This window comes from Eleutherodactylus coqui, chromosome 1 (assembly GCF_035609145.1).
Source record: "Eleutherodactylus coqui strain aEleCoq1 chromosome 1, aEleCoq1.hap1, whole genome shotgun sequence".
In the NCBI taxonomy this organism is placed as follows: Eukaryota; Metazoa; Chordata; class Amphibia; order Anura; family Eleutherodactylidae; genus Eleutherodactylus; species Eleutherodactylus coqui.
Window position 1 is genome coordinate 112361011 of NC_089837.1, and position 119857 is coordinate 112480867.

Below are 119857 nucleotides of genomic sequence, written 5' to 3' on the forward strand. Positions count from 1 at the left end.
CAGCTCCCTCGCGAACCAGCTGCAAGCCCTGGTGCCGGTGGTCCAGGATTTATCCGCTCGGATGGCAGCCCAGGAGCAGCGGGGGTTGTCGCAGGGCCCGGACGCCTCGACCAGTCCAGACCCCAAGTGCCCTCTTCCCGAGGTGTTTTTTGGGGAGAGGAACAAATTTTTTGTTTTCCAACAAGCTTGCCGCTTGTTTTTTCTGTTGCGCCCCCGTTCCTCCGGATCGGAGGCCCAGAGGGTCGGGCTTATAATGTCCCTGCTGCGGGGCTCTGCCCAGACCTGGGCTTTTTCCATTCCCGAGGGTTCCCCCTGCCTGCAGTCTGTGGACTCCTTTTTTCAGGAACTCGGGGGTATCTTCGATGAACCGGACCGAGCGGGGTTGGCGGTTTCTCGGTTGTTGGCGTTACATCAGGGGTCGCTCTGTGTGAAGGATTATTGCTCCAACTTCAGACGCTATGCGGGTGAGACGACATGGAACGATAGCGCTCTGAAAGACATTTTCCTGCAGGGCCTCTCGGACGCGGTAAAAGACCCATCCCGTTCCCGGGTCCTTAAAGGAGGCTATGGAGCTAGCGGTGAAGGCAGATAGGCGGCTCAGATCTAGGAAGCAAGATAGACAGGCCCGTAGATTCAGGGAGGTCGGTTGTCCTGTTCCCTCTTCTTCCTTACCAGTCTCGGTTCCTGAGCCTATGGAGGTGGACCCGCTGGACCCCAAAGAGCGACGCCGGATTCGATTGTTGCATCATCTCTGCCTCTACTGCGGGAAAGCTGGAAATCGGGTGATAACCTGCCCCCTGAGGCTTCAGCGCTCGCAGGCGGAACCGGCGGAAAACTCCGAGTCCTAGGCGATTGTAGGGAGGACCGTCTAGGACTTCAGGTACTTCCTAAGCTTCTGGTACCTTGTCAGATTAGCTTCCGGAATTTTTCCCGACCAGGGGAGGCGTTTATTGATTCCGGAGCGGCCGCTAACCTGATAAGCCTGTGTTTCGTCAGACCCCTGATGGCTGAGTGCCGTAACACATTGATAAAGTGATGAGATATCTTCGCAATATGCCAGCTGGTGGGAATGACCCTTTATGCTGCTCATGAGTACTGTCATTATTGAGTTCTCATGTTGACATTATTCTGCAGTTTTCTTGACTGAAAAACTTAAATTGCAATCATGTGTGATTATTTGCTTATAAATGAGTCTAAACAGTTAATCAATATATTCAGAAACATTCAATAAATGAGAAAAATCTTATTGTGGCATGTTGTGCTTACATTTGCTAAATACAAAATCACTGAAAGGCCTGTCTCACACGACCGGATTTGAATTGCGGATTCCGCAATGTAAAAGGCAGGCGTTGAAAGGCATGCATTTTCAAATTTTTGTTCACAGTCACGGGTACATATTGCAAATTCCACGAGCGGAAGAAAAAATCCCAGCATGTACTATTTCACCACAGATTCCATGCGGATGGCCTCCATTGATGTCGCTAGAGATAAGCAACCCGCAATTAACATTGCGTATGGGCTGTGGGTACCTGCTCAGTCGCTAAGCAACAGCGTGGGAAATACAACCAGAAAACCCCCCTGTACTGTGCATGACTGTCTATGCCTCTGCGTTCATATGCAATACAATCACCTCCAGCCGGCCAGATCCTCTTCTTCCTATTTTGGAGCGTCCATTAGCCGCAATTTACTTCCTGCAGGGCAGTGAACGCTACAAGTGAGGTAGTGTTCACTGCCTAGGAGTGAATGCTAAATCCTTGGCTGCTAGTGTTTCATGTAGTATATGAAACACTAGCGTCGAGACATCGCGCATGCGCACTAAAGCAGGCAGCGAAGGATTCGGCATTCCCTGCTAGGATGTGAACGCTACCTCGCTAGTGATGTAGCATATACTGACCTGTAGGAAGCAGAATTCCAGCAATGTATGCTTCATCACAGGAAAAGAGGATCCGTCCGGCTGAAGGTGACGTGACCCGGGGGAAGATCAGTGAGGTGAAGATGTGGTAAGAAGACTGTCTGGGAAGGAATAGGTAAGTATAGAATTTTTTTCTTTTTTTAAATGACGGAACCCCTTTAAATAGTTGCCCTTTCATAACAAAAATGAGAACTACTGTATAGGGTGACAAAAAGTTAATATTTTAATCCCTATATAAACCTTTTAAAAAGTTCCTTGAGTCTTTTAAGTTCTACTTATACAAAGCAGAGGTAGCCACTGGACGCTCAGTGAAGGATGAAAGGCAATGCCACTGTTACAGAGTGTCACGGACCAGCTCATACTGTTAAAGGAAACCACAATGATGACACTGGATGGAGGAAAACTCCAAGGAATCTCTTCCAGGTCAATTTGATAAATATCAAGGGAAACTGCATACACCGCTCCTATAAACCATCTCACATAAATGCGACCCAGCTTTCCTCAAATCCTGAGAGGTCAGCAAATCCTTCTTTAACAGGAAAGAATTGGGCACAGCCAACTCTGTCACCCCGGGCTTGGTTATTAAACTAAATATACCCTTCAGCGGTTAAGACTCATTCAATAATTCTATACTTCTCAGCCATTAAGGCTTTCACACGGCCAGGAAAATCGCATGGGATTTGTGCGATGCAAGACGCACAAATCTTGCATGAATATGAACGCCATTCTTTTGCTGGGATGCAGGAAAGAAATCGTGGCATGTCCTATACTTTGGGCATTCTCTTGGAACTCCTCGCCCATTGAAAACAATGGGAAACGCTGTTCCTCTGGCGCACTTTCAGCAACAGTACTGGAGTTGACACAAAAATCCCTTGTATCCGCGGGGATATCGCACAAGCGCAATATCGGGTGAAGTTTCATGGCCTGATATCTTGCTCACCCGTGTGAAATTAGTCTAAGCGATATTAATAACACTCACAGCCACTCAAACAGCTCCGTTATACAGAACCAGGATAATTCAGCAACATGACACTCAAAATTACTCAGCCGTCAAGGGCTGTTGATAAAGCTCAGGCTCTACTAAAATACACTGCTTAAGGCTGCCTTCACACTGGCGAGAAAATCACGCAAATTTATCGCGATGTGAGAGTGAGTGAGAGCGCATGATTATGAAACTAATGATTTTCAGTGGTTACATTCTCATTTGCGATGTCTTCAATTCTGCTATGCTGCGTGGAATAAAAAAAAAGCAGAATGTCCTTCCTTTTTTGCGATATTGCCCATTATTTCAATGGGGCCAGTGGCAGCAGCGACAGCCCCATTGAAAACAATGGGAAAACATCGCGATCCCCTGCCGTGGCTGTGCCAGCTGCGCCCGGGGATTCCTTCAGCCCCACGGGAACCCCTTCAGCCGTGGCAGGGGGGGGGGATTCCCCACAGTGACGCAAGGCTGTTTTCACATGAAAGCACCTCGCATCCAGGTGTTTTACATGGATTACGAGGGCGATATTAAGCTGTGAATCAAGGCCCGATATCGCTCTCGCCAGAGTGAAGCCGGCCTTACATTGCTCATAATACTGCTAAACTACTACTCTGCTCAGGGAGCTCAATTGGCTCTGCTACATATTTCTCATAATACTGCTCAACGCATTTCTCTAATACAGACCATCAGGAGTGATGTTTCCTACTGCCCCCCACGTCAGATAACACACTGGCGGAAAGCCATATTAAAATATTAAATTTCAGTTGTGTGTGAATATTTGCTTGTAAATGAATGTAAACAGTTAATTGATATATTCAGAAACATTCAATTAAATGTGAAAATCCTATTGTGGCATGTTGTGCTGACATTTACTAAATACAGTCATTTGTAATTTTATTGAAACAGGTCTATAGATTGTGTATGTGCTGCAAAGATCATATATAACATTATTACATTTCTAAAAACTAGTGCAGACAAGACGTAAAGACATTGTGAATAGCAACAAGTCACATCACTCCTTCATGTTCCAACCTGAGAGACGGAATCTAGTTGCTGTGAACAATACCTCCATTTTTGTCGGCATTAGTTTTTTATTGTCTTAATTACAACAGTCAAAAAGACGGATCCAGTGATATATCTCAGGACTGGTGCCCTATATTGAAATAACAGTAGTGTACTTGATTAAGAAGGCAGGGATGCACTACATGATGGTATGGTGCATGGGCCCCTGGGAGCTCTGGAACATCGACTTCAATTTTGTGTTGTCTATATAAGAGAAAGTAAGGCTGCCTTTACACGGCCAACAAAATCGTGCGAGATTTGTGCATTTGCGAGACGCACAAATATGAACCCCATTCTTTTGAATGGAGTCATAAACATGAGCGATGTTTTCCTGTACAGCACTGCGATGCGGGAAACAAATTGCAGCATGTTCTATCTTTCTGCGTGCTCTTGTATCGCAGCATCTCAGCCAATGCAGTGTGCACGCAATACGAGGCCTCCCATTGAAAACAATCGGAGAGACTCTGTTACCCTCCACCACAGCTGACAGCAGATCCCTTTATCCCCAAAGTGATGCAAGTCTGTTTTGATCTGGGTCAGAAACGCTATCTTTTCTCCTTAGGGAGAGCACCTAGATGGTGAGTGAGGAGACTCAAAAGGCCATTCATGCTCCTCTGGGTAATATGCAAATAAGTGAGATAGAATAATACCTCCACATTGCCACCTATTGGAAGGCAGCATTCCTTCAAGCCGAAGTTAGACTCTTTATACAAGCCTTGTAACAATGACTGGGAATTAAAAGGTGGCACTGTGGAGGCATTGTTCCATCTCCCTTATTTGCATATTACCCAGAGGAGCATAAATGGCCTTTTGAGTCTCTTCACTCACCGTCTAGGTGCTCTCACTAAGGAGAAAAGATTGCGTTTGTGACCCCCCCCCCCCCCCCCCCCCGTCCCAGGCCTCTCACTAGCAAAGCCAGACTCCTACTGTACATTTATGAAGGGCAAATACCTTGAAACAGCTGTCTGTTCATGGAGTCTGGCTTTGCTTTTAATTCCCAGTCATTGTTACAAGGCTTGTATAAAGAGTCTAACTTTGGCTTGAAGGAATGCTGCCTTCCAATAGGTGGCATTACAGAGGTATTATTATTAGAGATGAGCGAGCACCAAAATACTCGGGTGCTCGTTGCTCGAGATGAACTTTTCGCGATGCTCGAGAGTTCGTTTCAAGTAACGAACCCCATTGAAGTCAATGGGCGACTCAAGCATTTTGTATATGACACATGCTCCGCTAAGGTTTTCATTAGCTAAGCACCACACTACCTCCAACCAAGCACAATCACTGCCTGCGGGACACACCGCTGCCTCTTCTCCTGGGTTACATGCTGCCCAACCCCCCCCCCCCCCCCGCACGACCCTGCGTCCGCAGCGCACACAAAAGTGTCCCTGCGCAGCCTTCAGCTGCCCTCATGCCACACGCTCACTTCATAGCCACACCACCCTCATGTCTATTTATAAGTGCGTCTGCGATGAGGAGGAACCGGAGGCACACACTGCAGAGGGTTGGCAGAGCCAGGTAGCGACCCTCTTTAAAAGGGGGGGCGATAGCCCACAATGCAGTTGAGAATCAATGAGAAATTGACATTCGATCTTCATTCCAATAAAGTGCCAACCTCCGTCAGGAGCTGCAAACGTGCGCATGAGTTACATAGCTATAGGGAATCCATGTGCCCACACAGTATTCATTCTGTCTAGGTGTCAGATAGCTCAATCGACACCGCAAGGGGAAAGCCATCTGAACTCTGCCCCCTACCCAAGTCAGTCAGTGTCTTTGTGCCAGACAGGTCAAACACCGCGATGGGAAGTCTGTATGCACCAACAGCATAGGTGGGTCCAACGCAACCCAAGACATGAACAATAAAGAAATCAGAGTGGCCAAACAGGGCAGACTTACACTGCGCTGACGACATAGGCCTCGGGCCACAACTTCAGCAATCGTAGGCATGAAGCAGACTTCAATGCTAGTACACCTGTGAAGGTCTCATTAAATCACTTACGTTTTCTTTTACCGCTCCAAAGACTGGATTAGCCAGGAAAAAGTTCCACAGGCCCAACCTGGCGCCGTTGCAGTTTCCCCGGGACATAGGCCTCAGCCAACAGCTTCAGCAATCGTAGGCACGAAGCGGACTTTGATGCTAGTACACCTGTGAAGGTCTCAGTAAATCCAATACGTTTTCTTTCACCGCTCCAAAGACTGGATTAGCCAGGAAAAAGTTCCACAGGCCCAACCTGGCGCCGTTGCAATTCCCCCGGGACATAGGCCTCGGCCAACAGCTTCAGCAATCGTAGGCAGGAAGCGGACTTCGATGCTAGTACACCTGTGAAGGTCTCAGTAAATCCATTATGTTTTCTTTCACGGCTCCAAAGACTGCATTAGCCAGGAAAAAGTTCCACAGGCCCAACCTGGCGCCGTTGCAGTTCCCCAGGGACATAGGCCTCGGCCAACAGCTTCAGCAATCGTAGGCAGGAAGCGGACTTCGATGCTAGTACACCTGTGAAGGTCTCATTAATGCAGTTATGCTCCTCTCCTGTAGCTCAAACGAGTTTCTCAGATAACTGTGGTAACACGAGAGAAAATACATGATGCGCAATGCTGACCCCCTGACCCCAAGCAGGAGGAGGAGGTGGCCTCACAAGGCCAAGAAACTATGACCAGGACCCGCTGTAGCCTGTGCTGAAAGGATGTGAGCGGGCCCTTGGCCAGGCTCGGTCCCAGCACACACCTTGTGTGGCCCAAGGTGCTGCAAGTGACATAGAAATGGGGAATCTATGTGTCCACACACTACTTATTCTGTTTGGGTGTCGGATACCTCATCGACAACGCAAGGGGTAAACCATCTGCACTCTGCACCCTACCCGAGTCTGTCAGTATTTTGAAGACAAACAGGTAAAACATCTCTATGGGAAGTCTGTGTGCACCCACAGCATGGGTGGGCCCAAGGAACTTAAAGACAGTACACATAAAGAAATCAGAGTGCCCAAACATGGCAGACTTTCAATGCGCCCAGGACATAGGCCTCTGCACAAACCCTCAGTAATCGCGGGCATAGAGCGGACTCCGATGCTAGCGTAGGTGTGAACGTCTCATTAGCGCTGTATCGCTCCTCTTGTTTGTCCCAATGCAGTTCCCCCGGATAGCTGTGGTAACGTTCGATAAAGTACAGGTTGGCTTCGGCCCACACTCCATGCCCTAGTCAGTATGGGTTTTTTTAAAGTGCCAGGCAGGTACAACTCCGCTATGGGAAGTCTGTGTGCACCCACAGCATGGGTGGGTCCCAGGAACCCAGAGAAGGTACATAAAGAAATCCCATTGCAGTGTCCCGGATATCTGTGGTAATGTGAGAGAAAATACATGTTGGCTTCAGCCCACACTCCATGCCCTAGTCAGTCAGTGTTTTTTGGGGGGCCAGATAGGTAGAACACCGCAATGGGAAAACTTAGAGCACCCATAGTATGCACAGACCCCTGTAATATTTCTGTAGCAAAGGTATAAGCTGACCCCAGTAACAGTTATGTTGCAGAAGTCTAGGGAGACTCCAGTAACATTTCAGTAGTAACAGTATAGACAGACCCCAGTAACATTTCTGTAGTAACAGTATAGGCAGACCCCAATAACATTTGTGTAGCAGCAGTATAGGCAGACCCCTGTAACATTTGTGTAGCAGCAGTATAGGCAGACCCCTGTAACATTTCTGCAGCTGAAGTATAGGAAGCCCCCGGTAACATTTCTGCAGCTGAAGTATAGGCAGACCCCTGTAATATTTCTGCAGCTGAAGTATAGGCAGACCCCTGTAACATTAATGCAGTTATGCTCCTCTCCTTTGGCCCAAACAAGTTTCCCAGATAAGTGTGGTAACACGAGAGAAAATACATGATGCGCATTGCTGATCACCTGACCCCAAGCAGGAGGAGGAGGTGGCCTTACAAGGCCAAGAAACCATGACCAGGACTCGCTGTAGCCTGTGTTGAAAAGATGTGAGCGGGCCCTTGGCCAGGCTCGGTCCCAGCAAATACCTTTTGAGACCCAAGGTGCTGCGACTGACATAGCAATGAGCAGTCCATGTGCCCACACAGTATTCATTCTGTCTAGGTGTCGGATAGCTCTAACGACACCGCAAGGGGAAAGACATCTGCACTATGCACCCTACCCAAGTCAGTCAGTCACTTTGTGCAGGACAGGGAAATCACCGCTATGGGAAGTCTGTGTGCACCCACAGCATAGGCGAGTTGAAGGAACCCAAAGACAGCATTAAATATGAAGGAATTAAACTGCCCAAACATGGCAGACTTAAAGTGCGCCGAGGCCATAGGCCTCTGCCCACACCGTTAGCAATCGCGGGCATAGAGCGGACTCCGATGCTAGTACAGCAGTGAACGTCTCATTAATGCAGTTATGCTCCTCTCCTTTGGCCCAAACGAGTTTCTCAGATAACTGTGGTAACACTAGAGAAAATTCATGATGCGCAATGCTGACCCCCTGACCCCAAGCAGGAGGAGGAGGTGGCCTCACAAGGCCAAGAAACCATGACCAGGACCCGCTGTAGCCTGTGCTGAAAGGATGTGAGTGGGCCCTTGGCCAGGCTCGGTCCCGGCAAACACCTTGTGTGGCCCAAGGTGCTGCAAGTGACATAGAAATGGGGAATCTTTGTGTCCACACACTACTTATTCTGTTTGGGTGTCGGATACCTCATCGACAACGCAAGGGGTAAACCATCTGCACTCTGCACCCTACCCGAATCTGTCAGTATTTTGAAGACAAACAGGTAAAACATCTCTATGGGAAGTCTGTGTGCACCCACAGCATGGGTGGGCCCAAGGAACTTAAAGACAGTACACATAAAGAAATCAGAGTTCCCAAACATGGCAGACTTTCAATGCGCCCAGGACATAGGCCTCTGCACACACCCTCAGTAATCGCGGGCATAGAGCGGACTCCGATGCTAGCGTAGCTGTGAACGTCTCATTAGCGCTGTATCGCTCCTCTTGTTTGTCCCAATGCAGTGCCCCGGATAGCTGTGGTAACGTTCGATAAAGTACAGGTTGGCTTCGGCCCACACTCCATGCCCTAGTCAGTATGGTTTTTTTTAAAGTGCCAGGCAGGTACAACTCCGCTATGGGAAGTCTGTGTGCACCCACAGCATGGGTGGGTCCCAGGAACCCAGAGAAGGTACATAAAGAAATCCCATTGCAGTGTCCCGGATATCTGTGGTAACGTGAGAGAAAATACATGTTGGCTTCGGCCCACACTCCATGCCCTAGTCAGTCAGTGTTTTTTTGGGGGCCAGATAGGTAGAACACTGCAATGGGAAAACTTAGTGCACCCATAGTATGCACAGACCCCTGTAATATTCCTGTAGCAAAGGTATAAGCTGACCCCAGTAACAGTTATGTTGCAGAAGTCTAGGGAGACTCCAGTAACATTTCTGTAGTAACAGTATAGACAGACCCCAGTAACATTTCTGTAGTAACAGTATAGGCAGACCCCAGTAACATTTGTGTAGCAGCAGTATAGGCAGACCCCTGTAACATTTGTGTAGCAGCAGTATAGGCAGACCCCTGTAACATTTGTGTAGCAGCAGTATAGGCAGACCCCTGTAACATTTCTGCAGCTGAAGTATAGGAAGCCCCCGGTAACATTTCTGCAGCTGAAGTAAAGGCAGACCCCTGTAATATTTCTGCAGCTGAAGTATAGGCAGACCCCTGTAACATTAATGCAGTTATGCTCCTCTCCTTTGGCCCAAACAAGTTTCTCAGATAAGTGTGGTAACACGAGAGAAAATACATGATGCGCATTGCTGATCACCTGACCCCAAGCAGGAGGAGGAGGTGGCCTTACAAGGCCAAGAAACCATGACCAGGACTCGCTGTAGCCTGTGTTGAAAAGATGTGAGCGGGCCCTTGGCCAGGCTCGGTCCCAGCAAATACCTTTTGAGACCCAAGGTGCTGCGACTGACATAGCAATGAGCAGTCCATGTGCCCACACAGTATTCATTCTGTCTAGGTGTCGGATAGCTCTAACGACACCGCAAGGGGAAAGACATCTGCACTATGCACCCTACCCAAGTCAGTCAGTCACTTTGTGCAGGACAGGGAAATCACCGCTATGGGAAGTCTGTGTGCACCCATAGCATAGGCGAGTTGAAGGAACCCAAAGACAGCATTAAATATGAAGGAATTAAACTGCCCAAACATGGCAGACTTAAAGTGCGCCGAGGCCATAGGCCTCTGCCCACACCGTTAGCAATCGCGGGCATAGAGCGGACTCCAATGCTAGTACAGCAGTGAACGTCTCATTAATGCAGTTATGCTCCTCTCCTTTGGCCCAAACAAGTTTCTCAGATAACTGTGGTAACACTAGAGAAAATTCATGATGCGCATTGCTGATCCCCTGACCCCAAGCAGGATGAGGAGGGGGCCTTACAAGACCAAGAAACCATGACCAGGGCCCACTGTAGCCTGTGTGGGAAGGATGTGAGCGGGCCCTTGGCCAGGCTTGGTCCCAGCAAACACCTTGTAAGACCCAAGGTGCCGCGACTGACATAGCAATGGGAAGTTCATGTGCCCACACAGTATTCATTCTGTCTAGGTGTCGGATAGCTCTGTCGACACCGCAAGGGGAAAGCCATCTGCACTATGCACCCTACCCAAGTCAGTCAGTGACTTTGTGCCGGACAGGTAAATCACCGCTATGGGAAGTCTGTATGCACCCACAGCGTAGGCGAGCTGAAGGAACCCAAAGACAGTAATAAACATGAAGAAATGATAGTGCCCAAACATGCCAGACTTTTTCTGTGCTGAGTACATAGGCCTCTGCACACACTCTCAGCAATTGTGGGCATAGAGCAGACTCTGATGCTAGTACAACTGTGAAGGTCTCATCAATGCAGTAACGCTCCTCTTCTTTGGCCCAAACCAGTGTCTCAGATAACTGTGGTAACACGGGAGAAAATACATGATGCCCAGTGCTGATCCCCTTACCTCAAGCAGGAGGAGGAGGTGGCATTACAAGCCCAAGACACCATGACCAGGACCCGCAATAGTCTGTGTGGGAAGCACGTTAGCGGGCCCAGGTTCAGGCTCGGTTCCAAGCCTCCACCTTTGTGACCCAAGGTGCCCTGAGTTACATAGCAACGGGAAATCCATGTGTTGCAACATAGATAGCTCAACACTGGAAGGGGCAGTCTTTGAGTTCCTTGGCCTAGCCTATGCTGTAAGTGCACAAAGATGGTATTACACAGGAAGAAATCAGAGTGCCCAACCATGGGAGAGTTTCGCCCCGCCAAGCAACTTGGCCTCGGCCAGCAATTCTGGCCTAGTCAGTCACTGTATTATTTGTGCCACATATAATTTGTGCCAAGTCTTCCCAACACCACGATGGGAAGACTTAGTCCACCCATAGTATAGACAGACCGCTGTAACATTCCTGTAGCAAAGGTATAAACAGACCCCAGGAACATTTCTGTAGCAGCAGTATAGGCAGACCCCTGTAACATTTTTTGTAGCTGCATTATAGGCAGACCCCAGTACCATTTCTGTAGTGGAAGTATAGGCAGACCCCAGTGACATTTCTCTAGCAGCTGTATCAGCAGACCCCTGTAACATTTATGTAGCAGAAGCATATGCAGACCCCAGTACCATTTTTGTAGCAGCAGTATAGGCTGTGAGGAAGGAGGAGCAGCAGCCAGAGGATTCAGAGTTTCAGCAGTGGACTGCGTAGAAGACTGGGTGCCCGATGCATTGCTGGATACATTTTCTGCCATCCACGACAGGACCTGCTCAGACTGCTATATTTGCAATAAAGGTCTACCATGTGGACCCATAAATTGTGATATGAAGCTGGGGACCCCAGAAACTTGCCTCTCTCCTAATCCCGCAGCAGCCAGCTGGGATACACCTGGACCAGGAACTCGGCCTGTGCCCACACCCTCACTTGGAACTCCGCATCCTCGCCCGCGTCCACATCCTTGACCCCTACCCCTCAGCATGGTGGATTACAAGTAGAGCAGACACAGACCGCTGTAAATAATTATGGAATTATATGCATACACTTTCACGCAGAGAGTGGAATCGTAACGCTAACTCCAGGCAGAAAAAAATGGAAGGAAGGCCGCAAACAGGCCTAGCAATTCAATAGTGATGCACCAAAACTCCCACCAGGCACCCAGTAAAATGCAGACGGTCAGAGGTAGCCCAACAAAGGAGCTTTTTGGTTTTTTTTTAAAAAAGAAGACAGGCTATATACTGTGTATATCACTTTCCCTCTATAAGTACCTGTGTTGGCTGTACGCTGAGCGTCAAATTCACTGCAGACACAGGCCGGTGTAAATAATCTTGGAATTATGTGCGTAGGCTTTGTCGCTGAGAGCAGTATAGTAAGGCAAACTCCAGGCAGAAAAAAATAGTCAGGAAGGCCGCAAACAGGCCTAAGTGCAATAGTGATGGACTACAACTCCCATCAGACACCCAGTGATATTTAAATAGTCAAAGGTAGCCCAACTGAGGAGGTTTTTGTTTTTTTTGGTAAAAGAATACAGGCTATATACTGTGTATATCACCTTCCCTCTATCAGTCGCTGTGGGCGTATGCTGTGCGTCTCTAATTCACTGCAGACACAGGCCGGTGTAAATAATCTTGGAATTATGTGCGTAGACTTTGTCGCTGAGAGCAGTATAGTAAGGCAAACTCCAGGCAGAAAAAAATAGTCAGGAAGGCCGCAAACAGACCTAAGTGCAATAGTGATGGACTACAACTCCCACCAGACACCCAGTAAAATTTAAACGGTCAGCGTTAGCCCTAAGAAGGAGCTTTTTGTTTTTTTTTGGTCAAAGAATACAGGCTATATAGTGTGTATATCACTTTCCCTCTATCAGTCGCTGTGGCCGTATGCTGTGCATCTCTAATTCACTGCAGACACAGGCCGGTGTAAATAATCTTGAAATTATGTGCGTAGACTTTGTCGCTGAGAGCAGTATAGTAAGGCAAACTCCAGGCAGAAAAAAATAGTCAGGAAGGCCGCAAACAGGCCTAACTGCAATAGTGAAGGACTACAACTCCCATCAGACAACCTGTAAAATGCACGCGATCACAGGTGAAAACACCTTGCATCCTCAGGGAATTCACATGGTGAGAAGCACAATATGGGGTGGGATTCATAGCCCCATATCGTGCTCACCAATTTGGTTAACCTAAAACCCAATTGCAAAGTTGAAGAGTAGCATGTGAGAAGCAGAAGTCCTGTGGTATCGCTACTATGGCTGAATTAAGGAAAGCATAGTTGAGGTTGCCTCCTCCTGATTCGATAGGGGCATATTATCCAGAATTTCATCCAACATTATCTGCAGGAGATTTGGGTACCGATCCACATTGAGAGTCCCTGAAAAGAACACAGGTCCAACAAGGTGATTGTTTCAAAATCCAACTCACTTCAGACAGGTCGGTGATACTGGGATTATTTCGATTGTCAGATTGGAGTCAGGAAGGAATTTTTTCCCTTAAATGGGGAAGATTGGCTTCTTCCGTACCTCATTGGCGTTTTTTGCCTTCCTCTGGATCAACATTGGGGCGTAATAGGCTGAACTGGATGGACATGTGTCTTTTTTCGGCCTTACATACCATGTTACTATGTTAAAGGTTCACACTGAAATTTGCATTGTTTTTTTAATAGGTCATGAACTTACTTGCAATTACTGAATCAATGCTTTGACTTCACTAACACCGAATCAATGCACACAGAGAGCTATAACATCAGCATAGAGAAGACCAGAGAAGTACTGAGCAGTGTGCATGTGATTCCAGTAGCTGTAACACAGCAAATCATTCACTATTAGCTCCAGCAGCCACATCTGTGTGAGACTCTCTGCTTCTCTATAGACTTCTATAGTTGTCATGAGTTAGGATCCTTTTACATGAGGCAATTGTCGGGTGCTTAACCGTCCGACAGACATCCCAGCTGTTATCGCTCTAAGCTTTCACACAAGAGCAATGATTGCTCAGTTTATGGAGGAAGAGTGGGCTGGATATTGCTTCCGGCCACCCACCTCTATTCACAGTAAACAGGCAGTCGATCATGGATGAATGATTGCCAGTTTACACAGGCTAATTGTCATTTAATTTTTACACCTGCACAAACTGAATGACGGAGGATAAGAGAATGAATTATCATTCACCATTAAAACGCTGGCAACATTTACACTGATTGATCATCATTGAGATTCACGTAATCCAGTGAGAATCTGAATGCTATTAGTTCTGTGAAAAAAGTCACCTTACCCCCTCCTCGGCTTCCTGTTCTCTATTTTGTTATCCCTGTTGCTAGAGAGGCATTTCTTGACATTTCTTGACTTTGTTGTCTCAAAGTTTGGTGACCCTTTAAAACTGTGAGTATTGGGGATTAATTTGACTGCCTCGGGTACCACAAACCAAAGAACTGATTAAGCATATGAAAAGTCTAGGACACCGGTTATGGGAGGTATGAATTATGGAGGATATTAGTCTTGGATTGTTAACATGGAGCACAGGAACATTTTTGTTTGTGTAAAACATAATAAAGGGGTATGATTTTCAACTTACAGGCCAACTGATTTACAACTTTGTTGATTAGCCTTTCTGTGTACAACTTTAGGTGTGTGCTGTTTTGGAGAATGCTGTGCCCAGTACAGTGGAGTTACACCCTAGAGTCGTATGCCAGTCTTGTCGTCATTTATTTTTAACTGTACTGTACTTTACCCTTTAATGAGGCTCATTGATCTCAGTACACTTGTGAAAGTTATCTGATATTCCTATCTTACTCACTGGTCTAGTTTATAATCATTCTGTTTTTAGCATTATTAAATCTAGCCCTTTGTGCTTGTGGTGGGCTTGTGCTTACACAAAGTAGTCAACTAAAACAGTCGGGATCTGAAAAACATCCAAATCCGGCCATTACAGCTGGAGAGTGGCTGTCAATCACATCTGTGTGTGTGTGATTGTGCGGGCACAGCTCCAACCAGCAGACCACTGTTAGGGCATAATGGTATATTCATTTGCAGGAAGTGTTTAAGTGGGTTTGCTGTTTAGGAGAAAGCTGGCTGATATATGTTGGTGTAACTATAATGGTAGAAGATACTATTAGTGGATATTAGTTTACAAAAACAGAGAGGGAAGTAACTGAGACTGCAAAAGGAAGAATAAGAATGACTTCACATAGCAACATAACATAGTATGTATATTAGGTCTGCAGTTCAGACTTGTCCTTCACCTGCTGTTTCTGACAGGTGTGGGCATCGTCCTGTTTTCTTTGTAACTTGAACTGCTTCATACTTCTCTTCAGCACTTCAATGGTTATCTACTCCAGTGCTTCCAGCTCAGCTGTAGGATATGGTAATTACCTCACTATTTGGCTGAGCTGGGAGTCCTCCCTCATTGCCTCAGTATTGTTGTATGTTTGCTTCTGACAACCAGTGTAGGTCTCATCTCTGTTTGTCTCATCTGTGCTTTTCTTTTGCCTTATCGGAGTTTGCGTGTTTATGGCTCTCTTGTCTTTGTATGTTTTCTGCCTTGTATCCTGCTTCTTGTTTCTTAAGGCACATTTAGACAACGATAATCGCTCAAAAGATGTTGCTCATCGACTTTTGAGTGATCATCGTTGTGTCATTTACAGCGCAAGATGATCGCTCAAGATGAGTGATCACCTTGCACTGCCAGCGGAGGATGTAGAAGAAAAGTGGGGTGTCCCCATTTGTCTTCTGCATACAGCTGTTCCCCCGCTCTGAGCGCCTGACTGTCATACAGCCGGGCACTCGGAGCAGAGGATGCAGAAGACAAGCGGGGTGTCCCCGCTTGTCTTCTGCATACAGCTGTTCCCACTCCGAGTGCCCGGCTGTCATACAGCCGAGTGCTCAGAGCGGAGGATGCAGAAGACAAGTGGGGTGTCCCCGCTTGTCTTCTGCATCCAGCTGTTTTCTGCACGGAGCGCCCGGCTATTATACAGCTGAGCGCTCCGTGCAGAGGATGCAGAAGACAAGCGGGTGTCCCTGCTTGTCCTCTGCATCCAGATGTTTTCTGCACGGAGCGCCCGGCTGTTATACAGCCGAGCTCTCCGTGCTGGGTAAGGAGAACAGAGCTGGACCGCTCTGTTCTTCATACCCAGCCTGTTATCAGGGAGCGGGATACAGCTGAAACAATAATATCAGCTGTATCTTGCTGTGAATCACTGATAAGGCTCATCATCATCTTTCAGCCCGCTGAAAGACGACGATGATCGACAGGCTAGCGAAAACTGCACGATGTAAGTGCAGTTACACACAACGATTATCGCTCAAAAGACAGCTTTTCAGCGATAATCATTGTGTCTAAATGGGCCTTTAGTCTTGTCCGTGTACTCTTGTCCTTTGCCTTCCCGTACCTGCACCACTCCTAGTCCTGTTCTGTGTTATTGGTGCATACCGTGATGTGTTCAGTGTTCCTTCAGGGTTAGTCAGATCCTAGAGGAAGACTGTGGGTCTGTTCTTATCAGGATGCCTACCCTGCTTCTAGACAGGGTTGCCCTTTATCTCCCTGACTAGCATAGGGTAAGGTTTTCCATCTCTGTTACAGATCACCAGTCTGCCTTTCATCACCTGGTACTAAAGTGTCTGTTCGCCAAGGGTCAGCCGTCAACCTCGCCTGGATTGGTCCTACAAGCAGGTAGGTTGAACCAGTGGATCTACACTAGCAGTCCCCAATGTTGATCCAGAGGAAGGCAAAAATCCCCAATGAGGCAGAAGCCAATTTTCCCCATTTAAGAGAAAAAAAGTCCTTCCTGACTCCAGTTTGGCAATCAAAATAATCTCCAGATCAACAACCCATTCGAAGTTATTAATGATTATAATATTGTATCACTCAAGAAAGGCATCAAGGGAATTGCATTGGAACCTGTGATCGTAGGCTCCATTACAGATCTGAAACAAAATATCGGAAGAGTGCTGCATGCAGTGTTTTTACTTCTGGTAACAGCTGAGTGGAAACCGAACAGACACCATTATAATCAATGGGGACCGTTCGGTGCTGTTCAGTTCCGACATAAGATGGGCCTGTTCAGCCAAGAGATTTCCCTTTCCTGTTCCTCTAATGCAGATGGAAAACGGAATCCCCGCCGCAGATGTGAGGGCAGTCTAACTTGACAGAAGATGGCAACTCAATGACAACTATTCAGTATACTGTGTACTATTAAAACTTTAAACGTGTTCTGCTCATACAAACGTAAAGTATAATGCACGTCAATTATAAGCTAACAAAGTTTATAACATGTACTTTCGAGACACTTTCGTAGGTCACGTAGAATGGGGTTTAGTATTAAGGTAGAATCCAATCATGGATAGGATTATAAGGTAACGAACTTGTCCTCTGTGGTTTCATTAGTTAAATCTAGACAGAACTTTCCCTCATACACATGACCACTCCCATTTATACCTGTAATTATATTTCTAAGGGAGTTACTTAAATGACTCAATATGCTATAATTGTCCCGAAATCACATGCCTACATAATGTGAAGTAAACTGAAGAAAATGTAATTTGGCTTAATTAATATCATGACGTGAACTGTAAATAATGAGTATGTCATAATACATGATATATGATATAGATAGATATAATAACACACCAGCCAAATGACAGTAGTTTCTGCTTACAAAACTAATCAGCGAGTATTGGAATCAATGACTGTAGTGTGTTCCTGGTACTTGGCTCTGCTCGATGACAAGAACACATGGAAAATGCGTATGTGACAGGGGTTCTAATTCAGGTGGACTCTTTTGTAGTGGTATTTTTTCATATGTATCAGGGCAGCTTCTGCACTGTAGATTACTTGTATTTATCAGTGACACTGCAATAATATTTTTTTCTTACCGTTCATAAAATGCCGTGTTCGAAATCGGTGTTTTACTGCGATTTTGTGCAACGTTTTCAAATGCATTCTACAGCGTTTGACAGTGTTTTTAATGGGTGATGTGATGTGTAATGGATGATGAGATGTTCTAAAAAGCGCTAAAACGCACGATAATAAAGCAGACAGCTTTTAGCGCAGCGTTTGAAACCCTGTAGAAAGTGGGCTGTGTGAGATCAGCCTTAGGGCTCATGCATATTATGCATGTGTTTCACGCGGTGAATGGAGTCAATAAAAGTCATTGGACTTTCATTTGTAAATGCACATGTGTGTGTAACACTGTGTGTAGATACGCATAAGAAATAGATCGCAGCATGCTCTATTTCTCTGCGTACCACGCAGCTGGAGCCCTATATATTTGTATAGGCAGCGTATGCAACACTGTCCATACACAATACATTACGTATGGGCGGCGTTTTCATATGCAACCCCACCCTGAAACAGAGCGGCAACTTTTTAAAAAAAAAGAATCATGCTGTGCATGACCACGTGCGTGTGATACGCGGGCAAGCGCAGTGCACTCGCAGCCATACGTCGTCTCTGTCGGCTCCCTGCCAGCAGACTCGATAGCTACAAACACTGCGAGATGAACCATAGCGTTACCAATACAACCGTGGAGATGAGGCCTTACTCTTTTATTACACTCCTTTGGTCAAAGTGTAACTCCCATATACCTTGCCTCCCAACTTTCTAAGAATGGAAGAACACTATGTAGGAAAACTGCCAACAGATCTGAACATTCGAGGGATGTCCTTCAATGTGATTCCCATGACTTTGCTCTACAGGGGTGGAAAGCTGTCTGTTCCTCGCCTGTCATACATTACCAACACAAGGCAGAATTACTGTTCTTTAGAGGGCTGAGAAGGGTCATAGAGGTTTAGCAGAACCTGTGACTTATTCACACCACCATAATACATACTTGAACCCTATGTTTAATGCCAAAAATAAGATTTAATCTTGACATTTAAAATAGGAGTGCCTTTCCCAAGGGCGAGAAAAGCCTTAAGGCAACATTCATCAAAACCAGGAAACGTCAGACAGGCCATGTATTGTATTGTATTATATTGCCAATACTGCATGTGGGATTTAATAAGTTACTTGTTCTCCTCCGTCACACACATTGTAGGTGCATCTCTTAAGGCTAATGCGGCGGAATAACGCAGCTATAAGGTTCTATTGAACCTACTAGCTTTTCTGCCTGTCAGTGCTCAAATGTGTCATTCCGCCGCGGATTTACACTGCGGGGAAAAAATTGCAGCATGTTCTATTTCATCGTGTTTTTTCACAGCGGAAGTCTCCATTAATATAGCATTAATGGAGACCGCGGTAAAACGCACATTTTTTCCGCGATCACCAGCGACGACTTCTGCCTCTGTTGTCTTTAACTGTTGTTACTGGATAGTAACAAAGTATGCAAAATGTCAACCAGTGGTATTCTGCTTTCATCACATAAGGCTGAATAGAATAAGAACCCAGAATCTGATTCTTATATTACAGCTTGCTAGTTTGGCTCAGACATTATGATTCTGAAGGTGCCCATGCAACTTCAACAAATATCAGACGACCGATCATTTGCCCGACAGCTATCTCCGCTGCCTCGCCCATACTACGAACATTCAGCGGCTGAGTGGTCATGTGTTATGACCAACTCTGGCAGCAGCTTATCTCCAAAATGAATGGTTATTGAAATACAGCATCCTGAATCCTTCTTTTACCCAACATCATCTGTCGTGGAAAGTTTGAGCCGCCACCATACACATTAGAAAGTTGGCTAAACCTACCGCTATCAGGTTCTAAAGTCTAATATATTTGGGGAGCCTTAAGGGTATGTCACATTTTCAGGCAGGGGATCAGTGTTAGCATGGTACATCTCTCCACAGCGAAAATCTAAGTTCTAGCTCCCATGAATGATGGAAAATTCCATATACTGTAATCAGCAACAGGGCTTGATGAAGTAAAGGGAACTTTAGCACAGTAGAGCTCAATAGGCTACACAACTGCACTCTGGCTGTTACATGTTTGTGTTCTTTTACTTTTCCCTACTTGTATTCGTACTCCATACATGGTCAATTAATACATTAGAGGTAATTTGGTATATCACAGTCAAAAGTAGATCAGGTTTTTCTGCATTGTTCACTAGTTTTACAATGTGCATATGTAGGTGTATTGTACTAAAGCTTTTGGAGATCGAGACTAACCTTATGATTACTCATTTGATTAATCATATTGCTTACGTCATGCTACCTGTAATGTCAGCACTACTATAATAAGTGACATTACTTCCTTCCGTAGCTTAATGAAGTAAATAGTGAGGCATTCAAAGTGAATTTAATGTGTTATTTTCATTGTGATTACATTTTACTATTTAATGTTGCTTTCACAGCTATTACAGTTGTTGAAGCTTTACAAACAAGAAAATTTACTTATGTTTTATCCATGGCAATAATAGATTCAGAGAAAAGCTCAAGAAATGCTAAAAATGATAGATCCTCAGTGACTACGAAAATAACCACACACACCTCTTTTCATCTGCAGTGAATGGCGATGTTGTATCTGGCAGTGTGCTACAGAATACAATTTAAACTCATCACTCTGATCCATAAAGCTCTCCACAGTGCTGCACCGACCTATATCTCCTGCCTCATCTCTGTCTACCACCCTACACGTGTTTTCCATTCCGCTAATGATCTTAAACTAAATTCCGCCATAGTCCGAACCTCCATCTAGGCAAGAAAAATGAAAAAAAGCACATACAGAATGGGAGGAATTGGGCTAAGCAGCATATGTAAAAAAGAAAAAGCGTATACTAATAGATCATAGACTGAACATAAGTCAACAATGTGATGCAGCAGCCAAACAGACAAACACAATTCTGGGATGTATTAAGAGAATCATAGAGTCTAGATCACGTGAGGTCATTATGCCCCTCTACTCTTCCTTAGTCAGACCTCATCTGAAATACTGTGTCCAGTTCTGGGCACCCCACTTTAAAAAATACATAGACAAACTGGAGCAAGTCCAGAGAAGAGTTACCAAGATGGTGAGCGGTCTGTAAATCTTGTCGTATGAGGAACAGTTAAAGGATCTGGGAATGTTTAGCTTGTAAAAAGGAAGGCTGAGAGGAGACTTAGTAGCTGTCTACAAATATCTGAAGGGCTGTCACAGTGCAGAGGGATCACCCCTATTCTCATTTGCACAAGAAAAGACCAGAAGAAATGGGATAAAACTGAAAGGGAGGAAACACAGATTAGATATTAGAAAAAACTTTCTGACAGTGAGGGTGATCAATGAGTGGAACAGGTTACCATGAGAGGTGGTGAGTTCTCCTTCAATAGAAGTGTTCAAACAAAGGCTGGACAGACATCTGTCTGTGATGATTTAGGCCTCATGTCCACAGGAAAATTCGGGCCCGCACAGATTCCCCATGCAGAATTCCGCAGCAGGACCCTCCTGCCCCAGACATGAGGCCAAGAAATACTTTCCCGTCCAGACGCTGCGGGTCTTCCCTCCGTCGCGGCTGGATCTTCTTTCTTTGGCCCGCCGGATGTGCTTGGCACTCCGGTAGCGTGCCATGTGCATGCACCATGCACATTTTTTTTAACTCCTGCTTTCCCGCTGTCCCACGGCACAGCAAAAATACAGCAGGACCGTATGGCTTCCATAGGCTTCAATACAAGCCGCGGAAGCCGTCCGAGCAGGAAAACCTCACGAAATGGAGCATGCTGCTAATGCTTTCCCGCACGTGCGATCCACGCGCCAGGGGAAAATGACATCCGCAGGTATTTAATTATCTGCGGGTGTCCAATGATTCCCTATGGGCTGGGATCACGCGTACGGCACACCCGCGTGGTTTTAATAATTCCATTTTGTCCGTGGACATTGTTCCTTAGTGGATCCTGCACTGAGCAGGGGGTTGGACCCGATGACCCTGGAGGTCCCTTCCAATTCTACCATTCTATGATTCTATGAACCTGACCATAGCATCCACCTCACCTCATACATATGAATACAATTATGTACATATATAGATATTTTTTGGTTACCGACTCACATACCATTATGTATACCACCCTATTTATATAAGATGGCCGGAACATTGTATATCCGGCTGTAATTCATGTACCGATATCACTCTTGCAAACCTTCAGAAATTCCCTGGATGCGAGGCATTTTCACAGCCGTGGCAGGAGATTGTGTGTTCCTCCATTGCTTTCAATGGGGCAGCAGCAGGGCTGGCCCCATTGAGAGCAATGGGAGAAGATAGCGATTCCTTGGATGTGAAACCCCTGGATGCTGTCACATCCAGGGGTTTAATCTTGTTCTCAATGGGGCCGGCAACAGTAGCACTGGTCCCATTGAAAACATAGGGAGATCTCCTGCTGCTGCTGTGACAGTTGTGGCAGGGAATCCTTCATCCCCGCGGGGAGTCCCCTCATCACTGAACACTGTGACAGCTCTGGCACGTCTTCTCCCTGGCTCCCCGGCATTCTTCTGAGCCAGGGATTTAAAAATCCCCGCCTTCTGAAAGTGCTGGGTCTGATTGGCTGAGTGCTGTTACCAATCACAAGCAGCGCTCAGCCATTAATTGAATGACAGCTTGGCGGTGCCTGTGATTGGTCACAGCGCTCAGCCAAACAGAGGCAGCACTCAGCCATTCATTGAATTCAAGCGGCAGCGATGTTTTAGCAATTTTGTGAAGGAGCCCTGACTTAAAATTTCACTGACGTTCATTCCTTGATCTTCACCTTGACAGAAGAGGAGAATGCTAATACAAGGTGAATCAAAAGCCCCTATACAGTCTGTATACATGACTATTCCTATACAAATCTTCCAGGATACATCTCATAATACAATTTAAAGAATGTGTTTGATGTGCCTCATTGAACATTTGTGCCACATGATGTGTTGACTCAGACCCTGCCAGCAGTATCACATTGTTCCTTTCCTCCTTTGTCAGCGGCATCACTTATGTGGACCTACAAAACACACCTGTATGCAGAGTTATAACGCCTCTTGTAGAATTAAAGCAACCCTCCGTTCCTGGACAAACCAAGATGGCTGCACTGCTTCTTTGACTATCAGATGCCCGCCATGCATCAGTATGTATTGGTAGTCTAAGATGCTACTGCTGCTCTGACTAGCCAGTACTGCTCATGTGGACAACACTGGCTAATCAAAGCAACGTTTAGAATCTTAAGGCCCATTTAGACACAACGATTCTCGCTCAGAATTTGCTCAAAGACTTCTTTTGAGCGATAACCGTTGCGTCTAAATGCACGGACATCGTGCAGTTTTTGTGCACGATTCGTTCCTCGCTCAATTCTAGTTTTCTGGAATTGAGCAATGGACTCTTATCAGCGGTGCAGGCTGTTACCACAGCGGGACGCGAGCTGTAAGCACGGAGAACAATGCAGTTGTTTGCTTTTGCAAAACAGCTGTATTGTTCACTGAGCGATAGCGGCGGTATCCCGCTCCGCTTCATAGTGCTTTAGTAGCTAAATAGCTATTATAGATTATGTAAAGATGATCGCTCAAAACTGTCACTCAAACTGACGTTTCAGCGATGTTTGATAAATGGGACTTTAGACTAATGATACTTACTAATGCCCAGCATTAGAGATGAGCGTGCGTACTCGCTAAGGCAAACTACTCGAGTGAGTAGTGCCTTATGCGAGTACCTGCCCGCTCGACTCCAAAGATTTGGGTGCCGGTGGGGGAGAGTGGTGAGTTGCGAGAGCGAGCAGGGAGGAGCGGGGGGGAGAGAGTGAGAGAGAGATCTCCCCCCGTTCCTCCCCACCGTTCCCCGCCCCCCACCGGTACCCAAATCTTTAGAGACACGCGGGCAGGTACTCGCATAAGGCACTACTTGCTACAAACTACTTGTAGTTTGCCTTAGCGAGTATGCTCGCTCATCTCTACACAGCATGCGTCAGGTAGTCAGAGAAGCAGCGTAGCCATCTGTCTTGGTCCAAGAATGGAAGGTTGCTTTAAATAAAAAGGAAACTTGATTTTTTTAGGTTTAGAGCCCCAATAAGAATGCAAAAAGAGACGGGCTTCCAGTTCATACTGAAGACGCTGTATGCTTCAGTGAGCCACAGTGCAGGGCATTTGGAAATACAATAAAACACCTGGTAAACAAATTACCTGCACTACTATTTACTCCATATGAATTACAGATGGAACAAGCAATAAAAACGTTTCATGGGCTGACACTTTCAGTGGAGTGATTAAGAAAGTATTCACTTGATACCAATCAGGTTCCTGATCCTTCAAGGTCATTGCCAGGTAAAAGGAAACAGTCGCCATTTTTTGGCATACTAAGCCACCAGCCTTTTGCTTTAGCACTGAGAACCAGCATTATACACGTGTAGAAATCGCTGGCTTGTCATTCTGCCAGAAAACATATATTTTATTCCAGTGTGTGCGATATGCTGGTGACTTCCCTGGGGTGGCGCTGGAGGGTTCCTTAGTCACATGGTCACTCCATGTAAAGGGCCCATTCCCTCTTGATTGACAGCCCCTTCTTGTGACATCAGCTCTTGCAGCGCTGAAATCCCGTGCAGGCTTTTTCCCCAGTCTGGTCATGCATCAACAGGATTCGGCGCACACACAATGTATATGTGAAATTGCGCAGTGTATGCCTCAATTCACTGCGCATGATATATAACACCACTTGCACACGCTACAGCACATACTGGTGGCTTGCATGCCAAAAGCTGGTGACTGGTTTCCTTTAGGCCGGGCTCAAACAAGCGTAAAATTACTGTGTATTATGCGTGTGATAGGCATAATTCACAGGCGATCAAATACATTGCCTTACGCTTTTTCACTCACATTTGCGTGTAAGCATTGCGTAATACGTGAACGCAAAAAAGAACACAGCATGTTCTAATTTTCCGCATACTACATGCTAGATATGCCCATTGTTTACTATGGGTGCGTAATCAACGCTGTTATGGGCGGCATATATACACACCATTGTGAAGCAACAGCATGCGTGAGATACGCTCTCTTGCACAGTACAATATCGCTGCGATATGCGGTGATATTACTCTTATGCGCCCATGACAATCGTGGCTGTATAATGGGATGAAAAATACACAGATTTCAATGGTTTCGTTTCACTAGCCACATTCTCGCCCATTAATACGACATGCGAGGAAAATTGGGCAGGACATTATCTTCCTGCTGTTCTTTCCAAACTTGTGCGCGCTAGCACGGAGTTTGAAAAGTTCAAGAAAAAAATAAGAACTCTCGTTCATGCACGACACTCCGTAGCGACGAGATTAGTTGCGCTTACGCCCATGTGTTTTTGCCCTAAATTATAATCACCACCCTTTGAATTACAGCTGCCTGTAGACCTTAATGGACACAGAAAATACTTATGACCTAATATATACCATAGGAGGGCCTCCGGGGATAGGAAAGCGTGCACAGAATTTACCAATGCAGGCGCATTCTGTGTTGCCGACAACAGGTAGTGGAAACAAAGGCTCAGAGCTTGTAATCACTGGGTAAATTACAGAGAACATTAGTAAGTCTGCAAACACACATCACATGAGAATGAAAACTACTTAGGGAAATGTGACATCACAGTTTTGGCTCAGATAGTTTTCCCAAGTTGTAATGTAAATACGTTTATGTTACCCCGCCTTTTTTCTTCATACGTAGCTGGTAAGTTCCCAAAAAAAATCCACCTGCTCATCTTGTGTCGTAAGCAGGTTGTGCTTGTATTAATAGGTCTCACCTTGGTGACTAACAAAGTTCTGGGTATTTAAGCCTCAGAACAAAAGGTTCATTCTATATTCATCCACGCCTGTATCTGCAAAGGATATAGCAGATCCCCAACACAGGAGCAGCAAAAATGTGTTTTGGAAGATGTGCAAAGTGCGTTGGATTTCTCCTTCTCATTCTGGCAGTATGTTCTATTATTGCTAACCTCCTTTTATACTTTCCCAATGGGGAAACGAGGTTCGCCCGGGAAAACCACCTGTCTAGATACGTATGGTTTTTTGAAGGTCTCGCAGGAGCTGGACTTCTTGTAAGTATTTTTTCTTTTGTATAGTAACACTGCAAAAGTTGGAATTTAATTGTTTTTATTTCAAAGTCCTTAAAGTGCATTTTCACTGGGTTGTGGTACTGCAGCTGAGAACACAGTTTTTCCATGATGCAGTAAGGGTGCCTTCAGACGAGCATATTTTAGCGTATTTTATCCCTATAGGAAAAAAAGATGCTTGTCACTTTTTTTTGATGGTCAAGACGACACTTGTGACTTAAATTTATCTATTTTACCATGACTTTTTTTTTTCAATTTAAATGTATGTATTTTGGGCTGAAAATCATTTTCGTGATAGGGATTAATTACAAATATCACACTGTTTGACTTCTGCAGCTTCTATATATCACTGCATGCAAGGAGCCGCATAATGCCTTTCAATAGCAGATCGGTTAGTGATCTCTTCCCGCAGCTCAGTCTCTGGTCCCTTCTCTCTTCTCCTGAATAATCTTCTAAGCTAATTTATGACCAAAGCAAAGTTCATCAGATGATAAGAAATAGAAGCTGCAGAAGCTAAATCTTTAATGAAACCCTAATGCAAAACTGATTTTCAGCCCAAAATGCACCCAGCTATTTTCCTAGCCTTTATCATTTAGGATACTAAGTATATAGAACAGCTAGCAATGAGACTCTAGAGTAGTGCATGAGACAGTATCACAAGTTGTAAACTGATTTATATTAGCCTTTGTCTACTGCTATAGATAGGGTTCAGGTTTTCTTAATCAATATCCTGTATTCTGATGACAGATTTGCAGAGTAACTGCAGGAAGTAGGCTTGGGAGCTTATTATCAGATAGTGGTGTAGCTATAGGGGTTTCAGGGGTCACAATTGTGACCAGGTCCCTAAGCCAGGGGGACCCAAAGGCACTCCTCGCCACAGAGTTAGAGGACCTCCATCACTAAACTCCATCCTGCAGTGCACATCATCATCACCTGTGCGCAAAGCAGTGCTTACAACGCTATATCCATACTTGACATCCTCTTCCAATGTTCGGAGCTTCAGAAAACTTGGGCCCCCTGTCCACGGCAATGACGGAATAGCACCAGGAATATTCCGCTGCGGGGGATGAGTGGGGGAGCGTTGAAAGGTCTCAGCGGTGAGCCTATCTGACAGATAGGCTCACCACGGAGAACTGCGGCATGCCACGATTTGAGTACCACGAGCGGAGAATCGCTATGATTCTCCGCTCATGGACAGAGGGCTGTGCTTTCCATAGCAACGCTATGAAAAGTGTGCACTGCGTTACTCATTACCCCAGAGCTATTCGGTTATATTGATTTCTGCTGCGTGAAACAATCCGTGGCATGTTCTAATTGCCGTGGGAATATGCACAGCCGTCTTCCATTGCGGTCGGTTGCGTCATCCGGAACTGCGTATGCACGCCGGCTCGAGGGACAGGAACAGCACAGCAGATGCAGAGGTGAGTATGAGGGTTTTGGGAGTGCCGTGGCAGACTCCGCTGCAATTTACCGCTAGTGGAGTCCGCCACACTGAGAGGAGACGGGAGGAGTTGAGGTACAGATGTAGCGCTGTAATGATGATGTGTGCTGTGGGATGGTGGTGGCTTCGGAGGCCACAGAGTGAGCACAATTGTGGCCGGCTGTCCATGGGCATTGCGACATACCGCGGCGGGAGCCGCTACAAGGGAGCACTGATGTCACCGCGATTTTCCGCGATGAACCTATCATTATGCTGCCATTGGCTATTTTTGGCACTTTCACTGAAATGAATGGAGCTGTGACCAAGCATGCGCACTGCTGCTCCATTCAAGTTGTCAGTCTCTCAGAGTTCATGGGACCCCAGTTCTGCTGATTAGTGGGGGCTCCAGCGTTCAGACCCTAACCAATCAGCTAGTTATCCTCCATCCTATTGATAAGGGTTAACTTAATGTTGTCAGAATACCCCTTTAAATATTACAGTATAGCTTGCAACCAGTTCTGAGGACTAATGTACAGGACACACCCGGGTTATAGATATATGTCTACTCCAGAAACCTTCCTTTCTGTTTTAAACAATACAAAAGTTTCATCCAACTGGAAATTTTTAAGCAGGTACAGTACACGTGACTCTGCTCTCCTCTAACGTGTCTGTGCACGTTGGTGAAATTAATAATATCTGTTCTCTAAACAGACCCGTTATGTCTTCAGTAATAACAATAACCTTCCTAAAGGGTGTAACAAAATAAAGAAACGTACAATTTAAGTGCTAACAAAAACTATTATTCACAGTTGTGTGTCTTTATGTCACGTGAAGCTGCTTTCTTCTGAGATCAGGTGTGTCTCTGTACCTACATAATATGTATACAATGTTAACTAGTTCCACCTTATTAAATGTAATATCTGCAGAGACTGTTTAGTTTCCGTTCAAACCAAAAATATAGACAGAATAGTGTTAATACATATTGTATATTATACATTCAGTCAGGGGTGTAGCTAAAGGCTCATGGGCCCGGGTGCAAAAGTTTATCTTGTGGCCCTCCAACTTCTCTTAACCCTTTTAATGCAGAGATGTAACTTGAAGCTCCTGGGCCCCAATGCAAAATCTGTAACAGGGCCCCCAACTGTAATGCTTTATTCATAGTACTGGGCTCCCTATATGGAGAAGAGAGGACTTATGGGCCCCCTAAGGCTCCTGGGCCCGGGTGCAACCGTATCCCCTGCATCCCCTATAGTTGCGCCAGTGTATTCAGTAGAGTATTGTCTTTCGAGATGGTGTCAACACTTGCCAAAACTAGGCAGATGCTAGAGAACACTCTACTTAGAGGGATCTACTGCCTCTGTGTGTAGAGGTGATTTTCTATGCATTTGTCCAGCTGTGATAGTATGTACCATGAGGATTCCACTTCAAGTTGTGCAACTGTACAATTTTTCTACAGTGCTGCTGCTTTTTTACTGGTGTGATACTATTGAATGCACACCACCCACCTGGTGGTGCACCACCATGGCAGTAGGTCTGTGTGTGAAGCTGAGGCTAGCCAACTGCCATATTCTTGTTTCCCCTCACATCTACCATTGTGAGAGAGTCAAAAGCCCCCATACACATTAGATGGTTGGCCATTCCTGCTGAAATCAGGAGGTTCAACCAGCATTTGTCTAATGTGTGTGGCCACCTTAAGACGGCCCAAAGACAGGCGTCTACTGTTGATCTAATGCCAGCCTAGATTGTTTAATAACTGTTATGTGATGTACATTTAGAGGATCAGTCATGTGGACAAAACCTAACATAACATTGGCCCTTTAGACATGGGCCATGGTCCAGAGATCATGACCTTTGGAACTTTTTTGAAGACTATGCAAATGCCTACCATCGTCTGTCCTGTACATTGTAAAGCTTCAGCAAGAAAACTTCCAGAGGTCCAAATCTCTAGATAAGGGTTCTCTTCCACAGTTAGAGCAGAATCTCTTAATTCATGAAGAACAATCTTCATTTATAGAGCAATTTGAAATCAATGATGCAAACTTTTTAAGCTTAGCTATCCCATAAAAAAATTACAAGGACTTTTGGGAGCCATTTAAACAGCTTGGTCTCTAGAAACCATAACCATGGTATACAACGTTAGGCTGGTTTGCCTTGGACCCACCGTAGTAACCATTCTGAGGGCCTGCCATCAATTAATACAAAACTTGTGTATGTCCACTTGTTAATTACATCACATATTATGCTGTCATCCTTGTGTACATAGGTCACATTATTAATAAATTAAACTTAGGAAACCTATAAGAATAGACGCTAGCAGCACGTCATGGGCTTCAAGTCATCTTTATATGCTCCTGCTTGTCCCTTGGAGCCTATTTTTGTGTCAAAACGAAGGCCTACCGGAGGATCCTCTTGAACTCTAGTGAGCTAGCATGATCTTGCTACATAACACTTTGTTGACTACAAATACTGTAAACCAAGATATTCCTGTCAGGCTGGATTTATGTACCAACTGACCACATTTCGTAACTGCAATGCTCATTCTGGAACGTTCTGGTGAGTGTCTTTCACTCATATGTTGGACACCCTTGCATTTGGCAAATTAAAAAGGTAATCACATTAGATGCCAACTACTCTTCAAAAAACTATGTAGCAATTAGAATTAGCTATTGGTTACCAGGGATGTTTTCTTCTGAATAGGTCAAGTCTAAGAGTTGTGCACATGGATTTGTCACTATCATGTAGATCATAACTTTTCGGGATGTTTTGTTGTTTTCTAGATGCTGATTCCAGCATTTGTCTGCATTGGACTGGAAGAAGAGGATTGCTGTGGATGTTGTGGCCATAGGAGCTGTGGGAGAAGCTGTGCAGTAAGTTGTTTGACATTTAGTGACTGACGCTTATTTCCAATCGGCACCAGATATAACAGACACTAACAATCATTCTTTATTACAGATGCTCGGATCTGTTGTGGCTGCATTAATTGGAGTTGCTGGTGGTGGATATTGTCTCATCATTTCGGCACTTGGCTTAGCAGAAGGACCATATTGTCTACAAAGTAACGGGATGTGGGGATATCCATTCAGAAATACGAATGCTCAGTATGTATCTTTTTTCTCCAAACTCTTAATAGAAAGATACCTGATCCCTCTGTGTCATGACATCCTTCACTGGGGACATTCGGGAAGCCATCATACACATGAGATAGTCAACTGATCCCATCAAACTGGCAGATTCATCTGCTTTTTATCTCAAGTACAGATAGCTTAGGGCCTTTTTACACTGAATGATAATTGTTCACATTCTCGCTGGATCATGGGAATCTGAATGATAATCATTAGGACAATCTCACACAAGCGGTTTTTGATGCAGATGATGCATGCGTGAAATACGCAGCACTAAACCTCCATTTATTTTAATGGGGCTTCTCTAACTAGTATTTTTACACTGCATGTTACATGTGTGCAAAATCGCAAGCGTCGTGTCCTATTTTCGGTGTTTTAGTGGGTATTTCACGCCCTAAATCGTCCATTGAAATGAATAGGGTGCAAAAAAAACCTCAGTAAATACTCAATCTTCTTTACGCAGGCTACTATGCTCACGGGAGGGGGAAAAAAGTTATCAGCTTGCTTACCTGCGTTGTTACTGTGCAAAAATATGCAGTAAAAACACAGGCAAATGTGCAGAAAAATGAGGCTCTGAGCACAATAAAACACTGCATAAAAAAACGCAGCATTTTTACATACTCTCATGTGACAGTGGCCTTAACGCAATGGGATATGATGGTGTGCCGTGCCATCAGGGTGGTTTATTACCCTTTGAAGTACTTTACAATGGGTTTTGTTGTGATAAGATAAGAGAATAATACCTTTTTAATGGGCTAAGCTAAGGTAACTTTCTGCGCCATACTATTACAATCAAGGTAAAATTTGTTCCATCTGTTCATGGCCAGCTCTGAAGCCAAATCAGACTGTTCTGCACTGATAATCCAACTTGCTGAGACTACAAATTTTGTGGTCAAGGTCCAGATAGTTGGACTGTTATAAAATATACATCATAATTATATCCTTACCTCCCAGCCATTTCACCCCTGCAAAACCTGTTACAAATGCAAATTAATGTAATTACTATGCTTCCATGCTCCTCTAGGTCCTCCAACTTACTAGTAAGGGCTTATTCAGATGGGCGTATATCGTTGGGTTTCTACGCCCGGCTGATACACACTGCCCCTCTCTGCAAGGTGGGGAGTCGGGACGGGAAAAGAGCTAGTGCACTGAGCTACTGCCCCTCACCATTGTCTGCAATGGGAGGGGCGGGACGGGGCAGAACTTAGCTCTCACCCTGCAGAGAGGGGCAGTGTATATCAGCGGGGTGTGAAAACCAGACCGATATACGCCCATCTGAATAAGCCCAAAAAGGTATTCACTAAAATATATACCCGTAGATCCTTCTATTTTCAGGCTTCCCAAAAAAATTGAACTTGACTTGAGTTAAAAGAAAATAGGTTAACATTGATTTTTGAAGAAGATTATAAATATACACTGCTCAAAAAATTAAGGGAACACTTAAGCATCATAATATCATCATAATATCATAATAAGTCACTTAAACTTCAGGGATATCAATCTATCCGATTAGGAAGCATCGATTTTACCTGCTTTGGTGCAATAGGTGCACTTAAGGGGCAACAGCAAGACTATCCCTGAAAAAGGGAATGGTTTTGCAGGTGGTGGCCATAGACAATTACTTTCTCCTCATCCTTCCTGGCTGTTTTTCTGTAGTTTTACCTTTTGCTAGTGTCCTTGTCACTACTGGTAGCATAAGGCGGTACCCACAGCCCAATAAGGTTGCACAGGTAGTCCTGCTCCTCCAGCATGGCACACTCATGCCATTGCAATAAGGTTTGCTGTGTTTCTTAGCATAGACTCAAGAGCGTGGAGCAGATGCCAGGACATGGATGGTTATATGAGGAGAGCTCAACAGGCCCATAGAAGGGCATCAGGCCACATCAGTACTGGTATCTGCTCCTTTGTGCAAGGAGGAACAGGGGGAGCACTGCAAATGTCCTACAAAATGATCTCTTCTGGGCAGCTCGGGTGGCACCAGAATTGCCAGGTCTCCCACTGGCACCACATTATCTTCAGGCAGGATGACCCTGAGCCCATGTGACAGATGTAAAAGGGTCTAGGGATGCCATAGTGAGGATTTTACTGCCTATAACATCATTCAGCATGACTGGTTTGTAGGCAAAGTGTTCCCTTAATTTTTTAAGAAAAGTTTTCCATTAATTTTTGTGTGCTTTTTATTTTAAGTCTGATGGTTTTTATATTCCTAACCTCACATAACTTAACATTTCTATTTTGCAGCTACTTGTCTGACCACTCAACTTGGTCCCAGTGTCAAGAACCACATAATGTTGTTGTATGGAATGTCACCCTCTTCTCCATCCTGTTGGGTTTGTCTGGAATCGCAATTATTTTGTGCGTAATTCAGGTCATCAATGGTTTAATTGGAGGAATATGTGGAGCTTGTTGTTGTCCAGAGAAAACTCAGGTAATTGAAGGCATATCTCATAGTTGTCCATACATGTTACAATGATTGTGTGAAAAGTATAACTGTGTTTATAAGATTTATAAGATGGAACAGATGTATAGATGTATATGGGGCTAGCATTAAGTATTGTATATAAAAGGGTTGTCCCACGAAGATAACTCCTTTCCATAGTAGGCTTGGCCTACTTGGAGCCCAATTGGAATAGTTGCCATGCCCTACTACTTTCTTTAGAGAGAACAGCTGATTGCCGGTGGTTTCAGAAGCCAGATCACATGATCCCAAAGTTAGGTTAAATTATAAAGGGGTTGAATTGATGAGATAGACCCTTATTAAATGTCATCTATATCTCACAATGTCATGTATCATTAGATAACCATTAGAGATGAGCGAGTGTACTCGGATAAGCACTACTCGCTCGAGTAATGTGCTTTATCCGAGTATCGCTGTGCTCAGGGCTAAAGATTCGGGTGCCGCTGCGGCTGACAGGTGAGTCGCAGCGGGGAGCAGGGGAGAGCGGGCGGGAGAGGAGAGAAAGATCTTACCTCCGTTCCTCCCCGCTCTCCCCTGCAGCTCCCCACTCCGTGCCGGCACCCGAATCTTCAGGGACGAGCACAGCGATACTCGGATAAAGCCAATTACTCGAGCGAGTAGTGCTTATCCGAGTACGCTCGCTCATCTCTAATAACCATCCAACTCATTTTTGAATGTTGTAATAATATTTCCATTACTACCTCTTAAACCAGGATATTCCATAGCCTGACTACTTTGACTTTGTCACACAGAAAAGCATTGTAAGTCATATGTATAACAAGTAAATGCAAAAAATGTCACATAGAGGAGGATGCAAAGTACAGTATGGAATCAGGACAAGACTAGAGATGAGCGAGCATACTCGATAAGGCAAAGTACTCGAGCGAGTAGTGCCTTATTCGAGTACCTGCCCGCTCGTCTCTAAAGATTCGGCTGCCGGCGTGGGTGACAGGTGAGTTGTGGCGGTGAGCAGGGGGAAGAGAGGGAGAGAGAGATCTCCCCTCCGTTCCTCCCCGCTTTCCCCCGCCACTCCCCGCCCCCTGCCGGCACCCGAATCTTTAGAGACGAGCGGGCAGGTACCAGAAGAAGGCACTACTCACTCGAGTAGTTTGCCTTATCGAGTATGCTCGCTCATCTCTAGACAAGACACATAATACACTATCCATGAGGGAAGACACGAACTTTACCCTTGGCAGCGCTCTTCCTTAAATGCAAGGAGTAGATATAAAATGCAGTTCTGCTCAGTTTCTAGATTTTTTTATCAGACAGAAAACATTAAAAGTTGCCTAAGCATTTACATTATTAGATATTTTTTGTATTACCAGATAAATCTCTTTTTTCTGCTTTGAGTCAGATGAGTCATTACAATTGCTTAAAGTTAATCTTTTTTTATTCTTTTTGTAGCAATATGCTTGCTGATTGATGAAGATTACTGGAATACGTGAAGAGCTACATTGTAGTTTTGTTATGTAACTTGTATATGCTATTGTACAGAATTATGTATTTAATATCTTTGCTCCTTGGATATGAAGTGAATGTAACTTTTTATACTGAGAGTGTTCAAACTGAATGATAATAAAGAAGAAGATAAAGTGTTGGGTTGGTTTTATTGAAGAAATACTGCAAAATATCTCCAGAAACCACCCATTTCTTATTGTGGAGACATCTAAAACTCCTATTGTTGCCCTGATCCATTGATTGCTACAACTTGCTACTGATTGGTCTTAACTTCACTAAACGTTCCCCTCTACAATCCATCCAGAACGCAGCAGCCAGGCTTATCTTTTTGTCCACCCGCTACACTGATGCCTTCACCCTAGTATACAATACATCACCCTCATCCATAAAGCTCTCCACAGTGCTGCACTGCCCTATATCTCCTCTCTCATCCCTGTCTACCATCCTACCATTGCTGTCTATTCTGCTAATGACCTTACACTAATTGTCCATCTCCCACATTTTTCCCAAGCTGTACCAGTTCTCTGGAATCTGCTACACCAGACTGGATAATTTACAACAGCGGCATTTTTAAGCGCGCCCTAAAAGCACATCTTTTTAGGGAGGCCTACCATATTGCCTAATCTTTCTCCATTTACCCTATTTATACAATCCCATTTAGGACCTGACCACTTTATCCCAGCGTATCCCTGATAGCCCATACACTCAAATGCACTTCATATCCGTACATACAGATACTGGCTGGTGACCGGCTCATACAGCTTTATGTATACTACCTTATTTTTTTAAGAGATGGCTGGCCCATTGTACAGAACAAGCACTTGTACCTCTTGTGTCACCGCTATTTCCTCATAGTCTGTAAGCTCTTAGAGCAGGACGATCACCCATTATTCAAACTGTCTATTGGCTTAAAACTGTTCATTAAGTATTGTTCAACTTGTCTATTGGTTTAATACTCCCTCTGACTTGTAAAGTGCTGCGCAATGTGTTGGCGGTACACAAATAAAGACTATTACCACATTGTAATATTGTGTAATGCAGAAACTAAGCTAGTTAAAGGAAACTCTTAAACAGAATGCGTCATCAGAAAATTACCTATAATTAAAGATTTGATTTAATGTTAAACATATTTTTTAAGAATTTGTGGTGATTTATTTTACTTTACATGTCAACATGCATATTTTACTTATTAAGTTATTTTTTTAATCCTGAAATCTTGTAGTTTTCACACTGGCCAATGAGATTCATAATGGGCTAACACTTTCTATTCTGTAGAGATTACTTTTCAGCAGTCATAGTTACTGGCAGGATTACAATGAAAGATACCACCTTTATAAAGATAACACAGGATTAACCATTCACAATAGGTCTCGGTCACAGCTCACCTCCTTCCCCTCCCTGCAAAATGACATCAGCACAGGCCACAGAGCATACTTATAACACACTCCCATAGAAGTCAATGCATTTTCAGACTACAGAGTGCTATGTCCCATTTTGCTGCTGTAAAACATATATCACAATGTTGTTCACAGGATCTCAGGCAAGATGGTCACTTTCATATTACAAATTTTTCATACTGCAATATCATTAACAAGGATGGACAACCATAGAGAGCCTGCGCTCTACTACATGAGGTAGATGCATGTGCCAGCTGCTTACTGCTAACATTTCATGTCTAAGGTGAACACTAGTCCACTGAATGATATGTGTACTCATATCCCAATATACATCCATTTACATATACATACTGCATATTGTGAGTGTGTGAAGCTGGACGGAACTTGTGAGCTGCCCAAACCATGGAAAGATTACCGGACCCACACTCAAGTCGAGGTAACTGTATAAGGAGCGCTCATAGCTGAGAAGTGCAGTGTATATCTTGCAGGAACGTGGTGGATCAGTTGGAGAGGGATGTGGGCTAGACTCTTATCAAACCTTCATTCTTCTATAACCATAATTGCAGAGACTTGGGAAGACGAATTAACATGGTTATTGATAGCAAATTCAGCAAGAGGTAAGTAGGTGGCCCACTGAAACTGATTATCATAAACAAAAAGTCTTTGGTACTGGATTAATTCTTGATTCATGCATTCAGTTTGCCTGTTAGACTCAGGATGGAATGCAGAAGAGAAAGGCAAGTTAACATATACTGTAGGTTTTTGCAGAAAGCTCGCCAGAGGCGAGCAACAAACTGTACTCCTCTAACTGAGATAATATCCTCCGGAATTCCATGTAGCCAAACAATCTCTCTGATAAACAGTTCAGATAGTTGCTTGGCATCAGGTAATTTGCATATAGGAATGAAATGTGACATTTTGGAAAAACGATCAACTATGACCCAAATGATCCTGTTCCCATGCAAGAGAGGCACATCTATTGGACAGATGGGACCATGGCCTAGATGGAACAGTCCATCGACAGATGTGACCATGGCCTAGATGGAACAGGCACAGGGGGAAGAGCACCCACAGGACGTCTCCAGAGGCTCTTTTCCTTGGCGCAAACCGGGCATGCCGACACAAATGACCGGACATCCCTGGCCATATGAGGCTACCAATAAATCCTGGATAGTAGTTCCTGAGAACCCCTGATACCGTGATGACCAGCTAGGACTGAACCATGCATCTCCTCTAACACCTTTAACCTCAATGACAAAGGGACAAAAAGTTGGCCTTCCCGAAGGGCTTCAGGGCCCGACTGTTAAGCAGCGTGTATAAGAGGTGAAAGGTCGGAGGAGACAGCAGCAAGAACCTCCCCGGGGAAAAAAATACTCCCAGGCTCAGACTCTGAAGATTCCGGGGTACCAAAACTCTTAGGCAAGGCATCTGCCTTAACATTTTTTGAGCCGGGTCTGTAAGTCACCAAAAAGTTGAACCGTGAAAAGAACAAGGCCCAGCGGGCTTGCCAAGCATTCAACCAAGTCTTAGTGGAGTCTAGATAAATGAGGTTTTTATGGTCTGTGAGTACAGTGATCTGATGGAGTGCTCCTTCCAGAAAATGCCTCCATTCCTTAAACGCCCACTTAATAGCTAGTAATTCCTGGTTGCCTATGTCGTAATTTCGGTCCGTAGAGGAGAACTTCTTGAAAAAGTTGGCACAAGGTCTAAGGTTCGTGAGTGTGGAGGGACCTTGAGACAGTACTGCTCCAACTCCAAACTCGGAGGTGTCTACCTCCACCACAAACGAGCAAGATAGGTCAGGGTGGATGAGGAAAGGCACAGAAGAGAAGGCAGCCTTCAGGGTAGAGAAGGCCGCAAGAGTATCAGAAGACCAGGTACTCACATCAGCCCCCTTTCTGGTGAGATCCGTTAAAGGCTTAGCCTCCACGGAGAAGTTCTTAATAAATTTACGATAGTAGTTAGAGAACCCAAGGAAGCACTGTAGAGCTTTTAAGGTGACTGGCTAAGCCCACTCCATGATTGCTTTCACCTTTACCGGATCCATCTGAACATCGCATGGTGTAATGATGTACCCCAAGAATGATATTTTTGGACACCGAAAACACATTTCTCAAATTTAGCAAACAATTTGTTAGCCCTGAGGTGAGTCAGCACGGTTTCTAAATGTACACGGTGTGTCTCCCAGCCAGAGGAGAAAATCAGGATGTCATCCAGGTATACCATGACGAACACGCCAATGATATCCTGGAAAATGGAATTCATAAACCCTTGGAAAGTAGCTGGGGCATTACATAACCCAAAAGGCATCACGAGGTATTAGAAGTGGCCAAGAGGTGTATTAAAGGCCGTCTTCCACTCATTCCCTTTCCGTATATTGATTAGATCATAAGCTCCCCTCAGATCGAGCTTAGAGAACCACTGGCCCCAGAAACCTGATTGAGGAGATCGAGGATGAGAGGAAGAGCGTATTAGTTTCTGCCGGTTATTTTGTTGAGGTCTCTGTAATCAATACAGGGCCTGAGACCCCCGTCCTTCTTCTCGACGAAGAAAAACCTGGCACCAGTAGGGGACTACCATATTGCCCAATCTTTCTCCATTTACCCTATTTATATAATCCCATTCAAAACCTGACCAATTTATCACTCTGTATCCCTGATAGCCATTACACTCAAATGCACTTCATATCTGTACATACACAGATACTGGCTGGTGATTGGCTCATACAGCTTTATGTATACTACCTTAATTTTTTAAGAGATGGCTGGACCGTTGTACAGAACTAGCACTCGTACCTCTTGTGTCACCGCTAATTCCTCATAGTCTGTAAATGCATCACAGAAGGGGAAATAAAAAATTAAAAACAATCACAGAAAATGGCCATTACTTACTAGTGAGGAGTGCATATAGATGTATCCTCTCACCATGCAGGTAGCTGACTACCAAATGGAGGAGCAAATTACACCTGTGTAGGACACCGATAAGACAACCACTCACACTGCCTCTTGATAATGAGGGGGGTGGCTGCTTGGCGTACACTCCCACACATAGTGGATACAGGGTGCCAGACCATTCTGATATATGTAGTTCACCATGCAGACCAGCAACCTATTAATGACGCCATGATAATTCGGTGGGTTGTCCTGCATTTCCATCAGTGAACAACATTGGTACTGCCACCCTGGGCTCCCCCTGGAGTCTTAATGCTACACTGTGGGTTGTTAGCTGTTGGATGATAGCCAGGCAATTTTTCAAAAAGGGGACACTGAAAAGACCTTTCCATGACTGGAGTCCAGGCAGTTGGAAGTCCCTAGTCCTATCCGCAACCTCTGTCCCTACTTACTTGCCCCCCTAGGCTAGGCCCTAGGGCGACAACTGGGCGACAGTACCTAGGCTCACTAGGGATGCTGGACAGGAGTCAGACTCACAGACAAATACAGGAAAACAAACAAACACAAAAGCAGGTCAGGCAATCCGGGTCGGGAACAGGAGAGAATGGTACAAGGGGTCAGGCGAAGTCGAAGTCAGGTCCAAAGCAAGCAAGTCAAAACGGGGCATCAATTCAAGGTAACGCCGGTGTAGCTGGAGACCAAACATACACTGGCAAGGTCAGAAGGACACTGAGAAGTTTAAAAGGTGTCAGAACTGCCGCCCCAGCAGCTGATTGGGGAGGGGAGGCTGACAGCAGCAGGATCCAATCACAGGATGCTGGGAGAAACAGCCCCTGATGCTGCTAAAGACAGGCAGAGACAGAGCAAGCACGCCTGGGTATCATGGCTAGCTAGGCGCCTGCTCCCTGAGCACGGGAGTGTGCACCCAGAGCCGGTATCTAAGGTTATGGAGGCCAGGGGAGGTCACAAAGACCGGGGCTCACCTGTGCCGCAGCCCGGGTAATAGGAACGGCGGTGCGGCACGGAGACCCTGAGAGCCACGTGTCCTGACAGTACCCCACTTTCTACAGGGGAACACCGGACCCTTACGACCAGGAGCGGGTTTGAGAGGGAAGGCCCTGTGGAAGAGTCGGACAAGGCGTGGAGCATGAACATCTCTGGCTGGAACCAACATCCTATCCTCAGGGCCAAAGCCTCTCCAGTGGACCAGATATTGAATCAAGACCCGAACTCGTCTGGCGTCAACAATTTTCTCCACCTCATATTCTAATTCTCCTTGCACCAGCATAGGAGAGGGCGGGCAAAATTGGAGTCACAAATCTCTTTAGCAAACTTTTGTGGAAGACGTTGTGAACCTTCCAAGACCCAGGAAGAAATAATTTATATGCCACCAGGTTAACAACCTGAGAGATTGAAAATGGACCAATAAAACGAGTAACAAGTTTTAAGGATGGAACCTTAAGTCTCAAATTCTTAGAAGACACTAAAACCTGCTTCTCAACCACAAAAGGTGCAGAGATAGATGCGTCTTTTATTTGACTGCCTACCGTGATGACCATCTAGGACTGAGCCATGCATCTCCTCTAACACCTTCAACCTCAACGACAAAGGGACAAAACGTTTGCCTTCCCGAAGGGCTTCAGGATCCGACTGTTGAGCAGCGTGTATAAGAGGTGAAAGGTCGGAGGAGACAGAAGCAAGAACCTCCCTGGGGGAGAAAATACTCAGGCTCAGACTCTAAAGATTCTGGGGTACCAAAACTCCTAGAGAAGGCATCTGCCTTAACATTTTTTGAGCCGGGTCTCTAAGTCACCAAAAAGCTGAACCGTGAAAAGAACAAGGCCCAGCGGGCTTGCCAAGCATTCAACCTCTTAGCGGAGTCTAGATAAATGAGGTTTTTATGGTCTGTGAGTACAGTGATCTGATGGAGTGCTCCTTCCAGAAAATGCCTCCATTCCTTAAACGCCCACTTAATAGCTAGTAATTTCCAGTTGCCTATGTCGTAATTTCGTTCAGTGGAGGAGAACTTCTTGAAAAAGTTGGCACAAGGTCTAAGGTTCGTGAGTGTGGAGGGACCTTGAGACAGTACTGCTCCAACTCCAAACTCGGAGGTGTCTACCTCCACCACAAACGAGCAGGATAGGTCACTGTGGATGAGGACAGGCGCAGAAGAGAAGGCAGCCTTCAGGGTAGAGAAGGCCGCAAGAGCATCAGAAGACCAGGTACTCACATCAGCCCCCTTTTTGGTGAGATCCGTTAAAGGCTTAGCTACCACGGAGAAGTTCATAATAAATTTATGATAGTAGTTAGAGAACCCAAGGAAGCACTGTAGAGCTTTTAAGGTGACTGGCTGAGCGCACTCCGTGATCTCTTTCACCTTTACCGGATCTATCTGAACATCGCATGGTGTAATGATGTACCCCAAGAATGATATTTTCTGGACACCCGAAACCCATTCTCAAATTCAGCGAACAATTTTTTAGCCCTGAAACGAGTCAGCACGGTTTGTGAATGGACACGGTGTGTCTCCCAGCCAGAGGAGAAAATCAGGATGTCATCCAGGTATACCACGACGAACACGCCAATGATATCCTGGAAAATGGAATTCATAAACCCTTGGAAAGTAGCTGGGGCATTACATAAGCCAAAAGGCATCACAAGGTATTCGAAGTGGCCAAGAGGTGTATTAAAGGCTGTCTTCCACTCATCCCCTTTCCGTATATGGATTAGATCATAAGCTCCCCTCAGATCGAGCTTAGAGAACCTCTGGGCCCCAGAAACCTGATTGAGGAGATCGAGGATGAGAGGAAGAGCGTATTAGTTTCTGCCGGTTATTTTGTTGAGGTCTCTGTAATCAATATAGGGCCTGAGACCCCCGTCCTTCTTTTCGACAAAGAAAAACCTGGCACCAGTAGGGGACTACCATATTGCCCAATCTTTCTCCATTTACCCTATTTATACAATCCCATTCAGAACCTGACCATTTCATTTCTCTGTATCCCCGATAGCCATTACACTCAAATGCACTTCATATCTGTACATACAGATACTGGCTGGTGACCGGCTCACACAGCTTTATGTATTCTACCTTATTTTTTTAAGAGATGGCTGGCCCATTGTACAGAACAAGCACTTGTACCTCTTGTGTCACCGCTATTTCCTCATAGTCTGTAAGCTCTTAGAGCAGGACGATCACCCATTATTCAAACTGTCTATTGCCTTAAAACTGTTTATTAAGTATTGTTCAACTTGTCTATTGGTTTAATACTCCCTCTGACTTGTAAAGTGCTGCGCAATGTGTTGGCGGTACATAAATAAAGACTATTACCACATTGTAATATTGTGTAATACAGAAACTAAGCTAGTTAAAGGAAACTCAGCTGCTTAGGAAACTCTCAACAGTAAGCTGTGATCGTTCCTACTCTGCACCTTATCAGGTATTGTATTTTTGGCTCTTTTCCAGTGAAATATGTTTTTGTGTTCCCCCTCACCTCTGTGATTTTAATTTACTTTACAATGAGATAGTGTAGGTTCTGGAGAACGCGGTGTGGCCTTGCCGTTCGGCCCGTCAGCTTATACGTCTTGGCCAAAATGCTAACTAACACCCGCATTTTATTAGTGTGTATTAATATTTCCTTAATGCAGTTTGCTATAGACTCTGGGGGAGCCCAAGATGTCAGCCAGTGCGGCCCACTGTTGAGATACAGGGCAACCCACTGCCATGTCAGTGTGAGTTGTAATCCTGTATTGTGGGACGCACCCATCTATTGGCTGGCTTCTGTGGTATCATTCCCATTGCAGATTTAGTTGCATGCAGTCGCTCCTCCCCAATCTGGGCTGGGTTGAGTTAGTAACTGCATATAAGTCTGCAGTAGTTTAGCTCCTCTGGTTTATAGTCTGGCTTGCTGTATATTGTTAGGTTTTACGGCCATTGTGCCGACCCTACGACCATTGTGCCGACCCTACGGCCATTGTGCCTGCTTAGCGGTGATCGTGTCTGCTCTGCACCTTATCAGGTATTGCATTTTTGGCTCTTTTTCAGTGAAATATATTCTATTCTGTAGAGATTACTTTTCAGCAGTCATAGTTACTGGCAGGATTACAATAAAAGATACCACCTTTAAAAAGATAATACAGGATAAACCATTCACAATAGGTAATAGTCACAGCTCACCTCCTTCCCCTCCCTGCACAATGACATGAGCACAGGCCACAGAGCATACCCACAACACACTCCCATAGAAGTCAATGCATTTCCAGACTGCAGAGTGCTATGGCCCATTTGCTGCTATAAAGCATATAACAATGTTGTTCACAGCATCTCAGGCAAGATGGCCACTCATAATAATGTAGAGAAAATAGAGTAAAAAATATACCATTAGAAGTTAAAAACAGGTTAGAAAAAATAGTCTCAGTATCTAGTTTTAAAGAGTAAAAAAAAATATACCCATTCGCTTAAAGCGTAGCCTCAATTGCAAATGTTCATGAAATTAAAGTTGTAACAAATACGTTAATATTTGTAAATCTTCTATTCCAAATTTTTCATACTGTGATATCATTAACAAGGATGGACAACCATAGAAAGCCTGCGCTCTGCTACATGAGGTAGATGCATGTGCCCGCTGCTTACTGCTAACATTTCATGTCTAAGGTGAAGACTAGCCCACTGAATGATATGTGTACTCATATCCCAATATACATCCATTTACATATATATACTGCATATTGTGAGAGGGTGAAGCTGGACGGAACTTGTGAGCTGCCCAAACCATGGAAAATTACCGGACCACACTCAAGTGGAGGTAACTGTATGAGGAGCGCTCATAGCTGAGACGTTCTGTGTATATCCTGCAGGAACGCGGTGGATCAGTTGGAGAGGGACGTGGGCTAGACTCTTATCAAACCTGCATTCTTCTATAAGCTTGACTTCAAGGAGTTTATATGATGGCATCAGAAATCAGAGAAATGTTCAAGTAAGTTGGCAAATATTGCAAAGTGAGACTCACAAAGCACAACTGTTAACAATCCCTAAATGAAGGAAGAATGCGAAGCATTTAAAGAGACCAGGATGGGTGAACACAGGACTTAACTCCTTAACGACCGCCCATAAGTCTTTTGACGGCGGCAGTTAAGGGACTTTATTCTGCAGTACCGTCAAAAGACAGTGTTGCATTAGAAGCCAGGGGCAGGTCTCCTGTGTCGGGGGGGGGGGGGGGGGGGGGAGCGGGTGGTTGGCTGTTGGATGATAGCCAGGCAATTGCTCAAAAAGGGGACACTGAAAAGTCCTTTCCCATTCCCGCTATATAACCCTTTACACGCAGCAGTCAGGGTGACCACGGCATGTAAGAGGCAGACAGAGCAGGGAGTTCCCTATTTCACCCATCGGACCCCTGTGATGGGATCGCAGGGTTCCAATGGGTTGCTATTGTACCCGGAGGCTTGGATATAGCCTTCGGGTCTATCATGTACGGTGGCCTATGAGCAAAACATAAAAAAACCTTATAAACTTGGTGTCGTCGGAATTGTGTTGAGCCTTAGAATAATGTCATCACATTATTTATTTTGCATACTGAACAGTAAAACTGAAATTCAAAAAACAAATGACAGAATTTCTTTTTTCCCCCAATCTGCCTAAAAATGTGAAGCTATACAGTACATTATATATACCCAAAAATGATGCCATTAGAAAATATGACTTCTCCCGGGTGAAAAAAACAGCCCCCATATGGCTTTGTTGACAGGAAAATTAAAAAGCTATGGCTCCTGGAATGCGACAATGAAAAAAACTGAAAAATAAAATAAAAATAAGTTGGTCATTAAGGGGAAATGAGCTTCGTCACTGATGGGTTAAATTCATGCTAAAAATGTCAGTGTTGCAATACATGGGGTCAGGGCAGTAACACCTGCTCTGACCCCATTGTAGTGGATGGCGCTTGTAACTGCAGGTGCAGCTCTCTGCAATTACCAGTGCCGTCCACTACATCGGGGTTGACGCAGCAGCTTCAGCTCTGATGCCTGTGTATTGCAGGGCTGACAGTGGGTGCCCAATCAGCTGATCGGCCGGGGTCCCAAGTAGTGGATCCCAGCTGAACAACCCTTGATGACCTATCCCTGGAAAATACCTTTAATGTATGGGACAACTAAAAGCTACTGTACTTTAAATCTATAGGTAGATAAAAGTCGATTCTAATCCAATGGCAGGCATATTACAGGCTGATACTTGGGCTTCGGCACACCAGGCAGTTCTCTCAATTGCACTTAGTTGCTGTCCCAGAGTGGACCTACCCACGTGGAGGGATAGACCATCTATCAAACCAGCAGGTCTGTAGTTGTATTGTTAAATTTATGTTTAAGCTATGTACCAGCTGATTAGACAGGCAGAGTCAGATGATCTGAGAAGCATGATGATGTCAGACTGGGGTTGTACTTCTTCCTATGGGAGGAAAGTGCGGCATGGTGAGTTTTGTTAGGACAAATAGTGTGATTCTGGGGCCATGATGCCTTACGGGCAGCAGATAGTGGGCGCCAGGGAGCTCAGCTCTTTGTATCCACAGAAAAAGGAACCAGTCAAGTGATCACAATAGAGACACCATCGATGCCTGGCCATGCCTTGTGCAACAGTTCGAGAAGAACTGCATCCTTATCAGTTACATTCAGTGAACTAGAATTCGAGCAGCAAATCCTGGTGTCCGCAGTATATGTGGTGACCTGACTTCCAAAGCTGTAAAGTGGGACTCTGCTCCCGCTGTCCGCCCCCTTCCAACCACCTGTTCAAGAACCGCAAAGGTGGTCGGAAGCACTGGCACTCCAAACCTAGGGACCATTGTGCCCTATGCCAAGAAACCTGTTTACTGACGTGCGGAGATCTTGGCTTACTTGTGTAGTACAACTGATTTCTATTCAACGTGTTCATTTTTAACTTTACGATTGTCTAGTCTAACTTTATGTGATCTTTTACTTGGCTTAGTTTGTGACAAAAATTGTGCCGTATTTTGGCACATTTTTTGGCACATGATGTAGCATTAAGGCCATGCCCCCTTTTCTATGAAGAAGATGCTCTTTGTTGGACACAGCAATAAAAGTATCCTAAAGTGTCTAAAACACATAGTAAATGTGTAATAAACCACAATTTTGTGCCAAAAAATTCTCGAATTTTCATTAGTAAATAAGCTTGATGTGTCATATTTAATGCAGTGGCTCATGCTGCTTGATAAATTTAGAGCATCTTTAGATGCTTTTGTCTAACTTTATGCCACCTTTCATTTAGTTTACTTCAGACTAGTTTTTGAGACACAATTTTGGTGCATGCTGGCACATTTAATCCATGCCCCTTTCCACTAATTTATGACCCCATTTCTCTTCTTGCAAGGTGCAAAAAATGTCTAAAATAAATTATAAACCTGGTGAGTTTAGCGTAGAAATGGTTTGTCAGTGTACAGTATTGCATTGTTTTTGGTGACACATATATTTTTTGTCATTCTCTAAATAAAATGCTGCAGCGACACATTAATCAAAAGTTTATAGTAAAATATAACACATTTTTTGTGCCCATTTGTTACATGCTATTGAGAAGCCTATGGAAAAAAATGCCATACGTAGCTCAGTGGTCGTTAATGTTTGTATAATAAAAATACAGTAAACAATTGTTCGGAGTGGCTTATGGCAGACAATGGTCTGCCAAAAAGGTGATCCATCATGTTGGAAGATGTCGGTTGAGTATAGTAGTTAGAGATGAGCGAGCGTACTCAGTTCGGGTGTTTTTGCACTCGAGCACTGCTTTTTTTGAGTAACTGACTACTTGGACGAAAAGATTCGGGGGGCGTGGTGGAGCGGGGGGGTAGCAGTGGTGAACAGAGGGGAGCTCTCTCTCTCTCCCCACTCCCCTCTGCAACCCCCCGCTCAACCCCGACGCCCCCCGAATCTTTTCGTACGAGTAGTCAGTTACTCGGAAAAAGCGGTGCTCGAGTGCAAAAACACACGAACTGAGTACGCTCACTCATCTCTAATAGTAGTGTATGATTCGTAACTTTGTGCAAACCCGGCATGTCAGTTGTAAATGGGATCGTACGTACAAATGATCCGATAGAAGATTGCTTGGATGCAATGCAGCCCAACAAGTGCATGGACAGCCTTCTAGATTGGTTTAATGCATCCTATGTTTGATTTATGGTGCATTTATGATACAATATTCTAAACCAAAGCTCTGGCCAAACCGCGACATACTTCATATGTGAATCCAGCCAGCAAAGAAGCTTTTAGGCAAAGCTGTGACTCCATATACCGGTCTGACTTCTTTCTGCGCAGAAGACCCCCTGGATTATCAGCTAAGCGTCTGCTTTGTTGTCTGCAAGTCAACAACTGTGCGGAGTGTTTGCCGATATCCCAGCAACCAACCAGTTCAGCTGCTGCTCTGTCCACACTGCAGACCTTGCAGATACCATAGTGACCTTATATACAATTCCCGGCTCTTACGTAGCTGGTTTGCTGCTGTCTAAAGATGTTTCTTACAAATTGCTCAGAATATTCCATCCTTGCGGTTATTCCTCTGGCCGTATGGAGTATTGTTGTGAATATCCTCTTATACTTTCCAAATGGGGTTAACACTTATGCTGCCAACAATCAGCTCACAAATTATGTCTGGTATTTCCAAGGGATCTGTTTTGGGGGAATTCTGGTAAGTAGTGTATTATATGTTGTGTTGCAAATCAATGTTTTGCAAAAGTTTGTTGTACTTAAAAGGAATCTGTCAGCTAGTTTTATCCCTATAAACTAAGTTTATGGGCTGACAGTAGGTGACCCGCTGTGTCTGGGGGTGTAAGTGTTATACTTACCTCTTCTCTCCGGTGTGAGTGCTGAAAGCTGACGCTCAATGCAATCTAGTTATATAATGGGCGGACTACTTAATAGCGCCCCTCAATACACTGCAGCGACATCTTCCAATGCTGACACCAGGGGAACAGCGGGGAAGGTAAGTATAAAACCTACATCACTGGACTCTATGGGTCACCTACTTTTAGCCCATAAACTTAGCTTGTAGGGTTAAAAGTAGGCAACAGAGTCTATTTAGTAATTGCTTAATATGTAACTGCTTTTTAAAAACCTTTGATATGTCATAGGGACATGTCAAAAGTTTTGATCACTGCTGAGACCCCCATTATTGCCAACACGAGCCAATTGAAACACTTCTCTGAGTGCTGTCACTGCTCCCTAGGTCTAATACAAAGTCTCTAGGTCCATCTTAAACTAGCGAGCTGTGACAGCACTCAGAAAGGCACTTCAGCTAGCTCATTCTAGCGATTGGTGGGGGTGTCAGCAGGTGGACACCCCCCCCCCCCACGACCAAAACTTTTGACATGTCCCTTTGACATGTAAAACGCTTTTAGAAAGCGTAGTTACATGTTAATCACATTAAGATTGACATTTCAAATGACGGTCTTTATCTGATTCCTGCAGGCACAAGATGCACCTAAAGAGTGATGAGGCACACACCTATTCATACATTAGGGGCATCTTGGGTCGTCCGTGCACCTAAAAAGATATCTACGCCAGGTATATACTTGAATAGATTCCTAGTATAAATTTATGCCAGTTTCTGCTATAAATTATACCAAGGTGAACAGATTTTTTCAGGGTCAAAGCGGGACATAGGGGTGTGGTCAGGGTTATAAAAAGTACAGGACCAGTTAAAAAAAAAGACAGAGCAAATTCCACAGCATTTCTGAATCCAAAAAACAGTCAAAGTCTGTACCATTTGTGTGGATTTTTACTGGAAATTTCATACCATGTGGCGCTCCCATGTGGCGCTCCCACCTCGTCCAAAGGTTTCCCGCTGTCAGCGCTCCCCAGCTCCTGGTTCCCAGCTCCCTGTAGTGGCATCACCTGACCAGCATCAGCTGACCGGCGGCGTCGCACCTGACCAGGCCGCTGGAAATTGGAAGCTGGGGAGCGCTGACAGCGAGAAGCCCTTGGAGCAGATGAGGGGGAGTGCCGCTGCATATTTCCAGCTGATTTCTAGTCAAAATCTGCACCAATGGTACGTATTTTGACTGTTCTTTTAGATGCAGAATTTGCTGTGGAAATTTCTGCTGCGGACATTCTGCAGCATCTCTCCCAAGTCAGCTTGAGGTACGCTGCTACGTGCAGAGCGGCCTCAATAGTAATAGTGTCCCCTATACCAGCCTCAGCAATAATAGTGACCACCACAGTGGCCCCAGTAGTATTATCGCTCCCCTATACCAGCCCCAGCAATAATAGGGACCCCCCACAGAAGCCCCAGCAATAATAGTGACCCCCCACAGAAGCCCCAGCAATAATAGTGAACCCCCCACAGACGCCCCAGCAATAATAGTAGGCCCCACAGTAGCCCCAGCAATAATAGTGACCCCTCCACACAGAAGCCCCAGCAATAATAGTGACCCCCACAGAAGCCCCAGCAATAATAGTGAACCCCCCACAAAAGCTCCAGCAATAGTAGTGACCACCACAGTGACCCATAGTATTAGTGATCCCCTATACCAGCCCAGTGACCCCCACAATTAGCCCCACACTTATCCTCCTCCTAGTCTTCATAGCGCAGATGATCCTGTCAGCACTGCTGCCAGTGGGCGGAAGTATGTGTGCAATAGCGCCTCCTCCCCTCTGCTCTTGTCTCTTCTCTAGCGGAAATAAAGAGAAGAGCTAAGGGGAGGAGGATCCCGGATGCACACACTGCCGTCAGTGTGTGCATCCAGTCCGTGGTGCTGCAGAGTGATTACCGGCCAGGGAGCTGCGGCACCTCGCCCAGTAATCACTTTAATGGTGACCAGACGTCACCAGAAAGCGGGACCAAAGTGGGACAAATGCCTGCCCAGCCGGGGTCCTGGCGGAAGGCAGAACACAGGGTCCGAAAGTGGGACTGTCCTGCCTAAATCGGAACAGCTGGTCACCTTAATTATACTTAAACCCAGCGACCCGTGCAGCCATAATCCCTTTCAATAAGCCACACCCCTTTCCAATGCTGCTATGTGAATTGTAAATTTGAGAAGGTTGCTACATATTTGCATAAGGTTTGCGCTAAAATATGCAACTTTTTATTGCCATTTTTACAATTCCACCCTATGTTGCTATTTTGGAATTACACTCCAAAATTTTGCTAATTTTTCAAAAATATACCCCCCCCCCTCCTATTTACTAACTGTGATAAAATAATTCTTGATTGAACCAGATTACAAGAAGGCCTGTTTTTTTCTAGATGCAATCTTTTCTTTTGAGGGTCGCGGAAGGAAATGGCTGTTGATATTATTTTTGACAGAAACTCCCCTCATGACTCTAGCGCTGTATGTGTTATGTATATGTGCTATGTGGGTGTTGGGTCACTGTGCATGTGTGCTGTTGGATCCCACATGTGATACAGAGGTATGAGGAGGACTAGAGCACACATTCATCCAGGGTGCCATCAAGGACCAAGCTGGCTATGAATCTGGGCATTCTTCCTGCATATATGCCAAACCAAGCCGTAGGCTTCAATTGACAAGAACTGTTCCAAAAGAGTGCCCCTTTGGTCATTAGTTTTCCTGCTATACACTGAAATACCTTTCTTTTTAGTTATATGAGAAAGTGTTGTCAAGTATGCATTTCAATACAGGGGCATCTCACAAAGCAAACACAAGAGGAGCTTCAGCCCGCACACCTGTGTATAGTCAACCCCAGCTAAAGGCTCATAGGCCCGGGTGCAAAAGTTTATCTTGGGGCCCCATCAACTTCTCTTAACCCCTTAACGCAGAGACGTAACTTGAAGCTCCTGGGCCCCAATGCAAAACCTGTAATAGAGCCCCCAACTATAATGCTTTATTCATACTACTGGGCTCCCTATATAGGGAAAAGAGGCCTTATGGGCCCCCTAAGGCTCCTGGGCCTGGGTGCAACCGCATCCCCTATAGTTACGCCAGTGGTCAACCCCCAGATATGTTCTAGCGCTACGTGCACAGATGTTCCCTGGGCAAGTCTCCAAAAAAGAGCAATTATAGACAGATGGCTTCACACGAGCATAAGGGCAATTGCACACGCTTTGAACAATGCTTTTTTTGTGCACGTCGGTGCACATTATCGTACTTTTTTGCCTGCAGGTAGTGATGAGCGAGCATACTCGCTAAGGGCAATTGCTTGAGCGAGCATTGCCCTTAGCGAGGACCTGCTTGCTCGAGACAAAAGGTTTGGGTGCCGGCGGCTGGCAGGGAGCGGCGGGGGAGAGCGGGGAGGAACGGAGGGGAGATCTCTCTTCCTCTCTCCCCCCGCTGCCTCCTGCTGACTGCCGCTACTCACCGCTCCCCCGCACCGACACCCGAACCTTTTGTCTCAAGCGAGCAGGTACTCGCTAAGGGCAACGCTCGCTCGAGCAATTGCCCTTAGTGAGTATACTCGCTCATCTCTACTTGCAGGGCATGTTTTTTTGTGCACATGTCGGTGCACATTATCGTACTTTTTTTGCCTGCAGGGCATGTTTTTTTGTGCACGTGACACAAACGCACACTGAGTTAAATTGCTGATTTGTCTAATGAGTTCCAGATGTGTTCTTTTTGTTGCGCAATTACGCAATGTTTCATGCATCTTCTGGTGTATTGAGTGCACATTTCTGCACCCCCCATTGACTTCTATGGGGACCTTTGGTGCGCAAACACGCAGAAAGATAGGGCATGTTCTATCTTTTTTTGACTAGTCAAAATGCGTGAGCCAAAATACACACATGTGAAAAAACCCATTGAAATCAGTAGGTTCTATTCTCTGCACTGCACGCACGCAAATTTTGCATGTGCAAATACACTCACAAATATGTCTGTGTGAAGCTGGCCTAAACCAGCAGCAGGAAAATTAATAAAAACCAGGTGTTTATTTCATCAGGTTGAAAATCGGCAAAGAGTTCACATGGAGACAAATTCAGTTGACAACTTTCAAATGGAACATCCTTAGGGCTTGTTCACACTGCCATAGGCACAATTATGCTCATCAGTACAGAGTTTAGTTGCGTCTAAATGAGGGGAATACCTTTCCCTATGGCGGCAGTTCAAACTCTGCGCCAGAGTGCAGGAGTTTGAAAAAGAGGCGGGAAGATAGCGGCTGCCTGATCTTCCCCGCATGTGTGGTTCACTAGAGCTAGTGAAAACGAAACCACTGAAATTCCATAGAGATCAGTGGTTTCATTTTGGCCCATTATACGGCTGTGATTATCACGGCAGTACACACGCAAGAGCAACAAACAGAGAAGTTCTGAATCGTATAAGACCCAATATATCACTGGAGGACAAGAGGACCGGGCTCAGATTTATGGATTTTGGTCAAGTAATGCGAGCAGAATTGCTAGAAAAGTCTATAATGCTTGGACAGATCAGCGGCAAAAGAAGACCTGGCCGACAAAGAGCATGATGGCCGATACTGTCAAAGCTGATACTGGCATGGATATCACACAACTGAAAGAAGCAGTGCAAAACCGAAAAACATGGAGGGAGGGAGCCTTTAGGGTCGCCGAGGGTCGTGAACGACTAAACGGCTAATGACAACAACATAAGGGGATAAAAGTACGTTTGTGTGAAAATAGCCTTAGTCATAACACGACACGTAATATAATCGCTCACTATTTATCACATGAAAACGATCACATGATCTGAAACAGAACAGTGCATAATTACACTTATTAAAATCTCAATATCTAAATAAAAATCATCATAGAGGTAGATGATGTCCTGTCTAATGTTCAGGCCCTTTGGAATACGGGTTTGTAATAAAAAATCCAGAATACCTCTCGATTTAAAAGCTTCTGTCCATAATCTCCTTCCTTCAGGGGTTCGATTACCTTCTCAATAGCTTTTAATAAAAAAGAATCACAATTACCATTATAGTATTCCAAGAAATGCTGGATCACTGCAGATATATTTAATAGATCATTGAACAACAGAGAGATGCCTACGTATTCTGAGATCATAGAACCTGGAGGACAAAAGATATAGCAGGGGTTCCTGGGTGTGTTCTCTGGGGTCTAAAGTCCAAGGCCAAGCTGTGTGTGTGTGTGTGTGCAGTGAGCTTAAAGGGGTTTTGTGATAGAAAAAAAAATGCTTTACTCACCTATTCCTCCCCAGGCAGACTCCTTACCGCATCTCCAGTCCCCTGGGTCAGCGTACCGCAAGCCCTCCGGATCCTCTTTTCCTTGTTATGTAGTGTACATTCCTCGCATATCTTCCTGCAGGTCAGTGAAGGTCAGGTCCCTGTGCTGTAGCGTTCACTGGCTAGGAAGGAATGCTGATCTATTGCAGAGACAGCGCACATGCGCAGTCTCTGCAATAGCTTGTTGCTCCCTGCTAGGCTGCAAACTAGTGACGTAGTGTACATTGCCAGGCAGGAAGGAGACTATGAATGTACGTAACATCACAGGCAGCAGCAGAATCAGCCAGCTGGAGGTGAGGTAACCCACTGGACTGCAGGAGCCAGGAGAAGATTAGCAAGGAGAAGATGAGGTAAATAGACTGCCTGGGGAGCAATAGGTGAGTATAGAGTTTTTTTTTAAACGACATAACCCCATTAAGGCAGCATGGATAGCAGATCAGGAAGCTGCAAAGGAGCTGAATGCAGGATAAAGTAAAGCATCCGCATTAGAGAATGGGAGGCCTGTGCACTGTGCGTGTTAACACTGCCTGAACTATAGCCGTCTTCAGTAAGCAGTGCTGGGAGTACAAGATTGCTGGAAACCATACTGCAGGACCAAAGAGGCTACAACCAGAAGGACCACTGCTGAAAACACTATAGAGAGGGGCGCACCCATTTCACAGTTTTTCAGATTGGAAATTGCCAACGGAATGCGGGAGTCTCCTCACCTATATCACCGTACAGAATACTCCAGGAGGTCATAAGCGCTGAGGAGGATCAGCCAGCTTTACAGCTTATGCTTTACAGAGAGCAGGATCCTGGTAGTGAGTAGTAAAGAGAGCTTTATACTGCGGGAGTGGGGGTCACCTGGTCATAGCAACCTAATCATTTTTTACCGGCAATTAATATTGCGAGTAAAAAATGATTACCAGCAGCCCCCTCCAGGTGTATTTATCAGCTGGGCCGGTCATTTATCAGCCAGCTACCGTAGGTGGTGACTTTTTTGGAGCTCCTGTTGCCCCCATGAAAGAAGATATAAAGTTAGCGAAGGCTGTGATTAGTCTGGTGGATATGTACATGGTCCTATGTTTTTTATAAGATACAAGCAGGTAACGGGTCATCCTGTATTTGATATAATATTAAACATCTTTTGATAATATACTAATTGTCTTCCTGTTTATGCCCTTTGCAGATGATCATTTTATCCGCTGTCCTCCTTTTGGTGGATTTTTATAAATGCAGTTCAACTTGCTGTGCTGGGAAACAACTGTGTCACATCCAGTGCTCTGTGAGTATAATCCATCCTGTGTTATACAGCTAACATCCAGTGCTCTGTGAGTATAATCCTTCCTGTGTTATACAGCTAACATCCAGTGCTCTGTGAGTATAATCCTTCTGCTGTGTTATACAGCTAACATCCAGTGCTCTGTGAGTATAATCCTTCTGCTGTGTTATACAGCTAACATCCAGTGCTCTGTGAGTATAATCCTTCTGCTGTGTTATACAGCTAACATCCAGTGCTCTGTGAGTATAATCCTTCCTGTGTTATACAGCTAACATCCAGTGCTCTGTGAGTATAATCTATCCTGTGTTATACAGCTAACATCCAGTGCTCTGTGAGTATAATCCTTCCTGTGTTATACAGCTAACAATGAGTATCTGGCATCCATGTGAGATGTGTCATTATATGTACTGCACAGTCCTATAATGTACAGTACATGTATAAGTCATAGACCAAATTATTGTTCGTTTGTTAGGGTCGTAGACGGTGAGGGTGGTGGGGTGTTCCTCAAGGGATGGTACGCCATAGGGTCTCTTGGTAACAGGACACCCTTCCTCGGGCCTTGGGTCAGGTTGCACTCTCCCATGTCTCTATCTCACTTAGGCCTCATGTCCACAGCATGCACAGATATTTCATGCGTTTTTCAGCAACGGATGCACTGCGAATCATCGTTAAATAGATTTTGTATTGCTTGTGGGAAATCACGTATTGCTTTTTTAAACCCGACGTCCACAGGTGGATTGGATTTGTGGAACCCGCTCAGGAGATTCGCAAATCAAGCCGCCCATAGGAATGCATTAGCATCCGCAAAACAATTTAAAGCATGCGGATGTGATTTTTTTTCCCCCAGCATGCGACTCACACACGTGGAAGAAAATCACAGCATGCTCCATTTTCTGTGGATTCCCACACGGACGGCTTCCATTGAAGTCAATGGAAGCCATCCGATCTGCGGCACAGCCACAGCTGGCACTGTGAATGTGCCGCGGATCTGCGGAGAAGCAGGAGATTTGGAAAAAAAAGTGCACTGCGCATGCACCGGGCGCGTCGCCAGCACGCATCCAGATGCATCCACTGTGCAGAAGAAAGAAGATTCGTCCATGACGGTGGAGACCCGCACTGGATTTGGACAGGTAAGAAAATGTCCATGTCTGCAGGCACGGCTGTATTCCGCAAATGGAATCCGGGATTTAGCAGATGGAATCCGTGCAAGTGGACATTGGGCCTTAGGCAACTGCGACCTATATGGGGCCAGGAACACCTATCCCCAGACATATGCATGTCTCTCCATGTACTCAAAATCAGGACGCATCGGTTCCATGTGTATAACTTTAACTTTATTGTATTAAGAAGTAAGTTAGAAGGGCTTTCCGGGGTGCAGCAACTGAACAGTTGTAAAGAGTCACATACAAATAGTGGTTTAATAACTTTCCTTGACTAGGGTTTGCCCCTTTGTATAGTAAAAGGTAAAAAAAAGTCCCACTGAGTTCTTTACCTCTGATCTGGGTGGCTGAGGGAGAGGAGTCATGGCTGTAGGATCCGATCACATGTGTCTCTAGGTCACCGTGGGAAAACGGATGATCATCAACAAAAGCTGCAGTAAGGGATCAACTCCAAGAATACACAAACCCGTGGGCTTGAGAACATTAAACTACTCCAGCAGCTCCAAGAGTATCTGAAGGCGCCACACCACAAGCCCCTGAAGCAGGACAAGACCTTTCTTGCCACTATTTTGCACACCCCTCTGAAAAACAGGAAGCACATGATTCTCCGGTTCGCACTGCAGCCGCTGTCCTGCCCCTTAAAGTGAGTATAAGAGATGAAAAAGGAGGGTGCAGCAAGACCCAGTGAGAGTGGTGAAATAGTTCTGGAGTACAAAGTGCCAACCAGATGACGCCCCACCAAGGTGGGCGTGAATATAGCGAAAAGAGTGTGGAAAAATACTGGTGTGAAGGCGCAACTAAGGCACTAAAAGATTAAGGTCCAATATGCGTTAGTGAAAGCACTTCTTTTTTATTTCACAAAATAAAAACCAGCAATTGAAAATGCGTTTCGGGGGACGAGCCCCTTCTTCAGTTCGGCTGGTTTGAACACGAAAGGATGCATAGGGGTGACACAATTCCAAAGGTTTTTTGGATGTGCCAGAGGTCCTGTATGTGGCAGGGAGACGGAAGAAAGAAGTGCTTCAGCACTAACGCATATTGGACCTAAAAGGGGTTGTCCCGCGGCAGCAAGTGGGTCTATACACTTCTGTATGGCCATATTAATGCACTTTGTAATGTACATTGTGCATTAATTATGAGCCATACAGAAGTTATAAAAAGTTTTTCACTTACCTGCTCCATTGCTAGCGTCCTTGTTTCCATGGAGCCGAGTAATTTTCGCCGTCTAATGGCCAAATTAGCCGCGCTTGCGCAGTCCCGGTCTTCTTCTTTTTTCAATGGGGCTGCTCGTGCTGGATGCCGGCTCCGTATAGCTCCGCCCCGTCACGTGTGCCGATTCCAGCCATTAAGAAGGCTGGAATCGGCAATGGACCGCACAGAAGCCCTGCGGTCCACCGAGTGAGAAGATCCCCGCGGCCATCTTCATCAGGTAAGTAAGAAGTCACCGGAGCGCGGGGATTCAGGTAAGCGCTCTCCGGTGTTCTTTTTTAACCCCTGCATCGGGGTTGTCTCACGGCGAACGGGGGGGGGGGGGGGGTTTGAAAAAAAAAAAAACCTGTTTCGGCGCGGGACAACCCCTTTAATCTTCTAGTAGCTTAGAGTGTTGCGCCTTCACACCAGTATTTTTCCACACTCTTTTCTGCCCCTTAAAGTGACATTGCTCATCATTTAGAAAACAATAAAAGCACTATAAAATAAATGGATAACTGACACACCAGGAGGGAAGAATAGGACAACATCACCTCCCTTACATAGTATTAGGACTAATAAAGGGCATTGTATTTCACCATTATTTATCACTTATTTTCATGTATTTCAGAAACTGGAAACTGCACTATTTGCTCTACTGGGTGTCTTGTTTTCTGGATATTCCCTAATTATCTCCTCTCTGGGATTGTCACAAGGCCCATACTGCAGGACGGACACTGGATGGAGATACCCCTTTGCCAACACAGGTGGAAGGTACTCGTCATTTTCTAATTAAGTACAGTGAAACTTCTTTGAGATGACAACCCAAAATTGCATTGAAAAGTTGTGATTTAGGGGATGGACTTATATGAAACATGTAAAAAATTATGATTCTCAGAGATGCAGAATTATTCAATATAGTCAAACAGATAAAAAAAACATATTAAGCAAGAGAATGTCAAAAGAGAAAATGGCGTAAAGTGATGTAGGTCAACTATATCCCAATAACAACTTTGTAATCCACAAGTAAAGCAGTGAAGAATTATACAGATTAATGATCCCTCAATGGTGATTTTGCAATCCATAAGCAGAATAATGAATCTTTAATAAGTGATGTAGGGTTATATAGCCTAATCTGTCTTCCAGTAGCAACTTTGTAATCCACTAGTGGCTTGGCTGTCCCTTGTGAACAGTGTAGTATTATGCTGGCTCCCTTTCATTCAATAGCGTCAATTTAAACTACCAGTGACTCGGCCATATGCTAACAATCGCTGGTTTCCTGATGGGTGAAGCTAGTCTCCCACTCCTCTAAAATAGTACATATGTAGTGAGGAAGGTTGCTCGCTCCTCCACTGAAGTAATGAGTAGCTCCGATGGGTGCTTATAGCACTGGGACTTAAGCTCTGTCCTTTTGTCATCATGTAGCTAAACCAGTGTCCAGAACTGAATTTACACCCCTCTATGATGCGGCCGGTTATGCGTTTAGACTGGTTTGGCAGTAGGGAAGGTAATGCCTCTCCCGGTGATGTAAGTAGCATATCACTAGTGACTTGGCTATATGGAGGAGCCAGATAAAAGCGCTGTATGTCATCATTTTAGTGTGTTGTGACGCAGCTTAAAGAAGTGGAGGAGGCTACCTACCTAAGAAGTGTGGTGTAAGCCGAATATGTGGCTGCGTCCTCATCCTGGAGAGTAGCCAGAGGCCTATAAATTGTCCAGAATGTGTCTCAGAAGATCAGGGCCTACAGTGAGCAAGGTGGTCTAGGTGAAATATGAGGGTCCAAGTGTGGTGATGATATGGCTACAGACCAGATGATATACAGAGGAGTTGAGCTCCTGTTCCCGTGAATGATGTTGCTGAAGAGATCATTGTTGTAGCAGGGGCAAGTGAGCAGAGAAAGCCAGCATAGTAGCCATGTCACTGTCAAGAGCTAAGCCGTTGCAAGTGTGTGCCAGAGTTCCACCAAAAGAGTGCCCAAAAGTGTATTTATGTACTGAACTTGGTTCTGGTGCTGCATTTACATACCAAGCTTGATTCTGGTGCTGTATATATGCACTGAGCTTGATTCTGGTTTTGCATTTAGGTACTGAGCTTGGTCTGATGCTTTCTTTGTGTAATGAACTGCCAATGATTGCAATAATATACACACATTGTTAAAGAAAATCAAGCATCTAGAGGGAGTTATAGTTTTACTGCAAAACTCAGCATGCAGTTATATCTAGATATACAAATGGTTATAGTTGTGGTGTGATTAGATGAACGGTCTTGTCACCTGAAGCCCTAAAAGCGGTTCCATCCTTGCCCTGTAAAAGGCCCTCAGAGGCTACTTATATGTAATGGACCTCTTTTTCGACTCGTGTAGAGCTTGTTGACCACTAGACACCTCTACACCGCAATCAACAAGGTTCACACAGTTAACAGTCTGAGAGGGTCGCATTATAAGTATGCGAGAAGCTGGATGGTCATATTGATAAATTGCCCACTACCTGGACTGTACTGTCCAAACTGTTAGGAGGTGTTGGGACCAGTAAATGCATGAGGGCACATGCACGAGGCGACTGGGCCCAAGGCGCTCTCAACGGACCACAAGCAGAGAAGATCGTCTGATCATCCAACAAGAATGAGCAGTTCCAACCGTTTCGTTGTCCACCATCCAGAGACAGATGGCACCATCATTGCAGCCCCTGTGTCTGTCAGAACCATTCCCAGGTACTTGGCTAAAGAACAATGTATGGCCTTTAACACCCACCATTACCTGTGTTTGCACTGGAGTCGTGAACAACAAAACTGGACTGCAACAGAGGGAAATCAGGTTGACTTCAACAACAAATGCAGGTTTAGTTTGGGCACTGATGACGGACATGTTTTTGCCTGGAGACCTAGTGGTGCGTGCCTCAATCCTGCCTTTGTTGTGGAGTGGCACACTGCCCCCACTGCTAGTGTGGTCTTGGGGGCCATCGCATACAACAGTCGGTCACCCCTTTAATGGTATGAGGAACAATGACAGCTCAGCGATATATTCAGAATATCCTGCAGCCACATGTGTTCCTCTCATGGCAGCTTCCAAGAGGCATTTTCTAGAAGGATAATGCTCGGCCGCACATACAAGGGTGTCACTGGAATGTCTCCACAATATTGTTGCACTTCCATTGTAAGATTTATCACTAATAGAACATGTATGGAACCACCTGGGATGCCAACTTTGACAGCCTACGAGTTTGCACAATCTAGTGGTTCAGTTACAGCAAATGTGAAATGATATTCACAGGATACCATACTGAACCTGTATGCTTCCATGCCTGCCATATCACATGTTGTATCCAAGCTAGAGGCGGTACAACAGGGTACTAGAGCCTCCATGCAAACCCGTATCACATCTTATATCCAATCTAGAGGTGGTACAACAGGGTACTAGAGTCTCCAAGCCTGCCTGTATCACACCTTGTATCCAAGCTAGTGGCAGTATGACAAGGTAATAGAGCCACCCTTTAAGTGTTTGTGTTTTGCCAATAAAATCCCTTTAGCTCTGATCTTGTAATCACTTACTTATATCAACGTTACAATTACACAGAGAAAGTTTAATTTAATTCGGCAACTCCTTCTGGATGCTCGATTTTTTTTTAATAATGAGTGTATGTTTGCCGTATTGGAAATGTTTTATATGACTATTAGTTTAGGAATAGAGATGAGCGAGCGCACTCGTTAAGGCAAATTACTTGAGCGAGTATCGCCATTTTCAATTACATGCCCGTTGCCGGCGGGGGTGAATAGGGGGGGAGATCTCTCTCTTTCTCCCCCCCCCCCCCCCCCCCGCTCCCCACCTGCTCACTCCCGCAACTTAACGAGTACGCTCGCTCATCTCTATTTAGAAACATCACAGGCATTTCACACCCAAAATGTAATCACCCAGGTAGGGAACATTTTATTAACATTTTGAGTCCCATCCCCTAAAAGCACCTCCTCCTGATAGATTTGGCATTGTCAGGGGTGTTGACTGGGTGGGGCAGCATTTATAAGAATTGCCACGGCCCGCTTACGGCGCCACCTTGCCTTACCCTCTTTTCGTCCCTGTAAAGTTGGGAGATATGATATACGGTGGAAGACACATTTTCTCAGGGTTATTCAAGCAAGGGATTGGCCTTCACAAAGAGATGGTCTTTTGAAGAGGTTTCACTGTATGTAGAAAGCAGCAAGCGACGCTCCTAAGAATAATGATGTTGATCTTTAAGCCAGTAGTAACTAATAACTGACTTGTCTGATTAAATCTTGAAATCGTCAGCTATGTGCTCACATTATTGCTCACAGGGCAATGTCGTGAATTAATCTCTATGAGTCAGATGTAGCAGAGCTGATTCTATCATTTAGCCCTTTGGGCGGCATTTATTCTGCATTGTGAGAAATCTAGGTGTTAACTTACAGTCCAAACTCAGCTTTGTTATACCTGCAAAATTGAGGACTCCTGCACACGAGTGTATGTGTATATACGCTCGCAAGAGGATGATGTGATTGCCCTCTGAATGGAGCACGATCACGTGCTTTTGCGCAATCCTGCATATTTTACTGTACATTTTTGTGCTGTTGAGCCTGTTCACATCAGCATGAGAGACAGCCTAATTAGTCCCCAGTGTTAGCAATTAACAAAATTGCGCACCATTTCATGCAGACAGGGTGCACATAAAATCCTATTGAGCCTCAGGTGTGCAAATGAGCACAAAAATAGAACATGTTACGTATGTTTTTGCCCGATGGAAATGCGGGCGTGAAAATGTTCAATATGAGGGAACCCATTGAAAGTAATGGGTTGTATTGTCTGCAGTTTGTGCAAGGGATTTTGCGCCCGCGAAACCCGCACAAAATTGCCCGGTTGCTGGAGCCCTGAAATAGTAAAGTCTCAGGTCAGGCCATGTCCAAGCATTCTGTGTACACCATTTAATGTCTATGGACACCAGTCTTTTGTATGTAACCTAATGTTGAGCGCATGCGCAAATACGTTCACTGTATCGAAGGGTATTTGCACATGCACAAGTCAAAATTCTTTTTTTCTTTACTGTTTTAATTTCGTGCTATTGCGCGCGGTAAAAAAAAGGCGAAACATAGGGCAATCGCGGTCATCTGTTTACACCATTATAGCGGTTTCTGTGCTGTGACTGATATATTCCTGTTTTCTCCCAGTTATCTTACAGACTACCCCTCCTGGTCTCAGTGTTTAGAACCAGCCAAAGTTGTGGAGTGGAACATCATTTTGTTCTCCATTCTAATTGCCCTCAGTGCCCTTCAAGTGATAATTTGCCTCTGCAAAGCCACATATGATGTTATGGTAGTGTTCTGTGGGACACACCAGATTTTAGCACAGGTAACAAATCATTCTGTTTTGAGCACTGAGATATAAGTTGTCTTAACTGTGCCATGTGGAAATAAAATTAAAATTTTTCTTCATAGAGAAATAAAATCCATAAAATGCTTAAATAATAGGCGTCATCATCATCATGAATTATGTTTCTTTTGCAGCCGGATCCCATATGATAGGATGCAGAGAAAATAAATATACTTTGGAACATGTGCACCAGATTTAAAGGAAACTATGTTATAAATAATAATGCCGAAGGTTCTGGGTAAAAAAAAAACAACTGGACTCCATCCTCAATATAAAAGGAAAAAAAGACAAGGAAAACCCTGTTGCTGCTAATTTGCCTATTTACTGTATGTGATGCATTATTTACTCCCTCTTGTGGTCACTTCTGCTTATTACACCATCCTGAAATGTTTCATTGTTGATTTGTGGATACTTCTTTATACATTAAAGTGATTAAACTGAACCTATTCTGCATTATCCTGGCTCCTTATAGCATCTGGGTTTTCCTGATTGCTGATGCAGAGGCTCACCAAATTGGTAAAAATCTATTCATTATTTTCTTGCCGCTTCTGCTTTTGGGACAACTGGTGAAATAGGTTTGGTTGCTATTAACACTCCTACAGGGATTGTCCGCCAGCTTTCCTAGGCTCCTCTATGGGAAAATGGTTATTGATTTATATTGATGTAGGTAGATTTGTTGGCCAGAACTCTGGGAAATCTGGGGAACAACTGCAGAGGCAGAGCTGCATTAACGAAGGAGCTGAAAGCGGAAAGCACTGTGCCCTAATTTAAACAGTATAGAATTGAGTAATGCCGGATTCTGTATTAATAGCCATACGGATGGTTGAAAAATGGGATTATTCTATTGTATTATTTGGGTTCTGTGTTCTCTAGCAATATAATTGTTGTCTGCAGGATATGAGCCAGGCGGTAATATGAGATCTATCTATGTCAGAAGGACTTTTACGTCTTTTAAGTTTACAGCTGGATTAATCTGTAGTACAGGGTGTAGTCAAAAGATGGATCCGGCGCTATATCTAAATACTGGTGTCTGCAGTGCCAGAAAAGGATTTTTTTTTCATCTACCTCCTCTTCCTCCATCCCAGGCATGGCAGTAAATCTAGTGTGTTTCCAGAAAAGGGCATTAGATGCACAGCAAAGAGGGTCTGGGGCAGTTCTGTAATGTTCCTCCCTTTCCAGTGCTAATAGGTGTAATACAAAAAATACCAGCGCTCCAGTGTTGGAAAGTATCAGATGAGAAGTGGAAAGGTATATTGTAAAACACAACTAAGCAGAATATACCACTTACGTTACAGGGGTGCTTGTTGGAAAGCACCCCTGAGTCCCGGAAAGCAGGCAGAATTCTGGTTTTCAAAATTCAAGGTTTTCTGCCCTTTTTTAAACTGCTGACCTGTCCTGTTGATGTACAATGTAGAAGCTGCTAAAGACACCCAGAGTATATAGGAAATGAACAAAGATTTATTATGATGTCAACATTAGTCTCAGAGGGAATTCTGTGTTCTCAAATCTCTGAGTGGCTATTACATCACAGACATAGCTTTATATATTGGGTAGGCAGGCTTATTAAAAGTTAACACTTATTGGTTCATCTTATCTTTTAACATCAGACAAAGAAAGATGGAAGTATGGTTTACTTTCACTTATGCAAGTTACGTACTTAAAGGTACAGGAAGACAGAGAGAGTGAGGGGGGCTAGTGGGGAATGTTGCTGCAATCTCCTTAGTATCCAGTTACACTGTGTTTATCAGCTACTATATGGGAGACTTATTACATAGAGGAGGATTAGATAGATAGAAAAGCAGACTGTATCTACTTTTGTTAAAGAGAAAAACATCTTTAGTCAGCTACGTTTATAAATGGGAAGGTAATAAAAGATAAAGTTAGTATATAATAGCTATATTTCATTTGTCAGATACTTATGTAGTAGCAGAACAAGATATATAATGTGCTTCAGCCTTCAGGCTGATGACAGAGAAACAATAGTTTATAAGACCTTGTACCACACTTTGGTCTGGATATGATGTACTGACCAGGGTGAAAGCAGGGTGTGGGTAGTAGTGTGCCGCTCCCATTGATTTTAAAGGGAGTGCAGCCAGTGCTCCCACTTCTTGTGGTGACTGTTGATGACAACGCCTGGCCTGCTGCACTGGACAACGTGATAGATAATCAATGGATGGATGAACATCCTAGGCGGCATACCCCCGCAAACCGAGGATAGGTCATCAGTTGAAAAAGGGCAGAAAACCCCTTTATGGGGTTAAAAACGGAAGTATACTAAGACCCCATTTACACTTAAAGGGGTTGTCCCACGCCGAAACGTTTTTTTGTTTTTTTTCAACCCCCCCCCCCCTCCCCTGTTCGGCGCGAGACAACCCCGATGCAGGGGTTAAAAAAGAACACCGCACAGCGCTTACCTGAATCCCGGCGCTCCGGTGACTTCTTACTTACCGGTTGAAGATGGCCGCCGGGATCTTCTACCTCCGTGGACCGCAGCTCTTCTGTGCGATCCATTGCCGATTCCAGCCTCCTGATTGGCTGGAATCGGCACGTGACGGGGCGGAGCTACACGGAGCTACACGGAGCCCCATTGAGAAGAGAAGAAGACCCGGACTGCGCAAGCGCGTCTAATTTGGCCATTAGACGGCGAAAATTAGACGGCAACCATGGAGACGAGGACGCCAGCAACGGAACAGGTAAGTGAATAACTTTTGATAACTTCTGTATGGCTCATAATTAATGCACAATGTACATTACAAAGTGCATCAATATGGCCATACAGAAGTGTATAGACCCACTTGCTATCACGGGACAACCCCTTTAAAGACAATCGCTCAAAACTCGCTCAAACGATAGTTTGAGGGACAGTTTTGAGTGATCATCTTTGCATACTTTACAGTAGCTAAGTAGCTACTATAGAATATGCAGCCGGAGCGCAACACAGCAGTGACCGCTAATAGAACAGTACAGCTGTTTTGCATAAGCAAACAGCTGTATTCTTCTCCGCTCTGACTGCCAGTGTCCCCGCTGTGAATTCACAGCGAGAAACTAGCAGAGAGAATCTTATGAGCGCAGCCGGCTGTCCCTGCATTTAGACAGGAAGAGAATCGCTCAAAAGACAGCTTTGAGCAATTTTCGAGTGATTATCATTGTGTCTAAATGGGCCATAATGCATTGTAACTGATAGATCTACTTATGCCTGGGAGGACTTTTATGCTCTTTAGTTCGCAGTTGGATTAGACGGGGACAAGCCTTGTGTATATGTGCTTTAAAAAGGGCATTATGGACAGAGGGCAGGTTTTAAAAGGTGCAAAGGCTGCTGATAAATCTTTGGCTTTGTGTTCTTTTTTTGTTTCTATGGTAACGAATAGAGATGAGTGAACGTACTCGGTAAAGCACTACTCGTCCGAGTAATGTGCTTTATCCGAGTACCTCCCCGCTCGTCCTTGAAGATTCGGGGAGCGCCGCGGAGCGGGGAGCTGCAGGGGAGAGCGGGGAGGAACGGAGGGGAGATCTCTCTCTCCCTCTCTCCCGCCCGCTCTCCCCTGCTCCCCGCCGCAACTCATCTGTCAGCAGCGGCGCTCCCCGAATCTTTCAGGATGAGCGGGGAGGTACTCGGATAAAGCACATTACTCGGACGAGTAGTGCTTTACCGAGTACGTTCGCTCATCTCTAGTAACGAATGTTACATCACATGAAAGTCTTATGTGTCTAATATATGTTTTCAAAATATTTTGTGTTTGTAGCTTATGGCAACAGTGATCTAGGCAGGAAAACAAAATGGCGGAGTCTAAGGCGATATTCACAGCAAATGAGAGCAGAGGAGTGATAAAATTCTTGTTTCTGCAAGGAAAGTCCACAAGGGATATTCATTGTGATATGTCACAGACATTGGGGGATCAATGCCCTTCATATTATACACTTAAGAACTGGATTGCCAAATTTAAAACGGGCCACTGCAGCACCAATGATGAGGAATGTCCTGGACAACCTCATACTGGAGAATCGGTGAATTTCAGCTAAAGGAATAGCAGACATCATGGGGATTTTTCGTGAACGTGTTTGTGTCATTATCCATGAACATTTGAACATGAAGAAGCTATCTGCAAAGTGGGTCCCCAAATGTTTGACAACAGATCAGAAAAGCATGCGAGTGAAAACTTCCCGGTCCGTTTGTCAGCGTTTCCGAACTGATAAGAACTTCCTGGATCCACTGGTCACTATGGATGAAACCTGGATTTATTTGTTTGACCCTGAAACCAGGAAGTAGTCAAAAGACTGGAGGCACAGGGGTTCTCCTCACCCAGAGAAGGTCAGGGTGCAAAAATCAGCCACTGAGTGATGGCGTCTGTGTTCTGGGATAAGGAGGGTGTGCAGCTAGTGGAATACCTTCAAAGTGGTTCCACCGTCAATGCAAGGTATTACATTGAACTTTTGGACCAATTGAAGGCAGCTCTGAAGGCCAAAAGGTGCGGCAAGCTGTCCAAAGGAATCTTGTTCCTGCAAGACGCCTCCGCTCACACTACACAAGTGACCACGGCAAAACTGGTGGAGCTAGGCTTCCAGCTGGTTGACCTCCCTCCGACTATCATCTGTTTCCAAACCTGAAGAAACACCAAATTTCACACCATTTCTGATGCCATGGCTGCTACGGATGACTGGTTTGAGGCACAACCGAAATCCTTCTTTTTGCAAGGCTTACAGAACTTGGAATACCGATGTAAGAAGTGTGTTGACATCAGTGGAGAGTATGTGGAATAAATGTAAAGTTTCATCTTCCTATTTCGTTTCTTTCTGGGTAAAGCCAAAGACTTATCAGCAGCCCTCGTATTACATTTTGTAATATAAACCTTTAAAAGAGCTGTACTCTCTGTACTCGTCAGGTTACAGTTCTACCATGGGTTGTACTACACTGTAGAAATACAAGTCACACTGCATACACAGATCCGCGGTCTATGCAAACGTCCTACGGGTCCATATTACAGAGCTATAGACGCTCCGTGTGCGCCTCTTTATGGCATTGTGTTCTCCCCTATATGCCAGACTTCTCGGAGAAAACAGCCCCATAATCTGCAAATGGAACATGTTGCATTTTTTCCTCCGTATGAACAGCTTTCTATGGGTGCCATCATGCAAAACCGATCCATGACATGGCCACTGGCATGAACCCTAACTCATAGAGTTGTAGAGCAGGGAATTTATGCAATATGAAGTAAATCCGGGCATACGAGAGCAGCTCAAAGTCCTTGTGCAAAATCTGTCAACATTGCATTATTTTCAGATGTTGAGCCAAGCTGTTCAGGCTGTTGTGGAAGATCTCCAAAATCACGGAAATGAGGGAAGCATCCTTATCTCTGCCATTCCCAAATTTTGCAATATGACAAGCTGTAATATGTCAGAAATATATACGGCAAATACATTGTGATAAATCTAAACTGCAAATCTACAATATATAGACAAACGAATGTGGCCATCACACCTAAGCGGGGGCAGATTGACCATTGAACCCACCAGGCAAATTAATGGTGGTTGGTTCCTGGGGTCGGTGGAAGGGCAGAAATTGTTGTTTTTTTAATCTATTTGGTGAAATGCATTGAAAAAAAGAAACAATGTTTTTCTCACTTGTGATACTCCTGCTGCTCATGGCCTCTGCAGCCCATACCAGCACTATTCACTCTCAGACTTCCAGCTAGAATTATCATGCGACCGCTGTGGCCTGTTACCGATGCAGTGTGCTTGTCACATGGTCACGCTACCTGGAAGTTTAATAGTGCGGAAGCGGGGTGCAGAGACCAGGAGCGGAAGGAGCGGCACAGTGGGGAGTAAAAAGTTTCTTTTTTATGCCAATGCATTTCACCATATCAGTTATACTCACATGTATCACTTCTCTTGCTTTCCTGCTGTTGAGCGACATTGATAACTATAATTGTATAATGCTGATTGGGGGTCTGTGAGGGGCATTAATGCTGAGTGGGGGCCTATATGCCTCATTATTACTTAGTGGGGGCCTATATGCCTCATTATTACTTAGTGGGGGCCTATATGCCGCATTATTACTTAGTAGGGGCCTATATGCCGCATTTTTACTTAGTAGGGGGCTATATGCTGCATTATTACTTAGTGGGGGCCTATATGCCGCATTATTACTTAGTAGGGGCCTATATGCCGCATTATTACTTAGTGTGGACTTATATTGGCCTTGGTATAATGGGTTTTGTTCAGGGACAGTATGGAGGGAATTATAAGGGTCATGATAATTATAGTGATATAGTCTGTTTTCACTTTTACAAAATGTTGCGGATTTTGACTCTGATTCAGCTGTGGATCCGCAGCAAATAACGGCGCTCCTCTCACCTCTGAATACTGAGTGCACACTGCCAGCATAAGGAGCGCAGCACACACGTCACCCTGCAATAATGCAGATTTTGATGCGGAAGTACTATAGATTTTGATGCAGATTTTCTGCTGCAGAAGATCAGCAGCATTTTTGCAGTAAAGCAATCTGTGCTGAAGGCATTGCCTAATAGGCATATAGCCATGGCTTACCTGGGAGCCTCTCCTAGACCCTATTCTGCCATGTTTAACCAATGGTATTCTGTGATTGCATTTCTAGAGGGGGGGAGGGGCATTGGGACAGAGGGAGCTCTCTTCCACTGTCTAACCACCTGGATGCCATGGTTACCAATGAACGTGGCATCTAGGCAGTTAATTGACAGGGTTCATAGTTTTTTCTGATCTTGGCCATTACAATGAGAGCAAGGCTCTTAAATGTTTGTCATACAGGCTTAAGACAAGCCTGTCTATGATGTTTGTTTACTTCATGGAGGCTAAACAGGTTAAAAATAATTGGCCCCTTAAAGTATACCTTCAGTCCAGACATGTTCTGTGCTTTGTCGCATAGGTTTCTTCCCTCTTATAACCTTTGTGGCTAGTGATTTGCTGACCCCTGCCTACTTGTATTTGCCCCACTTGCTGCTAGTTTGGGTCTACTTACAACATGGGGCCACATAGTAAATTTTTTGTAAATTTTAAAATATGAAAGTCATGGAAATCCCCATTTGAAGTCTCCTTCATACGACCATTTACATTCAGCCGTATGCACCGTATAATCGCATGAATGAAGATTTGACTCGATCGACCCCCGATCTTTAGCCGCATATTTCCAGCCATTAAGCCAGGCCGCTGCTGCGTATAGGCAAAAGAATACGCAGAAGCGATGAAAACCAGCGAACGCTGTAAAATGCCCAGAATGACCAAGTATGATTAATTAGGGCAAGCTGTCTTCTTTTCTCAGTGTTGTACTCCCTCCCCCTCCCTTTTTTCCAGTTTCCATAGAAGCCCATATGGGCTCTTGCTGCATATCTCGGCAAAAATCTTTTCATGCTGCAAATAAAATCAGCAACCAAAACGGTCGCATATGTGCTATTTTCCCAAATACATTGGAATCCAATGCTTCTTATGGTCGCATTTTTTTGCCAATTATTTTACGCGGCTAAATAACTGTATAAATACGGTCGTCTGCATAAGCCTTAAGGCCGACAAAAACCTTGCCTTCCTTGGTTAAGGAAATATTTTTATGTTTTCTCCGGTTGTTGTGGAGAACAAAGAGTGTTTTTCTTATGCAGTTGTCATAAATCTGCCCCACTTAACGTATATGACCAAGGCAGAGATTCCCGTAGTTTATGATTAGGCCTATCTGGCTCTTATAAGGGAATTGACAAATAATGGAATGCCCCTTGCACAACATTGGAATGATTAACAAGTTTAGGTCAGGTGAGGATCACTGAATATCTGATATCTGATTAAACTTTTTTAACTTTTTACACAAACATTGTTGATTTGAAAAGCCATTTTATCTTTATGGCCGCCTGCACACGAGCGGAAATCCCGCCGCGGGATTTCCCGCGGGATTTCCGCCGCTGAAAGCCTGCATAGGAGTGCATTAAAATACGCACTCCTATGCAGACGGCCGCGGTTTGGCCGCGCGAAATCTCGCGCGGCAAACAAACCGCGGCATGTTCTAATTTTCTGCGGGGCACGCACTCACCCGGCCGCCGGCCGCCGGCTCCGGTCTGCGCCGGGGCCGCCAGGCGCGGGTGAGTACGCGCTCGTCCCTGCAGGCGCTCGAGTCGGATCACGCGGCGAGAATTTTTCGCTGCCGGATCCGACCCGCTCGCCTGCAGGCGGCCTTAGTCATTGAAAATTCTTTTTTACTTATACTTCCTTCAAATCAGTAGTTGTGAATCAGAAAATTGTTGCTTATATCCAGACACTTTATCTCTGGTCACTGTCATTGTAAAGGGGAAAGACTAAAGGCCCATTTAGACCAACGATTATTGCTCAAAATGCGCTTGAAAGCCATCTTTTGAGCGATAACTGTTGCGTCTAAACGCGCGGCCATCGCGCACTTTTCGTGCACTATTCGTTCATTGCTGATTTTTAGCAAGCTAAAAGTCAGCGATGAGCCTTATTGACGCCTCATGCTGAGCTCTCAGCTGGATACCAGCGGAAAGCTCTGAGAGCAAAGCAGCCCAGGCTCTGATACAAAGAATCCAACAGAAGACAACACCGGCCTACAGCAGCCCATTCTAGATAGCTGTCAGCCAAATGTTTATTTAGCTGACAGCTGTTACTTCCGACTCCCCTATATGCATACATGCACACTCAGCCTGAAAGCCAAAATGCTAACTACCACCCCCTGCACACACACATCTGCCAAAAAATGGTGAAATATCCAAATATAAATTTTGAAAAAGTAAAAAAAGAACTTTTTCGTGTACATCTCTGATTTTCTTTTTTTTTTAAATGGATAATTAAAAAACATGTTTGGTATCGCCGCATCCATAACAACCTTTCTAATAACTTAAACACACAATCTATATTACATGGCAAACACTGTATAACTAAACAAAAAAAAACATGGATGGTAAACGCTTTTTTGTTCATTTCGTCCACCAAAGAAAACAAAAAAAAGGGATCAAAAAAGTGATACAGACCCCAAAGTGGTTCCACTAAAAGCTACAGCTCGTCACGCAAAAAACAAGTTATCACAGAGCTCCATCAATTGGAAAATAAAAATATTCTGGGTCTTTAAATGCTAGAAACAAGTTGTTAAAAAAATATTATTGTGCAAAAGTGAAAAAATCATAAATTAGAGACCCAAAGAAAAGTGTTATGTCATTCATACAGCATGCTGAATGTCATAAAAATGTGTTTTTTACCGTCTCAAAAAATGGAATAAAAGTTATACAATACATTATTTGATGGCACAATAGTATCAAGCAAAACTACTACTTGCCCTGCAATGAACAAGCCTTAACAGCTATTTTTACATACACAGCCTTTCACAGATAGCTGTCGATCATGGATAGGACCGCCCACTTGACCATCAAGGACAGAAAGAGTGAAGATGTAAATGAATGAAACATAAGTTATACTGAATCTTTTCCTACAAACGATTCTCCTCCCTATAACACTCTGCCTGAGGAATGGACTACATTTCAAGCTGACAGTTACCTTTTAATTTACACTGCAGGTTTTTAGTGCGTATTTCACATCCCAGGCCTCTCACTAGCCAAGCCAGAAACCTACTGGCCACTGATGTGGGGCAAAAAAACTGAAACAGCTGTCTGTGTATGGATTTCTGGCTTTTGGTTAATTCGCAATTATTGTTATCAAGACTTGTATAAAGCATCTGACATTGATTTGGAGGAATGCTGCCATCCAACAGGTGGTGCTGCAGAGGTATTGTTCCAGCTCCCTTATTTGCATAATTTATTGGTAAATGCACATAGACTCAACTGGTCTGAATGGTCATTTTCTCGTAATGGCCACTTATAGTACCACATGGATGCACCTACCTGCTCTCTTCTCTTGTACCCATCATCCTTAATTCCTCATCAAACCACAATGAGTATCCTTCTGTATTGCAAAGTCTCACTGCCATCTCCGAGATTTTGAAGTAAGCAGGGGATACTCGGTGCATTTATCCCAGGGTGATTATCTCCCAGGCCTCACTGGTCATCTTCTAGCCAACATAAGCAATGATGTTCTTACTGATTTTGATAAAATGATCTTTATAATCTTCATAGAGCTTTACAATCACATACATGTATGTATGCCAACTTGTAGGGTCATAAATGTATTTTACGAGAAAGCAGCTGAATACACTTTGATTTTTGGCATCACACATCTCGGAGAACATTGATTGATTTTTGTCATCTGGTTTTACTGGAATGTCTATGTACTTTCATAAACAAACAGAACTTGGTTGTGAAACTCTCGCAATACAAATTGCTCATAGACCTCAGGAAACGGGCATACTTTGCTTGTCACCAAGACTGGCTTCTTCTAGTGTCCCAGGATGAAGGTCCTAGCGATATGCCTGCTCACCATCTTGGGTTGGGCATGTGTGGAGGGGGAAGAGAGAACGTACTATATAGCAGCCAGAGAATTACACTGGGATTATGCTCCCAGTGGTGTCAATATCATTTCTGGAAAACCCATTGCTGAGGATGAGTAAGTATCTACTATTAGACATGTATTTGTTGGGAAACACCTTGAAGTCACTTTACATATAGAAGTAATTTTGTAATATACTGTAATCATCAAACTCATTTGCTTTAGACGGAGGAGTGAAGAATTCCTATTTCTGCGCAAATTAATCTTATTAATTAGATAAAGAAATATTGTTACATTGTATACGGTTTCATAATGGTTATGATCTCTGCTTGCTCCTATTGAGTGGACACATGCTAGTATACATAACTAGCATCACATGAGCAGAATATGAATGCATTTCTGTGCCCGTGAAATATCCCAGCCTGACCAGGGGTCTAATGACCTAAACTGACGACAGACCTGCTGTCAAACCAGGAGATTTGGCATTAGTACAGTCACAGAAAGTCACCTGCATTACACTTGTGCGACACTAGTCAGAGGCTGAGGTCTTTTCTTGACCAGCTGACATATGTAGCACTTGCTACAATGTATCACAGGTGTCTCTTGCAAGGTACCCTGTAGTTATGTCAGTAAGACGTGAACAGGGTAGGTTTAAACGGGAAATCCGGTGTAAACTGGAAAACCTCTTTAGATTAAAAAAACTGTCCCGTGTAAATATGGCCTAAAAGCACCAAAGCACCCACCACCATATCTAGTACTGTGAGAAGTACAGATACACGTGTTCCTTTTATATACAAAATGAATAAACCAGTCAATATTCCAGAGCAGAATACTTTCCCCCATATAATCAAGTATGGCCGCTACATAGATGACATTCTAGTAACTTGAGGGGAGGGAGGGTATCCCGCTGCAGCCATATCAGATTTTATTTTGTACTTGAATGATAATTCTTTAAACTAGATTGACCCGATGTTTGCTACGTGAACATAAAGTGTTTCAAAAGTGCTGGCTGTGGACTTCTAAATTGTCAGGAACGGCAGGGGCAGATGGGCAGGGGATCCCTAAGCCAGCTCTCTCCTGTGTCCCTACCTACTTGCCCCCCTGGGCTACAACTGGACGATGGTCCCTGCGTTGCGCTAGTGACAGGGACCCCAAAGAAGGAGGGGCAGGGAGACCGACAGATGAGTACCGCGTAGCTGAAATGATAGCAACAATGAAGCAGACCAGAGAGTAGTTGAAAAACAGGCAGGGTCAAACCAAAAGACACGTGCGGAATACAGGAGAGCGAAGCAGAACAGAGTCAATAGAAAAGCCGAAGTCAAAACACTAGGAGTCAGGTCAATAAACGCCGGTGTAGGCAGAACGAGTCAAAGCCAAACACTGGCAACCAGGGTCTGGGCCAGCAAGGTATAAATGCAGGAATCCCCACCCAGAGGGATGGGGAGAAATCACATGACGGCCGGAGGGAATCAAAAAGCCGCTTCCCCCCGGCAGCGCGCACTAGCCCGATTGCCGTGCGGCTGACCAGCGGAATACGGCGCACGACGCGGGATGCGCTGCCGGCCGCCGCGACCCACCACCAGAGTGGGGGAACCCCAGACAGAGCCGCCCGTTCGGGCCCCCGCAGCACCAGGACGAGCAGCCCGCACCAACCGGACCCTGGCGCCCCCAGTGGTAACCCCGTGTTTAACATAAATCTGCTTGGTTAGGTAATTATTTAGACTGTCACTTTGTATGTGGAGCAGATATCTAATATGAAAAAGCCTACAGGTCTCTCTCTGTTTGTCTGTCTTTCTCTCTGTTTGTCTGTCTTTCTCTCTGTCTGTGTGTCTCTCTCTGTCTCTCACTCTGTCTGTCTCTTTCTCTCTGTTAGTCTGTCTCTCATTGTCTGTCTCTCTCTATCTGTCTCTTTCATTGTCTGTCTTTCTTCTGTTTCTGTCTGCCTATCACTCTCTGTCTCTCTCTCTCTCTCTCTCTTACTGTCTCGATATCGCTCTGTCTCTCTGTCTTTTTCATTCTTTTTCTGTCTCTCTCTCTCTCTGTCTGTCCCTCTCTGTCTCTTGCTCTCTCTTTCTGTTTCTATTGCTCTCTCTGTCTCCCTATTGCTTTCTCAGGGTCTCTCTATCGCTCTCTCTCTTTTTTTTATTGCTCTCTCTGTCTATTGCTTTTGTTCTGTCTGTCTATCGTTCTCTCTCTGTGTATTGCTCTCTCTGTCTATCACTCTCTCTCTCTCTGTTTCTCTGTCTCTATTGCTATCTCTCTCTCTTTGTCTATGTCGCTCTCTCTGTCTGTCTATTGCTCTCTCTGTCTCTATACTCTCTCTCTGTTTCTGTCTCTCTATCGCTCTCTCTGTCTGTTTCTTTCTATCGCTATCTCTGTTTCTCTGTTACTCTAACTTTCTGTCTATCTCTCTATTGCTCTCTGTTTCTCTATCACTCTCCCTCTGTCTGTTTCTCTAACGTTCTCTCTCTCTGTCTGTTACCCTATTGCTCTCTTTCTGTCTGTCTCTCTATTGCTCTCTTTATCTGTCTGTCTCTGTATCGCTCTCTCTGCCTGTCTCTATCACTCTGTCTCACTATTGTTGTCTCTCTCTCAATCGCTGTCTCTCTCTATCGGTCTCTCTGTCTCTATCACTCTCTCACTCTGTCTATCTTTTGCTTTCTCTCTGTGTTTCTATTGCTCATTCTCTCACTGTCTCTCTATCGCTCTCGCTGTCTCTATCGCTTTCTCAGTCTGTCTCTCTATTGCTCTCTCTCTGTCTGTCTCTTTATCATTGTCTCTATCGCTGTCTCTCTGTCTCTATCGCTCTCTCTCTCTCTGTCTATCGCTGTCTCTATCACTCTTTCTCTCACTGTCTCTATCGCTCTCTCTGTTTCTCTCACTCTGTCTCTCTATTGCTCTCTCTCTGTCTGTCTCTCTATTGCTGTCTCTCTCTGTCTATCACTGTTTCTCTCACTGTCTCTCTATCAATCTCTCTGTCTCTATCACTCTCTCACTCTGTCTCTCGATTGCTCATTCTCTGTCTCCCTATCGCTGTCTCTCACTGTTGCTCTCTTTGTCTCTATCGCTCTCTCACTCTGTCTCTGTATTGCTCTCTCTGTCTCTCTATCGCTCTTGGTTGGGCAGTGTATAGTATAGCTTAGCAGTGTATGCTGCGTTGCTTAGCAACACTTCACTCATTCCAGCGCATGCCTGAAGCACAGCAGTGCCGCTCATAGACTTAACATTGTAACTTTCACCCCGCCTGACAGATCCCTGAATGTATTAACCTCACATTTGATGATTTTACGGCACCGGTGAGCATGTGTGTCATCTAATGACACCAACATCATACACCAAAGTTACAGCAAAGGGGTCAAACTGTGGTGCAAGAAAAAGCATGGAGGCTTATGTATATTAGATTTATTCTGTTCAGCCAACCACAATGATTATGAAATTACAGATTTAGCTCTATACCTGCTTACAGAAAATAATTCTATCCTTCCTCTATTACATGCACAATCTGGCCACCCACTGTATACAATAAAATCTATCCCGGTAGCAGAGATAATTAGAGCACTATGTAAGTGGCCCACTGATGAAGGCTTCCAATAAGGAATGGGCTATTTCCCAGCACATGGCTGATAGAGATCACCCCCTTACCGATCTCTGTTTTACTCCTACTTTCCTGAGCTTCATGTTAAAGGGGTTGTCCCGCGGCAGCAAGTGGGTCTATACACTTCTGTATGGCCATATTAATGCACTTTGTAATATACATTGTGCATTAATTATGAGCCATACAGAAGTTATAAAAAGTTTTATACTTACCTGCTCCGTTGCTAGCGTCCTCGTCTCCATGGTGCCGACTAATTTTCACCCTCCGATGGCCAAATTAGCCGCGCTTGCGCAGTCCTGGTCTTCTGCTCTCTTCAATGGAGCCGCTCGTGCAGAATGCAGGCTCCGTGTAGCTCCGCCCCGTCACGTGCCGATTCCAGCCAATCAGGAGGCTGGAATCGGCAATGGACCGCACAGAAGAGCTGCGGTCCACGGAGGAAGAGGATTCCGGCGGCCATCTTCACAGGTAAGTATAGAAGTCACCGGAGCGCGGGGATTAAGGTAAGCGCTCCGGTAAGCTTTCTGTACGTCCCTGCATCGGGGTTGTCTCGCGCCGAACGGGGGGGGGGGTTGAAAAAAAAAAAAACCCGTTTCGGCGCGGGACAACCCCTTTAATGACAACATCAACAATTATAAGTAACAGTAAATATATTTGTGTATAGGTAAATGATTAGTTCTAGCATGTGGTTGCAAATTGTATTCTTCTTTCTGTCCAGACATGCCAGCACCTTTCTGCAATCCGACTCCAATAGAATAGGGAGAGTCTACAAAAAAGCGACCTACTTACAATATACAAATGACTCATATACTGAAGAAATAAAAAAAGCGGACTGGCTGGGATTTTTGGGCCCAATCCTAAAAGCTGAAGTTGGTGACACAATTACAGTTCATTTTAAGAATTTTGCATCCAGAATTTACACCATGCATCCACATGGAGTGGAATACACAAAAGAAAATGAAGGTAAAATACTGTGACTGTAATATAATGATGTCCACATATTAAACCAAGGAGGGAAAATAATTTTTTAATGAGTTGTTCAGTTTTAAACTATTAATGGCCTATCCTCTGAATAGGCCAGTAATAGTGCATCAGCAGGGGTCCGCCACCAATTAACAGTTCATCGGGGTGGTGCACTCGTGCACTAAGCTGTGCAGGAAGTAAACAGCTCCATTCCCACTACAGTGGCCCACATTGGTATTTTAGGCAAAAGTTCTAATTGAAGATAATGAGAACCTTGCTTGCCATGCCAAGATGAACCACTGCACTGAGAGCAGAGCTGTGTGTTTCCTGCACACATCAGTCCTTCTAGTTAGGAGCTAAATGATTTTTTGCTCCAAGTATTTTCAAATGTTACCTACTATATCCTAAGTTGCAGATATATTATTGCTTTCACTGGTACTTACTGGTCTTATGTTGCTGCATACGAATATCATGTATTGGGTTACCTGAGGAGATTGGAGGGGTAGTAGTCATTATTACATGATACTCCCTTTTGTCTTGCCTTTTTGTATGTTTTTAAGTGTTTTTAACTTGTTTGTTTAATATAGTTTATCTTTCTGCATATTTTTTGCTGTTTTTGCACACTTTCTTTCTTGTGTTTATGTATCCCCAGGATAGGTCATCAGTAGTGGATTGGTAGGGGTCCATCGCCATTCATTTGATTGAAGAGGCTGCGGTCTCTTCTCAGGCCAATGGCATCATGTTTATTCGTCACATGACTTGACAGCAGCTCCGTCCCATTCAAGTGAATGGGACAGCCCTACAATACCAGCAATAGCCACTATACAATGTTCAGCACTGTGCCAGCTATGGACTGAAGTGACAACAGTGCTCACTTCAATCAGCTGATTGGCGGGGATCCTGAGCGACGGACACCACCAATCAACTATTGATGATGGATCTTGACAGGTCATTAATAGTTTAGTGTCGGGAAACACCTTTACGTTTCAGCCTGTGCTAGGTGTAAGATAGAAGCTTTCCAAGCTATGAGTATATGTTGAATGCCTCTAAATATCTTGCCATGAATTAAAGGCATAGACACAAAAATACTCCTTCCGTACACATCACACAATCAGAGTTGCCATGTAGCCCTAACCTAAATGGGATGAAAAAAGCATAACTTAAAGACATCAGGCGCAAGGCCTATGGAGGATTGTAGTCTTGCAGATGGAATTGAAGACATCTGGTTTAGATAAAGAACACGATGGATCAAAAAGAAGTTCAGTTTTATAGAGATCAAGTTATAGGAAAGACATGACAGCAGAGACAGTTGACAGGCACAGGAAGGGCCCAATGATGAGCATTGACAAATAGGCGATGAAGGCAACACTTGATGTAAAAGATTCTTTTATTCACCCTTGCTAAAGGGATTTTTTATATGAAGTGCTGCTGTCATTTCCTCATCATAAATATGTGATTGGGAATTATGTACTTTAACTTTTTTCAATCTAGTGGCATTGAGATTTCCCTGCATAGCTTCCATGATGGAATGTCCGACACATGTTTCTAACACTATGTAGAAGAGAGGTTTGTCATCGGAGTTCCTCTTCTGTATATACCCTGTTTTCCCCGAAAAAAGGACAGGATCTCATATTAATTTTTGCTCCAAAAGATTTTACTTTTTAATATGTATATCTGTCTGGATACTATTTAAATTGACTTTTTTAATTAATTGTAACTAGGGATGCATTTTGAAGTAGGTCTTATATTTCATGCATCCTCAAAAATGCAGAAAAATTATTCTGCATCCTCAAAAATACAGAAAAAGTGTGCTAGGACTTATTTTCAGGGAAACAGGGTATCTATCTATCTATCTATCTATCTATCTATATATATATATTACAGTAGAAAGAAGAGAGGTTCGACATCCAACCTGTCTTCTGCATATGTATATTACAGTATACAGGGGGCACATCTGATGTCGAACCTCTCTGCTGCATAGTGTAATATACGTATGTAGAAGAGAGGTCTGATAACATATATAGAACATAGGAAGACTGTGGCCAAAAAAGGTGCACATAGTCTGCAATTAATATGTGTTCAGTTGGTGCGAAGGCTGAGTAAACATTCCCCACATGACAACACCACTAGCACCATTGACAGAAGGCAGGTTGGACCCATGGACTGATGTGGTTTATGCCAATGTCTGACCCTTAAGAATCCTCAAACCTCAGGTGACTTTTTATATAACAACTGAACAGTCTTGATGAGTCTGCATCATGTATAGTATTAGTATCCTGTTCCTAAATTGACCGGAGTAAAACCTGGTTGGATCTTCTGCTTTAGCCTCTCCAGTTGACCACAGTCTGGTCATTGCCTTCACCTTATCCAATGGTATATTACATATCTAATGCAATAATACAAAATATAATTGTACACTTCCTTATTGAAAAGAAGCTAAATTTCACATTTGCTGTAAAGTAAAACATGACTCTGAATTCCACTGCATTCTAGGTTAATACCAGTAACTATGTTTGATCTGTAGGAGCATTGTACCCAGATAATACCACTGAAGCACAGAAAAAAGGTGATGCTGTAAAGCCGGGTGAATCATACACTTATACATGGGACGTTGTGGAAGATCAAGGTCCATCTGCAAGAGAGGAAGACTGCGTGACCAGGGTTTATCACTCTCACATTGATGGTCCAAGAGATGTCTACTCTGGACTTGTTGGACCTTTAATTATCTGTAGAAAAGGTGAGAAGAGGTGTTAGACTAAGTGCACACTGTGTCCGCTTGATTACTGTAGCACAACGTAGATGCTGTGAATAGCTCCCAGTATATGCATTAATTTTCCATAGGCTCCATTCACTAGACAGAGGCCAAAGGTGTGTTCTTTTGGCCTCCATTTGGCCAGTAAGCATCAGTGTTAGGTTGTGCTGTAGTTCTATGGGTTTCCAGGAGCACACTGCCACAGTTGGGGGATGTTTGAGCTTGCTGGGTGTCGAGTTCTCCAGCCAGCCAATCCCCACAGGTCTGCTGCACATATATACTAGCTCCTCTGGCTAGAGGATGCTGGTTTCCCAATACCGTGGGGTTTGCTTTGATGCATGGGGTTCTCTATGGTGTGGACAGTGATGTGTTCCTTGGGTCTGTGCAGGTGGCCGGACATGTGGTTTGAACAGTCTTGTTCTGCATGGTAAGCATTCCCTGGGGTGTTGGTGTGAACTGCGTCCTGTCTGCTTGGTTCGTTTAGCATCTAGGGCTAGTTACGTCCTCAGGTACCAGCGTGGGGCCATCCCTATTGGGACGCCCCACTTACAGACAGGACTCCTGAGGTATGTTGTCTTGTGAGGGTAGGGACCCACGAGACAACGAGGACCCTTGTCACGGGCTCATGGCTTAAGTGTTCTGGCCAAAATACAAACCAATACCACATACCATATCTATTCCTTCTGTTTATGCATGCAGGTATGTTGGTGAGTGTTTTGGGTGTGTGTCAGTCATTGGTTTAGGTCTGTCCGCGAGTCCCATTTGTAGTTCATGTATAAAGGAGACGTGGCAATCAGCATACCATTTTAGCTGTGTACAAAAGCACAGCAGACTACACTTTCCTATACAGAGGGTCATCACAAAAAAGTATACTATGTTATATGCATCTTCTTTTTTTTCACAATGGATCCCTATGGGTGACAAATGTCATCAAAAGCCTTCATCAATTGTATGCATCCTGATAGATGCCCAACAATAGGCTCGGGCACAATGTGTGACTATTTTAATTTTCAAACAAAAGAATGGCAATACTTAATATGATAGTAACAATATGTCATTGTTTTTCTACTATCTGTTTACAGGTAAAATAGAAGGAGTAGAGGAAAAACAGTATGATGAGTTCATCCTCATGTTCTCTGTGATAGATGAAAATCTTAGTTGGTATCTGGATGAAAATATTAATACTTATTGTAGTGATCCTGGCTCTGTTGATAAAGAAGATGAAGACTTTCAAGAAAGCAATAAAATGCACTGTGAGTCTAGTATGTTTTATGTACTCTATTGTATCATTCATAAAGGCTATAGACACATTTGGGTGCATATATTTTCACTTAAATGCATGCATTTTGGGCTGACAATCTTTTTTGCATTAGGATTTAATTAAATATTTTGCGCCATTTGTCCTCTGCAAATTCTACATATCACTGTATATAGAAACTGCAGTCTAGTGGTATTTTTACACAGGGCAAGTATTGGCTGAAAAATCACTTAAATGAGAGCTTTTGATCGCGGTACCCAACAGGATACTGAGCAAGAAATTGCTCATAAGACACTGAAATGAAGCGACTAGTGAGTGCCTCACTCAGTATAAACAGGCAGTCATTCATCATTGAGCATCTGCCTGTTTACAGCGAATGGAAGCAGACAGACAGAAGAGATCTCTGGTGTGCCCTGCCTCCATTCACTAAATGACTTTTGCTCCTGTGTGAAAGCCCAGGAGCGTTAGTCATTGGGATGGCTGCCAAGCACTTAAGTGCCCAACAGTTGTCCCCAAATAAAGGTACCCTAAGTTTCAATAGGAGATCTGTCAGTGAGGCTGGACTGCCAAGTTTAGTTTTTAGCACTTTTCGCTCCTCTTCTGCTAGTTCTTTTCAGCTAATTTATGACCAGAACTAGAAATCAGCTGCTGAAATCAGGACTAAGACCACCTGCACACGACCGGGTCAGAGTCCACATGTGGGAGCCCGCAGCACAATCCGGCCCTGACCGTGGCTGAAGTCCTCGCATACCTGTCTTCTTTCGTTTTCATCTCTATTGCGAATGGTCCAGACGGCTCGTCGTCGGAGATGCACAGTACAGATGTAATTTTATTAATATAGTAGGTAATGTTTGTTTTTCCCGCACTATCACTAGGCAATGATGCGGGTACCTGCGACATATCCACAATGTCAATTGCAGATGGGCGTGGGTCAGACAGATGGCTTTGCACAAAAATAGATCATGTTGTGATTTTTCCTCCGCTCGCGGAAATCACTATTCGTTTCCGCAAGTGTGCAGTAAGCAGCGATTTTCCATAGCATGCTATGAACCGTACTTGCTGTGGAACCCTGGTGCGGATGCCAACCATGGATTCCGCAATGCAAATCCATTTGTGTGCAGCTGACCTTAGACTGCAGTGTGTGCTCTTATGGGGGACTCTATTCAAGAGGAATGTTGGATAATTCTAAGACATCAGTAGTCATTAAAAGTGGCATTTTGCGTTCAATTTGAAGAAATCAGTTGTTATGTTATGTTGAGCTATTTAAATTGTTCTTGCTTGCTTTATTTATTTATTTTTCAAACTGCTGAATCTTAGTACATTTGGCAATTAAACCTCGCTTGCAATGGGGGTTGAATCATTTTAATTGCAACTATACACTGCTCAGTACTGCTGTATAATGTGCTCCATGTTATTGGTGCTTTTGGGGATGTGCTACAGAGAGGGAAGGTAAAACAGATCCTGCTCTCTGTGTATGAAGCCATCACAACAGCTAGATTTTACCCACTAGCTGAGGGGAAAATAAGAAGTAGAAATAGAACCTGTGTATTGGAAAACAGCTAGTACAGTGATTCCTCACTATATTGCGGTTCAATGATTGCGGCTTCAGTGCATCGCGGATTTTAGATACACCACATATAATTCTGTTTTTGCTTAGTTTTTCGCTATATCGCGGAATTTTGAGGTACACAATCCACCACTAGCGCTTGCAAATGCGAGATTATACACGGCACACTATTGGCTGATGGAATGTGTTCTGTATCCTGGGCGCTGATTGGCTCACTGATCGTAGCATCGGTCTGTTTGTTCACTTTTGCAATTGTTTGACAGTTCACCTGACAGATTCATTTGCGTAAATATAGCGCCACTACTTTGCGGATTTTCACGTATCGCGGGGGTCTCTGGAATGTAACCCCCGCTATAGACGAGGGATCACTGTAAATGCAGGATACAAGTCATATAATGGCCAGAAATACTGTTATTCTCATGTACACATGGCAGCTAATTCCGAAAAGTCATCTGGAAGCTTAGTTACACTGCATGTCTGTCACTACTGCATGGCGCTCTCAGAGAAAGGCAACATGAAGTTTCTGACAGGTTCCCTTTATAGAAGAAGTGTCAGCTTTTCTGACATGTCTGTCACTAAGAATTGAATTTGCAATGAAATATTTATAAAGCATCTTATCTCATACCGCTGAGTTGTGTTTTTCTTCTGTTATTTCTCCTAGAAATGTATGAATATATTGACAACTGGGTGTTACCATTCTCCTTGTCAGTGGGGTGTGTCCTTACACAGTCTGATATTGTCAGCCCCCAACTAGTTACCACAATTCATCAATTTATTAGGAAAATTACAGGAGAAATAACAGAGGAAGAGCACAACACAAAGATATAAGAAAAGATGCTCTGGAACACACATATTTACTAGTACAGAAATGTTCAGAAAGCAGAATGTGTAAAGTTTTTTTTTTACTAAATACATTTATTCCCCATCCACAGCATAGGTGATAAATATGTGATCACTGAGGGTCCAACCACTGGGACCCCTGGACATCACAAAAGTGGTAGTCCCTGAGTCCCTATAGGGAATGGAGTGATGGCACACATATGTAGCCACTGCTCTATTCACATCACCACTGCAGTCATGCAACCAAAGCCCAGCAGGGAGAACCCGGGCAGCGGTGGATTAAATCGGTGAGTATAACTTTTTTTAAAACATAACTTTTCATACCATAAGAAAAGTTAAAAATGATCTCTTTAAAGAAAAGGCTTTGTGAGCATTGTATGAAAAGTTGTTGTTTCTGCGGTCTACTTACTCTATTTCTTCTTGTGTTACAGCTATCAATGGATACATGTACGGGAACCTCCCAGGCCTCTCCATGTGTGAGAAAACAAAGGTCAAGTGGTATATGTTTGGTATGGGGAATGAAGTAGATATCCATTCAGCATATTTCCATGGTCAGGTGTTAACACAGCAGAGGTACCGAGTTGATACTATTAGTCTCTTTCCAGCAACAATGACCCAAGGTATAATGGAGACCAGAAACCCTGGGAAATGGCTCCTCAGCTGTCAAGTTAATGACCATTTAGAAGGTCAGTCATTTGGATCATTAGCAGATGATCAAACTTTTGTTCATATGACTTACCTATGAAATAAGAATTTAGTATTTTAGCTTTCTAACCAGTAATATTTGTTTTACAGGTGGTATGCAGGCAATTTTCGAAGTGAAAAACTGCACAAAAAGTTATAGGCATCAATGGAGGTCAAATGTGAGACATTATTTTATCGCTGCTGAAGAAATAATCTGGAACTATGGTCCAACATCTGTCAATCAGTTCACAGGACAAAAGTTAGATAATCCTGAGAGGTAAAAAAAAAAGTCTTGGTAATTCAAATGTGTAGCTAAAGAGGACCTGAAGGGCAAATGTTGGGTGCCAGGGGTGCACCAACAGGCTACTCTGCCTTGAGCATGGTATTTACACACAAGACTAAGGCAGAAAGCTGAATTGTCGCCTGGATGAAGGAAATCAGTTGTAGTAGTATGCCCCTGTGTAGAGTTGAGCGAACGTACTCTTCCCAGCCTGATGCTCGTTCAAGTACTAGCATACACGATGGTGCTCGCTGCTCGAGCGAGCATCACGCCGTGTTCAGCCCCTCCCCAGTTTTTGGCCCATCCCTGCTGTGACGTGTTAGTTTTTTGGGAGGGAAGAGAGAGAGAGAACACACACGAACCCAAAAAAAAAAAGCTCGGCACCTGGCGGCCCACATACAAAAATGCTTGAGTCTCCCATTGTAGTCAATGGGGTTCGTTACTTGAGTAGAGCTCTCGAATTTTACGAAAAGCTCGACTCGAATAACAAGGCCCCGAGCATTTGGGTGCTCGCTCATCTCTACCCCTGTGTTAATGGACTTTTCCACACAAATACTACTGAAGATCTATCCCTAGGATAGGTCATCAATATTTGATTTGCTGTGGTCCCGAGCATCAGACCCCAGTCAATTAGGTGACCACTGTTAGCGCTGCAATACACAGAAGTTGCCGTGGAAGCAGAAGGTTCCGACCGCTAAGTAGTGGCCGACTCTTGTAATTGCAGGCACAGCTGTCATTTATTTTTATTGCGAGCTACATCTTCATTTACAAGCACTGGCCACTACATAGGAGTTGGAGCAGCAGCTTCCACTCTGTACCCCTTTATGTTGTGGTGTTCGCAGCAGGCGCCCAGTCAGCTGATTGGCCGGGGTCCCAAGCAGCGGACCCCAGACAATTATCTATTGATTACCTATCCTGGGGATAGTTCCTTTAATTGACAACTCTAGCAAAAGACTTGTCATACTGGTTACATACAATCCTAGCAAGATTCTTGTGATATACCGCATGTAAATACATTTTGCAATGTTTTTTTTTTCTGCTTAGATTTGAAACAAATAGCTATAGTCATATGCTTTCCACTTTCACACTTTGGATTTTGTGCTTTGCAAATCCCCAGCAATTCTGCAGCAAATCCACATGAAAATCCAAATGTAAGACCTAGTAGATATTTCCACCATATGTGAAAGGGTAGGCTACACAGCAACTTTGGACACACAACATCAAATCTCAGACAAGCTGCCCAACCCAAAAATCTGAAGAACCTGTCCACAATTTGCTGTTGGGTGAGCCTTTTGAGTAGTGATTTGGCTGTCACAAAACAGTTAAATTGAGTCACAGTCGCACACAACTTGCATTGCAGTGTATGATGGCAAAGTTGTGTATGATTTGCAGCCCAAAATCTAGGTGTGGCTTTTTAGCAACTATGTATGCAATGTTAGCATTCTATGAATCGTAGAACTCATGAGTGATAACAGATGTACAGCATGGTGGTTCAGTGGCTAACACTGTTTCTTTGTACTGATAAGTAGTGCTGCTGGTCTTAAATACCCGGCTATAAAATCATCCTGATTTTTGCAAAAGTCCAAACCGATTTTTGGCGAAAATTGTGGGAAAATCAAATTTCCTGTAATGCTTGCTGCAGAGGTTAACGTCCAGCCAATTAGCAGCCAGGGCGCCTTGATGATGTGACCAATGTGTCCTTCAAATTGCATATAGGTAGCAGTTTCATTGGATGCCTGCATCACATGACCTAGCTATATTTAACACAGGTACAGTGTAACTAGCGGCCATTTTACAGTTGAGCACGGGATAGAGACGCTGCATCACATTTATATGCCTATATATAACACGTTGTAAATAGGGACAGATATTTTACAGAGTATATACTGCTGCTGGATATGAAAGCTTGTATACCAGCAGGGAACTTAAACTGAGTTCTATTTGAGGGAGCAGAGAAAGAAGCTGCATCGTGTTTATATGCCTATATGAAAAACGTTCTGTACATTGGGAAAGAGTAGATTTCTGCTGCTGTCAACGTATATAGCAGCAAAGCAGGCAAAGAATCTACGCTTAGGCTTGGCGAATATTGCAGTTCTTTGTCTGTGGCCTCAGATATCATTCAAAGTCGCCAGTCCGACCACTACGAATTAGTTGTAGACCTTATGCAGCTAGCAGTGGGGTTTGAGGAATTCAATAATGCTGCACCAAACAAGAACAGCTCACAAAGATGTAAGCTATACTCTGTGGCCTCCCATTCTCACATATCGTGCCTCCCAGAGATTGCAGTGTATTTAGTTGACAGTGGGTTTTTTTTGTTCACATAAAACAGAAAGAAACCCCAACAGGGAAACAGCAAATACACACAGTGCATGCCAGTGGCCTCAGACGTTGTTCAATATCGTCAATCTGCTCACTATGAATTATTTGCAGGCCTTACACAGCTAGCCGTTGGTTTTCTGTAAACTGCAAAATTAGCTGATAAGTTACATAACTACACTACAAGGTGAACCAAAAAATGTAATAAAAAAAATAATTATATAGGAAATATGAAGAAAGCAATGGGTAGGGGACGTGTCGGTGGCAGAGCTGGTAGAGGACAGGCTAAGTTAGCAAACAATATATTGAGAGGTTAATTTGGCATTTAGAGGACTGTGAGGGATGACACTCTGTACAGCACTGCAGAATTGAGTAAAATCAATGGATTGTTACTGATAGATAATGGTAAGTTTAATACTGACCTCTCCTGATCAATTGTGCTATAAATGTAGTAGATGTTTTGTAGCAGATGAGAGCATTATTCTATCGTCACATAAAATGAAAACATTGCCTTCTAATTTTTTAGTGAATCAGCAACATTTTTTGAGCAAAGTGAAAACAGAATTGGAGGTTCATATAAGAAGGCAGTTTATGTGGAATACACAGATAATACTTTCACAAAGAAGAAGGAAAGATCCAACGAGGAGGAACATCTTGGACTGCTAGGTAATTCCTCCCAGATCATTACTTTATTAGTATAACATAATAATGTCACAAATATTTCTAATAGTAAGTGATTCAACATATTAAGCTACAGTCACATCTGCACTCAAGCCGCTGGTACAGATCAGGCATGAAAGCCTGGATGAAGCAATGCAGCATGCTGCATTTTTTTTATCATCCGGGAAAACGACAGACAGCATAATGCAATCTGGTAGAACCATATAGTGGTATAATGGGGTCCATTCAGCACCATTCAGTTCCTGGTGTTCGGGCATGGTTTCCATTTTTTTGCTCCCATAACAGAGCTGAAAAATGGAAACCCATAAAAGAAACCCAGAACATGTGTGAAAGAGGCCTTCAGGCCCACTAACATGGAGCAATAATTGCTCAAAGATTGAGTGACAGCTTTGAGCGATCATTTTGCATAAACTATTAAGTAGCTACTCAGCTACTTAAGAGCAATTAAGTGTGCAAATCAAGCTCAGCTCAATGCAGTTAATAGCCCGAGGGCTATTATCTGCTCTCAGATCCTTTGTTCTCCAACAGGAAACAATGCAATCAGCACTACCCGCGGAGAACTGCTGATAAGGCTGAACAATGATTTTTAGGTTGGACTGAATTTGACTATAAGCTAGCAGTGCATGAAAAGTACACGATGGCCGCGCGTTTAGACGCAACGATTATCATGCAAACGATCGGTTTTTAGCGATTTTTGAGTGATCATCGCTCTGTGTAAATGGGCCTTTAGGTTGCTTTCCGACATAAAGATGATCACTCCAAAGATGGCTTTTGAGTGATCATTTTGCATAAGACTACTACTTGGTACTAATGCCTTTTAGTACTAATTAGCAGCGTGTGAGATGCCGGGAGCTGTATTCAGAAAACAGACCACCCGCTGTTCGCTGAATACATCCCCTTTAATCTGCCATGGGGCTGACAGCTGAGACAATGTAATCAGCGCTCCCTGGGCAGAACACAGCATACAGCCCTTCATACCAGCTGTTCTGCTGAATGACGGATTTCATGCAGAACTAAAATTCATCGTTTGGCAGAAAAGTGAAAGATGGGCACATTTACACACAACAGTGATTCTGTCACTAGATACATGAAGTTTGATTCGGAGCTGTGCTCGGCAGACAAGATGTCCTCCTCCGGTACTTTCCTTCTCTGTCTAATGAAATGTGCTACAGCAGTGATTGGCATCTGTAGTGGTCTCCTGATTAGATGCTAGAGTTGTTATTTCTGTAGTGCATCAGATCGGACAGAGACGGAAAGCACCAGCAGAAGAGGTCCTTCCCTAGCAGGGCGCATGCCAACAATTAAAAGTTGAATTCCGCACTTATATGTCTACTGACATCTTAAATAAATATAGCGAAATAGATCACAGCACACACTTCACCTTAAATATGCAGGGAAGACAATCCTCACCAGATGGTGCACGCTCATCAGAGATCCTGGATCGCAAATTCAGCAACAAAATATGTATGAGAGCAGCACTCCGGGGGTTAAGTAAAAGATCAAATCTTTATTGTGCCCACACAACGTTTCAATCCTCCATCCGAGGGTGTTTATCAAGTTCTAAATGACATACACAGACTCCAACATTAAATAGCACCCATAGCTCCACCTACATCAATCATAAACAACAAAACACATTACAATTAAAACAGATCAAACTTCATTGGGTGAATCAGTCCATCATAGCCAGGTGCAGCATACATAATAAAATCAAATGTTTAAAAGTGTCATACCCAGCGCTGTGTTCAGGCTGCCGCCAGTGTAGTCGCATATCTCTGACGTGGATCACTTCCTAGATTAACAATGAAGTTCTCGCGAGATCAGCAGAGCCTTCTGCCGAGTGTCGTCACCACCAGCCGTCTATTAGCATTTACAGCGCATGCGCAAGATTCCGATGTCTGCAGCACATCGCCACGGCCACAGAGCCCCTACTATAAGAAAAAGCTAAATACACTCATAGTCTATTGCGCATGCGCAGGATCGCGGAGCACCCGAATGAATGAATACAGTGCTCCCTCCACCGCGCAGTCCCTGCATAATCAAAATTCTCCATTAGTACAATCAAGGTGCCCTAGAGCAACATTTTTACTGTCAAGGAGTATAATCCATTCATCACTAAACAGAGATTTGCACAACGATATAGTTATGTTCATTTGATTACAAAGTAGTGTTACTCATTAGTATGGAACAGCAACGATGTTTTTATACTGAGACTCATCTCCTCTACCGACAACACTAATCAATAATATTCAATATAATGTAGTGCTAATGCGCAATCAAATTCTTATTATAATAGGCTAACCACCAAGTGTTCTTCAACACAGGCAGGCTATAAATAGTTGATATCTACACAGTGGTGCAGCCTAAACCAGTTGCAATAAGTGTGACACACAAACATGATTCAATATGCAACAATCATAACTTTATTTAAACAATTTATATGGCACAAGGCACAGATGTAGAATGCGTAAATAATAGCTGCGTCACCCAATGCGATCTGAAAACAAAAGAGAAAAAAACACTTAATTAAAATATGACTTAAAAACAATGTACGAATCAAGTAACAAAACATCACTAGATTTCTTAATACACATTATTTGAAGTATAGTAACGGATTATACTCCACATTTAAGCCACTAGGGGCCAGCGCATCCAACTTGAAGATCCATTTCGCTTCCAACAATTTCAATTTTCGTTCTCTGTCGCCGCCTCTTATATCCCTATCCACTGAGTCAATGACCTTAAACTGCAACTGACTGATGGAGTGATTATGGTCCTCAAAGTGCTTAGGGATGGGAAGATCACGTTTCTTGGTCCTGATGTTGCTCTTATTGTTAGCTATCCGTTTGCGAACCTCCGTAGTGGTTTGACCCACATATTGGAGGCCGCACGGACAGCTAATCAGATATACGACAAATGCTGACCAACAACTATACCAGCCACGTATATAAAACCGTTTCCCGGATCTCGGATGTACAAAGCTGTCCCCTTTGGCCATGTTATGACAGGCTGCACATCCGAGACACGGAAAGTTACCATTTCTGACAGGGGCTAGTGTTCTCTGTATAGAACCCAGAGGAAGAGCAGAAGATATATGGACCAGACGATCTTTTAAATTTTGTGCCCGTTTATATGCCATCATGGGTGGACAAGTAAATTCTGCAATCTCGGGGTGGCACCTCGAAAGAATGTGCCAATGTTTTCTTAAGATGTGTCGGATCTCATGACTATGTGATCCAAAAGTGGAAACAAATGGTATCCGTTTTGTAGCCACACTTGTAGTGGTGGCAGGTTTAAGGACAGAAGCACGTTCCACTTGTTTGATTTTGTTCATCTGTTCACACAATAAATCTTGTGGATAGCCTCTAGAGGCAAACTTATTATACATTGTTTCAAGCCGTACATCAAAATACTCATCGTTTACCACCCGCCGGACTCGGAGCATCTGGCTCCATGGTAAAGATTTAATCATGGCCGGCGGGTGGCAACTCGAATAATGCAGTAAGTTGTTGCGATCGGTAGGCTTGGTGTATAAATCAGTCTTCAAACAAGTGCCTTGTTTGATAATCAAGACGTCCAAAAATTGTATGGACGTATCTGATGCAGACAGGGTGAATTTGAGCTCTGGCAGAAAGTTGTTCAATTCAGTATGAAAAGTATTTAACTACTGAAGCGAACCGTTCCATATGACGAAGACGTCGTCGATGTACCTCCACCATACCTGGGCAAAGGCCCAGGATGGGGAGGTACAGAGACACGTCTCCTCCATATGGCGCATGAATAAATTAGCGTAAGATGGGGCCATATTGGACCCCATCGCGGTTCCTTGTAACTGCCGGTAGAACCGATCCTGGTACAAAAAGAAGTTATTGGACAGAACCAACATTAATAATGTCAGAACCAAATTCACGCAGTCTGCAGACAGAGTTGATCCAGACAAAAAGTGTCCCACAGCAGCTATGCCAATGTCGTGTTTTATGATAGTATACAATGACGAGACGTCAAACGACGCCAAAATGGCGTCCTCATTGATAGAAATTGACTCTAATTTGCATAAAAAATCCGAGGTGTCCTTGATATAGGACCTAGCCTCTGTGGCATGCTGTCTGAGTACTCTGTCTAGAAACCGAGACACATTGTTGAAAACAAACCCCCTCCCAGATACAATAGGTCGTCCCGGGGGACGCTGAATATCCTTGTGGACTGCTCTCATACATATTTTGTTGCTGACATCTTAAATAAAGGTATGATGCCTCCCTGCTAATCCCTACGTTGATCTGTCAGCAGTTTTGCATGGACAAAACCATAGACAGAATCAATTTACGTTTCTCAGCTATAGCAGTTGCACAGGGGCCCAGCAGGTAAGTGGGGCCCCAGCTACCACTGCTTTTTACTGTCTTACTACACTTGAATCCACTCCTTAGCAAATGTGTGACATAAAATAGACATACCACTCATTAACAATAGTGTATTCAGTTATATAGGATCACATCTATTCATTTCCATGTCTTATTTATTAGGGCCAGTCCTTTTAGCAAAAGTAGGAGATCACATCAGAGTCACATTTAAAAACAATGCAAGCCGTCCATACAGCATCCAAGCTCATGGGGTGAGCTATTCAAAAGACATGGAAGGAGCGCTCTATGGGACGGGTGACATTGCCGAAGGTAAAAATAAGATCTGTAAATATTGGTTATGTAAAGCAAATTTCTGCTTCCTACACTTTTATATTTTGTGAGCTATTAAAAATTTGTAGCATGTATTTTAATGAAGGTCTTATAGTAGCTACAAAAATATTGTCATTGTTTACAAATTATTTCACTACTTTCTATATGTTCTTTTATGTAACATCTATGCAAGATATGTTGAAGGGCTTGTCTTTTGACTACAACCCCTGTCTATATGCCCTACTAGGGCAAATGGCAGTCATAGAGTGATTGGCTTTATGAGAGCAGCTCCTGTCCTGCCATATTCAAGCCACCTTAATATCAGGGCTCACTCACATGGGCGTATGTGGCCCACGTATTACTCGCGTATTCTTTACATGCGTAATACGTAGTACACAGCAAATATGCATGTGTGTATTTGCTATGTATATTAAATCCCCATAGCCTATAATGGTGTGTACGTATGCACATGAAAAAAGTGCAGGAGTTAGTGGCCCAATAGAAATCAATGGGCTTTTAGCACCGCATATTACGCTTGTAAAAACTACGCATGCCACATACGCTCATGTTAGTGAACCCTTAGGGTGCTTTCACACAACAGTTTTTATGCTCATTTTTTTTCTGAGCCAAAACCAGGAGTGGGTCCAAAATATGGAAAACCAAGTTGTTATTGGAATTCCTCCCAGTAGGATTAGAGACTAGAATAGTTACTATCACACTTGGATCATCTCAATATTCTAAAACACTGCTTCGCTTATTTTCTTCAGTTTTATATTTTCATTCAGATGTACAGAAAAATAGTGTATTATCATTTTATGCTGCTGATGTTAAAAACTCTTATATAAAAAAGACAAAAGTATTATAGAGGTGACACCTTTATTGACTAACCGGAAATATTACAGTACTGTTCAAATTTTTCCAGTTATTTTTGACATTAACACAGTTTAAGTCCAGCAAATAACGTGAAAAGTTAAAAAGTAAGTTAAAAACATAAAAAATATTGTGAAATTTTAACCTAAAACTCAATAATATTCTGAATTTTAATTTTTTACCAAAGAGATTTTTTCAGGGAACACAACAAGGGCAGCAGTTCTGCAGCACAGAAAGCAAATTATTGTTTGAAACTGGATGCAAACTATTCCTACAGGTGTCTCAACTTTTGTAGATTACTTTCAAACCCTCTGATTCTATATAACCGGTGTTGAAACAGACTGCGTTACAATACTCTCTAGGGCAGGGGTTGGACAGTTTTGCTTTTCAGGACAGAGCACATTGCTATATTAATGGCAAGAAAAAGGCAATTAACCAAAAAAGACAGACAAAAATTATAACCATTACAAGTGCATGTCTGTCTTAGGGCTTATTCACACGTCCGTATATCGACTGGGTTTACAGTTTCCCTTTCTGCAGGGGAAGGAAGCGGGCCAGGCTGGGAGTAGTGCACTGAGCTCCCACCCCCTCTCCGCCCTCTCTCAGTCCCTCGTCACTATTTGCAATGGGAGGGGGCGGGGTGCAACTTAGCTCCGCCCCTGCCCTCCCATTGCGAACATTGGCAAGGGGCGGAGAGGGGGTGGGAGCTCAGTGCACTGCTCCCGGCCCGGCCCGCCTCCTCCCCCTGCAGAAAGGGACACTGTGTATTGGCCAGGCGTGAAAACCCTGCCGATATACGGACGTGTGAATAAGCCCTTAGGCCTTAGTCAGACGGGCGTTTTTTTGCGCGATTTGCGCATCGCATGTTGCATGCGCATGCGCAAATCGCGTGACCAGCGGCGAAAAATCGCGGGAAAAATCTGCACCTCGCTGCGTTAATCGTCGCAGCAAAACGCCCGTCTGACCGGAGAAAAATCGCCGTGCGCATCAAAATGCGCATGAAACTTAGACTGACCGGCGAAAAAAATGATTTTGGTGCGCACATAAAACGCAGAACGCAGATAGGCGCGATCTGCGAATCGTCGTGTCCTATAATTTTTCGCATATCCGCATAAAAAGCGGACATGTGACCGATACCATAGCGAACCATTGGTTCTATATATGCACAAATCGCATGCGCGAATCGCGCGAAAAAACGTCTGACTAAGGCCTTACAGAGAAATTGCCAAGAAAGCCAAGGTGGCAGTCAGTACATTTTCCTACAGCATCAAAAGGCACTTACAAACAGTAGGAAACTCTGACAGGAAGAGGTCTGGCAGACCAAAGGCCACTACAGAATCAGATGACAAGTTTTTGAGAGTCAACAGTTTGTGTGATTGGCGCCTCACAGCACAAAATCTTCAAGCTTAATGCAGCAAAAAATAACCAAGTTTCCATTTCAACTGTGAAGAGAAGACTTCTATCTGCAGGTTTTACAGGCAAACTAAAAAATAGACTTGCCTGGGCCAAGCAGCACCTCCAGTGGACTACTGAGGTGCGAAAGAAGGTCTTATGGACTGATGAATCAATATTTGACATCTTTGGTACATCACGCAGGGTTTTTGTATGCTGTCGAGCAGGTAAAAAGATTGTTCCTGAGTGTGACACCAACTGTTAAACATGGAGGAGGAAGTGTGATGGTCTGGGGCTCTTTTACTACATCCGAAATTGACATCTTGTACAATGTGACCGTCACACTGGACAAAATTGGCTACTATAGCATTTTGATATGTCATGTAGTACTCTCCGATGTATGCCTAGCTGGTCAGGGACTCGTATTACAGCAAGACAATGACCCAAAACATACTTCGAGGTTATGTCAGAACTACGTAAGAGACAAGAATTAAATGGTCTGAATAGTCTCTAGACTTAAATCCCATTAATTTGGTATAAATTAAACAGTAGGGCGAAAGCAAAGCAACCTACAAGTGCAGCACATTTATGGGAACTTCTGCAACAATATTGGGAAGACATTTCTGAACAATATGCGAATGCAATTGTGGAAAGAACACCTTGATTGTGTAAAGCTGTTATATCAGCTAGAAGTGGCTACTCTGAAGAGTCAAAAATCTAGATTTAAATTGAAACAAAGTTAATCCAGATTTTTTTATTCATCTTAACTTGTTTATTTGTTTTTTGCTTTCGTCTCAAATGTACAAATGTGTAAATGTCAGTAAAAACTGGAAAAATGTTAGTGTTCTAATACTTTTGATCGGTAGTGTAAGTATGCAAGCTTTCAAAAGTCCCTTCATCAGTCATGCAAACAAATGGAGCACTGAGAATTCACTCCCTTAAAAGGTGTCAATACTGAAAGGTGAGAATGAAATGGAGAAGAATCTGGGAATTCAAGCTGTATTTTACAGTCATTAATACAAGCACTTAATCTAATATCTGGATTTATGACTTACTACTTGGACACTTCAGACCAGCATCAGACTGACTCCAGATCCGTGAACACCGAAGTCACCACTTTATTGCTTGTCCATTCATAACACAAACCTTAGTTTCATCCCAATGATGTATCACCCAATGTCTTGGTGTAACATTTTTTAAATGTTGTACGTTTCTCTTAAATCTTCATTTGTTAAGTGCCTGATGAAGGGTCTTCTTTGTCTTGAAAGCTTGCAAATAGAACTTTTCTCGTTAGCCAATAAAGGTATTACCTCAATAGCAGTTTTGTCTTTTTATAAAAGTATTTAATATCACATATATTTTCATTCCAAAAATATTTGACTGCCTCATTAATAATTGTGATTGAAAGAACATTAGAATATTAAGTGCCCCTTCTGTATGTTTGAATGTCATTAATTGAAATTAATCGGCTTAATGTGCCTTCAATGGCAGTGAAGGATGCAGGTAGTGAGTGTGCATATCAGCATGATCCCAGGCCTTAATATCTACCCTTACAGAGCACAGAAAATATATTGTTCCCCAAGCACAAATTATTAATAAAAAATGAAAACTAGAAGTTAAATTTTCTGATTTGTGTTATTTCTCTGGCAATTATTAAAACTGTGTATCCAAATACAGAGTCGCAGGCTTCCCATGTGGCCCCTGGAGACACATTCACATATGAGTGGGATGTACCCTACAATATGGAGTCAACTATGCATGACACAAACTGCTTACCATGGCTGTACTACTCATCGGTTGATGCAGTCAGGGACACAAATTCTGGATTGGTGGGTTCTTTGTTGGTGTGCAAGTGGTTAGTTAACGGCACACAGGTTAGTACTGGTTTTCTCTCATTTATTTGTACATATATCATATGTTGTATTATAGTATACTTGTTAGCTTGATTATATTTACAATGTGTGTGACTGTGTTCTGCTTTAGAACAGTAGAAAGTAGAATTTATCATCTAAAATTAGAATTTATTGTCATGTTACATGTTATAACCATCCAGGATATTTAGTAGAGTTCTTCCAACTCTACTGTCTGTGTCTATATACTAATGAGCCTGAGCTGGAGGGTCTCTAAAAAGAACAACTCTTTTTTTGGTTCTTTTTACATTTCCCTATATATAAGCTGACCATAGGTTTTAGATAAAGTCAGACCCATGATGATCATTGCCAGGGCAGCTTCATTCTGAGAAAGGGTTGTCCAGCTGGGACAACCTGTAAGTAATATGAAAGACTGAGTGCATGTATATATAAAAGGGAGTCCATGATTTGTCAAAGCCATTATGTATGCTGTTTGGTTAACATTAGTCATGAGTGAACTTTTGAAAAGTTTGGTTCGGCCAGTTCGACAAATTGCGAAAACAAGTTTGGTTCCCCCAAAATTGGTTCAAACTGAACTGGAACTTCACCAATACTCCTAAAACTGATGTATAATTCTTTATAAGAGCCACAAAAGCCCTGTGTATATCTCTTAGGTAACCTAGGAGTGTATTAAGTACTTTTAAGCTGTTGTAAGGCAAGGTTAATGAAGAAAAAGTGGAAAGAAAGAAGGAAAAAGAAAACAATAGTAAAAGAAGAAGGACAATTCGGGAAAAAGGAGGAAAAGAACTAAAAAAAAGGAAAAGGGGAAGGAAAAGGAAGTGAAAAGGAAAAAGTGGAAGAATGAAAAAGAAGGAACAAAAAGAGGAATGAAAAAGAAGAAGAAAGGAAGAATAAGAAAAAGGAAAAAGATTATTTTTCCTTCCTTTTCCTTGTTCTTTATTTTTCCTTCTTCTTTTTCTTATGTTTCATTCTTCTCCTGTTTCTTTCTTCTTCTTTTAGCAGGTTTGGCTGACATGAACCACCCGAGGTTTAGGTTCGCGCTGAACCAAACTTTTAGTAAAGTTTGACCCAAAACAAGGTTCTACTGTTTTGGGTCACTCAACACTACTTCAGATTTTTGCCAACACATAAGTACAATCATATTTATATACACTGAATTACCATTTTATTAGAGACACTGGCGCTTTCACTACTGGAGATTCCTGCATGGAAATTAGACCGGTGAACCCACAGTACAGAATTAAATTAACTGAACAAGTTTTCCGTGGATCACTTTCAGGCCTTAGTCAGACGGGCGTTTTTTTTGCGCGATTTGCGCATGCGCATGTGTCCGGCGATTTTATAAAACCATTGCTTTGCAATGGTATCGGACACATGAGAGCTTTTTATGCGCTCGTCCGATAAATTATAGAACAGAAATCACAGATTCATGAATTCATGAATGGGTGTGAGTGAGAGCTGCCTCTGATTGGCTCAGCGCTGAGCCAATCAGGGGCAGCTCTCACTCACACCCACTCACACCCACTGCAGGCTGGCCGCGCTTAACTCCGTCTGCCGGGATAAGTGGAGTATATATATATTTTTTATTTTTACACATTTCTGGATGAATTGCAGGGAAGGGCTTATATATTTAATCCCTTCCTGACAATTCATCGTGAGATCGCCCACAGCGCATTGCTTTCAATGGAGCCGGCTGTATTGCCGGCTCCATTGAATTCAATGTGCTGGACAGCTCCGGCCTGTTTCTATTGAAACGCGGCTAGGAGCAGTTTTTTCAGGCGATTTTTCGGCCCCGGTCACGCGATTTGCGGATGCGCATCCGTCATGCGATCTGCAAATCGCGGCAAAAAAACGCCTGTGTGACTAAGGCCTCAGTGTGAATTCACATTAGAATGGGAGCATGTCAAGAATGCAATAACAGACTTATTCGCATCCTCAAGTTCTGCTACTATGATTTTAGCAAGTAAGAGGAATGAAAAAAACCCACTACAATTCATTCCCTTCTGGTTGTATAGTTATCAGTGTCGTACCTTTCATACTTTAATCAGATGTGGTTGTAAAGATATGTTTATATTGTTGCAGAGAGGAATCGCTCACAATTATTTCATAATGCCTAATGTTTTTGATGAAAATAAGAGCTGGTATCTGGAAGAGAACATTCAGCTTTTCACAAAAAGCCCTCACACTGTGGACAAGGAAGATCCTGATTTCCAGGAAACCAATATGATGCACTGTGAGTTATTAAGCTTTATCATTTGGTGTGTAGCCTGCTTCTCGTCAAGTTATTAGTAATTATTAGAAAATTATATTACCAGTGTTTCTGGTGGCACAATGGCACATCCATTATGATCCCCACACATAACACACACAGCTCTACTACATCCATCCTGATTCCCACACATCACAGACACAGCACATCTGCTTCTCATCAAGTAATGTGCAGCAAGACCTGGTTAAAACAGTGAAGATTTTTTGGCTACTTTATGCCAGGTCCACGGGAGCTGTAATGAGCATAGCGCCCGAGAGACTTAGGCACAACTCCACAACTGGCATCGAATAGCACATGGACACTTGTCTGTATGCTGCCTGTTATACATGGACTCTGCACATTGGCATGCACTGGCATGTTGGATTTCTTGTTCATGAAACGGACATAAATAGGACATGCCATGAGTTTTTTCATGCAGACCATGAGTTCATGTGAAAAAACGTCCATGTGTATAGTCTAGGGCAGGTCGAAGGGCGCAAACCAGCAGCAAGTGGGGCGAATTCAAGTAGGTAGGCATCCACAAATGACCAGTTAAAGTCGTGAAGGTGGTAGGAGGGAAGAAGCCTATGTGGCATGCATAGCTCATCCCAGCAAACTTTGTACAAAGCACAGAACATGTTAGGATTGGAGGTATACATTAAAGAGGTTTTCCTGGGCAAATACTATGGATGACTTATCCACAGGATTGGTAATTGCAGATGCAGCTCTCAGCATAAAGGATAAATTTGAAGTGTTAGATGCAGTGGAGTAATTTATTGCTATACCGCATATACAAAAGATCACACTGTGGCGAGACTTGAGGGTCTAAATAAATAACAGAGTAAACGCTAACAAAGTTTACTAAAGAAGATTTACACTGTTAAAACTTTTTTGTTGCATTGTATAAAAGTGAAGAAAAAAGAAGCCCACATGCATGCAATATCCCTGATCACATTACTAGACAGCATAAGGGCCAAATAATACAACCAGACCTTGATTAAATATAACCACCACATAATGACTAATTCCACTATACTGTTAATAAATAAAGACCTGTACAAAGATCAGTATAACCACTATAACATTATATGAGGGTTAAACAATACCGCCAGATTGTGACTACATACACCACTACATAGTGATCAATATCAATATATTATCACTGAATAAATATATCTAGAAGAATCAATAACACTATATGAGGGCCATAAAATACCCCCAGAACAGGACCCCATGATACCACCATAGTGTTTCTGAAAAAAACAAATACTATTCAAGGACCATTGTTACTCCCTCCATACAGTGAGCATATAGTGGTAGATATCAGCTCTACACAGGTGCTCTGCAAAGCGATTACAGCACTGTTATAGGCAGTGATCACAGGTGACATTGTCTCTGACTAGTGTCTTTGGGCTTTCTCTTTTCTTCTCTATCTGGCCCAGAACATCATAATGACTTCTCCTAGTCACAACTTGTCTCTGGAATTTTGGAATTTGACACAGATATCTTTGATTCCTCAATTTCACAGCCACCTGGTTTTGTTTTCCAAATCTCAACATATTCTCCCCATCCACAGTATCCCAGACATTAATAATGCCACCTGTGGTGGACCACACAGTAAGGCCTCTTGTCCATGGAAAAAATGTGGCCTGCGCGGATATGTAACGTGGATTTCCGCAGCGGATGCAGTGCGGATGAACTTAAATTCCTTTTTTTTTCATGCGGGAGATCAATTAAGCTATGAGCTCTATGAGCTCCAGCACGCGTGATCTGCACTTAAATGGAGCATGTCGCGTTTTTTTCACGCACATAAAATTTTGAAATCACTTTAAAATACCATCTGTGGCTATTTATATAATCACGGGTGGTCAATGCATTCCTGTTCCTTTACATGCGGATCACGCGTGGTGGTGATCCGCTGCAGATTTTAAAATATATTTTCCCCATGAACATGAGGCCTAATAGTATCCCCCTTTTTGTGCTCCCAGTAGGCCTCACACAATGAGTGCTACTTTTAGTGCACTGAACACAGTACAAGTGCCCCTGTTCAGTAATAATCCACAGACAGCACATGGCCCCAATAAGGTAGCGTGCCAGAGGCCTCAGCTGAATTTTTGGACCTAAACTGAACATTCATATAGCCTGATCTCTCTAAGGCCGGTTTCACATCTGCGTCGGGACCTCCGACTGAAGGTTCTGTCACAGATCTGCCTCAAAATACTGCAAGAAAAAGTGCTGCAAGCTGCTCTTTTTCTTCTGTCCAAAAGCCAGGTAGCTGGGCGGAAAGCGGATGAACCCCATTATAGTCAATGGGATTTATCTGTCACTGTTCAGTTCCGTCCAGAGGCAGAACTGTTCGGCCACATGGATTACCCTTTCCTGCTCCCCAAACGGAGCAGAAAATTGGAATCCCTGATGCAGATGTAAAAACCAACCTAACCAATCAGTTGGGATATTCCTACACACAGCGGAAATGCTGCCGATTTTCTGTGTGAATCTGCATGCGGAAAATCCACAACGTATCACAGTAGCAGCGCAGTGGAAGAGAATTTAACCCTTAGCAATCCAATTTTGGATTCAGGGTTTCCTAGGGGGCTTTCTCTTTCTGCCATTTTACAATGGCGCCATCTTCTGGCTAGAGCCAGTACTGCGGTATGGGACATGCTGGAGAGGCCCCCGACAACAGAGCGGCCAGTAATATACAGTGAGAATAGCCCGCCGGATGTCTTCCGACATCGGAGCTGTACAGCCTACAATCAGAATGTCTTTAGACGTCAGACAGTGGATTGGAAAGGGTTAAAGAATCTCATCCACACACTTGGAATAAATATCTGTGCATATACTGACACGCAGAGCGGATTTCCATCACAGATTTCGCCTTCTCACTGCATATGGTAAATCCTTGGCAAAACTGCAGCAAAAAAAATGCTGATATTGCGGCAGAATTTGTGGTGAAAATACGCAAAGGATTTATTCACCCCATGTGGATGTAGCAGTACATATTCTCTGGACTTCTCCTTTCCTGCTTTTGGCCGAGAGCACACTACCTATTTTGGCTGCTGTTTTTCTTCTGTAAGACAGATGTGTGTCCCGGCCCGACCGCGACTCTCCTGACTCGAACTCTGACCATCATACATTCCTATGATAATTGCAGTTCCGGTAAGGAGACCCGCGGTCAGGCCAGGACTCACATCCATATCACGTATGAAAAATGGCAGCCTGAATATAGTAGTATGCTTCAAGTTTTAGTGGATCAAGAGTCCATCGATGTCTTCATATAAAGGTGTCGTAAACCATTACACATATCTACACAAATAAACAACTATCTTCTCTTCTAGAACTGGTTTTATACACACAGCCAGGTTCATTCAGGTGAGGTACTGGTTATATAATGTGACTGGAGCAGGAGGGGCATGCTCCAGGCAGTTAGAGGAGGACCCTGATTGTCAGTAGTCAGCCATTGCCTTAAAAGATGCATGTGCAGGTTTAAAGCCCATTAGTGAGGTCAGTAAAAGAGCGTATTGGTCGTCACTAAGGAGTCAACCAATCTATCATGTAAGCGTCTAGGTCAATGGTGACGAATCTATGGCATGCCATTTGTTACTAGTACTATTAGAATAATGTGACCAGACATCCCAATTTTGGCAGGACAGTCCTGCTTTGGGCGCCTGTGTCCCGCAGTTTCCAGTGTCCCTAAGCGGACAGCTTTTTGGCCCACTTTCAAGATGTCTGTCCCGCTTTTGGGACATCGGGTCACTATGAAAGTTATTACCAGCCATGGTACTGCGGATCCCTGGCTGGTAATCACTCAGCAGCACTGCTATGGGTGTACATACTGATGCCAGTGTGTGCACCCGGGTTCCTCCTCCCCTGACCTCTTCTTGGTTATGCAGGAGAGGAGAGTGAGGAGGCGTCTGGGCGCACAAACTTCCGTCCCTCAGCAGCATCAAGCTGAGGAGCAGCGGCGCTTTGAAAAGAAGGGGGAGGTTCTATCATGTATCGGTCTCAGAGGAGCGCTATTGGGGCTATTGTTGGGGTCACTATTACTGCTGGGGCTGATATAGGGGACACTAAAACTACTGAGGCCACTGTGGAGGGTCACTATTACTACTGGGGCCGATATAGGGGACACTAATACTACTGAGGCCACTCTGCATGTGGCAGCATACCTCAAGCTGTCTTAAGCCTTTTTTACACGGCCGTGAAAATTGCGCAAGATTTGTGTATTGTGAGATGTGCAAATCTCATAAGAATTCTTATGAATGGGGTCATATACATGAGCAATGTTTTTTTCTTTTTTCCGGCATTGCTTCGTGGTGCAGAAAAAAAACGCAGTATGTCCTACCTTTGGGCGTTACCTCGGAACGCATCACCCATTGTTTTCAATGGGACAGAAAAAAATATTGCACGGCCTGTGATGTGCACATGAATACGATGCAAGGTTTCCCATTGAAAACAATGGGAAACACTTGGTATTCTCTAACACAGTTGAAAGCCGCACAGGAGGATTGCTACTTCACAGAAGTGATGGGAGGAGTTTTTCTTTTTACAGAAAAATACTTTGTCTCTGCCGATACATCGCATGTGCACAAGCGCGATATCAGGCTGAGTTTCACGGCCCAACATCACGCTCGGCCTTAGTATTCAGGTTACATTTCTGTGTTGGCACTTTGCTATAAATAAGTGGGTTTTGGGTTACAGTTTGGGCACTCGGTCTCTAAAAGGTTCGCCATCACTGGTCTAGGTTAAGATACAGTGGCTTCACTAGTCCCAGTACAGAACACTCAGCTCACCCACAAAAGGCAATGAGTTTACACATAATTGCTTTTACCTTTCACAGTTTTCCATATGAGCAGATTCCTCATTCCCAGTTTCAGTTTTTGTAATGTAATCCATTCTACTGTCCAGCACAACATCTGTTGGCTTCTTCTTCTAATGGGTCTCTGTATATTGTGCCCTGTAAACAGCAATCAATGGATACATGTATGGAAATCAGCCTGGGCTAGATATGTGTAGAGGAGACACAGTCATTTGGCATATGATGGGACTAGGAACAGAGGTTGACATGCATGGAATACACTTTACAGGAAATACCATTCGGATCCACGAAACAACAAGAGATGTGGCCAGCTTATTCCCGCACATCTCATACTCCGTGATAATGAGCCCTGACAATGAAGGTAAGTAGCAGAAAACGATTCTACAAGTAAATGCTTGACATCTACTTCCCTGCTACTAATTGCAGAATGTTTTAACTGTTATTACATGATATTACACGGCAGGTGGGCAAATGTCTACTTAAAGGAGATGTCTCGAGGAAGCAGTTAATTTTTTTTTTTGCCCAGTCCCCCCCATTAAGCATACATAACTAAGCCCCCCTGTAAATGACATTTCTAGCTGGTTCGTACTTACCGTTCCAGCGTTTCAGCAAGTTATAAAAGTTTCCTCAAGATGGCCGCCGGCTCTTTCCCAGTCGCTCGCTGCAGCCCGACGTGCGCGCTCCCGAGACGCCGCCAGCTGTGTCTCCATGGCAACCGGACGCATCGCAGCCGCCGACCAGACGCCCCGCAGCCGCCGACCAGACAGCAGGTAACCGGCGCTAGCCCCCGGCTCCCCAGCGCTAGCTCCCCCGGCGCAGCGACAGCCCCCCCCCATCGCAGCGACAGCCCCCCCGGCCTAGCGCTAGCTCCCCCGGCGCAGCGACAGCCCCCCCGGCCTAGCGCTAGCCCCCCCGGCCTAGCGCTAGCTCCCCCGGCCTAGCGCTAGCTCCCCCGGCCTAGCGACAGCCCCCCCGGCCTAGCGCTAGCTCCCCCGGCCTAGCGCTAGCTCCCCCGGCCTAGCGACAGCCCCCCCGGCCTAGCGACAGCCCCCCCGGCCTAGCGCTAGCTCCCCCGGCCTAGCGCTAGCTCCCCCGGCCTAGCGACAGCCCCCCCGGCCTAGCGCTAGCTCCCCCGGCCTAGCGCTAGCTCCCCCGGCCTAGCGCTAGCTCCCCCATCGCAGCGACAGCCGCCCCGGCCTAGCGACAGCCCCCCCGGCCTAGCGCTAGCTCCCCCGGCCTAGCGCTAGCTCCCCCGGCGCAGCGACAGCCCCCCCGGCCTAGCGACAGCCCCCCCCATCGCAGCAACAGCCGCCCCGGCCTAGCGACAGCCCCCCCGGCCTAGCGCTAGCTCCCCCGGCCTAGCGCTAGCTCCCCCGGCGCAGCGACAGCCCCCCCGGCCTAGCGACAGCCCCCCCCATCGCAGCGACAGCCCCCCCGGCCTAGCGCTAGCTCCCCCGGCGCAGCGGCAGCCCCCCCCCCCCCCCCCCCCGAGGCTTCTCGGGGCTGCTGGGCTGGGCTGGTCTTCTCCGCTGGGCAGCTCCAGTTTCTGCACCTTCCTCTAACAGAGGATGGTGCAGAATGGCCGCTTCAGCGCGCTCCCGAGCAGTGACAGCTCGTCTGCGCATGCGCAGAAGAGCTGTAGCGGGGAGCACACTGAAGCGGCTCGTGCTGAATGGAGAAGACCGGACTGCGCAAGCGCGTCTAAAAAAGCAAGCTGCCAGCGAATTTAGACGGAACCATGGAGACGAGGACGCTAGCAACGGAGCAGGTAAGTGGAATAACTTCTGTATGGCTCATATTTAATGCACAATGTACATTACAAAGTGCATTAATATGGCCATACGGAAGTGTATAACCCCACTTGGTTTCGCGAGACCACCCCTTTAAGCCCCTTTTCCACGGGATGATTATCGGGTGCTGAAGTGTCCAACAGCCGTCCCAGTGATGATCCCTCTTGTGCTTATACACAGGAGGATCATCACTCAATGAATGGAGGGGGATCTTGCCGGAGATCATTCCACACACCCTCTTCCTTTCACAGTAAACAGGCAGCATGAATGACTGCCTGTTTAAACAGAGTGATGCTGCGGCAGCCCAACAATGGTTTTTTTAGTCTGCGTGAAAGATCAGATCAACGATTTATCACAGATCGGTCTTCCGCTGCATACATTCAGACGGCACAATTGTTGTTCAAACTGCTTGATCTAACAAGCGATTTGCACTATAATTGTGCCACGTGAAAGGTGCTTAAGATAGCAAAAATTGAAGGAAAAGATAAATATAAAAACTTCCACTAAAACCAATTTGTGCAACCACAATTGATTCAATTTTTTTAAAACCAAAGCCAGAAGTAGATCTAGCAGGAGAAGTAGAAGACCTTCCTTTATATTTCCGTTATCTTCTGAATCTACTTTAAAAACTGCATAAAAATACTGTGAAAAATGCTGTTTTTCCACAAAAAAAACAACTTTTGTGGGACAACACCTTAATTGAGAAGGAGCAAAGAGGAGTTTTTTCTTGTATTTATACTTTGCTTTGGAAAGAGGCTCCAGATATACTTGCACTGCATCACATTAAAGGGGTTATCCTGAACTTTTTGGATCTTCCCTATGGGGGTCTGATTCTGTCTCACTGAACCATAGGCAGCATCATGAACAATGACATAGATGCCTGTTGCCCCCATGAGTGTTTTATTCTCAAAGGATGCGGCGTTTCAGGATGAATACACTTTGAAGCTTGACTTGGAGCTGAGCTCCGAAGCATGGGGACGGGCCACGCTGGCCTCTCCGCACCCGATGCATGAAAACTGACAGCTCCTGTCCCTGTTTGTGTATATGGAGACAGCTGTCACTCTGCATGAAGCAGGTGGGAAGAGGCCAGCGGAGCCCACCCCGAGACTATTCCTTCACTTTTTATTCCATTATCTATCTTTACAACCCTCTTGTGAATTTATTTTGCCTTCACAGGTGTTTTTAATGTTGAATGCATGACCACAGACCATTACACAGGAGGGATGAGACAGCATTACAGGGTTAATTCGTGTGGCAAACAAGGCAAACGTACACCTCTGCTAGAGTTCCCACATACACGCACATATTATATAGCAGCAGAAGAAACTGAATGGGACTATTCTCCAGATCGGACCTGGGAACATGAGAGGCATGCTCTGCATGAAGAGAGGTGATTGTTTACTACTTATACAAGCATACTACTTCTGCCAAACATATGAATCATAGATAACTATCGTGTCATCTTAAATTATTGTAATCTGTTGTTCTGTAATCTAATCTGTTCTGTAATTTAAGATGAAACTTAACTTGATCATTAATCAGTTTAGAAGATCTTTCAGAAGTGGAGAGAGAGGGGCTGGAGACCAAGCCATCAGATAACCAGTCTGATGGATTCAGTAGTGAATGGCTTTTTTGCAGTTGCTATTTACAGTGATATATAGAAACTATGAAAACGAATGGTTAAAACTTTAATAAAACTTAAATAGAAAAATTATTTTTACTAAAAAATGCATGCATTTAAGTACAGTGAAGATAAGTATCTTTGTGGTACATCTTATTAGACAATAATGCCTCTTTCTCCAATAAATAGTCATTTCTAATCTAATCCCTGCACTAATCATTTATTCTGAATTCACTGCTAAATCCATTTTGAGGCAGATTACCTCACTGTGCAGTCAATTGACATGCTGCCTATAGAGGTCTGTAGAGGGGAAAAGCTGCAGAGAGGTACAGACACACATAGTCCCTGTTGTTGTTGGCTAGTAAGTTTTTGTTTTTTTTAACTGTCTCACTCAAGTGCTGGATTCACAACTGCACTACTTAGTATTGCTGTATAATGTCTTCCATGTTGCAAAGGGATAGAGAGAACAATATTCTGCTCTGTATGGAGACACTGTAGCAGCTATTCTACACCCATTAGCTGATGGATAATTGATATTTGGATATTGGGCTTGCACAGAAGGAAACTAGTGATAAATATGGGATACAAGTCATATAATGGCCATAAATAGTTTTATTCCTCATGTACACGACAAGTTATTCTGAAAAGCTACTTGAAACAACTATTGCTGTCAACGCTGATTGGATAATGTCATAGTGTAAGGACACACCCTGAAATGGTAACTTCTAGATATCGATGTATTCATAAATGCTTAGCCCAGTCCCTTCCAGTAATTTGTCAACCTGAGCCATGATGTGTTGAGCTCAAGTGCCAGGAAGACCACCATTTGATGATCCCAGTCTTTGTGGCAGATTGTCCTGTCTGTTCTCCTAATAATTGAGTCTCCCACTACCAGGACCACACTAACCTGCCCTGCGCTCCTCTTCCCCTTCTTACTCAAGCGGACATTCCCTGGCTAATCCTGTAATGGCATCCCCTATATCTGACAACTTAGCAAACATATTGGGGTGTGCCAGTTCAGGACTAGCCTCCCTGGCACTTTTTCCTCTATTCCTTCTTTGTACTGTCACACAGCTAGCTGCCTGATCATCTTGCATTCCCATGCTACCATCCACCCTCATACCTATTCCATCAATTGCCTGCTCAGTGAGCAGCAAAATACTTTCCATGTTGTCAGTGGATCTCAGTCTTGCAAGCTGCTTATTTAGATCCATGATCTGGGCTTTGTCAATCATTGATCACATTCTAAAATTAAGATGGTACAGATAAAAAATCAAGTACGCAAGTAAATTATACAAGTAAAAAACAACAATAAATACATGACTTCTTCTACATTTCCCCAGTTTTAAAGGGGTTGTCCCGCGCCGAAACGTTTTTTTTTTTTTTAATAGCCCCCCCGTTCGGCGCGAGACAAACCCGATGCAGGGGTTTAAAAAAAAAAAAACGGATAGTACTTACCCGAATCCCCGCGCTCCGGTGACTTCTTACTTACCTTGCAAAGATGGCCGCCGGGATCTTCACCCACGGTAGACCGCAGGTCTTCTCCCATGGTGCACCGTGGGCTCTGTGCGTTCCATTGCCGATTCCAGCCTCCTGATTGGCTGGAATCGGCACACGTGATGGGGCGGAGCTACGAGGAGCAGCTCTCCGGCACGAGCGGCCCCATTCAGAAGGGAGAAGACCGGACTGCGCAAGTGCGTCTAATCGGGCGATTAGACGCTGAAATTAGACGGCTCCATGGAGACGACAACGCTAGCAACGGAGCAGGTAAGTGAATAACTTCTGTTTGGCTCATAATTAATGCACGATGTACATTACAAAGTGCATTAATATGGCCATACAGAAGTGCTGAACCCCACTTGCTTTCGCGGGACAACCCCTTTAAGTCACACACGCTTAAAACAAATTAGCCATAGTAAGGGCCCTTTTCCAGGTCGTCCAAGTGATGATCGTATGCTTTTACACAGGAACAATCATCGTTAGTGAATGAAGGCAGAACGGGACAGGGATCGTTCTGGCCTGCCAGCGGCCATTCACAGTAAGCAGGCAGTCGTTTATAGATAATCTACTGCCTGTCTACACGAGCCAATCCGACGTTAAGCTTTCTGCATGCAGAAACTGAACGATGAATGAGAAGCAAAGAAATTATCATTCATCATTCAGTTGGGGCATGCATTTACACTGAACAATAATCATTCAAATTCCCACTGGATGCAAAAATTTATTGGCCCGTGTAAAAGGAAGAGATGAGCGAGCGTACTCGCTAAGGCAAAATACTTGAGCGAGTATTGCCATTTTCGAGTACATGCCCGCTCGTGCCAAAAGATTTGGGGGTCGTCGGGGGTGAGCGGTGAGTTGCGGGAGTGAGCATGGGGGAGCGGGGGGGAAAGAGAGAGAGATCTCCCCCCCCCCCCCGTTCCTCCCCGCTCTCCCCTGCCGCCCCCCGAATATTTTGGCACGAGCGGGCATGTACTAGAAAATGGCAATACTCGCTCGAGTAATTTGCCTTAGCGAGTACGCTCGCTCATCTCTAATCCTAACTCCTGCAATGAATTATCTGTTTGGAAAGGACACAACAAGTTCAGCAGGTGCAATTTATCAGATCTTAATTAGATACCCTCATCTTTATTTAATCACCTGAGCAGGGCACTGCAGATTGAACACACTACCAAACTATATGTGTTTTTAAATGTAACAATATGGGTTTTTAAAAAATATATAATACTGTTATCCCCTCAGCACAATGTTTAAAATCTAGGAAAGACAAATCTAGCTACAATGTATAAGCTATAAGACCAATGTAACTTGATGTAAGACACCAATTAATACATATAAACGTAAGCAGAGATTCCTCCAATTTTTAAGTCACACACACTTAAAACAACCACACTTTAAATCAAGCACACTTTGCCACACTCCCACAGTTTTTCTGTAGTTTGCTTTACGTAGCTATCAGCAGCAGTAATTACTTCCAGTGAATCCTCTCTTTGGAAATTCTCTGTGGCTTTTTGGCCATTTTTGTGATGTCTAGTAAAACACATTATTTAATTAATCTTTCTGTTTCCTCAAAGCCCAGGAGATGTCTTTTTAAATAAAACCCGAACCTCCATTGGCTCTAAATACAAAAAAGCTGTATACCGGGAATATACAGACAAAACTTTTACCGTACTAAAGGAAAGAACAGGAAACCAAGAGTACATGGGCATTCTAGGTAAGCAAAATGCTAATGGTTCAAAAAAGACATTTGTGACCTCATCGTATTAAACTATTTGGACTATTCTGCCAGGGATTTATGCCTAATAACAAATCAGTGCTGTTGGTTTCAAAATGGCATGAAATGATGTCCTGTACAGTATGAGGACAGGGTGAGCACTGTACATACTGTACCTATTATGCAGTAGAGTTTTCTTTTAATTGTTTAGCACATTCAGTATATCAGATTCCGAGGTTCTGCCTGGGATTTCTGCCACAAATTTATATTTGTAAATTCTGCAGATCCTCATATGGATTAGGCCTGTTCAATGAGGCTAATCTGTGTGCAAATTTCCCAATTTAGATTCCATGCAAAAACTTCATCAAGAATGGACATTTCATTTGTTTGTTTTTTATGACATGGATTCCAATGTGACTTTCGGCGTGACATCAACATCAGAAATTGTGCAAAGAAAAGCCTTGTGAACGTGATCTGGAGTGTTGTCTGCTCAAAAACTCCATTTCCAAATACAGTACACTGTTAGGTAAGACTTTGTTCCCACGAGCGTATATCGCCCGCCATTTTAACGGTGTGAATGGGCACACAAATCTAATGTTTGTGCACCCGTTCAGACGGCATGGGCCCTGGCGCATATACGCCGAGGTCGCCCAGCCGGCTCCCCTCCTCTCTCCTTACCTCTGGGTGAATGCAATGGGAGGAAACAGGGCGGAGCTAAGTGCCACCCTGTCCCGCCTTCTCCCATTGTTGGCTGCAGACAAGGGGCGGGAATCCAATGCATCAGATCACAGCATATATCGGTCAACCGTGAAAATGGCAGGACGATATACATCGTGGGAAAGAGGCCTAAGGGCTCATGTCGACGGGCGTTTTTTCACTGCATATTACAGATATTGCAGTGCACGGCCGCGTAATACGCGGAAAAAGGAGTCAATCCATGCACATATGTGTGTAGACTCTGCTATGGTTTAGGTCAGAAGCTGTTGTAAATTATATCTAAAACCTACACCAGACCCTGCCCGTCGTAGTTTTCAACTCAGGCGCATGGACAGACCAAAAAGATGTGCCAAAAGTATTAAGAGGCTTGTATCTCTTAATATATTGGTGGGACTTCACAGGAGAGCCACCTTTAAGCAGACCGGTGCGTAAAACAGCAGTCATAGGCTGGGTTCTCACACGGCATATTGACGGCGGAAATCTCGCGGTTTGGCCACGGAGAAAAAAACGCAAGATTTCCGCCCGGAAAGCGCTGCTTCAAAACCCGTAGAACTTAGCCGCGGGTTTTAAAGCGGCTTGGCCGCACACTTTTCCATTGTGGCTGGTGCTCCCATAGAGGAGTGTGCAGCTGCAGCGTAATTGAAAAAAAACGGACATGCTGCAGCTGGCAAATCCGCGCCGCAACGGATTAGCCGTCCTGTGTGGACAAGATTTCTGAGAAATCTCGGCCACATGGCTGGCTAATCCCGGGATTAGCGGCCGCAGGCAGACTTGCTGCAGCAAAATTCCAGACGGAATTTCCGCAGCAAATCCGCTCTTTGTGAACCCAGCCTAAGTGTACTCATTGCCTTCAGACTATTATATATACAGTAAACTGACTACAACAGATAACTACTATACCGTACTATACTGTTTAAACATTTAGTGAAATGAACAACAAAATCTACAAATTGATCTTTCCTTGACAGGTCCACTAATAGAAGCAAATGTGCATGATACAATTAAAATTATCTTTAAAAACAAGGCAAGTAGACCATATTCAATTTATGCACATGGCGTTAAACTGGAAAATAATGAAGTAAAGGCAACCGAACCTGGTGAGTTTACGTTTCACATCGTATCTGTGTGTGTATTAATATATTCGCGAGGAATATGACAGAACGCATCTACATTTTTGTTTGGGCAAAAATATGAAAATGGTTGAAGCTATGCTTTCTCTTTCATGAGCAAAATAAAATACATGACCATATAAAATCAAAGAAATGAGGCAGCTATGCAATAGTTAAAGGGGTTGACTCATGACAACCCCTGTCTATATGCAATATTAGAGGATATGGACATCATAAAAGGGGTGTCCTCTGCTTAGGACCCCCTCTATGAGCCATAACCAGCTCACAGGAGCTGTACTCGAGTCATACTTGATTACAAGGACAGCCATGAGTGGCCGCCAAGTGATGCTACATTCACTTTGTTGCGATCATAGCAAGTGCCTGACTGGCTGTGGCTTCTCCTGGCACAATCAGCTGTTTGCTGGGGGTAAGTGTGAGCAGGATGTGGGGTGATCCGCTGATCATCCTGTGGCTGTCATCTTGAAAGGGGTTAGAGTCACTAGAAAAATCTATAATGCTTGGATAGATCAGTGGCAAAAAAAAGAACACAACAGCTGATACTGTCAAAGCTGATACTGGCATGGAGATCACACAACTGAAAGAGGCAGCGCCAAACCGAAAAACATGGAGGGAGCTCGCCTTTAGGGTCGCCGAGGGTCGTGAATGACTAAACGACTAACAAAAATAAGTATGCACTATAGTGTAATATGGTTGAAATTATTTTTATTTGATACAGGAAATATAGAAACATACATTTGGAAAGTTCCTGAAAAATCTGGACCTAACAGTCAAGAAAAGACTTGTTTGACCTGGGCTTATTATTCAACAGTTGACCAAGTTAAGGTACATTTTCTAACCTTCATTTTCCTATACTGTAATGAGGGCTATCTTGGTGGTGTATTCTTTATACTCAAGGGATATTCCCATTTCAAAAATCCCTTTGCACTGTGTTTAAGATGTAAAAGTAATGCACTCAACCATTAGTTTATTTCAAAATGCCCGTCCCCCTGGTATTCCTCTTTGTCCAGGCTGCTTGATTACAACTTAATACCAGGGGGACTGGCCACCTTCACTATTGAGCAGAGTCGGATGGTGCTTGTGCAGTCCATATGTCATTTCATGCACATTCGCACTAGCTCCTGGCCCAGTCATTGCTACTATTGTGCTTTCCTATTTCTTTCAATAGAAGGGCTTCAGAGCAACGTGCACAGGGATGGCTGGAAGCAGAAGAGTGCCCTGGCCGAACAGACCTGTTTTGTGGCAGAACTGAATGGTGCCAAAAGAACCCCATTGACTATAATGGGGTCTGTTTGGTTACCGTTCAGTTTACCAAATGAAAAATATTTCATCCAGCACTTTTTCATCTAGCATGTCATGGTAGATCTGCACTAGAACCTCAGAACAGAGACTTCGAATGCAGAAGTGAACATAGCTTAAACACTCCAGCAAAAGCAGATTATTCCATCCCTGCTCCAAGCTGCCCCCTCAGCTGATTGCCTTTCACACTCTGGAACTCTCCTGTGTGTTTTGCAGCCACTTCCATGTGGGGCTGCCTCCTGTCTGATGCTTATCAGACACCATCTTGATGGTGAGATTTTTTTCCTTCAATTTAAAATCAATACCATGATGCATCAGCACAGCATTAGCTACAAGCTGTACCATTTCTGCTTTCTGGGGGCACAGCCAGTTTAATTATCATTACCTTCTATATTCACCTAAATAAGCTACAAACCAGAAGTATACTGTCAGGAGCATGAGCTGTGATCTCCTCTACTATAACTATATGACAGGAGCTCAGTGATCATCATTAGTGATTGTGATAGGAGTGTCTGCGTCCCTCTCTAGGCAGTTTCTGTGGTAGGGATCATGTAGCAGCATAAGACACACTGATAAATTGACTGGTTTCAGACAGCATAACCAAAGTAGATCAGAGCTGGTCAGAATTGAGATCACATGACCATCTGAGAAGAAAAAGAGTGGGAGTTTTAGACAGAAAGAAATAAGTAACCAAGAAGTTAATGAGAAAAATGAAAGAAATCCCTTTGTTCTGAGGACTCAAAATAGGCTGCTCCTTTAGGGGTTAAAGTTATTCTTTACTTAGTGTGGTGAAAACAAACCTCATGTGAATGCAGTTTCGACTTACCAGCAGGCATTGATTTATACACAGTCGACCCAACAAAGGTATGGCTACAAGTGTGTGGAGTGTCATATATTTACAGGCTTCTCACCGGTCCATTCCTGGTAATAGAGGTCAGAATGACATTGATTCTCTGTTTATGGAAAGTATTCAGTGTACCGTGTAATGTAATAGACCATTGTGTTCCCTCTCAGGATGCATACAGCGGATTGGTTGGGCCTCTTGTGATTTGTAAGAAACCATTGTTTCTAATGAATTTACACAAAGAGAGAATTTTGCGATTTCCGCTACTTTTTATGGTGTTTGATGAAAATGAATCCTGGTATCTGGATGAAAATATTAAAACATATTCCCTGCATCCGGAGGAAGTCAAGAAAGACGATGAAGAGTTTATTGAAAGCAACAAAATGCATGGTAAGTTACTGTGGTCTATGCAGACTTCCCCATATTCGTAAGTAATGTAATACATTTCTTTAACATATATAATATAATATACAGTATAGCATATAGATGTACACAACAGGCCTCTTGTCAAGAGGCGGAGGATATTGGTTTATTGTATGCATATTCCTTAATAACAGTCTGTGCCAATTTGTATTTCAGGCATTAATGGTAAATTGTATGCCAACTTACATGGCCTTACTATGCACGTTGGTGACCACATAAACTGGCACCTCATTGGCCTTGGGAATGAAGTGGATCTACACACCGTGCATCTCCATGCACACAGCTTTAAATTTTCGGTAATCTTTTTAACGTACATGTTTCAGGCATTTATGGAATTGTTAAGAATGATCTTCACGCAAGGGCTGACTACACAGTTTGGAAACTCAGTAATACCACCAACGTTGATCTCTTACTACAGATTTCACTTATGAGCAGTTGCAGCACTCTATCTGTAGGTAATGGCTTGGTGATCAACCTTGGTGGTGTTTTTCTGTTTGTTCATGTTGTTCTCTATGTTTGACCCAGCTTTGTCTTGACTTGTCTTGATCAATGTATACATGTACCAACTTCTGGGGTCCGAACCTGACCTTGTTTTCTGACATGAATTACTGTACCTGACCCTGTCCGCCTGGACCTGTTTGAACACAAAAATCCAAAATCTGCAACCTGACCGACTTCTGGGAACTATCCTGTTGACTTCTACCTGGTAATCCTGCAAGTCCAAACCTCCTTGCAGGGGTTAAGGATGAAGAATGGGGGATTCTTTAGATTCCATAGCCAAACTTTGCCTGCACCAATGAAATAGGGGCCCCAATTATTCATTGTCTCCACTTGCCGCCAAGCAATATGGTATCATACCCTTGGTGCAACTCCTTCTCCATCAAGTCTCCATGGTGTTATTGAAGTTTGTTCCCGCTATGCTGAACTATTCCATGTCTGCACCTCTGAGATATTATATAACTTCAGCCTACGCTAGCTGGGACCAACATCTAGGTATGCTTGTGAACTTATAATTTATATCAGTCAGTATGGCATCACCAAGCCAACAAAAACCTGCTAAGTATGTATGTTACCAAAGTTATTAAGGCGTTCGCTGGACTGAATCATTAGGTAGCTCGAATGGCCACTTTGATCAACGTATTGGAAGAAAATTATGTACGGCAGTGACGTCAGGAATGGCAGCATTCTAACATTTCTGAATCCCAACCTGCAGTGTCTGACTCAGTTTCACGCACCCCTGAACCGAAGGTGCCTTTAGCCGAGAAATTTTCTGGGAACAGAATTCACTTCCAGCCTTTTATCTAAAGCTGTTGCTTGTTTTTTTTTGTCCCTTAAAGCCCTATACTCATCATACTGACCAGGCTAAGGTTAGTAGAGTTATTACACAGTGTCAACCTTAACATAGATTAGCTCTGTCCTGCGCACACTAGCTTCTGGGACAGCCCTTTGCTTCTGGAACTGTCTTAATGCCTTTCTGGATGCTATGATGATGATCTATGATGACAACAACCAGAGTTCATCGAGACTTCCATCAACTCTCTATGTCTGGGTCCTAGGTCTCTGGAAGACTTATTAAATTTTGGAGGACTACTACTGATCTACAATGCAATGATGCAGCACTCAAATTCCAATTTTGTCTAGGGCTAAGCAATCGCCTCAAGGATGAACTAGCTCAGGAGGGTGTTCCAAAATTCCTAGAAGATCTGATTCAGCTGCAACGTGGATCAATCGCCAAATTCATGAGTAACATCCAGGATATTCAAGACAACCACAAACTACTTAGTTGAATCCTTCACCATCTTCTATAAGGACACCTGAGATCACGGTTTCTTCTAAACGGCTCCAGTTCTGTTAGACTTGAGCTGTCCTAGCTTTAGAGCTGTAATAAAAACTGTAGAAGAACTTGCAAACTATAGCACCGGTCTCCTTATATAGGGCAGAGCCACTTCAGGTCCCGTCACATTCCAGGGCTTCAGTACAACAACAGTCTCTGCACCACTTACTATATAATTGGGGTTAAGCTAAATAGGCATAAATTAATGCGGCCTTATATTCTTGTCTTAATGAGAGCATATGAAAATAAATGAGGTCTATAACCTGTACTATGTTTAGATACATCAATTGAGAATACGTGACTTGGCAACCGCTAACCTGACATTCTCTTCTGACTTTTAGATGGGGGATGTTTATCAAACAGATGTATTTGATCTTTTCCCGGGAACCACTCAAACAGTTGATATGGTTGCAAAGAACCCAGGAACATGGTTGCTTCATTGTCATGTGGCTGATCATATACATGCTGGCATGGAAACATTATACACAGTATTGGAAAGTAAGTGCCCGTCATTTTGGTTGCATACCTTCAGGGTAGACGCCCGTAGTAAAGCATACAAGGCATGCCGCGATTTGAGTCCCCCGAGCGGAGAATAACTATAATTCTCCGCTCGAGGACAGGAGGCAGCGCTTGGATGAGCAACAATATAGAAAGCGTGCATTGCGGATTATCGCCGGGAGTAGCGCAATGCACAATCACCTGTGGACAGGAGCCCTAAGACACAGGACTCTGTGTCTAAGGCTGGGCTCACACAAGCGCATGGTCGCATGCGTAATATGCTGTACCAATCTCCAATACGCTTTCATGTTGCTGCTCACACGAATTCTGCAAAATACACATGCAAAAAAACCAAAACATAAATAAATCACAGTATGTTCTATCTTGGCGCATATTACACGTGCATGCACACCAAGATGGAGCATGGCAGTTGGCGGCAAGCAGCAAGTAAACATGTCATTGCATACCTGTTGCATTCTCACGTGCAGCACGCGGCAGAGTAAAGCCGTGTGAGCCCCGCCTTAAACAGAGTGGGTGTGTTGTTGCATTGTAATGCACAGGAGTGTTATTGCATGGTTTATAAGCCCCTTCTCTGGAGTAAGCCTTATGCACATAGTCCTATTACAGGTCCACGTTATGCAAAATATGTAACATGGCACTAATATAGCCTGCTACGGGAACAAGCTATACCTCTATGTGCCTTCAATTGTATATGGTCAGTTTTTTTTCCATATGAATCCATGATTTAAAAAAAAAAAAAAAGTGCCAAGTTCTATCAGACATCATATTAAGTAGATGTTCTCCCCGGAAGCAAGGCAGAATACAATGCCATATGAAAGAACCATTTGGCTGCACATGAATTGCCTACAGCTCCATAATACAGACGCCTAGGAACGCTGTGTGTAATTTTACAGACTTCAGGCGCAAAATTATAAATAATAATTACCGTATATATTCGAGTATTAGCAGAGTCAATTAGTTTTACTACAAAAAATGGTAAAACTTATTGACTCGAGTATAAGCCTAGCTATATACTAGATTGAATTTTAAAAAAGAAACGTAATACTCCCCTCCCAGGCGGCATCTGTGTTCCCGGCGCTATGGTCTCGCCGGTGGTGCAGCAAGCTGCTTGAGAATTCTCCCCACTGTCATCTCCCTGCTTGGCTTTGAATTCCCCCGCCGTCATCGCTGTGTAAGTAAGCCCTGTGATTGAATCAAGTCAGCTAATCACAGCCGGCGCTCGATAAACCAATCACAGCCATTCAGTGATGTCATTCAATCACAATCATAGCGCATACTTACACAGCGCTGACGGTGGGGGAATTCAAAGTCAAGCAGGAAGATGACAGCGGGGAGAATTCTCAAGCAGCTTGCTGCAGCGCCGGGGAGACCATCGCGCTGGGGACACAGACGCTGGCTGGGAGGTGAGTAGTGTTTTTTTTTTAACCTCACTTGAGTATAAGTCAAGGGGCTTTTTCAGCATTAAAAAAAAAAATGTGCTGAAAAACTCAGGCTTATACTCGAGTATATACGGTACAATTTATTGTTGCTTTTAATGGAATTAAATCTACAAATATTTTTGCTAAACCATTTGTACCCGGCAACATAATATGTTCAGAGTCTATAACTGTTACTGCAGTATAGCCACCATGATCAGAACCAGTTTGATCACATAACTGTATGTATTGGTTTTTTAATGCCCTGCAATAATCAGTATTCTTCTTATATTCCTACACAGAAAAAGAAAATTTAATTGATAAATTTTTTAAACACATTGCTAATCATGCAAAAGAAGACGCAGCTTCAAGTACCTGATCATCACATGAAATATCTGCACCAGTAAAGGATGCATTGTACAAAATAAAGAATGATGGTGAATACTCCAAAACACAGGCAATAGCCTTCTGTGGCAGGCATGAGAGCACATTTTTCCTTTTGAGTGCTGTTTGTATGGACGATATACATAAAATGTTTGTCAACTGCACAAGTAAATAAGCAACATTAAATAGTTATATCAATGAGGTTCACGTATGGGTCTTTTATACGGCCGGATGATTTGGCGAAAACGTTCACTTGAATGTGGGTAATTTTTTGACGATCTCTTCTAGCTTCGGGGAGTCTGCTGGGATGTTTTTGAACACCTTACCACTCATGACCATTTTTATAGAATTATAGAATGGTTGAGTTGGAAGGGACCTTCAGGGTCATCGGGTCCAACTGCCTGCTCAATGTAGGATTCACCAAATCATCCCAGACAGATGTCTGTCCAGCCTTTGTTTAAACACTTCTATTGAAGGAGAACTCACCACCTACCGTGGTAACCTGTTCCACTCATTAATCACCCTCACTGTCAGAAAGTTTTTTTCTAATATCTGATCTGTGTCTCCTCTCCTCCCTTTCAGTTTCATCCCATTGGTTCTGGTCTTTCCTTGTGCAAATGTGACTAGGGCTGATCCCTGAGCACTGTGACAGCCCTTCAAATATTTGTAGACCGCTATTAAGTCTCCTCTCAGCCTTCTTTTTTGCAAGCAGATCCTTTAACCGTTCCTCATAGGACATGATTTGCAGACCGCTCACCATCTTGGTAACTCTTCTCTGAACTTGCTCCAGTTTGTCTACGTTGTTTTTCAAAGTGGGGTTCCCAGAACTGGACACAGTATGCCAGATAAGGTCTGACTAAGGAAGAGTAGAGGGGGATAATGACCTCACGTGATCTAGACTCTATGCTTCTCTTAATACATCCAAGAATTGTGTTTGGATTTTTGGCTGCTACATCATATTGTTGACTCATGTTCAGTCTACGATCTTTTAGCATATCAAAGTCTTTTTCATATGTGCTGCTGCTTAGCCCAATTCTTCCCATTCTGTATGTGCTTTTTTTCATTTTTTCTTTCCCAGATGTAGGACTTGGCATTTCTCCTTGTTAAATACCATTTTGTTAGTCGCCGCTCACAGTTCAAACTTTTCTAGATCTTTTTGAATACTCTCTTTTCTCTAGTGTTAGCTATCCCTTCTAGCTTTGTGTCTGTCGTTGGCAAATTTGAGCAGTTTCCCATCAATTTCCTCCGCCAGATAATTTATAAAAATGTTGAAGAACACTGGGCCTAGGACAGAGGCTTGTGGTACTTGAGACATTCTTCCACTTGGATGTGCAGCCATTTATGACCACTCTTTGAGTATGATCACTCATCCAGTTGTGAATCCACCAGTTGCCTTGTCAATCCCATATTTGGTAATTTTTTCAATAAGTATGGTATCAGATACTTTGTCAATTGCTTTACTAAACTCAAGATATACTATATCCACCGCATTTCCTTGATCCACCCAGTCAGTGATTCTGTCATAGAAGGAAATTAGACTAGTCTGGCATTACTTCTGTTCTCCAGGATTTTTCAAAAATTATGGCGAGTGGTTCAGCAATTACCTCTGCTGCTTCCTTTAGTATCCTAGGATGTAATTCATCTGGACCTTGAGCCTTGAATTAATTTAAGTTAGCTATGTGTTCCCACACCATCT

The 119857-nt window shown here is 44.0% G+C and overlaps 3 protein-coding genes across 3 annotated transcripts; all 3 read left to right on the forward strand.

The window, feature by feature from the left end:
• The first annotated feature begins 25618 nt into the window (after positions 1 to 25618).
• Positions 25619 to 35500, forward strand: TM4SF1 (transmembrane 4 L six family member 1). Its single transcript, XM_066599144.1, has 5 exons — positions 25619 to 25898; positions 30111 to 30200; positions 30286 to 30431; positions 32697 to 32883; positions 34318 to 35500. Exons 1-5 carry the CDS (start codon positions 25722 to 25724, stop codon positions 34330 to 34332), a joined length of 615 nt encoding a protein of 204 aa, XP_066455241.1. The 5' UTR covers positions 25619 to 25721; the 3' UTR covers positions 34333 to 35500.
• Positions 35501 to 47087: 11587 nt separating this feature from the next.
• On the forward strand, positions 47088 to 62221 carry TM4SF18 (transmembrane 4 L six family member 18). The gene is made up of 5 exons (XM_066599155.1): positions 47088 to 47333; positions 53964 to 54059; positions 57036 to 57178; positions 61578 to 61758; positions 61914 to 62221. Exons 1-5 carry the CDS (start codon positions 47157 to 47159, stop codon positions 61926 to 61928), a joined length of 612 nt encoding a protein of 203 aa, XP_066455252.1. The 5' UTR covers positions 47088 to 47156; the 3' UTR covers positions 61929 to 62221.
• Positions 62222 to 72094: 9873 nt separating this feature from the next.
• On the forward strand, positions 72095 to 118362 carry CP (ceruloplasmin). Its single transcript, XM_066599168.1, has 19 exons — positions 72095 to 72294; positions 76488 to 76732; positions 79257 to 79469; positions 80567 to 80737; positions 83581 to 83835; positions 83945 to 84110; positions 86956 to 87095; positions 91631 to 91777; positions 95717 to 95913; positions 97993 to 98143; positions 103126 to 103338; positions 105944 to 106157; positions 109460 to 109599; positions 111285 to 111413; positions 112162 to 112268; positions 113757 to 113976; positions 114166 to 114305; positions 116185 to 116341; positions 118080 to 118362. Exons 1-19 carry the CDS (start codon positions 72140 to 72142, stop codon positions 118154 to 118156), a joined length of 3237 nt encoding a protein of 1078 aa, XP_066455265.1. The 5' UTR covers positions 72095 to 72139; the 3' UTR covers positions 118157 to 118362.
• Positions 118363 to 119857: the final 1495 nt, after the last annotated feature.

Bases quoted from the DNA above. Each gene is read 5' to 3' on its own strand.
- TM4SF1 (XM_066599144.1), top strand. From the start codon at position 25,722: ATGTGTTTTGGAAGATGTGCAAAGTGCGTTGGATTTCTCCTTCTCATT. The intron at 25,899-30,110 runs GTAAGTATTTTT...GTTGTTTTCTAG, and splicing joins TCGCAGGAGCTGGACTTCTT to ATGCTGATTCCAGCATTTGT. The intron at 30,432-32,696 runs GTATGTATCTTT...TCTATTTTGCAG, and splicing joins TTCAGAAATACGAATGCTCA to CTACTTGTCTGACCACTCAA.
- TM4SF18 (XM_066599155.1), top strand. From the start codon at position 47,157: ATGTTTCTTACAAATTGCTCAGAATATTCCATCCTTGCGGTTATTCCT. The intron at 54,060-57,035 runs GTGAGTATAATC...CATGTATTTCAG, and splicing joins TGTGTCACATCCAGTGCTCT to AAACTGGAAACTGCACTATT. The intron at 57,179-61,577 runs GTACTCGTCATT...GTTTTCTCCCAG, and splicing joins TTTGCCAACACAGGTGGAAG to TTATCTTACAGACTACCCCT.
- CP (XM_066599168.1), top strand. From the start codon at position 72,140: ATGAAGGTCCTAGCGATATGCCTGCTCACCATCTTGGGTTGGGCATGT. The intron at 79,470-80,566 runs GTGAGAAGAGGT...ATCTGTTTACAG, and splicing joins TTTAATTATCTGTAGAAAAG to GTAAAATAGAAGGAGTAGAG. The intron at 84,111-86,955 runs GTAAAAAAAAAA...CTAATTTTTTAG, and splicing joins AAGTTAGATAATCCTGAGAG to TGAATCAGCAACATTTTTTG.